General features: G+C 41.2%; 2 protein-coding genes across 2 annotated transcripts; one reads left to right on the top strand and one right to left on the bottom strand.

Annotated features, from left to right (window-relative positions):
- Positions 1–5,506: 5,506 nt before the first annotated feature.
- gabrg3 (gamma-aminobutyric acid type A receptor subunit gamma3) lies at positions 5,507–66,931 on the top strand (the record flags this gene model as incomplete). Its single annotated transcript, XM_079999953.1, has 8 exons — positions 5,507–5,600; positions 27,470–27,537; positions 53,757–53,977; positions 56,155–56,237; positions 61,357–61,494; positions 62,294–62,446; positions 65,051–65,250; positions 66,656–66,931. 8 exons carry the CDS (start codon positions 5,507–5,509, stop codon positions 66,929–66,931), a joined length of 1,233 nt encoding a protein of 410 aa, XP_079856079.1.
- Positions 66,932–86,559: 19,628 nt separating this feature from the next.
- Positions 86,560–124,555, bottom strand: oca2 (oculocutaneous albinism II; the record flags this gene model as incomplete). Its single annotated transcript, XM_079999064.1, has 23 exons — positions 86,560–86,647; positions 97,557–97,650; positions 98,431–98,524; positions 99,340–99,444; positions 100,195–100,254; positions 101,238–101,365; positions 106,009–106,117; positions 106,697–106,754; positions 107,296–107,443; positions 109,457–109,589; positions 113,482–113,620; positions 114,272–114,396; positions 115,646–115,702; positions 116,469–116,534; positions 117,022–117,093; positions 119,338–119,491; positions 119,601–119,683; positions 119,769–119,926; positions 120,332–120,404; positions 120,852–120,909; positions 121,015–121,212; positions 121,714–121,809; positions 124,317–124,555. The coding sequence occupies 23 exons, from the start codon at positions 124,553–124,555 to the stop codon at positions 86,560–86,562; spliced, it is 2,535 nt and encodes an 844-aa protein (XP_079855190.1).
- Between the last annotated feature and the right edge of the window lie 492 nt (positions 124,556–125,047).

Here is a 125,047-nt window from a genome sequence, read left to right as displayed (position 1 = left end):
AGTGCATTCAAATCTCACCACATACAGAGCACACACACAGACATGCACGCACGCACGCACGCACGCACACACACACACACACACACAGAACTCAGTCAGAGGCTGTGTGAACAGCAAGGTATTAAACCTGCTAAAGGTGTTGAGTGTGGGGGCCTCTCTCAGGTCCTCAGTTCCATTTACTTGGGGCATAGATACAAAAGGCAACCTCCCCTGCTTTAGAGTGAGTACGAGGGATGGTTAAAAGACCACTGACTGTGGACCTGAGAGTTCTTGCTGGTTCATGTGTAATGAACATTTATTTTATATGCTGAGGTGCAAGGCCATTTAGAGCTTTATACACAAGTAGCAAAATCTTAAAATCAATCCTAGTTTTAACAGGGAGCTAATGTAGAGATCTAAGAACAGGTGCCGCACAGCTGATTTCGGGAGGCCGGTGAATAGGCCATTACAGTGTTCTACTACTGTACAACTAATGTGTACTACTACTTGTTATGAATGTATGGATTCATTTTTCAGAGTCTGCTTTTGACAGGAAGCCTCTTAATTTTGAAATGTTTTTTAGATGGCAGAAGGCTTATTTCATGATGTGATTGATATGGCTCTTCAAATTTAGATCGCCATCTATGATTACACCCATATTTCCGGCTTCATTCTTGCTCTCCAGAGACAGAGAACTGAGATGAGCTGCAATTTCTTTGTCTCTGAGCCTTTTCACCAAAGACGAGTATTTCTGTTTTATCTTTGTTCAGTTGTAAAAAGTTCTGTGACATCCATGCAATAATTTCATTTATACACTGAGTGGGGGAGTGTATATGGAGTAGGTCATCAGGAGATATGAAGAATAGGAGGATATGTACAGTTGTGAATAACCTGCATAATTATGGTAATTTATTTTGTGTTGCTTTATAATATGTGCAAGTGGGAGCATAGAGATTAAACAATAATGGGCCAAGAATCGAACCTTGGAGCACTCCACAGAATCCATAATCCACTCTTCCACAAATAACTGCCTGTCCTGTAGATACTGTACCTTCTGAACCAGTTTAGAACTGGGCCAGATAGGCCGACCCATTTTTGTCATCTCTCTAATAAAATCTGATGGTCAACAGTGTCAAAGGCAGCACTGAGATCCAGGAGCACAAGAACAGATAGCTTTTTAGGATCAGTGTTTATATGCAGATCATTCACAACTTTAATAAGAGCTGTTTCTGTGTTATGGTGAGGTCGAAAACCAGATTGATACATGTCTAAAAGGCTGTTTGATGCTAGATAGTTGTTAAGCTGAAGGCAAACAGTTTTTTTCAAGTATTTTGCTGAGGAATGGCAGGTTGGAAACGAGCCTGTTGTTGGCAATAACTGTTGCATCAAGATTGCTCTTCTTCAGGAGTGGTTTAATAACAGCTGTTTTAAATGCTGCAGGAAATATACCCGATTGAAGAGAGCCGTTTATAATTTCTAATACCTCATGTGCTGGGCAGTTAAAAGCCGTTTTAAAAAATGTGGTAGGGAGAGGGTCCAGGCAGCAGGTGGAGGACCTGAGCTGGCCAACAATATCGTCCAGTTTCTTTTTTTATGTCTAAAGGGAAGAAGTGAGACATGGCAGCAGTCATATTACTGGAGAACTGGAGGGTAGGTCCATTTTTGGATGTTGAAGCACTAATATTCTGTCTGATAGCTACAATTTTGAGATTGAAAAATGAAACAAATTCTTCACATTCTTCAGTAGAGAGCATCTCTGATGGGGTTGTAGATGGTGGATTAATAAGTCAATCAACAGTGGAGAAGAACACTTTACTATTGCTAATATTTTCATGAATTCATGAATTTAATTTATTTGTTGCGCTGACTGAGTCTATCCTTATAAATTTCATGATGAACCTGAAGTTTTGTCTTTCTCTTTGTTCTGCCTGGCAACACTCTCTCTTAAGCTGCTTAACAACCGCTCCATTTCTCCAGGGGGCATTTTGTTTTTCTATGTTTTTTGTTCAAACAGGTGCAGGTTTGGCATGTTTTCAATGATATTTTGTATTCTTGAGTTGAAGTTGTTCACAGGATCCTCAGTTGAAGATGCCATGAACAACAGTAACTCACTTACAGTTCTCTTAAACGTATTGTTAATGATAGGTTGCTCAAGTGTTGAGCATCTGTGTCTGTTTGATTGGCAACATGAATATTAAAATCACTTGAGATAATTACACAATCATAACCAGTGGAGACCTTGGACAGCGGCTCAGAGAATTCATCAAGAAAGCCACGTTTAGATTTCGGCTGCCGATAGACAGTAATGATTCAAATCGGAGCACTGCAGTTTATAGATAAAGCAAGGTGTTCAAAAGACGTGAATTCCCCGAGGAGGATTTCCTTGCAGCTATAATTATCAGAGCAGACAGCAGCTATTCCACCACCTCTCTTATCAGCTCTCGTGGTTTAGATGAATTTGAAGTTAGGAGGCGCTGTCTCAATGCAACTGTGCCATTTCCGTCCAGCCAGGTCTCAGTCAGTCGAGTGAAATCCAGGTTATGTTTGCTTATACGCTCATTAACTAAAAATGACTTATTAGTTGGTGACCTGATGTTTGATCAAGCCATTTTTATTGTTCTGGGCGCATAGCTTCGTGGGGACTGACAGTTGAAGTCCGAACTGGTAATGAATTGTTTAGATTCCTGTATGTTACAGGGCAGTTACGTGATGCGGGTCTATGGTTTATAATCACAGAAATTTGTAAAGCAGAGTGACAGTCATTAATGTTCGTAGAGTGGATCGAACTCTACCAAACATCAGTAGTCAAGAGAGAATTTTAACGTAAGTTCCATGTTCATGGCGAGGAGAAGTAAGGGGAATTAAGGGTGTTCCTGTATGATCACTTTTATTTATTTATTTACCTATTTGTTTATCTATTTGTCTATTTTTTATTCATGTATTTGTTTGTTTGTTTATTTATTCATTTATCCATTCATTCATTCATTTATTTACTTATTTATTGTCTCTGAGCTCACCATCACCGAAATCTCAGCCGGCGTCATTAATGTTTAATTGATGCAATTTAATTGATTTTATTTTTTCAAGAAATGCATGGCTATTCAGCTCAAGGAGTGGTCGTTGTGGATCTACAAAACTGCATGTATTGTTCAAGCCTTGAGTGAAATGCAATTTTTTTTTTTTAAAAGTAGGCTGTGCCCATGAGATTAGAGCTTCCACTCTGTGTGGCTCTGGGATAACAGTGAATTCCATTTGCGGATGGAATTTTGTGCAGTTCTCTGTATCTCCACTAGAGGGCGATGGTGTTCAGATGGAAACGGAGGCTCCACTTGAGCTCCGCTGCAGCTCAGCCGCGGTTCAACTCGTGTTCATTCGGAAAAACCGACGTCTTTATACTTTGTACTTGTTTCTTTTTTATCCCAAAGCTGGAAACCCGCGGTTGGATCTCACTAAATTGAATGCATTTTGCAACGCTCCGCTTTGACACCACGGGATAAAAGGTTGCCCGTGCACCAGCTGCACCCTCCTCAAAGTGCTGCGTTGAGACTTGGCCAAAAATCTTCCGGAGAGAGATCCGATCACCTGCATTGTCAGCCAAGGCATGGAGGGCAGATTAGATCGTTTTAGATTATACAAGGGCATAAGGACTCCAGTGATGAAGTGTGTGTGTGTGTGTGTGTGTGTGTGTGTGTGTGTGTGTGTGTGTGTGTGTGTGTGTGTGTGTGTGTGTGTGTGTGTGTGTGTGTGTGTGTGTGTGTGCGTGTGTGTGTGTGTGCGTGTGTGTGTGTGTATACGCGTTTTACTTATTTGTTTCATTTGTTATATTATGTTTTAAAAAACAACAACAACAAGATAATTGTAGATAAGACTTTATTATCTAATTGCATTATTATTATTATTATTATTATTTTTTTTTTTTTTTTTTAGATATCTGATCTTACCTCGTGTGGAGCCGGTGGGAGGGGGTCCACCACCTGCACGTGAGTGAGGAAAGCCCCCCAGCTTCCTCCACCTACTGCGGTGGGAGGAGCAGCATCCGCCCGCACCTCGTCCATCCGTGGAACATGACCTGGAGAGCGGCTGGCTGCTGTTTTGGAGCCGGATTACCAACAGTCACTACATGCTTTGTTTGTTCTCTTCACGACAACAACAACAGCAACAACAGCAACAACAGCAACAACAACAACAGCAGCAGCAGCAGTGCGCCGCTCCGTCCTGCTCACGCGCCCTTCTATTTTCTTTGCCGTTTTTCTTTTTGTTGTTTTTGCTTTTTGGAAGCATGTGGCCGACATTATTGACGCACTTTCTACTGCTGTCAGTGTTTCCGACATGGTAGGTGGCGTTTTGTTCCCGTGTTTACCCGAAGCACTCGATGGTTGCTGATATGGAAAAGTTGAACCGTGATCTCTGAGACGAAGTTTTAGGATGTTTTTAGTAACTTTCCCCCGACTCTCTCGGCTGTTTGCGCTGCCGGGGAGTCGCGCGATGTGATGCATGATCCGCATCTTATTCACCTGCACGTATCCCACAAACAAACAATATGACTTTGTGATCGAGTAAGGCGACCAAAGCAGAGCTGTTAAGTACGTTATTTCCCAAACACACTGTTACGTTGTGTTATGTTGTGTTATTTCATCATTTCTCCCTGGGGATTAATATGATCTCATCTTCTCTTCTCTTCTCTTCTCTGATCTGATCTGATCTGATCTGATCTGATCTTATCTTATCTTGTCTTATTTGATCTTATTTGATCTCATCTCATCTCATCTTATCTCATCTTATTTTAGTTTTATCTTATTTCACATTTTCTTTTTTTTTTATCTCATCTCATCGTATCTCATCTTATCTTATCTTATCTTATCTTATCTTTTTTATTTTATCTTTTCTTATCTTATCTTATCTAAAAGCAGGGTATTTTCTGATATCCCCCTTGGATTAATATAGGATTATATCTTATTTTGTGTCACGTTATGTTATGTTATGTTATGTTATGTTATGTTATGTTATGTTATGTTATATTATATTATGCTGTGTTGTCTTGTGTTGTGTTATTGTATCTTACATTATCTTATCTAATCTTATTTTAACTAAAAGCAGGGTATTTTCCCAATACCCCCCTGGGATTAATATAGTTTTTTATCTTATTTTGTGTTACGTTACGGTACGTTACGGTACGTTACGTTACGTTATGTCATCTTATGTTATCTTATGTTATGTTGTGTTATCTTTAAATTGTGTTTTTCACAATGAAGTCACTATTTGACATGCATGCTGCATATTTCCTAATTATTGCACAGAGCACCATGAGTCTTGCACGAGTACAAGCTCCAGCAAGATACTTTTTTCGTTTTAGGGAAAAAAAACACAAGACAAAGTGATGAAATGTATTTAAATTAATACAACTTGAATCACAGTTATTTGTAACAGCAACTATATGCATGGGTCTCAACCCTCTGCTTTGTATTTCTCTCTCAGCTCTCAAACCATCGAATATGACGAAGACTACGAGGATGTTACCGTCAACCAGATGCTGGCTCCCAAATCACAGGAAACGGATGCCACGGAAATACTCAACAATTTGCTAAAGGAATATGATAAGAAACTGCGGCCAGATATTGGAGGTAAGTCAATGCCAATTTTATCCAAACAAGCTGGGGCTGTTCATTGATCTGGCCTTGTAAATCCTTGGCAAAATATACAGGCCTGCACCTGCTGCTGCAAAATAACCCTGTTGGCGTTGGTTTTTATTGTAAACAATAAAATAGTATAAATGTTATAGAGTGGAATTAGAAAATGATAACATTTACTGTACACATCTGTACAGAGTTGTTTCCTATGAGTGGCTTTTAGTTTAATTGCATGATAAAACACAAATTGGCTTCTCTCAGCCGCCTTTTTTTCTCCATGTTATCTCAACAAAGAGGCCGAGATCCATCGTTCTGATGAGAGAGAGAGAGAGAGAGAGAGAGAGAGAGATAAGTAGATAGCACGACGGAGGTGTTGAACTTGATGCTTAACTCAACCAACATCTTGCTTTTTTTTTCTGTCCTTTATTAATCTAAGAGCCTTCTTGAATTGCATTACAGTGTAAATGTCAGAACTAGTATGAACAGTCACAAAATGGCACAAGACTGGCTTGAATTGAAACCGGCCCCTTTTCTTTAAAGTAGCTGATAACCCGTTGTTGGAATACAAGGTAAATAAATCACCCTTGATATTATTTTATATACAATATAAACTGCTGCCAAAGTATGTTTCACCGCTTCATGCACATCGAGAGTTTGCTACTTCTATATCCGGGCGTCCAGGTGTTCCTGTCGCTGGACGCGATGCACACACAACAGCATTCATCTTCCTTACAGTGTGACATTTTGTGCAGTAGTTTGGGATTTTGGAATGACAGCTCCCGCCTGCCGCTAACTTTTAATGAGCTGTGCCGGTGCACCAGCAGGTTCTGTATGGTGACCCGCACGCCCATGGGGGACATCACAGACACAGCACAGTAAACTATTAACCCGTGTACATTTCTGACAAGTGGCAGTTGCTGCTGTGGAGCAGAAGTCCGTCTTCACATGCATTTCGAGGGAAATTGTGTTCTATTCAATATGTGCATGCTGAGCAAGAGGGAGGACAGGCAACCATAGTAATGGACGTACAAAGGTCTCCCAGCTCTCTCAATGAACTTAAGCAAGAAGGCTTCACTCTCTTCTGTTCAAGGAACGGTGAAGGTTCATTCCACCAAGGAAAGTCTGGGTATGTTGTTCCCATTCTGATCTGCATTTCCATGTGCTATTTCCCCAGTTGTACGTTTTTTTTGGCCCAATTTTTTGTCGTTCTCTAGCAGACCAACTGCTTGATGTTTTTAAACGCCTTTCCTCATTTACAGCAGCCCCGCCGGAGCCTCTGCGACTAAGTTCAGCTGCTTCTCTGTCCTGTATTCTATTTCCAAAGTCTGTTCAAGCCAGTTATCAGCTCATTATACGTTACTATCTACAGTGGTAGTACATACATTGCAGATTCTCTATTGGCAGTTCATTTATATGAATGTCTATTAAGTGAATTAGCCCTTTTAGAATTCTAAATGGAATAAGTAACGTTGTTGGTCTTTTTCATGCCAGTGAAAGTACCATGAACATGCTATGGAAATGCCATCGTTTCAATGGACGTATCATCTTATACAGTAAAGGAGGAAGATTCTGCTGCTCACCACATATGGGTATACAGCTACACCTACAAAGGAATCCCCATGCTGGCTTAGTCCCTCTGCGAGTCACAACCATGGATTGAAAACAAAAGTTTCCATAGTGATCAATAGGAAACACTGCAAAATATATCGGCAGTTACCTACAAAATAGCGATATGTTCCATGACAACATATTTTCTTCCCGGTCCTGCTGCTCAGGATGTTTCATCCAGTTAACATTTGGGATCTGAAAGAATGTCCCCAAACACCCAATTTAAGTGTGGGCTAAGGCACCATCCCTGGCTCTCCCTTGTCCCCGCTGGAGGCAGAGATGGTGTTATTTTACAGGAGACAGAGTGCTCCATCTCAAGATGGCAGCGCCAACAGCATAGAGACATGCCATTACCAAAACTGGCCGATAGCCTTGCCATTGTTTATGTCTTTTGTTTGCAATTCATTAGTGCATATGTGCTTAAATATAAACAGAACTTTAGATATGTATGACTCCCATTCATTCCTATGTATAGGAGTAAGCCACTACTTTTCCTCCTGGTAGCTTTGTACCAACATGGCACCTGAGTGAACCACCTTCTCCACAAAGGAGCCTTCTAGTTTTATGCAGACTTACCACTCTACTGGATTGTTTTCTGGGAGGTTAGATCTCTCGTATTCAGTGGGTGTAAGGGGGGGATCTGCACATCAAAATTATGACTACAATCTATAAATAGACTAACGACAGTACCGGAGAACCAATCTAAACATAAAATTCCAAAACCCATCGCTCTTCCCTTCCTGTGCAGTGTCAACCCATTAGGTGTTACACACTCAGTCACACCCAATACAGCCCATTACCCCTGTTGTTATAGGACTAGCACACAACAGCAGTGACATAAAAAGTATTGTTTACAGACATTACAGACATTTACATGTATATATATACATACATACATACATACATACATACATACATACATACATACATACATACATACATACATACATACATGTATATACATACAGTACATACATATGTACATACATACATATATACATACATACCAATCTAAACATAAAATTTCAAAACCCTCTTCCCTTCCCGTGCAGTGTCAACCCATTTAGTGTTACACACACAGTCACACCCAATACAGCCCATTAGCCCTGTTGTTATAGGACCAGCACACAACAGCATTGAAATAAGAAACAATGTTTACAGACATTACAGACATTTACATGTACATACATACATACATACATACAGTACATTAAATCAGGTTTTTTTTAATTCTTGTTCTCATGCAGATTTAAATCCGATGGGTCGCTTTATATTGATATTTGAACTGAATGCTGATAACTTATACCCAGAAAATGTCCTTTGAAAGATATCTTCTAAAATAACGAAGTTTGAAAAAACAGTGCCCTGGAACTATGAATACTAAAAATAAAGGATAAACCTGACCGTCATATGAATGCCCTTGCAGTATTTGAATGTATACACGAAGGAATATAGACACATTCAGGATTAGAACACAAATAAATTAGACACAGGCTCAGTTTGTTAAAAATGCTAATTAGCAATCTGCTTTTGTTATGGAACAGGCTGCATTGGCTTCAAGTTAATCATGTAGAATGGTACTATACTTACAGAACATAATGATATTAATCACAGATGCACTCATTTATTTATTTTTAATCCATTTATTGCTGTTCCTTGTGGGGACTAACTCAATAACACACAACTCCCTGAAGAGCATAGGTGTTTATCTGCAAGTAGCTCAGCCAGATTGGATGCGGAGAAGAACTTTGAGGCAATGTCAAATCACTACCATCGTGGCCTGAGGTCCTTGTCTTTCACTGGCTTTGTTTCCAAGGTTTTGCCAAAATTTCACCGTGGGTACTTTCTTGACACATGGTAATGAAACACTACACGCACTGTGAGTAGTTCATTTATCTGTGTGTGTAATGAAATGTATTAATCCTGGTCTTTCATTTCATTCAGTGCCATGCAGCGCAAAAAAAAACAAGGAATAACCGTTTTCCTCCAGCGTCCGTCAATTGAAAATTTCCCAAGCAGCGCTTCGGTTCACGATGATGTCATAGTTTCTCCATTTAGGTACTATGACTTTGGCGCGCTTAACCGAAAATCGCGGCATTCGTATTTGGAACTCCTTGTGTTAGGAGGCCAGCAGGGGGGCACTTGGAGAAGGGAGGAGTATGTTACCGAAATCATACTGATCATCAAAATATTTGAATGGACCGTGAGGTGAAATGTGTTGCCTGCTGCGTTGCCTGCTCTACTCGGAGCCTTTATTAGATGTACAAAGCTGAGTTCCTAATAAATGCTGTGACCTTTTCTCCAACATACTTTATGGCCTTTTGGATTCTTTTTTTAAGTAGGAAGGCCTTCACAGAACTATGTTTTCCCAACTATTATTGGATTTGACTTTCTGAAAGCGTTATTGGCCTCCTCTTGAGAGTCCGAAATATTAAAACATGGCAACCAGAAACTGGAGAGTGTTTTATTAAACTCTTACCATAAATGGTGCTGCGACTACTGACCTTTAATCTGAGTTACAATCAGAAAGTGTAGTTTGGATGGCTGGTAAATGTCTAATTAAGCACATTTTTATCAGCCGAATCACTTGTTTTTTAATGTTCCTCTTCCTCTTGTCCAAGTGGGTCAAGGCCTCGTAAAATCTCTGCAAATCTTCCCAAAGGTTACGACTTTAATACAAGTTAGAATTTAAGTTGATTTGAGTGTCGAGTTCTTTGGTGTGCATTTCCTTTGTACTAGGTTTGATTTAAAGTCAGATCATAGATTTCAAATGTATAATTTACAATTTAATTTGTTAATGATTCATTTCAGCATACTACAGTAGCTTTCTCAATAGACCAAGCGTATTGCGAATGGATGCAAAATCTAAAAATTTGCACGCAAAGTGATTCACACAGAACACACACATTACTCCAGGTCAGTTTAGAGGGTATTCAGTACAGCTATTCACCATGTAAGCACTATTACACAAATATTATGAGAAGAAATCTGCATACCTCTGTTAAAATTCTGCAGTAGTTAAATAATGATTACAGTTCCTGTGTGCGTTGAGGCAGGATTGGAAACCCTTTTAAATTGTGAATGAATCTATGGTGCAGGAAGCTCAAGACGTCCAATTTAATGTCGAGGATGCTGTGTCATGTTCGTGGGAATGACAGGGCTCTCTAGTGCCCGAAACACTGACGGTGCGGGTGAGACCGTCGGTGTTTCTCCAACAACATTGCAGTCCCGATTGTATCAGGCTGTTTGTAGGCTGAAGGGGAATCCCTCCTAATTGGGTCAGCCTCTCCCGGGCTGCGGCGTGTCACAGAGGAGCCACAGCACAGAATTGTTTTTCGGAAATGGAGGTCTCTGGAAGCCAAGTCACGAGGCTAACTCTGTGAGACAGTGTGCATATTGGAATTTAGACGGCACTGCCTGGATATCATTTGCTCTGACTTCCCATCAATAGGCCGACTATGGTGATAGATGATCCAATTCCTGTGTGTCAGGGCAATCTGCCGAGCTGAGCTGCCTTTAGGCTAAAATAGATAGTCTTTTCCAGGTTAATTCATAGAGAAACACCTATTATTATTATTATTATTTTTATTATTATTATTATTATTATTATTATAATTATTATTATAATTATTATTATTAATAATAATAATAATAATTATAATTATAATTATAATTATAATTATAATTATAGATAGATAGATAGATAGATAGATAGATAGATAGATAGATAGATAGATAGATAGATAGATAGATAGATAGATAGATAGATAGATAGATAGATAGATACAGACAGACAGACAGACAGACAGACAGCTATTATCAATGTCAAGCAGCCAGTGTGCTGCTGGTCTATAGTCTATTAATCATCATTACTTTGGTGCTTATCCTATGGGCGGAGCAGTCAGCGTTCTGAGAGTGATACTGCATGACACAAATATCAATTTAGATGCCAATGATATGACACTTCCTTATTTTAGGATTAGCGTGATACTGAATTTGAAATTGTTGTCCAATTCAACATATTTTATAAAGAAACCCCTGAAGCTCTTCTAATCTCTCTTTAATGTTGAATCAAGACTTTGTCTCATCGACAAATGTCATTTTTGTACTTCAAATTAACGAATAACAAGATATAACCTGAAACCTCCACTGTAAAATATTTTAGGGTGTAAAAACGATGGTCTGACTTTACCCCTTGGTTCAGTGTGATGACCCACATTTGCACTGTTTAATATAGCATTTGGGTTGTTTTGCAGATATTGTAATATAAATTGGCATCATGTCGAAATCCGTGTGTTTATTTTGATGAGGCATCTTTCCATGTCTCCACCAAGTTCTAGTATTTAAAGACAAAAGCAATGTTGATTTGACTGTCAGAAAGAGTCTTAGATTACTACAATTATTTCACCTCCCAAAACTTCTTGATTAATAATATGAATGTATTTATTTTTGAGAACGCCAGGAACCTGAAAAAAGCGCTGCAGATGTGAACGCAAGGCGCATGAAGCATTATAAACACTAGACAGATAATTGGATAATTGGCACCACTGGACTGAGGATTTTTGTGAACAAATAAACAAAACAACAGGGCATTGACTTGAATTTGTTGGATGTGTTTTTTTGCTTTGGACTCACTGTAAAGTAAACTCAGTTTAGGCACGATCACAATCCTCTGCTGATTTTCTGTTCGCTGAAGATAAGACATTGAATCCCATACTGCCGCTCTGGTATCGTGTCTGTTCTCTCTCTTGCGCTCTCTCTCTCTCTCTCTCTCGCTCTCCCTCTTTTGCACTCCTCTCTCGTTCTCCCTCTCCCTCTGTTGCCTTCTCACACCACAGGGGCCACAGAGATAGGCGCTGATTACAACGACCTATTTAAAGACAAACCTTTTCCCACGTCTTAGGCCCATTTGGCTTCTCTGCTTTACCGCTCACACACAAGGAGCTTTTCTGTGCAAAAGTCATCATACTCCACCAATTATAACGGCTTTCCAAGCGTATTTGAGTATCTGCAGCATTATGAATATCATGTAAAATCATTTTAGACTGAAGGTGATGGTCCGTGGGGTTTACATGCACACAGGAATGAGAACAAGGTGAATAACCAGATTGAGATGATGTATTTCCGATAGGATGGGTCAATATTTCTCATATATTTTCTATCTTTTTTGCATCGTTTGAATTTGGCATCTGTGCTCTACTTCTCATCACTCCCGGCAAGGTGTACAGCAAACATGTGCAAACTTAGTGAGATAGAACTAGAGTAGTGATGAGCTTGAATCCTCCCATTTGAAAGAAGAGTAGAGCACCAACAGGTGGATGCAGGGGAGGTGGAGGGAACCCAGCAACGCAGTAAAGCATGTAGGGCAGAAGGGACTGGCTGCTTAAACAGGCCGCCCAAATAAGGGCTGTGGATGTGTGGTGCGCTGTTGACTTGTCTGACAGAACCAGCTCCGCAAGCGACTCCTCATTGAGATTTCTTCAATCCTTACTCAGTCAGTCGAAATATTGAATGGAAGTTGAGCCGGATGAGAAAGTGTTCGCCTGTTACATTTTTTTTTTTTTTTTTCAGAATTCTGAAATCTGAAAAAAAACTCGGAATTTTACATTTTCACAGTCACACTGTCATTGTGACCTCAAAAGACAAATTTATGCATGCAGTTTACTGTATTGCATGATGACGAGAGATAAGCCTGAGGTCTGTAACCTATGAAGTTATGGCCCAAAATCCTCTCTCCATGAACTTTATTTCTGTCTTTCCGACTAAATATTTCTTTCTCAGTGGGTTTTTCCAAGATGCTTTCTGAGAGGTCTTTTTTTTTTATCTGACTTTTAGTGTCTCTTACCTCTCATGCCTGTGAAGTCTTGCTTCTGCTCATGCCGGCTGACGTACCGCACGCTTCGGGGATACGTTCTGCTTTTTCAATATTTCATAATCCCTCTGCATTTTTTCCAGTAATGAGCCTGGACAGTAAGGGGGAAAAAAATTCCCAAGACTGGAGAGGTGCCCCAGTAAGGCATGGAACCAGGAATAGGTTTGTGTCTCCTTTGTGCCGTTATATCACAGGGGTGTAAGGGAGTAAATATAAATGAAAAATGGGAGCAAGCGGACAAGACTGTAATGGTAGAAGGGGAATTTGGGCATAAAAATAGAGATACAATATAATTATATAATTTTTACGATCCAAAGCTCATAGTACCCCCCCAAAAAATGACAAGTCAAAACCAAACTGGTGGCAAAGTGCAAGAATATAAAGGCAGGAGTGGTATTCATATGATATAAAGGTTCAAGCCGCAAGACTGTTCATTTCACAAATGCTACTGAAAGGAAAAACATGGAACACATAACTTTTTCATCTTTGTGTGACCTGAGAGTGGGTGAACCTAAGATTGTTTTTCAAATTAGGAGAGGAATTCCCACAGCCATTGCAGGTCCAAAAGCATATCTGCATGCAGATGTGGGAAGTAACTAGTCACAACTGCTCCTTTTTTAGTAGAACTCAAATCAGTATTCCTTTTACTTGAGTTGATTTCTTTTTTTTATTAGAGTTCTATTGCAGAATAAAAATACAATTTGACATCTATATAGACCCATTAGTGGAGACCCTGAATTCCGCCCAGGGAATTAATAAAGTGTTATTTTATCAATTGGAAGACATTCAAATTTGAAAGAATTACCACAACATTAAAACTACCACTAATAATCACTAATATTGTGTAGCTCCCCCTCGTGACGGCAAAACAGCTCTGACCCGTGGCATGGAGTCCACAAGACCTCTGAAGGTGTACTGTGGTATCTGGCACCAAGACGTTAGCTGCATCCTTTAAGTCCTGGAAGCTGCGAGGTAGAGCCTCCATGGATCGGGCTTCTTGTTCCAGCACATCCCACAGATGCTCCATCGGATTGGACCCGAACCGCAACATCAACATGATGTAAAAGAAAACATGATTCATCACATCAGGCTACCTTCTTCCATTGCTCCATGGTACAGTTTTATCGCTCACAGGCCCATTGTAGGCACTTTCAGAGATGGACAGAGGTCAGCATGGGCACTCTGACCGGTCTGCAGCTACACAGCCCCATACACAGCAAGCTGTGATACACGGTGTGTTCTGACACCTTTCTATCATATCCAGCATGAACTTTTTCAGCAATTTATGCTACAGTAGCTCTTCTGTGGGATCGGACCAGACAGGCTAGACTTCACTTCCCAAGCGCATTAATGAGTCCATGGGCGCCCATGTTGTCCTTGTCTTTCCTTGGACCACTTTTGGTTTTCAGGAACAGCCCACAAGACCTGTCGTTTTGAAGATGCTCTGATTCAGTCGTCTAGCCATCACAATTTGGCCCTTGTCAAAGTGTCTCGGATCCTTACGCTTGCCCATTTTTCCTTCTTCCAACAAATAAACTTCAAGAAATGACGTTTGATGTTCGCTTGCTGCCTAATATATCCCTCCCCTTGACAGGTGCCATTGGAACGAGATGATCAATGTTATTCACTTCACCTGGTTTTAATGTTGGGGCTGATCGGTGTATAGTGCAAATCAAAGCAGATACATTGCATTGTTTCTATGCTATCTGCAGTTTGGTAAACTACTAGCACTGCTGCTTGTTGTAATTTCAGATACAAGAGACTTAATTTGTTGAAATTAGAAATTTGAAAATTAGATTAATTACAGGCAACATGGGCTGCCAGTATCTGTCTTATGAAAGTGTTTTACGAGATGTCATAATACTGGGTGTTATTGGGGGATTTATTTGAAGGAATATAAAATTGGTTCAGAAATTAATTCTTTGTTTGTCTTTTATTTACTTGAAATAGGTCATCGCCTCAATTTTAGATGATAGTTTTTCACATAATATGCAGTGGAAAAAGTAACTAAGCAAGTAATTACCAGTAGTTTAGTAGTAAATAGATGGATGGATTTCAAGGCCTTCTGACACAGAGCACCAGGCTGATTTGTTGCGAACACACCAGTTTATTGGAGAGAGTGGGCAAGGTGGAACAAGCTGGGAGCAGATGGACACATGTCATGATAGAGACTCACTGCATGTGTGTGGAGGGGTGGAGGTTTTACCTGTTGCCTGTAGTTGGTTGCTCTAGCGAGCAACAGGCCTACAGCCACTCTGATCCCCGGCCCAATTACCTAGACACCTAGACCCAAGATAGGTGTGGCTGCTTAAACCACACCACTCCACCACCACATACTCTCACTTGAGTCATTTTTCTCATCACTACTTCTAATTGCAATCCTTTCTTGCCCTGTTTTTTAAATACATATGACTTTAAGGTATAATTTTTCTCTTTCTATTTAAAGGTAGAGTGGTCCTCAACCTCATCTAATGTGTACCAAAGGTAACACAATGCCTGAGATAAGTGATGAAGAACAATCTTTCTAAACACGGCAGCCATAGAGCTGAATGCCATGAGAAGATTGAAACCCACGCAGATTCAGCGGCGGTACAGAGTGAAGTCAAAGTTGCTTCCCCGCTGGATATACCTGTTGCTGGGAGCCGTATCATTAAGCTGTATCATGCGTTTTGAATAGATGGTTTGAAAAGCCTTTGTTAAGTGCTCAGATGTGAGGTAACAATAGCTTTGGCAATACAGACTGCACGCTGTGGAGCTCACATTGCCGATTTCTTTTTGTCGCTCCGTGGTGTTATCTTTTCAAGACACTGACACTGTAATTTGCTTTAAACACACCTTTGATATCCAGATTAGATCTACGTTCTCAAATCTGCTTTTTCTTCTTTTGAAGCTTAAAATCAAGTTAGTTTCCTGTAAGACAATACATTTGGGTAAGTTAATTATTTTGTTTGTGATTTCTTTCTTTCTGTCTTTCTTTTACATCTTGCCCTTTCCAGCTTGCAAAGCATAAATAGTTGTTTTTTATAAATACTTATTTTGTACAAATATAAAAAAAAATATATATATGTTTTCGTAAAAGGAAAATAACATTCGGTAAAATGGTGAGTTCGATCAGAACCATGGCGCTCAGCTGCAAAGACAAGAAACTGAAACATGTCCCGTCTCTACAGAGACGGGTCTTGATTTTCTTAAAATGTTATTATTTTTCTATTTAAAAATGCTACTCAGACCCTGGATATGTCTTTTACAGTTAGAGGTGCGGTGCGGGGACAATCTGACACAAGCGCTTCACTTGCCTGCAGGCTGCACCACAGCATGGAGCTCGAGGGAGCGAGTGGACAGGGAGAAGTAGAATGGTTGGAGAACGTTCCTTCTCCAGATGCAGAGAGTGTAGGACAGGCTGAAAATCATCACACTGATTTAATACATTGGGTTAGGACTATTGCGTTTCGGTCCGGGAGGGGCGGGTAGGCAGGAAGTGAAGCACTGGTTTCTGAGAGCCAGAGAATTTTTTTTTTTGTACATCCGTTGCCGTCAGAATGTCCAAACGATCGCGTCTACGCTGAACATGACATACTCACCCTAACTCATTACGTGCTGTATCCATAACACTCATCTATGTGGGAACAGACTCCATACAAAACTTCTCCATAAATGGGGCCAATGTGGGAATGATTACCTACTGCCTTCGCTGGATATTTTTTATCCAGCGGTGTTATGGATTATGTGGGAAAGGGGCTTCAGCCCTGTCCAATTGCAAATAATGAGTAAACCTAACTTGACAAGGACGCTTCAAACCTTATTATTATTATTTTTCTCTTCTAAGCAAGACAAATATCCGCCAGGGGCTACGTGTTTGTGTTGGTTGTCAATATCACTGTGCGCATGTTCAGCAGAGTGACAGTTCTGTGATCCGTCCTCCCTCTACATCCATTCATCAGAAATGCTTCCCGGCCCTGGAGAGAGAGATGAGCTGATGTCTTAGCGGCCGAATTTATCACCCACTCCTGAACCTAATGGGAAATCTCACGAGAGGTTACGCTCTCCCATGTCTCTCTCTCTCTCTCTCTCTCTCTCTTTCTGTCACTCTATGTCTCAGCAATAGATGATGTTATAAATCTCTCCAAGACAGACAAGATCTTATCCTCACTCTTCCAAAAGATCCTCCTCTTATCCTTTGAAGAAAAAAAAAAAGATTCCTGAAGAGTATCCTTGGCAAGTGATGAAAATGAATGTGTTCGGAAAGTTAGATCTATTTATTCTCACATCTCTGCCCTGGCCGAAAATGTACACATACAAAGTGATAGTTTCTTACTTCACAAAAGATCATGATCTCTCACCTTAGATTTCATGACACTGTATTCCCTCAGTGACATTCTATGTTTAGCACAGATTTATACTTTAAAACTAAAAAGAAAGCTAATGTATTCATTTTATGGCCAGAGGTGCAAATCTTCAAAGGAATGTAATGAACAAAAAGTACCATTGTTCCCACTGCACCAGCTCTTGCCCTGAGTATTTTATAACGCCCATTACTTTGAATTTAATACAAGTCCATATGTTGGTGGATTTCCTACAGATCTCACCTTTTGACAAGCTGTTGTTGTATATTTGATTGCAGTTGTGGATCCAGACTCCCTTCTGCAGCTGAACACGGTTAGAAGAAATGACACGTTTGGAGGAAGCACTTGTAAACTTGTAATTTTCAAAGTGGGTGCAATAAGAGTGCGATCTTCAAAAGCGCATCGGCACAGAATCAATAAAAATGTAATCTGTGTTTTTGCTGTCAGCATCATTCATAAAAATGATTTTCAGCTTTGGCTTTGATTGCGAGGTGAGACATCAGACCTGGATCCTGGTGGAGCTGCAGGCGTCTGTGTCCAGACCAGTGCGCGATAGTCCTGCAGGAACTCTGTCATTCAAAACTGAGGGATCAGAGTGGAAGAACTGATTACTGGACATGCCTGGACATACTGAGATAAAAACAAATGAACCTCAATTTGACACCATTATCACTGGTGCAGAAATCACCTTTCGTCAATTTCAGACAGGTCAACTCACAATATTATTTACATATTTTTTATTTATGAATTTACACGGCAGTATGACATACTGTATATCACACACACATATATACATAATATGAGTTCATTATCCCTCTACATGTATATAAAAGTAGATCTATGCAGGGGCAGCATGTAGTTGAGTAAAGCTGTTTAAATAGGCCGCCCATCAAGAGTAGAGATCACTGATCGATAGGTGTGTTGAACATGATCGGATTATCAAATTCAGATACTTTGGTGAGTTTAGCTGTACAAGTTTTATTTCATTTGAAAATCGAGTTCTTAACTATGCCTTAAGCTGTCTCCAGACAGCTCCACTGAATAAAGCTGAAAGCCCCTTCCAACCAACCAAATCTTAACTTAGCCCTGACGGACAATGATTGGGCCACTTGGACACCCATCATATGGCCTGCCCCCCAGTATATATACTGGATCTTGGTACTGTCATACTTCCTCCTTGCTTATTCAGCTTCTGGAAGCAAGCACTCTGTTACGGAAAGAGAAAATGAAGGAATTATGTCGGCGATGGACTTGTGCGGGCTGTGGCACGCACTTGATCATACAAGGCCGTGTGGCAGGCTGCAGCACTGCTTAATAATGTCTGCCTGCTGCAGGCCTACCAGGCCAGCCTCCTACGGGACCTGGAGGGGAAGGCCACCCGGGAGACCTACGTGGAACTGTGCAAAGCCACCGACTTTTGCCTTACGATGGCCAAGCGTGCAGCGCAGGGCGCAGGGCATGTGATGGGGTTTTTGGTGGTAAGGCAGCACTATCTAAGGCTCAACCTTAATCACATTTCTGAGAACGAGATGACCAGGCTCCTGGGTGCTCCGGTGAAGGTGTCGGGCCTGTTTGGGTCCATTTTGGACTCCATAACCCACAAGTTTGGTCCCCGAGCCACGAACAGTCAGGATCCAGACGACCCTCATCCCTCATCCCCCGGCTGACGGGATGAGGGGCTGGAACAGGAATCCTTTCTGTTGTCCCAAGCAGCCACAGGCTTCAGTGGTGAGGGGCAGGAAGGTGCGGAGGACCTGAACCGCTATGGAGAGGGGATTCATGCTACTGGACTGTCTACTCGACTTCTAGTTTTAGCACGAAAAAGAAATTCTGCTGTAGAATTCCCCATTCCAGCGAAAGCCATGCGGTTAATGTACACAATATACAGTACACACAGTCTTTATTTCCCCTCCCTCCCACCAGTGTGTTTTCTCAGTGTGTTTATCGAGGACCCCTGTCCACTCAGAACCATGAGCGTCATGGCCTGAAACTAAAGTATGAGCCCGAAGCCTCACATGAGGCCGGGACATGTCACCAAACACATGAACACAGGTGTAAGCCTCCCTGCCCAGATAATGTGGCTGTAGGCTCAATTTGTGTGTGAATTCTCCCTGGTGCCGTCGCTACCAGTGACCACAGCATGCCTCCTTGCTTGTGTGGACGATCTCCTAATAATAGCGGGGTCCAAGGAGACGGCACACTCCCACATGGGGGCGCTGCTCGACGATCACTGCAGCCTGGGTTTTCTGGTGAATTGGAAAAAGAGCGCTCTTGTTCCAGCCCAGCACACTGTGTATTTTGGTCTCGAATTCACGGTTGATGTTTGTACGGCTGACTCCGACAAGGAGTTTGGAAGTCACCACTGCAGCTGTCCCTGTGCAAGGTCACCAGGGCACGTCAGGTTATGGTCCTGCTGTGCTTGATGGCGGTTGCCTCAGCCGCGGTCCCACTGGGTCTGTTCAGGTTGAGACCCCTGCAACGCTGGTTTATAAAACAGTGGGTGCATCCATCCAGGGGCCTCTTCTGGGTACTGACCATTATACAGGAGTGTCCCCCGGCAACCTCATGAAAGGGGTCCGGCTGGTTTTGGTGACACTGTGGGTGGTGATGAAAACCGATGCCTCCCTGTACACCTGGGGCGCTGTTTGCAAGGGCCAGATGGTCAGCGGGCACACGAGACCCAGCACATCAATGTGTGGAAGTTGGAGGCCGTCCGGTTGGCACTTCCCACCATAGATGAGGTTACACCATGTCCTGATACGTTCTGACAACGACTGCTTATATCAATCGTTGGGGGGGCGTCCGCTCCCTAGCCATGCATCAAGTGGCATTAATTATTTTGTTGTGGGCCCATTTCCACATCGGTTTCCTGTCAGCAAATTACATTCAGGGCAGGCAGAACCTGGGAGTGGAATTATTATCAAGAGGACGGCCTCAAGCGTCGGATTAGCGCATTCATCCTCTGGTCATGGAAATGATCCGCCGTCGATTCGGCCGAGTCAAGTTGGATCTGTTCGCTTCAAGAGACACGGCTCAGTGTCCTCTATGGTACTCCATTCGGAACGATGACCCCCTCATTGGATCACAATGTCATGGCTCACCGATGGCCCTGTGTTCATTTGTATGCATTCCATTCCCTCCCACTGTCGTGGCAGGTGCTGGACAAAGTGAGGGAGGACAGGGTGGAACTGGTTTTGCTGGCACCTTGGTGGCCGGCACAGACTTGGTTAACAGACCTGAGGTCCCTCATTGTCGGTATGCCCTGGGTGCTCCCGCTTCGGCCAGACCTCCTGACACAGGCAGCAGGGGAAATCTTCCATCCCACTCCCCACCAGTGGAATCTGGTCGCCTGGCCCCTGAGAGGGACCAGCTATCAAATTAATGTTTGCCTATGGAGGTGGTGGAAATAATTAAGAGCGCTAGAGCCCTGCCAACAACGACACTTTACACATCCAAATGGCTAGCCTTTGAGTGCTGGTGTGTGGCGACTGGAGATGACCCATTACGCTGTAATGTTAGGGTTACTAATGTTAGGGGCATACTCTAGTTTCCTCTAAGGCCTGCATGTAAAAGGCTTGGCACCGTCCACCGTCCACCTGGCAGCAATATCGGCCTGTCATATTGGAGTGGATGACAAGCCACCAGGCAATCAGACTTTGGCATCTAGGTTCATGCAGGACATGCGCCGGCTAAGCCTGTGGGCGCGGTTGCTGACTCCAAAATGGGATTTGGTTTTAGTGTTAAGTGCTTTAACGAAACTCCCATCCGAACCTCTCCAGGAGGTGGGATTAAAGTTTTTGTCATCGAAGTCAACACTGCTTCTGGCGCTTGTCTCTGCAAAACGTGTGTCCTCTCTGTCCACCAGTCCTGCTTGGTGTTCTCCACAGATAATTGGAGGGTTATGCGGCTTTTTAGCCCAAGAACATAAATGCAGGATTTTAATTGACCACAATTGATCTCTCTTCATTTTCTCCTCCTCCATTTGGTTCAGAGGAGGACGGGAGGCTGCATAGGCTGTGCCCTGTCTTGGGACAATTGGTCTATGTGGAGCGCATGCACTCCGTACGCAAGTCAGACTAGCTTTTTGTCTGTTATGGATCTCATACTCATTGGGAAACCACTGTCCAAAGATCGTCTCTGTCACTGCATAGTGGAAGCCCTCTCATTTGCCTACTCCTCTGTGGGGTAGGGGGAAGTATGACAGACGGTGAACCAGTATACTGGGGGGTGGGCCTTATAATGGGTGCCCGAGTGGCCAAATCACAGCCTGTCAGGACCAAGTTGAGACTTGATTTGTTGAAAGAGGCTTTATTCAGTGGAGCTGTCCGGAGACAGCTTATGGTAAGAAAGATCTCTTGTTCTCCATTCTTAAAACCAGGCTTGTAGCACAGCCCAAACGTTCAAATGTTTTTGTTTTTTTTACCTGTGCTGTCAGCATGCTGGGTATACAACACAGAGCATTTGAATGCCTATTGTATCTAGGACAGAGTTAGTCTGCAAGTGGAGTTCAAGTTCTCAACCTGCAAAGCAACTCTTTATTCATTCTTTAATCATCAAGAACTGCTGCAATAACTCTGTCATGTGGACGACCTCTGTCCTGTGGCCAGGTCCAGCTCCAACACCATCGTCAAGTTTGCTGACGACACTGTCTTGGTGGGCCTGATCACTGGCGATGACGAGAAGACCTACCCCAAGGAGGTGGCTGACCTGTTACTCTGGTGCCAGGACAACAGCCTCCTCCTGAACGTCAGCAAAACTAAGGAGCTGATTACGGACTTCAGGAGAGGAACCGAGGACGCACGTGCCGTTGATGATTAATGGGACTTCTGTCGACAGGGTGAGCAGCTTCAAGTACCTGGGAGTCCACATCACGGAGGACTTAACGTGGACTTTACACACAGACACTCTGGTGAGAAACGCCAGGCAGCGTCTTTACCACCTTAGACAGCTGAGGAAATTCAGGGTCTCGGTGAGGATCCTCAAGTACTTCTACTCTGGAGCAGTGGAGGGCATCCTTACAGGCAACATCACTGCCTGGTTTTGGAACTGTACTGCTCAGGACAGGCGGGCTCTGTAGAGGGTGGTGCGTTCAGCCCAACATACCACTGGAAAGACCCTCCCCCGCTTGCAGGACATACACACCAGGGGGTGTAGTAGCAGAGCCTGCAGGATCAAGAAGGATCCTCACCACCCCAACTACAGACTGTTCCAGCTGCTGCAGTCGGGCAAGCGCCTCCACAGTCACACAGTAAGAACAGTTAGACTGAAACAGAGTTTCTTCCCGCAAGCCATAAGCACTGAGCCACATACATAAGCCCCCACTGCATTACTATAATGTATGTTGCACATTGTACTGCATACTGTATTGTTACTGTATTGCTGTGTCATAATGCGGTATACTGGACTGTATATCTCAACAAACACTGCCTCACTTTATTCACAGGCCACTTTTCTGTACATATCTGTGTATACATAATGTCTATTCCTTTTTACCTTTTTATGCTTATTTTATTCTGTTTATAAACTGAATTACATTTTAGGAATCAATTACTTAATTTACTAAGCTATTGTGTCCTTGTACTTTTTAGTTCAGTTAGTTAGTTGATTTCTTAATCACTTAGCTATTGTGTCTTTCTCCGGGTGAGTTCCAATTACATTTCACTGCATATATGTGGCCTGTATATATAGGTATGTGATAAATAAACATCTTGAATCTTGACCTGTAGGATGACAAGAGCACAGCTTTTTGTTACACAGAACTGCCACCAATCTCCCTCTTTGGAGAACGATCTTACGATGTTTTGGCCTTTAAACAACAAATTACTACTCCGAGAGGGGGAGAACCCCCCTGGGTGAGAAAAATAAACATATGACCAAACAACAACAAGGACATGGAAAAACAGAAACATAGAAACGTCAGATGATGTATTGACAAAATAGAGTTAACTAAGTCCAGGAAAACTGGAACAGGAATTGGGCACGTGGCCTCTTCCTGTAATAGTTATTGTAGTAAATGAGGGAGGAAAGGAGAGGGATGTAACCTGGAGGGCGCTGGTGGTGTATGTGTGCCTGGCGTGCATTCAAAGCAGGTGGCGGTGGTGTATGTGCGCCTGAATTGAGACTGCCTGTATATGTGTGTGTGTGTGTGTGTCACGACCGGAGCTCGAGGGACCCAAACGCACGACACTGAGAGACGGGAGGCAGACAAAGGATGTTTAGGTAGGGATGAAGCAGGGCTGGGCACGGATGATGATGACCGGGAGGAGGGGTCCAGGATTCGGGTGGAGAGACGGGGAACCGGGCTGGATGGAGAGGGACCCCAGGTGTGTGAAATTGGCTCAAGGAGGGAGCTGCAGATGGGGCAAGAGCGGCCTCTAGTGGCACTGGGAGGCTGTGGGCCTAACAGTGTGTGTGTGTGTGTGGTGTGTGCGTATGTGTAGTGTCCACCGGTGAGTGTACAGGACTTGTCCCAATTGGTTCTGGTGTGTAAGGTCGGCATTATATCGTAGTGCCTCCCAGCAGTGGAAAAGGCCCTGAAGCCACCCCTGAGGCTCGTGGCCGTACAGACACCCCACGACCGCAGGAAAGCCCGAGCACCCTGCCCTGCAGCCACAGAAGAACCGCCAGCCCCGCAGAGAAGCTGGAAGCCCGCGGAGGAACACCCTCGCTGGGCCCCGAGGAGCTTAACCTAGTCCTAGAGCGCGCGAGGAGACCCTGCACCCCTAAGGCGTACACATGCAACCCACCCCTCCGTGCAGGCACAAGATGCAGGCGCAGAACCCGGGCCGTGGACGTGGCCGTGGGCCAAGCGCCCATCCACGTAGCTGACTGTGCTCATCCAGGGCACCTGGATGTTCGCCCCCCCACCCCGCCGACACCCGCAGGCCACCAGATATGTAGGCCTTCCACTACCCCCGGCACCTGGGGCACCCGCTGCTGAGAAGCAACGCAGCGGGAGCAAAGGCCGACAGCCTTCTCCCGCACCCCAACCCACACCCACAACAGCAAGCCGCCTGCTTGGGCCCTGAAGGCACCAGGCTGCGCTACCTGCAGACCCGCCAGGTCGCAGCATGGCAGAAACCACTTGACACCATGCGCAAGCCGCCAGGACTCGAACCTAGCTGGCAGGGGGCCTACCTGGTCACCCCCCGGCCAACCACACCCCCACACCAACAAACCAGCGCCCCGCCCCCACGGAAAACCCCAGTGCTCAATGTGTGTTGTTGGCAACTGCAGTTAAAATTGCGAGGTTCTGAAGTCCTCCTATGAAGTCGAACCCGAATCACTTGCACCCATCCTGCCCCGCAGAGGGGTTCTAAATGCTCTTAATGTTGCTTGTTACTTGTCATTGCTCATTTGTGGTGAAATCTCTTGCAGAGAAAACTATCTCTTCAATGGGAGTATGATGGAAATCAAGTTAGGGTTTGGGTTTTTATTTCGCTTTGTTTCCCCCTTGAACTTTGACTTTGGGCGGGGTTATAATGACAAAATCAAATAGCAATATTTTTTGATTGTACTTCAGTATCAATCATTTGACTATATTTTGTGGATAATATTGTTTCTTTAAAAGATATTTACACACAAATGGCAATGGCATTCTTTGAATTCCAATGACTCACTTCCTTTCTTTCCAGGTCAGTTTTAGAATTAATTGCATTTTCCTGTTATTAACATGTGAAGCTATTGGTATAATTTGCTCCGAATGGATGTTCATTATTCTCTAATGGACATTATTGGCCTGTTACTTTATTCATTTAATGAACCATTTGGTTAACACATCAAGTTGTCTGCATATAAATCAAGTCCACTCATACAAGAGAAATGTGTCACTGCTGAGTGAGGAGAGTGGGGCTGAGCTTTGGGTCGAGTGCTTTCTAGTTTGTTAAATACAGTTTAGTTTAATCAGTTTAGTCTAGTTGTTTCACGTAATAGTGAAACACAATACAGGTCAGAATTCTTCCTACTATTTACATTTAACTGTGTATTCTGGAAGGATCAAGCCCTTACATAGTTTGTGTGCAATAATATGACATAACCCTATATATGGTATATGGTACAGTATACAGTATAGAGGGGGGCTCTTTGGAAAAAAAAATTAGAAATAACAATTTCTTCTTGTTATTGTATCATGTGAACCAAACGCTTGATGGTAGGAAATGTAGGACTCTCAATTTCGGGTCTGACTTTATTGTTTTCAGCAGCCGGTGATGTAGATCTTTAGAGAATGAAACTTATTTGGTAAATTGTGTTTAGTTATAACATTTGCAGCACCCCAGCAGGGACTTTTCGATGTGCCTGCCAGTGCACCCATAGTTTTCACATGAAAAGAGCGCTGATAACAACACGAGCAGACAGAGATTCTCACTGTGGATTCTAATTGGCTGAGACATGAAACCTCTGAGGGCGGGTCATGTGGGATAGTTGAGCGATGTGAATGCTCTATTGTGGCAGCGTGGAGCAACAGCTTCCATTTAACAGCTTTAAAACCAGGCTCTAAAGTCGAAAAATCTAAACAATGAATAGTCGGTGCCATGATCTAGGTGGAAGCAGCAGGGACGAGGAAAACAGAATAAGGGTTAAGGGTGGTGGAAAACGTGTTGAGATTTTTGAAGCGTCACAAAGAAATGTTTTTAAAGAGGCCTAGACATTGCTGGTGTTGAGAAAGTCTTGTCCTTTTGTTGTTGTTTGTTTATGTCTGTTGTGTTTTGTTATTTTTTTTATTTTGAACTTTGAACTTCATACCATGGAATATAACTTGAAAATAACCACGAGTAAAATCCAGCCTGCAGTGTATTAAGTAATGACAGCTAATTGCTGCGTATCCCTCATGTAATCATCTGTTTTATCATCAACATTTCATCGCTTACATTTAAAGGACAGGTTAGTTATTTTTCAACCCACACCTTATTAAAAAAAAAAAAGATTAAAAATGTTCTAACTGTTCATAGCACAACCTTGCCGAACCCTTTATTATAGAGAAACTTACCACTCTAAATAACAGCGTTTAAGCACAGGGAGAAGTTGCAGCAGAGTGGTATGTTTTCTCAAAAAATATTTTCAATTTTTGAAGCTTTTTTCATTTGTCATTTTAACCAATTTATTGAACTGTTAGCCAACCAAATTGTTTTGATAATAGTCTGCCAATTAGTCCAGATGTTATAGAAGCCAGTGAAGCACTCAAGGATGCTCATGGGAAATATAGGTTTGATGAATATATTTTTTATCCATATCCAAATTAAATCTAATTTATTTTAATTTGATTTCTATGGGTTTCTTTGTTCTGTTTTTAAGAATTTTATGATAAACACATGCACACTGCACCTGGGCAGTATGAGCTCTCTCAGATAAACAGTAAAAAAAGAGCTTGCATCGATTCATAATGAAGTGCAGGAAGCTTTGAGTGAACGCGTATAAAAAGGATTGTGTGGATTTGTTGGCTGTGCTTGATGAATGGTTGCTAAGTCACCGTGATAAGTCTCAGCTTTCTGTGAATCGCTATTGGTTTTTTGCTATTGTAACTTATGAATTAAGGCCTTTGCAAATTCATGGGAATTGATTAATGCAAATTTTTAATTATGTGCATGCCTGCCTCATATACTGTACCACTGATTGTGATTAATGAACGCTCGCACTTGATTTCAAACACATTTTAGTCGCCAGCCCTGTATCTGTATCTCTCATTAAAGGTAATCCACAGTGTTTAAAAACAAGCTGCTTAGGGATCAGCATGACGGCACTAATCAACATGCAAGAAAACAACATGGATGAGTTATTGAACTTAACTTTCATAGACACATCTTTGCTGTGTTCAAGAGAATACTTTGGTCTGGACTGATGAATAAAAGCTATTAAATTGGGCTTGCAGCAGCAGTGATCGGGTGAAGGTGAGAGGGACACCCCCCCACCCCTCCACCCAGGTGCAGCTCCAACACGTCTCCAATTCTCTTATTGTTATTAAACTGTCCTTGCTGTGTCTGACTGATTCCTACACACACACCAAAATATTGAACAGCTTTTGTTCTTCTTTTCTTTTCCTGCAGTTAAACCGACGGTCATAGACGTGGACATTTTCGTGAACAGCATCGGACCAGTGTCGTCAATAAATATGGTAAGGTTGAAAGAACAAAATAAAATAATCTTCCGAGTAACTTTACTTCCTTCCATTCACCTGCACCAACACAAAGGTGTAACTTATTTTTCTGAATTCTTACTGCATCAGTTATCTACAATTATGGGGTTTTTTTACACAAAAACTGATGGATAAAATTAATTGGTTGAGCTTCATTAATGTTAATATGAGTAGTAGTAGTAGTAGTACTGCATTTTAGGTTTGGGAGAAGCTTAGTTAAATGGTTTGGTATTTAATTGTTTTCCTTCTTTCTTCTTGTTAAAGGTGATATGATTTGTTACACCATACACTACAACCATAGCTGAACTATGCAGTGTATATTAAATTGTATTAATCATATTGATTTAGCTGAAATTTGACCTAAATTCCAAGTTAATACTGGTTAACAAGTATACCATCTTAAAACAAGACTATGTGACATTTTTACCTTCAAATAACAGCTTCAAAATCATTTTGATGGTACACTGACTTGTAATATGGAGAATGGCACCTCTTTCTTATTATTTACCGACACTGGACTGAGTTTTACGACAGTGGTGTAAAAGTGCAATTGCACTCAGAAACTGTAAGAAACCGTAGGGGCGCCAAATACCAAAAGTTCCATAGTGCTGCTTCAAATTAGCTTAATTTCCTTTTTAATTGCTTTTTCTTTTTCATTCTTTGGAATTTTCTTTTTTTGGTCTTCATGAGCGCTTTAATTTTGACGCAAACTGAAGTGAGAATGAACATAATTTTGATATCAACGTTGTCGTTCACCCTCAAACAAAAATATTTCAGGTCGGGTCATGGTGTGTAGTTTTTAATCATTCCAGGAAGTCAAACATGATTAACAGCAACAGCATGGTTGGCTTGCAGGGGAAAGTCGTGTTATTTAATTGCATCCTGTTGACGCTTTAAAAAAAGATATTTCTATAGAAACCCTGTAATGACAATCTATTGCCTCCCCTTGAGAGAGGTAATAAAACATGTGCATTTTGATACAGGCTGGAGATTATTAGTCGTACCTTGTCCCTGCTTTTCCTCGTGGTGATACTCATGCTTCATTATGTCCAACACTGCCTTGCTGTTGCTGCTTTTTGTCACAGTTAAACAATTCCAGACAATTATGGATGGACGTCTGCATGTGGTGGTCACTGAATACTACGCAACCTTTACTCCCAATTATGTATGGTAAAATATGCAGTGATATTCTCGGTGCATGGGGTCAGGATTCTTCGTCCATTTTAAACTGGAGTTCAGTGCTGAGTCAAACTGCTTCTAGGTTGGTCAACATTTATAGCAGTGAAGCAAAAGAAGACTGCCAGTACAGTATGCCCATTACTATCTGGGTTGGTTTTTTTTGGACAAGTAGAATTTTTCTTTTTCTTTTCCTGCTCTCACAATGGGATTCCATTCTTCAGAACCCACAGAATCAAACGTCTTTATTTACAAGTACTACACTACCCATAATCCTAAATGTAGCAGCGACGTCTCTGATTGTTGGAGCTTGCTGTTACCATGGAAATGTTTACCACACTGGCTGATGGGTACATTGGGTACACAGGCACACTAACGCTGACATTTACAGTTAAATTCTTACTACAACTACAACTACAAAATTCAAGACTTTCTAAGATATTTTAGGCACAGTTTAATATGTCAACGATTCGGTCCTGTGTTCACAATGGAAAGTGAAACCGCCGGTTAAAGTCATACACCGGGGAAAAACGTTCCTTGTGACAAAGTCACAGAGCCCTGAAGCCCCCCCCCCCCCCCGGCTCGCTGGTCGCTGGTTATTCAAAGTTTATTAATATTACATGTGTTGTCAAAATTGCACCAAATTCAACACTGCACGTCCTTGGTTCCCCAGTGATACACCTGCCAAATGTGGGATTAGATGAACGGTTGTCGAGATAATTGAAGGACATACGGACAGACAGACAGACAGACAGACAGACAGAGATTACTGCCTTTATAGTTTAGATTATAGTTTAGATGACTCCGGCATCTAATGATGAACATTGTGTACGACACAATTTGAAGAATTAGTCAGTTGATTTGGGACACATTATCACCTGTCTTTTAATCTTTTGCACATACCTTTATGAACGCGAACTTTGGCATGGTTTGTCGTGGTCCTCCTCAATGCAAAATCCTGTCAAAGTATGTTGCTAACCTTTGAACACTCTCGTGCATGTACTCGATTTAATAACTGATTTTATGCCTGTGAAACATTGATTGATGGCAAACAACAGAAATATTCACGTGTCTTATAGTTCAAAGCAGCTTATTTGTCAGCCGTTGTATTGAATCTGTCATGCACGTCGAGCCTGATAAATTACTTCCGCTGCTGCAAAAATGATATTACTACTACTACCAATAAATAAATAATAATAATTACAATAATAATAATAATAATAATAATAACAATAACAATAACAATAATAATAATAATAATAATAATAATAATAATAATAATAATAATAACAATAATAATAATAATAATAATAATAATAATAATAATAATAATTATTATTATTATTATTATAATAATTCTATATCACTGTTTAGTTATAGATAAGTGCATTACACCCAGCATTTCTTCTCTATGGCTTATATTAGTTACTTTTTTTCAATTCACTAATAAAAGGTGAAATTGAATTTGATAATCTTAATTAAAATGTAAAATAGATTTATTCATTTAGAGAAAAATTAAGCCTTTTACTGTTACATGATTTTGTTATATTTTCAATATTTGTTGTCAGAGTGCGTCAACAGTATGTGAGCACAGACACTGACATTTATCAATAAAGTTATGTGGACTCTCCACATTTTAGTACGATCAGATTCCTGGATTTGAGCCGGGGATTATTTAAATTTTATCTTATTGCTGTGAATAGCACTGCATAACAGCTTCTACTTTAAAAATAATCGCTGATTGTGAATTGGCCTTTGCTTGTTTTGATGTTGGTTTACGATAAGATAAGTCGGTTATAGTGGAGACTGAAATTCAAAGCGAAGAAAGTTGTTTTTTTGTGCTTAATTAGCCTTCTTATCCATCTTTCTTATTATTTTTCTTTTTTTTCCTCCAAGTTTGGGATTCAGATAATGAAGTCATCAGCATGAGTATGGCATAATGAGACTCCTGGTAATAACATTATCAAAACAGATCTCAATGGAATACTAATATGCTGCAAGAGCAGCTCAATCACCATGTAATGAACTTACACCAATGTCTATTCTATTTCTATCGTTTTTAGCTTTTTACTGTATTTCTCAAGACGCACATGTGACTGAATCGGACTCTCCCCAGTGTATTTCTCTTTGTGAAGGCTCAAATATGAGAAGGGATTTTGATTCTAATATCTTGATTGCTTTCAAATGAATGTGTAATTGCTCTACTTTCAGCTACAATAAAAATCTGTACACTTTCAGGAAACGCAATGTGCAATTTAGCAGAAATGGCAGGTTATGTAGGTAAATTAGAAAGAGTGAATAATAAAAGTGTGTAGTCTCAGATATACAGTATATGTTAGTAGGGCAGCAGCATTAGTTGGTGTAAGAATATCTCTATGTTTTAATAATTTAAATTAAAATAGAATCAAATGGTGCTAATTTTACTTACATATTCAGCCATCCTATACACTTGTTATGGCTGAAAAATTTAATCAGAAACATTTTCTTATTTATTTGAAACCTTTCTGCTTTTCTAAGTTTTATATATTAAAAGTATATAACAATTATTTGCAATTGTGACAACCTGCTGTGAAAACCACAACCTTAATCCTAGGTAAAGAAGCGGTTGGCAAGGTGATGTTTTCCTTCCCACAAATTGAAAACTTCATTCCCTATGAATACAGCCATTCAACTGTGATCAATTGTCCGAGAGAACTTGGGTTTTTCTCCCTATTAAAAACAAAATATATTTTATAAACTCTATATGAAATGGTACACTCTGTCCTACAAAATAATATGAGCCATTCATAATGATTTATTCAATAACCTAATAAACAGCGTGTCTGTCAAGTTGTACTTTATTTTATTTATTTATTTGATTAAACCTTTAATGGTGCTGGGTCGTTTGGCTAAGCAGGCGCTACAGCAATATTCATAGTGTTAGACAATAACTTACATAAAACCAAGAGTACAGTATAATTAAAAATGCTTCTGGACATCAGGGATTTTAGAGACATTTTAATTGAGCCAACGTTTAGCACTGCTTTATCTACATAGCAACGTTGTGATATTTGTTTAATTGAAGTTTTGGCCTGTAAGGCCCTATTGGCTTCCCCCTCCTGCTGGCGAGGCCTTGGGGTGAATCTGCCGACACGGAACGGTGGCTGGTTCTATGAGTTTATGGTGAGGGTTGAGTGGATGCCATCACCAAGGGCATCACTCCTCATCAGGACGGCAGAGCTGGAAGTGCTGGATGAGCAACAAAGGACAAAAACGTGTTTTGTTGGTCGCCCAGAATGGTGCATCAGCCAACAAGGAAGGGGAATTATCTGCAAGCTGTGATGCAAACTGTGGAAGGCGGGTATAATACTATGCTACTGGCACCGTGCTCCGACGGGTTATCTCCCAAATAGGAGCCTTTTTGTGTGGAGTTTGCGTGTTCTCCCTGTGCTCACATGGGGTTTCCTCCACCTAATATCAGTATGGACCCCCACCAAAAACATGCACACATCATCGTCTGACCAGCGATGGACACTCATCACCAGGTCCCCGGACGTGTCTACGTATGCTGCCCACTGCTCCTGGCTGCGCCCCGGAGGAAGGACAAGCCAGGATGGGTTAAATGCTGAGGCCTCATTTCACCGGCCACCATCCAAAAGCATGTGTGTGTGTGTGTGTGTGTGCGCGTGTGTGTGTGTGTGTGTGTGTGTGTGTGTGTGTGTGTGTGTGTGTGTGTGTGCGTGCGTGCGTGTGCGTGTGTGCATGTGTTGTAGTGTTGTGTGATAATTAAAGATTCTTCTCTGATAATGATCTTAAAAGGCTCTGATCATGCATAGTAGGATGGTCAGGAGTGTACCCAAAGCCCCCTTCACACCAGCAAACAGAACATCTCTCTGGCACAGGCAGTGGCGTAACATGATGGTGGATGGTGATCATGGCCCCGGTGCAAATATTTTTTTGGAGCCCCCTCCCAACGCACACACGCACCCACATGGGCCCAGCTTTAGCCATTTTGCTGCCACAGGCAATCTGTCGAGAGGGGGTAAGAGATTGTCTGGGAAAGTGACCCCGTTACGCACGGTTGCAAACTTAATTTAAGACTTCCTTGACAATGCTGCTTTGCACATGTGTGCAGTCCTGCAAACGACCAGACTGCACATTTCCCATTAGTAGATGGAAGTTCAGAGACGTGCAAACCTACCGTACTCTTAAGCCTGAAGATGGTCATGAAATGAGGCAGTGTTTTGTTTGTGTGTTTGAGTGCTGGCATTACATGCAGTTGAAATTGAAGAGCAGTAGCACTGTGCTGTGACAGATTAGTCATACAAAGACCGCTCATCACAAGGACAAATGTGAGACAATTTCCTTGTAAAGTCCCTCTGACGCTTATAGGACAGAAAAGACCACCCTTCACACTGTAATGTATGGTCATAGTTCTAAACTTTTTGTGTGCGTGAAAGTCACAGATGTCACAGTGCATAAAGACTATGGTTTGATAATTATGTGTCATTGTTGCTTTGAAAAGCTCTAGTGACCTCTAGATTTGTCCATCGGAGGAACAGCAACTGAGGAACTATCCTTTCAAATCATGCCAACCACATAAAATATAAATAAAATGTTAATGATGCCCTTGAAAATTTGCTTAAAATAGTATATTCACCAGCGGCTAACATTCATCTCACTGTACACGGTGGTGAAACTGTGACAAAGCTCCTACTCAGCAGTAACTATCGCACCAAAGTATTGCCTACACACACAGTTTGCCCTCTGAAATTGTGCCAAAATATAGTCTGGTCCATGGTTCATTGGGGTGGATTCTGGGTTGCACAACATCATCTTTGATCCACCCCTCTGTCATAGAAAATGTCTGGCCTGAGTAACACCTTGCTACGTGACAAACTAGGCAGGAGAGTCCGGCAGTCAAGCAAGTTATGGCATGGGGAATCTGACAAAAAAATGATCTTACTTGACCTTCTTAAAATGAGGACAAATCTGCCTCGTTTGCTGATTGCTTTGCCGCCTCATTTGTTTGTGTTTTAAATGTATTTTATTTCAGTATTTTTGTTACATATGGTATCCTACAATGACCAAGGAACAATTTGGTGTTTCTTTAAAAATGTTTAAATCGAGTGTCTCCTCATTACAGAACTGCAGGATTTATTATTTTTTAAGTAAATTATTTACACAAAACATCCAGTTTTCACCAAATTAAGTCCAGCATATAGCAACGGAAAGCGACGGGGAGATGTGCATGACCTGGCACGGGACGCACAGGTCTTTTTTGTTTTTGTTCAAATAGGAAACGGAGGAAAGCAAATACATCTAAAATAAACGCTGTTTTTATTTGTCTTGTTTGGAGACACGGGGAATGGGGACCGGCAGCAGACCGGAGATTCCCTCTCCGTTACGCAATCCACTGTCCCCATCCAAGGTGGAACAGGACAGTTCCTTAGTTGTGTTTAAAATTTTGTTTGATACAAGTAGGAAAATAATGAATATAAATACATCTTGAATAAAAACACAGGAAAGCCAGCATGGGAATCGATGCATCGCTGTCTGGAGGAGAAAAAAAGAACTCCCCTCCAGTTTTCATTTTCCATACAAGTAAGAAACTAAGGAAACAAAAAAAATATCTTTCTCTAAATCCCTGTCCAGCCTGAACCCTGCGCTGCGTCTTCACGTGCCATTCAGAGCTTCAACTGATTATGAGATTATATTATATACTGTATTGCTTTATTATAATCACAATTTATTAGATACTATTGTCATTACATTATTATTATTATTACATGATCTAAATGAGCAGAATTATAGCAATTGAGATTTATCAGTTTCTCCGGACATTCTCCCCTAATTGTCTCTGCGTAATGGGCCATTACGCAGCGGAGGAGAGGCACATGCCCCCTGCTGGTACCGATGCACAGTTCAGCGTGTCGTGAGCTGCTTCACGCGGCGATTGCTGTGTCCGAATATTAGCAAATATTAAGTATCTGCATTTCTGCGACTGCATGGTCAGAGACAAGTTTGAGACGTCCGCGCTGCCTGAATTCTACGCCTCTTTTAGCGAGAAAGGTTGGTCCTGTTTGGATCCACCTACACCTGCGAGCAAACCTTCTCAGTCATGGACATCAACAAGTAAAAACACAGATCCAGGCGGAATGACGAACATTTGTGTGCCAAAATGAGGATTTCTACTTCAAAAATACTTGACTAAGCTGACAAATCATTTAGCACAGCTCAACTGTTACCACTGATATGCAGCATATATTGGTGATGACTTCTGAAAATACAAAATGGTAATATCTAAACACAGTGATAAAAAGCGTTATGAAAAGAAAAAGCATTCTCTTACATCTGAATGTGAAGCAAAATGTACAGGTTTAGAAACTTGACTGCAGAGAGAAAAACTATGCACACGATAACAAAAGGAAGTTAGCTCACCTGAATAAAAAAATATGGAAATGGCACTGTTGATAAAAGGAATCAACAGCATAGAGGAACATAATAAATTGTAAACTTGCGGCCCCTCACATTGTCTTCAAAATACTATCTGGCCCTTGTACCAAAAAGTTGGCCACCCCTTTTGGGTGCCTACAAACGTACAAAACATTTAATCATTTTTGTAATATGTTTTATATTGCGCTCTTTGGGCAAAAGAGTTCTGAAGTAAAAATCAATGATCTATTACTGGAATTATTACTCTCTTGGTATTCTGAGCATATGGCATGTTTTCCAGGGGATTCATTTGGAGTCCGTGGTATACAATACATCATATGCACAGCAGGGCAGCATGGGGAAAGAATGCAACTTTTCAGTAATCCGGACAATGTTGTAATTAATATATTTTTTCTTGTCAAGCCCATGACACAGTGAACTAAGTGATCTTATGAGTTCAGCAATGTCATTTACCAGAAAAATCCATCAGTCGAATGATTTGTTGTTTAAAAGGATTTTAGCCCTACTTCGGCTTTTATCCAGATGAACAAAAAAATGGAAAGTTTAATGTGAAACTGGGCACAATGTGCACCAATGCATGCGGCAAGATTTCAAATCTCAGTATATTACCGGTATTTTCGTAACTTAGATCATCTGAATCTAGAGTAATTCATGCAGACATCCTTTATTTCACAAGGTCACTGTTGCTCGTCAGACTTGCAACACTTTAACGGAACCATCTCTTTCCAAACCGTCTTTAATGCCTTTAAGCTCTATCGATCTCCACAATACCTCACAACTGATAGTATCTTCTCGCACAGCAATCATCGCTGGCTTTTGACGAAGCCGCCGGCGGCAGAATAACTTGTGTCTCGCGCAGGTTGAAGATCTGTCACACTTCCACGGGTTCAGAAATCTGCAGGACCCGATATCAGCTGCCTCCTCCCCCACGGCTCCGTGTCCTGCCATGTTTGTGGCTATTAGTGCCAGTGTCCGCACACAGACACACGCTGTTAAACTCGTCTCTACAAACCACTGGGTGTGCAGCTTCTCCAGATGACAACTTAGTCTAGTGTTTACCTAGCCAGGCCTTATTTGTGTCTGATAAGTAAAAAAAAAAACACAAAATTCAGCATTTACCCTCAATGGAAGAGGTGTCATGTGTCGTATTAGTGCTGGAAATGTAATAATAATACAAGGGGATGCTTCAATCATTTACGATTCACTCAGACTTACTGAGTTACTGCGGCTATCTTCAAACGGTAATTATTGTAAATATTCATCCAGGCCTTCCATTTACATTTTTTGGGGATAGTTGTGACAATGTGTGTCAAGGCTGACACTAGTCTGCTGGAAAGCAGCGATAATTATCTCCAAAGTATAAACAGCCAGGGAACGTCAGAATTTCTCTCTGGAAAGAACGCGTGCTGCGATGTCAGGGCAATATTGGCTTTCCTCTACAAGGGACAGGTTTATCACTAGTTCTGAATACCCACTTTTTTAATTTAATGATTTCATTATAATAATAACTTTAACACGAGGAACAGGATGACTTTCCCCCATGTTTTACACCCACCCTCCCACTCCCACTTGGCTTTTCTCAAACATGTTGCTTGTATTGTTGCTTTCATCCAAGGCAAGAACAAGAAAAAAGTGAAATCAGTTTGTCTGCCCAAAGCCATTACTAGAGAGAAGGAATATATACTCTACATGTCTTGGGGGTCATGGGCTTCTGTGTTTATTGCGCTAATTGGCCCTCATTGGATCTTTCTTCTTTCTTTCATTCATACAACAGTAAGATGCGGGCGCGGGGTACTGGAGGCACAGGTTCCCTTTCACCAAAACACATTTTGTTTGTTTTGGTGGAGCACAGAGAAGCGATCCTGTCTCCAAACAGCAGTCCGTGTGCACAGCAGCATCTCGGTCAATGCATTCCCATTTATCAGGTTTCTTTTGCCGGATGGTTCTGTCCTTGTTACCGCGGTTAGTCCACAGTGTGGCAGAGTGAACAGTGTCTGTGAGATCATGCCATTGTGTCATGTCTTTGTCATAACACACTCGTACTCTGGACAGTGGCTCACTCCTTGTTGACGCTGCGTCAATTTATCCAGCATACTGCCGGATATTCAGAGTTCGGATTTTCCCTTGAAAAGTATGTGGGTGACTCTTTTCTTAATTTTGTGTTCTTCCATTAAGCCTGGTGGAACTCACTGAGAAGGTTGAAATTCCTACTGCCTGCAGGGTAGTACCCCCAGGGTTTGGTTCAGTCCAGTCCATGGTGTGGACCGGGGGGGGGGGGGGGGGGGGGGTTACATATATATCTAGATATTCATTCAAAACTATAGGAGGACATGTCCATAATAAACACCGTTACGCAGGCAAAAAGAAGTCATAAAGTGCAACTGTGCAATGTCAGACATTACTGTAACACGTTCTTCCATATGTGTAATTCGTTATGGTTTTTTTGGGGGGGGGGGGGGGGGGGGGGTTCTCTCTTCTTTTCATTAGGATTGTTGTACAATTAACCGAGAGAGTTTGCATTTCAGAGTTAATAAGAACAAACTGGAATGAGGAATGGACCTGGAATCTGCAGCATGTGTACTACATCACAGGAACCTAGAGTACCCACAAGCCAATGCAGCTGATTTTGAATGCAGAAGCTGTTTTGTAAAACAGCAATTCATTACAACCTGTCATTACAACCTATTTACATAATCTGCCAAGACTAGGAAATAGAATGTTCTTTCTGTAGTTTGCTCCATACAGTAACCCTGTCCTCCCACATCATTCTGGATATCTAGAGATAAACTCCGCTCATTGTCCTCCACCTGTATACGAGGATTAGTTCAGAGTTATTGTGAACACCATTTCACCATTTCACCAGATCATTTTAGATACAAATGCTGTCACGTGAGCCACCTGAACCTTAAAATAATTCCTCAGTGGAGCAAACATATACAATAATCACACCAAATAACACAATAACACAACTCCTGAGGTATTGTGGCTTTTATAGAAGTAGTATAAGGAAGGTCTGCAAGTAGCTTCCTGAATATAGCAAGTTATTTTCATTTAGATGTTGCAGTACTGAATTATTGAGTAAAACTTACTATTGAAAATGGCCTCATGCAGCAACTTCTTTTACATTTTCTTCAATTTAAAAATAAGGAATTACAGAATTGCATTTCTAGAGAATTCACTATACCTTTAAACCGCCAAATACATCTCTATTAAATCAAGTATCGTTGGAGAAAAAGAGAGTCAGTAATGTCGTAAAAGGATCTGAAAAGTGAAGACACACTATCAGTTAAAAATAAATATGCTTCAACATAGAAATAGAGGGCAAAGGAGACATCTTCATGTAGGTGCATCCCCAACAAGCTATTTTGCAACACAAACAAGTCGTGTGCTCCTCCTCATCAGCGAGACAAAAGGCAGCAATCTGAAACAAGTGAGCCCTCCTTCATCTGTCTCGACAGTTCATCTGCACAATCTTTCAAAACTTGGTCGGTCCAAGGTCAAACAAGCAAATACTAAAGTCTTTCAGAAGAGGAATGTCATGGATGGGATTTTATAGTCTAAACTCAATCAAATGCATTTCTTCGTTTTAGTTCTAAATGATTAGTTATCAATTGTCATTAGGATTGCCCCCAAATAGTTGACCAAAGGTTTACAGTCGTCAATAAAGAAGAGTCTAAGTTGACCAAGTTTTTCATTGGTTGGTTGGTCGCAGGAAAAAAACAAAAACATTTGGGGGCTGCGCCTTGTGAAAATTAACCTTAAAATCTGTGGCGCAGCAAAGCCAGCAACCACAGGCGGGGATCTGTGCCTGAAGAGGGGTCCTTAACGAGGGGACCCAGACACGCCACATGTCAGTGCACATTATGTCAGTATGTAATTTAAATGTGTACATTAGTAAAATAATAATAGGGCCTAATAAGTTTAACCAATGTAATGTTAAACGAAGCGTAATTAACAGGCGGCTTGCTTTATGTGTGTGCACGGAGCAGGGCATGGAAATGAAATGTATATTTAAAGGCTTAGGTTAGGTTAGAAGAAAAATAATCTTTAATTATCACACAACACACCACACTACAACACATGCACACACACGCACATGCACATGCTTTGGATGGTGGCCGGTGAAATGAGGCCTCTGCGTTTAACCCATCCTGGCTTGTCCTTCCTCCAGGGGGGCAGCCAGGAGCAGTGGGCAGCATTCGTGGACGCGCCCGGGGACCTGGTGACGAGTGTCCATCACTGGTCAGACGATGATGTGTGCATGTTTTTGGTGGGGGTCCTTACCGGCGTTAGGTAGAGGAAACCCCATGTGAGCACGGGGAGAACATGCAAACTCCACACAGAAAGGCTCCTATTTGGGAGATAACCCACCGGAGCACGGTGCCAACAGCACCCCAGGCGCGACTCGAACCCAGGACCTTCTTGCTGTGAGGCAGCAAGTATTGTATTGTCTTTCTCTGCCCTGGAACTCAAACCATTTTCTGGTGCCCAGCTCTAATCTGCATTTATATTTAGCACACAATGTATATGTGGGGAAAAAAAGAAAATAATATGTGAATGTGTATAATACATTAATTTAGTTTAATTTCTTTTTGCATGAGGCCCAATGTCTTTTTGACAGGCTATTATGGTATTAAGGATTGAAAATGACTGTGCACAATACATGTATTTTCTTCCATTTACAGTATCTATGCTTCTTAGTTTGCACACCTCGCGCAGCATCACTAATTATTTGCAAATGACATGCATTATGTTTATTAAATGACAAGATTCAGATGTTTGTCCTCTTCACAATAATACTGTACAATTACCTATATTTAATTGGGGATGTAAAATATCCAATAATTTTTATTTTGGTGCATTACTTAAATTTACTCCCTTTTTTTCCAACTTAATCAATTTCTGAATTTGAATCATTTACATTTACATTTACATTTAGTCATTTAGCAGACGCTTTTATCCAAAGCGACTTACAAGGGAGAATAACATTCAAGCTACATTGCGACAGAAACATTAGTGTAACAATAAATAAATACTGCTAAGTAGTGCTTAGTGATTATAAGTTAGGAGAGGAGGTGCTCTCTGAAGAGCTGGGTCTTCAAGTGCTTCTTAAAGACAGAGAGGGAGGCCCCTGCTCTGGTGGTTTTTGGCAACTCGTTCCACCAACGTGGAACTACAAATGAGAATAGCCTGGATTGCCGTGGTTGTGCAGCCGGCAGAGCCAGGCGATGCTCATTTGACAAACGCAGCATCCGGGGGGGGTAACATGTGCTCTTACAAGAGCATTTAAGTAAGTGGGAGCATTCCCAACAATCACTCTGTAGGCCAGCATCAGAGACTTGAACTTGATGCGGGCGGCTACAGGTAACCAGTGGAGCTCGATGAGCAATGGAGTGACATGTGACCTCTTTGGCTGGTTGAGCACCAGTCGCACCGCCGCATTCTGTATCATCTGCAGTGGCTTCACCGCACAAGCCGGAAAGTCTGTTAAGAGAGCGTTGCAGTAGTCGAGACGGGAAATCATCAAGGTTTGTACCAGCACTTGAGTGGCACATTGGGTCAGGTACGGCCTGACGGGGCTCGGAATCATTTGGTTAACCTTGCTTGCTCCCAATTTCACTCTAAATTTAACAAAGTACATATAGTGGCTAGCTAACATCCACATAGTCGAGTGCCTGCGCACTCAACTATGTGAATGGGGGCTCGGGGCTCGTGGCAGGGTGGGGCGGCTGCGGTGGGGCGGACCTCGCTCTTGCATGGGGCGCGGGTGGGCATTGGGGTCCTGTCAACTCATCTACAGGGCGGGCAGTTCAGGCAGGGTGTCGGTCTGTCGGTGCAGGTTCTGGCTCTGGGCCTCCGGTCTGTGCCTGGCACCCACAGCCCGGTTTCTGTGCCTGCAACTGCGTCTTGTGCCTGCTCATGGGGGTGGGTTGTATGCATGCGCCTCAGGAATGCAGGGTCCCCTCTTGCTCCCCGGAATTGGGTTATGTTCCATGGGGCCGGGCGTGAGGGTTGCTCCGCGGGCTTCCGGCTTGTCTGGTGGCCAAGGGGGGGGTCTTCTGTGGCTGCAGGGTGGGGTGCTTGGGGCTTTTCTGCAGCTGTGGGGTGTGTATGCGGCTATGGGACTCAGGGCCCTTTCTGCTGCTTGGAGAAGCCATAACATAATACCAAGCTTATACACCAGAACCAATTGGGACAAGTCCTGTAAACTCCCCAGTGGACACACACACACACACACACACACACACACACACACACACACACACACACACACACACACACACACACATACAGGCAGTCTCATTACAGGCACGCGTACGCCATCACCACCTGCTTTGAACACACCTCAGCACCCTCCTGGTTGCATTCCTCTCCTTTTCTTCCTCATTTACTGCCGTAACTATGATAGGAAGAGGCCACGTGCCCAACTACTGTTCCAGTTTTCCTGGACTTAATTAACTCTGTTTTTTTGATAAATGTAGTCGTCCGATGTTTATGTTTTTCCGTGTACATGTTGTTGTTTGGTTCTATGTTTATTTGTCTCACCCGTGGTAATTCTCCACCTCTTGGAGTAGTGATTAGTTGTTTTTAGATCTAAACATGGTAACATGGTTCTGTGTATAAAAAAGCTGTATTGTTGTCATCCTACAAGTTGTCCACAAGACAGAATTATTGCAGCAGTTCTTGATGATTAAAGAATGGATAAAGAGTTGCATTGCAGGTTGAGAGCTTGAACTCCACTTGCAGAATAACTCTGTCCTAGATATAATGGCACAAACACTCTGTGTTGTATGCCCAGCATGCTGACGGCACAGGTTAAAAAAATCAATAAAAGAAAAACAAATAAAAATGGTTTTCCCTTCTGTGTCTCCCGAAACACACAAATAATTGTTGTGTGTGGTGAAAATCTGCTGAGTGCCTTATAAAGTACTCCACTTATCGGACACAGACAACGGAGTCTTCTCTCCGTCATTTTCATGAGCAGGATTGACAGCTTTGGCTGAAGCAACACATTGCTCTCGTCACCATTTATTGTTAGACAACTTGGATGGATGGACCGAACACACAGATCTGCTCATTTGGCCGAAGCCGGAGCTATGAGCAGCCCAGTCTTAGACAGCAGCCTGATCAGGATGAGTACTAGTGGTTCAACGATTTGTATCAAGGAATCAAAGCATCCAAGACAACCGATGGCTCCCTTTGTGGCTATCCCTTGTTTGGCCAGCTTCTGGCTTAACGCCCTTTGAAAAGGGCTTAAGCACACCCTCATGACAACAAAGCAATCCCCTGCCCAGCATATGTTGAAGGAATGAGGGAATAAAAACAATTGGACAGGACAAGAGATTGCTATTCCTCTCCACACACCAGTTCTGAAACGATAAGCACTTAGCCCTCTAGTAGGCATTAGTTAAAAAGGCTTTGACTTCTCAATTGTTCTTATGATATCATAAGGTAAGGCGAGGTGTGTTGTTCAGTCCCTTGTCCCTTGTTCAGCTCCCTGAGAGCTCAGTCCACTGCAACTTGAGAAAACACATGCAAATAGACAAAACACAAACAAATTACAAAAAACACAACCGCATTAACAGAAAACACAACCACAAAACCACATTACAGGAAGTGAGCCACACGATAACGGAAGTGAGCCACACCGGATGCACTTATTTATCTGCAGTAAAATATATATATAATATATTAAACTAATTTATTTTGTGTCTATGTCATATATAAGAATTTATACAAGTAACAACCTGGAGCCGCAATTATCACAGACCAATCGCGCCACACGAGACCACCGTTTCCAAATTCTCCATCTGCTTCCTCCATGCAAGGAATTAACAGAAAAAAACAACTTTATATCAATCCACAGTTTTTATTTAATCGATTTAAGTGTGATGTTCCAGAGAAAACAGCTTCTACCGGCTCTGTGATAGTGTGGTGAATTTTGCAAACGACTCAAATCTTTTGGATTCAAAAGATTCAGTAAAAACTGTGGATTGATATAAAAGTAGTTTTTTTTCTGTTTATTAATTGCATAGAGAAAGCATAAGGAGGATACTTACAGACTAAATCATTACGTTTCATATATTATATTGCAGATAAATCAGTGCATCTGGTGTGGCTCTCTTCAGTAATGTGGTTTTGCGTTTGTGTTTCCTGTTAATGCGGTTGTGTTTTTTGTAATTTGCTTGTGTTTTTTCTATTTGCATGTGTTTTCTTAAGTTGCAGTGCATTGAGCTCTCAGGGCCACCGTACTTCCAGGCTGCAGGCCACTATTGATCCCTCTTATTGCCCCATTCTTCTGTCACAGTGCATCCAGACACTAGAGAACCTGCATTGCTGACGTGGCCAGTAAATGGATCATTTCTGAAACCTGTGTCACACTGCGGCAGTCCAGTGCTATCTGTTGCCACCTCCTGTCTCACTTCATCCAGTAGAGGTGGTGTGATGGGATGAGATGTGGAGGTGGAAAAACATTTACAACGGTTCTCCGTCACGGCAAGTATGCCAAGATGGTCCCAGAGCCAGCGGAAGGAGTTAGTGGTAGTGTTCTACCTATTGGCAAGCATTTCCTATGAGCTACCTATTATAATGAGCTACCTTGATTCTCTGGTAGCATGTGGATGGGAAGAGAAAAGTGAGAGATGTGAAGGTACTTCTGAATAACAGCTGTTTACAAGATATATAGCAATGAGGTAATATCATTTACCGCATATGACATATACCTATGATGTTAACCAATTTGTCAGATGTTGTTGGGAGTCTGACCTGATGACAAGCATTTGAAATATTTGTATACATGAAATATACATTGGATCGGCAGCGTGTATTCTGCCCGGTGGCCAACAAATCACCTCCCCCATCCAAAATATATGTCGAATCTGGCATATTATTTCAAATTAATCCAAGTTGTCATTCTCCAAATGAGATGAGATTGTCCCCTTCCTCTCTGCTTTTGGGATGTAAAAGGCCATCAGCATATCTCATTTGCTGATAAGCTCCTCACCTTACACAGGGCTACAGGTATCAGCTGTTTTTCTGTTGGATTCTCACCAACACATTCTGGACACTGAGCAGAAGGCTAGAGTGAACTTCAAGGATTCTCAGGCAATCCAACAGGTTACCCTATTGATGACACATGCCCCTTACTGCATGTGTGAGACGTGTGCCTCCCCAGCCCTCTGGTGGTACATCCTACTAAGGTGTACCCTACTGTGCGCAATGACACACCAATCTTTCCAGAAATCCAGTTCTCTTTGGACTGACTGGGTTTCTCTTGTAACGCACTGGGTCTCTCAGGAATACGGAATGTCTTTTTATGTCTTGTGTGACGCAAACCAGTGTGACAACTGGGTGAGCAGCTGGCATCATTCCCAGCAGGTGCATAACAGGCATAATAAAAAACCCCAGGGCCTCCCAACGCATTTTGTAGGGGGGAAAGAGGCACATCCTCCGGGTCCTGGAGTCAAGACTCAACCCCAGGTACAGCGTCGACTGGCTTGGGTGAAAGGCCTGGAGCATGGACATTAATTATGTAAAGGATCTGTCCTAGGTTCACAGAGGAAAAAGCATTTGAGATTTTACAGCCTCAATTGATACAAAATTGCTTTTATTTGCCTTATTTGCCTTATTTTGCTGACCCATCCTGAGAGAAACTATTGAGGCAGGGTATAGGGTAAAGTTCTTCTCTGCCAGATTGGCACAATCCCTTCAAGTGAGCAGCGTAACTGTGTGAGATCACCACCGTGGAAACCGTCCACCGTCAGTGCTTTCTTGCTTTCACAGTAGAGACAGGGAGACAGAGTTTCTTGCTTCCAAAATGTCTGTATCATATCATGAGGGGGCAGGCTTTGTGGGTCCCCTGGCACCCCTTACCTTACTGAATCCACTCCCAGTGTGATCCATGTGCTATTTCAGCCAAATACAAACCACCATTTGCTACTGGCATTCAGACAAGAAATGCCAGTTGCTCTCGGTGTAGAAGACAGAGGCGATCGCCCAGATGTGGCGATGAATACTTTCTCAATCTAAACCTCCAAAATTCACACTACTTTTTGACACCGGTCATCAGACTGGAAGTGCTGTTTGCTCTCGGTCTCAAACATTGAGACGATGACCTCATCAATTCAATGTTACCCTGTTTGTGGGGACACATTTTTTTTGTTTGGTTCGATTAGGAAAAGGAGTAAAATAAATACATTAAAAAAACCACACTGCCTTTATTTGTTTTCTTTGGAGAAACAGGAAACGGGTATGTGCTGCAGAGTGTAAATGCGTAATGGAGAGTCTCCATTACCCATTTACTACGTCACTGAACTTGCCCGTTTTACGAATTATCAGTATTAAGTAAATAAAACTTTAAATAATTGTCGGACAGTATTTATTTAATTTGGTAGTGTTGAATGAAAATTTAAAATTGGAAGGAAATCCTTGGAGGTGTGCTATGCTATTCTGAACCGGCAAGCCCCCCCTTAGCGCTGATTAGGATTTGAAAATAATGGAAATTGCCCCCCCCCCCCCGCCCCCCCCGTTACGCACGGAGTCTGATCCCACTGAAGGCGCTGTCTTTTTCTTTTTTTTGTCCAGTTACCACCAGATCTCTGCAGACAGGAATAATTTCATTCTAACTGTGTGTGGCTATTATCGCCAGTGTTTGTGAATTGCACATTTTTTGCAATGAGGCTCATTTGCATAGTAATGTGCCAATTTTGCACCAAATGTATGCATAATACCTCATTTAAATGCGCAAATAGCACCAGCGCACCCAGACCCTCTTTGCATGGCAGCACGGTTCGGGGTGCATTTCACCGTTTGCGGGTGCTTTGTAAATTAGATGCTCGCTTTTTCGGTTATTTGCACTGGTTTAGCGGCTGCAAAATCTGCACAATCCATTTGTGAATTTCCCCATCAATGTATATCACTTAGAAGTGAGGCACCAGCACCTTTGTGATGATGTTGATTCTGCATCCGCAAAAATACTCTTGTTGTATTAGAGGGAGATATATGCGAGTCTGTCACCCAGGTTAAATACACACATACCATCATGCCATTCTATTTCACCACTGGTAAACCAAGCTGTAACAAAGGAATATGGGAGGCTCCTGCATGGCTGTGATTTGTGATTGTGATTTCTTTATTAACAGTAAGGCAAGCATAGCGAAGCAGTGATGTCCAGCATATATTTTCTACTCCAGCGTGTGAGTGTGGGTTGGTCAATCCACTGAACCAACTAGATAGCTAAGTCCCGCCAACTTTTTAAGCAGAGAGTTGGGTAGGCTGCATGCCAGTGTCAACTACAAGGCACTAGCATAGCCAGAGCTGTCAACAGAATGCATCTTGCAGAGACTGCGAGTCTCGGAACTGTTCAGGCTGTACCGTTACTCGCCCGGGGCAAGAGTCTTACCTCATGTGGGTCACATAGTGTAAAACATTGTACTTTTACCCAAGTAAAAGGTCTGAGTACTTCTTCCACCACTGGTAACAAGCCACTGATGGGCTGAGTGGAGTCCTTAACAGTCAAAGCTATGAGACGATGTTGAGACAAAAAGAGATCTTGTCACTTTCCAGTGTCGGCAGTCATGAAGCTTTAACTTTGGCTGCAGGAAGAGCTCCGTGAGGACAGAGTCACGGAAAATGCTCCTTGAGCGAGATGCATTGATGGCATTGCATTTGCTGATACAGTTATATCCTTTTTGCATATATCTCTTGAATCTAGAAACTTGAATCCCTTTTTTATATTATATTTAAAGACAGTTAGATTGTAGATTAATTGCTAGACTATATGAATCTTATTTAAGCAGTCACAACAATATTCATCTCAATAAACTAACAAGACCACAGCAGCATTTAAGCGGCCAGTTGAGTGAGGTATTATGCTTCATCTGACGTGGGGCACCCAGATGTCAAGGAGAGTCGTTCCCTCACACACATGCATTAATCTCCAACAGTCTACATAATTCTAATGCCCTTTTTGCTGGATTTCCCAAAAAGACTGTAGGAGGGCTCCAGCTCACTCCAAAAGCTGCTGAGTTCTCACTGGGACAAGAGAAACTCAACACATTACTCCTATACTTAGATGACTTCATTGGCTCCCGGCTCAGAATTGTACAATCGATTTCAAACTACTACTGAGTGTCTACAAGGCTCTAAATCAGAGCATGTGAGGTTAATTTACAGAAATTGGATAACAATGTATGTGGTTTCATTAGTAACCTTGGAGTCCCTCTCATCAGTTCCCAGCTTCCTGGGAAACAAACAAAAATAACATTTCTAAGTATTCAAGTGAAAGGTGATTTATACTATTTCCACAATCGATTGGACAATCCATACTTCAAGCATCACACGGCAGGCCAGTGTGCTTTGGCATACTTTCTCTGCCGCAGTCTCCAGTACTGGTGTTGTGAACAGGATTTTATTTTTGTAGCCTGATCAGGTGATAATAAGTTAAAGTCAGGTGGTTCAAGTCAGGTAATTTTGGCTCATCTGTTACAGAATGTCAGGCGTTTGAGTCGACAAATGTCTTGTTAGAAGAGGGAACAGGAAATGAATGTGCAGTGCAAAAACCACACTCAGCACCTCTCTCCTTTCGACCTGAAGTGCCGGAGGGATGAATGGAAGGGATTTTACCGTAGTCCGTGGAGCACAACTAAATTATTTTTCTGAGTTTGAAACATTATCCTTCATGGTGGTTCATTGTGGGTAAAGTACATGCAAACTGTAACTTTCATCATCCATGGATTTTCCTCCAATAAGCCATGTTTGGGGTTAGTTATGTTTGGGGGAGATGGTTAGTTATAAAGCCCCACACAGTATGTATACGGTCTTAAGGAGTGACAGAACATATTTAACACAGATTTATCTGTGACAGATGCTTTTTATCATCTCCCAAGACATTCATTTTAAATGGTGCACTTATTATTTATGGTGGCGTCTTACCTTAGATAGTCATTGCCTCCTTATTTATGGAGGCAATGAGTATCAGGATAAGGAGCAGGATACAGTAAGTTGAGGGCTTGGAAAAGAGAAAATGAATCACAGGCTGGAATTAAATGCATAAATAAAAATATACACCAGTCATCCATGACACTGAGAACCAGCTAGATACATGGAAATGTACTTGAAAAATTTAACTTATTGTTCTATAAAATGTGCAAAATATGAAGTTTAGATGTTTTTGTAGATGCTTAGTTACTTCAATTACATTCCCAAATGTATACAATGCATGTATATAATATATTAAGATTATATACATATATTTACTGTGTTTATATATATATATATATATATATATAGATTATACATGCATACATACACACATGATGATGAGGGATATCACTCTCAAGCTTTAAAGAGGAAGAGCAGAATTTCTCATAGATCATAAATAATTCAGAGTGCAACATAGCGGGCACCGAGGTTCATCCTTTATTCATCTCGGTTTAATTTCTACTTTTCACTCTAAGAAATGATAAACACAGTGGAAAATTAAATTTGCATCAAGGGACAAACGGGTCAAGTGGATGTGTCGCTCGGCTTCCCTCGCAGAATACCGTGAACAGGAAAGCCATTTGCAGGAAAGCCTGTCGTGGAGAGGCTATCGCTGCCTGCCCGCCTTACATTAGAACTCTTCTTTAAACACATTCATCTCATCGTCTGATTAAAGGACACATTTACCATTGACTACATTTGCCATTTTCAACCCAGGCCTTGTGGGTTCCTGTCATTTATAACTGTCCATAGCACCGCTTGCCTGTCAGGCTTGTCAAAACTGAGCGGTGAAGATAACTGGTAAAGTTAGTTTTAAAGTAAAGGAGTTTTAACATCTGTTGGTTTTTTTTTAAGCTTAATTGTTTGCCCCGTTGGACTGCATCTAAGTACAGTGAGAAGTTGCAGCAGAGTACATATAAGGTGCGTTCAGGAGTCCAATATCTGTATTTGCAGGACTTGTACTTTCTGAACCTGGCATCGACCAACGCTGATTTCAAACACAGTATGTGAGTTCCTGTTTGCATTGGACTCAGAGTAGGATTTGAAGAAGTTGAAACCAGCCGCCATGTAGATGTGGAGGGCTCTGAACGTTCTCAGTGCAGGACGCGATGGCAGAGCGTAACGATATGTAAGACGCAGCGGGGGACGCTCATCATAAAAACAAATGCTAGGCACAGTGGTAAGGTAATCACAAAGGCAGGAGCGCAGGTGGGTGGAAGCTGGACTGAGGTAATATGAAGCAGCTCGTCACAGGGTGAGGAACAGAGCAGGAAGTAGTCGGTGGACCTAGGTCATTAGCCTCTCTGGCATTAAGGGGTGGGAAGAAAGACCCGAAGGATATGGTGTCATCATGCTGGAACGCTGCTCAACCAACAATTTGTCGATGCTTAATGAGGTAGCCAGTGCCAGCGGGGTGTAATTTTAGGGGCAGAAGGGTCAACACTGTCCACGATGACGCCACCGGCAGCAAATCCACACACACACACACACACACACACACATACACACACACACTAGGGGATGAACATTTCAGGCACCCATTTTTGTCTTCTATGTCCAAGTCATTAATTTCCATATTCTCAGAGTCAGTCTGCCTCCGTCTTTGGATTGATTGGATCGGACAGTGTGTGTGTCCTCATGGTCCATTCTTGTGCCTTTTTTTTTCAAGTTAAAAGGATTAAAAAATCATCCTTTAATAGAATTAAAAGGTTTAAAAAAAGACATTCAAGCCCATTTTGGCATCTCTTGGGCAGGCCATTTTGAAAAGTGTCCACCGTGGCCCTCAAGGGCCAAATCTGCGGCACCTTCGTGTCAATATCATTCTATAACATATAAACCTCCATCTGAGGCTTGCCGGTTCAATTAATTTTTTGGCTTACACTTAATCAATATCGCCCAGCATCCTTTTACTTCTGTGGAGTTGCAGAGGAGCAGCAGTGCTTCCAGTGAAATGTGTGGGAACACTGTGCTGTCAACAGGGAAATTATCCTTGTAAAATAAAGTAAGAGAGAAATACCTTGTTGATCACATCAACATCCTTCCTTCCACCGTCAGTGAACTACAATAAATTATGGTCAGCTCTATTTCCACGAATCAGTCGTTTAATGTCTTACATTCTAAATATAAAGATCAGATTTATTTTTGTGACAGTTTTCACAGTATTTTATGTAAATCCAAAGTTAAGACCAAAGTTTTATGTTGATTCAAAGCTTTAAAAAATGGATTGCCCGACCCATAAGCCCTTAATTTCTGACCCTCAGACTTTTCACTTCGATAGACACTGAGTTTTATCTATAATCAATATGTACCAAAAGTGGAACAAATTAAAATGGTTTATTCTATTTTGTTATTCCTCCAGGGCACACAGTTAGGGGGGTCCAAATGGGCTTTAAATGACTGTGGCATTATGATCCCAAAATAAGTGCTTTAATGAGAATTTTAAACCAGGGGAATAAAGGTTATCTTTCAAAATAAAATGTAATAGTGTTTTATAATGGTAAGTTTCAAAGGCATTGGCATGTCTGACCCATAACCTGGACCTGAAAAAGGCAGAATGAGGGTGTGTGTCAGAAAATAATGGAAAACGTCAGCAGAACAGACGCACAATACTGTTGATACATACAATATAGTGAATTTGGGATTCTTGCAGAAACATTTTAAGGATATCTTCATGTTCAGTTGCTTCACAGAGAATACACAATAAACTGAATAAATATTTGCTACTGTAAAAAGTCTGTTAAGACGTAGTAAATTCACCTCTCTACAGAACTAAATCATAACCAGTATTTCATTTACTGTGTTGTGTAGGAATTATGTTCAGCATTAACCCTTTTTCCCTCAAGTTATCAAATTGTGTATCAGCCCCATTTAGGGGACTATACTTTTGTTGCACCATATTTAAGAGCAAAAAACGGACTCTTTCCTCCACTGCATTTTTCTGAAACACGTGTGGTGTGGGGTAGGTGTATTTTAAGCAGCCACAACTGTCTTTGGTCTAAGTACAGCAATTGGGCCCGGGATCAGGGTGGCTGTATGCCTGTTGCTCGTCAGATCAATCAACAAGCAGCAGGTAAATCACCCATCCCTCCACACACACAGGAAGAGCCTCTGTCATGAAAATGTTCCATCTCCTCCCGGCTTGTTCCACCTTGCCCACTTTCTATAACTAGAACTGGTGTGTTTGCAACATCTCTGCCTGTATCTCTGTGTCGGAGGTCCCTGAAAACGCCACTTGGGGGGCTTGTGGCAGGTAGATCTGCCACAACATGCTGTTAAGTGATATTTAATTTGTAGATTCATTTCTAATGTCAAGTGTTGCCAGCCGTTTCTAAAAATGGTCAACTTTCCTTTCCCATAGACTGACAATAATGCGAGGAATCCCTCGGGTCAAGCAGAACTGGACCATTACCACCTTTAGCTTTACAAGGGTGTTCTTCACCCCCAAATGTGAGGTCCTGGTGGTGAACTTTTCATTTTTAAGTGCTGTGTTATGTTGACTTGAGAATCATTTTGAGTGGAGGACTTTTAGCGTCCTGCTCATTGAGAACAGTTAGAACGTTCAGTGTCTTGCTCAAGGACACTTCAGCACACCACCAGGAGGAGCTGGAGCAAACCCGCAACCTTCTGAGCACTAGATCACCTCCTAAGCTACTGCCCACCATATGTGTAATTATATAAAGATAAATGAATAGGCCTATTATTGAAGAGCTTATAAATATATTTATAGTTGACCTACCTATTCTATCTATCACTTTCTTTCTTCCTCCGAACAATTCCATTACTGAAGACTCATTTGGACTTGACCAACGAGGACACGTACCTTATAAATATTAATATCTTGCCCAGAAAATAAATATGCTATCGGCCCATCGGGGCTCTGTCTTCTCCTTTTTCCTACCGGTTAAATAAAGACATTTTTTCTGGAATATGTGACTCATTAAAACACTATAGTTATTATACGTTACGTTATTCTTCTGCTATGATTATAAAATCTAATGTCGGGAATGGAGTCCTTGTCTTCTGTCTCCCCACTAAAACCAGAAATTTGGGCTTATATTATTTTATTTTACCCAAAGTTGGCAATTGATATTCAGATAAAAAATAATTATTAGTCTCCTTGTCTCTCTCTCTCTCTCTCTCTCTCTCTCTCTCTCTCTCTCTCTCTTTCTCTGTATGATATTTCTGCGTTTTGACAGACATGCATGTTATATTCGAGGTTTTTAGTCTATATACTGTATACGAATGTGTTTCTTTGCAAAGGGACGTGACCATTCAACGCTAATCAGAGGTTGAACAGATCCAAACCAATGATTAATTCCTGTAACAAAACAAGTTTATAACATCTGATCACTTTGTGGAACCTTTAAATATTAGACCAAAACCTTTACAAAAGTATCAACTTGTCAAAAAACACGCTACATAAGTTTCATTCATAACCTTTTGTTGTCCATTAATTTAGGAAGTTCTATGATCCTCAAATGGCATCCCTGATGCCACTCCCTATTTTGTTTTGTTCTGTTCTGGAAAAACTTGGTTACTGTACAATGTGTTAATGACAGTGGATCTCATGTTTTTGTAGACTCACACACCAACATTTTTGTCCTTCCCTTTCTTCCTTAATATCCTTCTCTAATCAGTCAGCTATCTTATCCATGTCACACCAGCTAAACTGTACCGCTGACCATGTCTCCCCTGGAATGTGACTCAGGCAGCTCAGTCTACTGTATGTCCATTGTCACTTTATTTTAACTATAGCATGAATTCAGAAAAATGATTGTATGTTGGGTGAACATAAATGAGAGATAAGATGAGAGCACATGGAAGAGCATCAGCATCACAGAGAGCATCCCCGCTCAGTTATTATTGAGTCTGTGGCTGAGTCGTCAAAGCAATGTAGTGCCATTTTGGAACAGTGCACCTAGCCTCACGCCGTCAATCGAAAGTGTGCGAATTGCAGGGTTCTCACCAGGTCCTTGAGGTGCTTCAAGTGCTTGAATTTCGTCCTCGTAAAAAAGTAAGTCCTGCAATACCTTGGAAATTTTGTGCTGAAGTGTTTGAAAGGTTCTTGAAATAAATGTGATCATTGAAAAACTGTGATCTTCCCCCTGGTTTTGCCAATCAAATCGTAACGTAATAAGACATTTCCAGAATCGCTTTTACGAAATAGATGATCCCAGGGAAATGTACATTTAATCCAGCATGGTTGGAAATAGACACTTATAATAGAAGATGACAATGAGATATATAGATACTGTAGATATACAGTATAGTGTAACAGAAATTTGCAGCAGTTGCATTTAGTTTGCAGTTTGGAAATGAAAAAAGATGCTTTAAAAATACTTGAAAGTCCTTGAATTTCATTTTGTCATGCCAGGATGAACCCTGTCTCACGGTGAATCAGCCTCTGACTTGTGAATATTACAGTAAATGGTATGGTGCATGGTGTGTGTGTGTTTAGGGGCAGGGAGCTTGAGGAAAGGAAAGGAAATGCATAAATGTATAAAAATAATTTGTTCTCCTTCTAAACTGGCTAGTGCAGCTGTGTTTTGTTTATAAAATCAATTGGTTTCTTTAAAGACCTACCTGCCTTCTTTTCCCCCTTCCAGGAATACCAAATTGACATAATCTTCGCTCAGACCTGGACAGACAGTCGCCTCAGATATAACAGCACAATGAAAAGATTAACTCTGAACAGCAACATGGTCGGACTTATCTGGTTACCAGACACCATCTTCAGAAACTCCAAGACCGCCGATTCCCACTGGATTACCACACCCAACCAGCTCCTCAGAATATGGAACGATGGGAAGATACTCTACACCCTGAGGTAAAGGAATACAAAAGATTTTGTATTTTGTTTATTACCGTCATTTCTCCCCCAGTTTAAATGGGTTTAAATTGATTTTCCATGAGCTCATTTCACATAGAATAGACTGTTTGTTTATTTCTGTGTGATGTTATTCTCTTGTCTGATGCAATCTTCACATTTCCATGGTAAATATGGATGACGACAGTGTTTCAAAGCAGAATATGGAAATAGAAAACATCAATCAACATCAACGACGCATCATCAATGACAAATATCCAACCCAGGAAAACAACTTCATTGAGCTTTGTCTATAATTGTGATCGAACAATAATATGAATAATGCTGTAAACTGTCAAGAGCCACATACTGTATGAGTCTATTAGGTGATGTTTTCTTCTCATTGATAAATGGAGTAGATAAACTTAAGTCTTGTGGTAGAACGGTAAAAGGTCCAAAGTCCAAAGATCGCATGCACAGAGTATCTATGAATGGTTGCACCATAAATGTGGGATGTTATTTGTATCAGACATAGGAAAGATTATCAAGATCATTTTGCCAACTCAGTGGAGTCACACCCTCTCTATCTTAGTTCCTCATATATCCATAGCACATGCTGGCGAATTTAACCTATTGAATTCAAAGGTCAACAGACCAATTACCAGACCATTAACTAATGGCTCTCCGGCCTCAAAGGTTCCTCAACCGCAGCTGTGTGGATCGCACCGAGCCCAGAAAGATTCCTCCATTGGTCCCTCTCCACAATGTGGACTTTGTGTATAATATGTAATAAATAAGGTGTGGGTGCACTTGGGTGTACTTAAGAGACAGCAACAAGTTTATTTGAAATTACCAAAAAAAAATATTGATGGATGAGAGCAGTTATCACAGATTTTTGCTATTGAAGATATTCTGTGTTTAATGTTATCTCATTTATTAAGGTTACAATGGAATCACTCTCTCTGAGTCCAGACACTCTCCCTGATGGAACTATATCGATATTCACTCTTCAAAGGAACAGGAGACATTCGGGGGTAATATTTGTTGATGGCGTGAGGGAAAGACAATGAAATTCCAAAATGTATTAATTGTGCCTTTGCACAGTAAACACAGATGACATTTCGCAATGAACGGCAATCCCGCTTGGGGGATTCTTCAGTGTTGCTTTACCCTTCTGACAAAGAAATTAGGTGACGTCATCAGAGAGAATACATATTACGGTAAAAAAAAAATGTAAATACAAACTGAATAGATTCTCAATTAAAGTTGTACTTCAGAGCAGTCCAGCAGATTAAGATGTTAGTTTGTAACCTTGCATCATGTGACGGGTGTAATTGCTTGTTTTGATAACGATAATTTTAGATAAATATATATATTTTTTTTAAATAAAGGTGATACGGGTAATAGTTGTAGATGTTTTAATGTTTGAAAATGACTCATATCTAATGGGGTGGAAAATGGCCACACAAAAAATATAGTCAGGGTTCAATACATTAGCTAATAATTTGTTCCTTTTTTCATAAATATCCGAAATAATTTAATTAAGAACTGTTTTCTCTGTCGCGTGGTGTGACAAATAAAGATTCCTCTTCTTCTCCATCCTCTTCTTCTTCTATTATCAGTGACGGGGTGGAATGGTTATGCTAGACAAACAAACATCAAACATTATTAAACATCAAATCATCAATAATATCATAATTTACCAGCTTTTGAATTGAGATCCTCTGAAGGCTTAAACGATGTAACTTTTTTTTTCATGATGCCACATAAAGCAACAGTTCATTCGTTTTGGAGGGAAAATAAGTTTGGTGTGACGGGGGAAAGTGAAACTGAAGCGACACAAATCTATTTGAAGTTTTAAAAAGTTATTAAACTCCACTTTAAATAACGTTTTCTCATATAGTATGTTAAGAATTAATCTAAAATTAATGTTTTGTAGCTTGGTAAACGTGTTGGCAGATTATTGTGTTTTATAGACTTGTTAATGTTAAATAATATGAACCGCAATGACACTCCTTCCATAGATCGACTCCGCCGACTGTATCTTTCGTTTTTTTCTGCAGGTGGAAGGATGCTCACTACCCTGCCTCTAAAATAAACCAATGCAACATTTCAGCGCTGTAATTCCACCGCCTTCACCACCACCAGAGGTTGGAGTTCTTAGCGGGGCCCTAATCGTCTTGCCTTGTTCTTCGCAGACTGACCATTAATGCAGAATGCCAACTGCAGCTTCACAACTTCCCCATGGATGAGCACTCATGTCCGCTGATATTCTCCAGCTGTGAGTACATCACGCCCTATGCCTTTTCTCTGTCGGCTTCCATTTTGTTTTCATTTTGTTTTTCTCTTGTGACAGCCAGTGTGGTTCTGATTTACAACGTCTTGTATTTATGGGTGTGTATGGGACAGGTTGCAACTGTGCTGTACATATAATAGCAGTCAAAGGCACCATTTCCTTTTTAGTGTTAAGGTTTAAATTTGTATGTGCAGCATACTTCCCCCTTCCCGCCAGGCTTCTTTTTATTTCCACGACGCAATATATCTGAGGTCAATTAAAATGATTTTCATCACAACTTGTTATCAATCTCTGGGACCTGGCTTTCAAAACTGTAGAAATGTGTATGGCAGTGGTAATAAAAGTACCACGTGTTCTACTGAACTGAGAGCTAGTGGAACAGCCCAGTAAAAATATCATTAATAGGATTTTTTGGTAATATACTGTATATAGAGTCGGGTTGATTGCAATTTAGGATACTCTACACCATATATTGGCTGTCAGACATGGCGGCAAATTGAAATGAAGTGCTGCGTAACTAGACCGACAGTATATGATGAAAAATCACAAAGACCACAAGGGTTCCAACTGGTTTTGTGGTGAAAATAAACACAAGGCTTATAAAAGTCCCAGCCCCCTCCAACAGCGTAACATATTGTTGTCCTTGTCAGATGTCATGTCATTTTTCTACTTTTCTTCAATCCGCCCATTTCGTTAACCGGGGGCTGGAGTCCATCCCAGCTGGGTATGGACCCCGAACAGCACCCCAGTGCATCGTAGGGTCACACACATTCACCCATCCACACCAAAGGGTACGTCAGGGTCTCCAATTAAGCTGATCTGATGTCGTGTTGGGAAACCAAACATCAAGGAGAAACCAAGATGCCCGGGCAGAAACATGCAAACTCCATGCAGACAGATTCAAGGTGCATGATCTGAACCACCTCTGTGGGGTTCAGTATTGATTTCAGTCTCAGTGCATCCGGAAACTGTTCTCTTTTTTCTTTTTCTTTTTTTTATGTTGAAAAATAAGTATACTTAAGTGTGTGTTATTTTAAAGCAGTGGCGGAGCGCCATTACCTTCAAGGCATTCAGACACTTTCACAGCGTCACAAGGCCTTTACTACTGCCAGCAGAGTTTTCAGGCCCCCAGCTTTCCTGTGCAATTGGGATACTTAGGTTTTTTTTTTGCACAATAGTGGGTTGTACAATAGGATGAAAGGTGGCCTTCTTGAGAATTTCCTTCGGCAAAGACAGGGAATATGGTGGAATCAGATGGAACTTGTTTAATACTTAATAAATGACAAGGATCTCAAAGAATCTGAATTAAACAAACTTAAGCTAGTAATAGTTAATATGGTTAGTTAATATAGTTAATATATAGCTAATAATAGTTCAGTTTCAAGAGTTGACACTTTTTCTCTGTTTGGTTATTACTGGGAAGCATGTCTATTTTTATTATCTGGAAGGCAATCATCAGCAAGTCAAATAGGTAAGCTGAAATCATTTTTATTGCAAAAATAAATAGAAATATGTACTGTGGTTATGATTGTCCATCCATAATATGATCAATAACATCATGGGAACCCCGAGCCCAGTGGTGTAACTACAGACAGTCCAACCGTTGCAGCTGCATACACTAAAAATACATGTATGGGAAAATATACTTTTTATCACTTAGGCATTGACATACCCAAGGTAGGGTACTTTTTCACTTGATCCCTGAATGGAAATTTTTCTTTTTATGCAGAACAGCCCCAGTGGAAGGGTTTCAGTTTATTCACTTCCAATCACTATGGCTTGTGTGCGCGAAATTGCTGCAGCTTTTTTCCTGTAGCTGCTCCCGCTGGTAAAAGGTGATATCGCTGTCAGATTTGTCAGATTTGCTTGACATTTCCTGCAGGGAGCTGCAAAGTGCTGATGACAGTGCAAACAATAGAGCTTTATACCAAATTTGAGACCTCTCTTAAAAGCACAAATGTAGAACAAAAAAATGATTTCTTCTTTCCTGCAGTTTCTCCGGTCGTTTGAGTGATGTTAAGCGATATTTTCTGTGGCGGATTCCTCTTAAGCGTAGAAGTTTTACGACTCTTCTGTCAAAGCATAAATAATCAGAGTGCATGAAGGGTTTATGTCATAGGTATGATGAGGATAAGTGAATAGAACCAAATGCTTATGAGTAATTATGAGCTATGAGTATAATTATGAGTACTAATCAGCCCATTGCTGTGATAAAATATATTCTTCCATATCTAGTCAGGCATATACAACACAATACCCAAAATTGGTTTTAGACAGACAAGTCTAAAACAGTCACATGTTCAAGTCCTGTTTTTTTTCATTTCCTTGAATCAAGTGAGACAACCAGGCTTATGGCTTCAAGGAGATAAATCGTTGGATGAGGAATGCAGTGTTGGAGGACTTGAGGGTTCAATGCCAGGTCATGTTTTGAAAGCCGGCAACCCACGGCTGCAGTTAAAAAACGCCCAGAGACCAGGGCTGAGCGTGAAGGTGATCCGGTGGACTGATGGTTCAGACTCTGTCTTCTAGCACTGCCGTGACTGGTTCCAGTCCTGATATTCCGTGTTGTTGCTTTAATCAAATGATTGCGGGAGGCGACCAAGCTCCATACGACTCAGTGGCTCAAAGCTGCTGTCGGAGGGCTTTGGGGTTCAATGGCCACAGGCTTTGATGCCAGGTCTTTTGAAAGCTGGCAACACAAGTGCAAGTTTAAAAGCTCCCCGGGACCTGGGTGCAGTGTGAAGGTGACCGGATGGTGTGATGGTACAGGTTCAAGTCCTGATGTTTCCATACATGTCCTATTCCTTGAATAAAGGACATGATCAGAGGACACAACCAAGGTTCATATCATCATTCTAGTGCAAATTCTGTAAATTTCACATAGGTGCTGTATGGCATTATGTAGATGTTGTAAATTTTTCAGGTCATCTGTTTGAAAGCAGATTTATTAAAAGCTACCACATCTTTCCTGACATGTTAAGTTCTACCATCGGCAGGAAGATCTGTGGCATTTGGAAGCGCTTTCACAACGCAAAGCATCAGTTCTACAGAGAGTCAGCGTCAAACAAAAACCAGTGGAAGGGCATTGGGTTTTCAGTGGGGGATTACGTTATTATTTAAAGTCTTGAACAGTGTTATATTTGTTGCTTTAGTTAGACTTGTTAGAGGCTTTTACAACTAACTGTCAGAAAGAGAACGTCTAGGACAACGACAACATCTTAGGACACCAGACCCCAGACATAAAGATCACCCACTTTCTTCTCACACCCGTGTCAGTGTCAGTGTCAGTGTCTGTGTGCTCCTCTCATTCCTTCAACAGTCTTGTATGATATCTATACTCTTTGGAAGTAGTTTGTATTTCATCTGCAAGCCCTCGCCAGAGAGTTTGATCTGAGTTCGTGAGCCAGATGCATAAAGTTGAGATAGAGTCCAAAACCACTCTCACTCTGAACTGCATCCATTATGCTCCATAGATTGCAGAGCAATTACGCCATTCTCACGAAACTTGTGATGAGTCACATAGCCACTAGTGCCTTTCAACACAGCAGTGTTTTTTAACTGCAAATTTCTGAAAACACCTCATAAACAGCAGGTATGTTTGCTCCTCGTGAATTCTATATCCTATTTGTGCAGAAACTGTACAACTATCTTTTACTCTCCATGACAGGAATGAGGCCTGTAGCATTTAAACTCATTTGGCCACGTGGTGTCACTGTTAAAATAAATAATAATAAACACAAAAACATGAACTACTCCAAAAACTCTTGTTTGATCACAATGACATTTTAGGTGTTTTGTGGTATCGTGATATCCTAGAAATGCCATGCGACCTGCAGTCTAACACAGCAGCTTGATTTCTCATACCATTTGACTTTGCACAATCGATGTGCAAATTAATGAATTTGAATGAATTTCATGAAAACCACGTCATAAACAGGAAGTAATTTGTTCATCAACGTGATATGAGATTTGCAGTATTTTAGGCTGTAGACTGTACTGAGCTATTTAGCTGCAACTTCTTAATTTGAATTTGATGCGTCCTATCATACGCTGATATTAGTAGTTGGAGCACATATGTCAGTTAATTATAATTCCTGGCGTGTGTTACGATGTGACAGAGGACATTGAACAGGCTGCCACTCTGACTGGCAGCACGGACACCGCCACATCCACTGGGAATACACTGGGACACTGGAAAACTCCAGAAATACACGCTGTGTGCTCTCAGTCATTAGTGCAGTCTGCAACTGAGGAATTGTCAAAATTATAGAACTGGTTTCCTGCTCCCCGTGCAGACTATTAAATCTCCAAATCTGCACCACCCAGCAGCACCGATTGTGATTCATTTGATCCATATACTCACTTACAGATATTACTAAACACTCTTCTGGTTCCATGATGAGATGCCGTTTTCTGATTAGGGTGAATGTGCTTTTAGACCTTTTGGAGTCAATTAAAGCAAAGTGACAGAGGTGAATAGCACTAAAACACTTTGTTTTACACCTTAAGAGATTTTTAATTTTTTAAATGTCAGATAACAGAGTTTCCTGGTTAAAGTGTCAAATGCATTTTTAAGAATTCTTTGGAACTATTATGGAACAGTAATTTGTTAAGTTCTAACCACAAAATTGAACTAAAATTATTGATATGATTTAACATTTTCAAGCATTTAACAACTGGGAAAGCAACGTCCTCCACAGTTTTCTCTTTTTTTTTTTTAAGTGAAAGCCCATTGAAAGCATGTGCATGAAAGAATGAAAGCATGAAAGAATTTCTATATTTAGACATACTGTTGTTCTATTGTTTTCTAACCCTTTCAAGTCACGTGATCAATAGTAAAAAGGACTTCCAGCCACAACACTCACCATATGAAGGTCAGTCCCAGCATCAAGATGGATTCAGTACATTATTGAACCCAACCTCTCATTTACTCTATTTTCTCGCCGCCTCTGTCTTCATTCCACATGGCCCTTTCATTAGCTGGCCTTGGGCACAAGACAAATGTTGCCGTGGTTGCCCGCAGGTCTGTCTGCACGGGGCATCCATCACTTAGATGTCTGCTTTGGCACCCAGGGTCATAAACAGATGCTCTGTGTAATTGCAGACGGATACCCGCGAGATGAGATGATTTACAAGTGGAGGAAGAACTCCGTGGAGGCCGCTGACCAGAAGTCCTGGCGACTGTACCAATTTGATTTCATGGGCTTGAGGAACACTTCAGACGTAATAAAGACGACGGCAGGTAAAGCCCTGGATGTCCTAAATACATTCATCGTCAAGATTAAAGTTCTTGGACTCTCGTTTTACATTTTCACCAACATAAAAACAATTCTTTTATCTTTCTCTTTTGATTCTTTTCAACACTGCACTTTACAAGCTCTACCAATTCCTCATAAAGTCACAGCAGTCTTTTAATTGGGAAAAAAAAAAATGCTGCATCTAATAGGGAGGATTGACCTTTAGTGGCGAGACCAAAGTGTATAATTAAAAACTACAACAAACAGGCTGAACCCGACAGCTGGTGACAGCACACTCCGAAAGCTGCTGATGAGGAGAACAGGGTCGCGGGTGCCAAACTCATGTTCATTGGGAACAGAGATGCGGTAGCGGTAGCGATTGTACTGTAATAGACTCTATTTTCCTCTATTTTTAAGTCACTTCTGCACAAAGTCTGCTGCACAAAGTTTGACAGTCAACTTAAAAAAAATAAGCCGACTCACTGAGGGTGCCTTTTGTCATGCATAAAAGGAAACAAACTCACGGCAATGATCATTATGTTCAGTAATTATGTTCTTTGTCTAAATGGATTACCCAGCAAATACTGTACACTATATATTTTTTCATTATATATTAGAGTTTTTCTTAGGATGGTATTTGTGTGAAGTCCATTGACACATTTATTTTAATTAATCGAATGAAAGAACTTTAAGTGATGATATGACCCTTCTGTCCTTCACTGTGGTGGCACAACTCTTTTAAAAGTGTTTGTCAAGCTTCACATGATTTTCTGATTTCCATATATAACGTCATGATCCTGACAGGCGACTACGTGGTGATGACCATCTACTTTGACCTGAGACGGAGGATGGGGTACTTCACCATCCAGACGTACATCCCTTGCATCCTCACTGTGGTCCTCTCCTGGGTTTCCTTCTGGATAAAGAAAGACGCCACGCCGGCCAGAACGGCATTAGGTACGTTACACCTACGTCCCTTTCCCTCAAATGACAACTGATAACCACTGCCGGATACAGACCTCTCCTCGAACTTTTAAGAATTGTGTTTAAATTGTATGGCTGCGTGCTTTGCTTGATCCTGTACTGTTGCGGACCTGTCTTGCCGATTGAGCCTGAATCACCATCCATTTGCTTCTCATGTTTTATTTATTTCTACTTTTTTTTTTTTTTTTTGTATGTACACCCCTCCCATTTGATCTTATGAAGTCCTGTGGAACATTTTGGTGAAGGTAAATTGATTTCAGACTTCTAATTTTTCCATTTTCATTTTTTTTTCAAATGTTTCCTCATCGACATGTGACATTGATGCTGTCATCCTGCAACATGCGTTAAGACTGTCCATGAGACTTTGGAATATTAATGTATGCCTAATATTAAGTAATTACGATCTCAAAAGTCTGACAAGCTACATTTATATATGTCCACTCATCAATCAAAAGAAAAACCCAGTTATTCAGCGCTCAGTACAATAATTTTAAAGTCCACTTTAGTGAAAGGGTGCTGTTAATTTTTGTTTGTTGTTTACCAATACCAATAGAAGTGTCTGGTGTCTTTATTTTGGCTTAGTTTCACTTAATGTAATATCATTTACGCCTAGAATGTTGTCACATAGTGCCGGTATCACTTCAGTGTGTTATTAGAAATATTACTTGAAGCATTCAGGGAAGTTGTTGGACAGACAGGCAGACACGGGTTCATTAAGACCCAGCCATAAAGGACCGGAAAAGGGAACGGGAGCTGAGTGCAATTCATCGGAAAAATTAAAGAACCCGCCGTGTCTAGAGCTTAAGAAAGTGCGGGAAATATAGATATTTGCTTTTCTAGGCGTCTTTTTTAATCAATGGTGTTCAATTGAGGGGAAGGAGGGGAGCCTGGTAATGGAATAGAAGACACAGAACAAGGAGTGCCGATAAAAAGACCATGTTGAGCCAGCAGTGAGGGAGAATAAATAGCTTCTCATTTGGAAATGTGGTTGAATATCCTAATGGCAAACGACAAATAAAAATAACTTTCAGAATCCATCAATGCAATTCCAACCTGTTGTGTCCAATATCAGAGACAGTAGTCAAATCAAATTTTGGCCAATTATAAAAGTGTTTCTCAGAGTTAACCGGTGCTTAAATACAATGTTCGTCCTTTGAATCGGTGCCACCGTATCAGCCGAACACAGGCAAAGGTAGGGCTAATCACTGTGGCGAGCAGGGGCCGAGGGAAAAGTGCGCAATGGCCGCCTGAAATAGACAGGCCCCGCTTGTTGCCATGGAAACCCTGGCAAAAAACAGTGTCACTTTTTTTTTTTTTTTCCCTCTCCGAGGCATCCCTATGATTTGGAGGTGGGAGACAGATGGGGGCATCAAATGGGGGAGAGAATGAAACAAGGTTGAGATACCAGAGGAATCACAAGCAATTTCCACTTCCTGCCGCAGTTTCTCCTCTTACCCGTGAATCTGAGGGCTCCGCTCATGTGCGGTCATGGTGCCACATCGCCAACATTTTCATTCTAAGGTTTTTGCGCTAGATCTCTGCCTACTGGTTTTACCAAGTTGCCTGACTTTGAGTAGCAGCTATATTTTATCATTTTGACTTTATTCATTCATTCATTCGTCCATGCATGCATTCATTCATTCATTCATCCATCCATCCATCCATCCATCCCTCCATCCATCCATCCATTCATTCATTCATTCATTCATTCATTCTATTTAATAAATAACAAACACAAATTGCCTAAATCTGATAATCCGTTGTGAACATCACCCTAAATTTCTAGGTTTGACTAAATTGGGTTAGGGTTGGGGTTGTGTGTAGCACACAGCGATGGTGAGGCTTGTCTTGCATTTCCACGCGGAAGTGGGAAAGTATGATCCACGTCCCAGAGAATCAGGCGCCGCTCCTTAACAGTTCACGCCTCTGGTCGCTCTAGATCTGCATGATGCAGAGAGGTCTTGAAAACTTTGTTTCGTGCCAGTGGACATTCACCTCATGTCAGCTTTTAGAAAGGCAGGAACATTGGTAGGAAACTTGCTACAAGTTCCGTAAAGTTCGGGTCAGGGTTGTCATTTTATCAGTTCAGCTTTGTAAAGCAATTTAGAAAATGCAGTCAGCAGAACGTTTTATTTTAATGAAAAAGTCAAACATGGTCATGCTTATAAACACTAAGATACTAATAATAGGTCACAACATCCTCAATCTGTTGCAAAGTGAAAGCCAAATCAACGCAAATTAATAATGGTATCTAGTTCATCATAGCCAGTTACATGCCAGAAATCTGATAACCGCAATGTACACATGCTGCTTTAAATTGTGTTTACCCTTTCAACAGATATGGTGTGAGCAGGTTTATTACTAAATTTAACATTAGGTCTAATCTAGTTAGTACGAACTTAAAAGTTCTCATTTGCCAGCAGAATTTGGCAGCAGAATTGCTGGCCTATAATGCAAACAGATGCTGTATGGTATAGTCCAAATGAATGCCAATTTAAACAGAAATCAGAACCCGTGGAGCCCTATCCTAAATTTTGAGCAGTCTGAGCTTGTTTCTGAGTCTGTCTCTTCCTCCAGGGATCACCACCGTGCTGACCATGACAACCCTCAGCACCGTGGCCAGGACGTCGCTGCCGCGGGTCTCCTACGTCACCGCCATGGACCTCTTTGTCACCGTCTGCTTCCTCTTTGTCTTCGCTGCACTGATGGAATACGCCACGTTAAATTACTACTCGTATAGTGTTCGAAGACCTAGCTACAGCAAGACAAAGAGACCGGTAAGCTTCCCTATGAATAAGACACGTAAATGTAAATTCCAATATCTATATTCATCACAATGTCAATCATCCTCTGCCAGATTGGGGGAGAAAGCTCTAAATTGTTACAAAACTGGCTGTTTTCTTTATTTCAAGATTCAAGATTCAAGAGGTTTATTTGTCACAAACATATACATACTTTCATACACATATGCAGTGAAATGTCTTTGCAATGCACCCGGAGATTATGCACAATAGCTACTAAACCGAACATAATAGACAACCTAATTCCTGCCTAGCTAACTAACTGAACTAACTGATTCCCAAAATGTGATGCAGTTAGTGAAAAGAATAATATAAATGAAATTAAAAAAAAAAATCAAACAAGACTCAAAAAGATAATACAATGTGGGGGGGTACAAAATAGAAGGGAATAGGCTTACGTATGTATATGCTATAGGCTATTTGTATATACAGATATGTGCAGTAAAGTGCATGTGGATAAGGGAATATGGAGATATACAGTACAGTATACAAAAGTACAACACAGCAATACAGTAACACTGAACAGAACAGCAATACAGCACAGTATGCAGTAACCCAGAACAGTGATACAGTATGCAGTACAGTATGCTACATACAGTACAGTAAGGCAGTGGGGCCTGTGTGAGTGACTTTGTGGTGAGTTCAGCATTGACAGTTCTTATGGCTGGCGAGAAGAATTTATTTAGAGAACATGCCAATCCTAGTTTAACTAACTTTGATCGACACGTAGACTTAGCTACAGTTTTGGATAAATATTTTCATATTCATACTGTATCTATACCCCATCATGTTGTTTGGTAGTTAATATCCATCTTGTCTGTAGTGCTGTCAGCAGGCTGGGCTGGGCATACAACACAGTGTATTTATATTCCATTATACAGAATATATATTATATTAGACAGAGTTATTCTGCAAGTGGAGTTAAAATTCGCAACCTTCAAAGTCAATCTTGAATAATCATCAAGAACCGCTTACAAGACAGTAACTCCGTCCGCCACAGCATATCTGTTATGGTGGCCACCAATCCCCCTCTTCAGAGTACAATCTTTCCATGTTTTGATCAACTAAACAATGAATCGTCATCGTTTCTCCAAGAGGGGGATAATCACCACATGATGTGTCCACCTTTTGAGCGCGTTATATGTCCAGCCCTGAGTGCACAGGATTGGTCCAAATTAGTGCAGATGTATGGGACAAATACACAAATGTATCATGGTGCCTCCAAGCAGCAGAATTGCTCCACAGTCACCCACAAGCCCCTTCAATGCACAGGTATAGCACAAGCCCCTCCACATGGCACCGCAGCTGCAGAAGAACCTTGAAACCACAAATTCCAGCTTGTCTACTCTTACAAATCTCTTGTCTTCTTGCTTTTCAGAATTACTCGGTCCTTGATGTGGGACCACCGAACACAGTCATCGCACTCAACAATGCCATTTACTGGCAGGAATTCGAGGACGCCTGTGTCTACGAGTGCCTGGACGGGAAAGACTGCCAGAGCTTCTTCTGCTGCTATGAGGAATGCAAGGACGGTGCGTGGCGGAAAGGTCGAGTCCATATCGATTTACTGGAACTAGACGCGTACTCCCGCGTCTTTTTCCCCACGTCCTTCCTGCTGTTCAACGTGGTCTACTGGGTGGGATACCTCTACCTCTAGCATACGACTCCTAGAGGACAACGTGGTGTAATAACAATAAGAAGAGACTTAAAAAAGGTAAACAAAGAAAGACTGAAAAACAACTACCTGGACATCTGTAACGTACCGTTGTCATGAGAGCAGCTTTCCAGAAGCAGGCCTTTCTCTTTGCAGAGACACCTCGCTTTGCTTTCTTCAGGTATAGAATTGCGACGCTTTGATTCCCATCATAGAATTGAGCAATCAAGGGCAGAAGGGAGTGGAAGGACTGTTCCCGACTTCTCAGTCCAAACAATGGCTTTCTGTCGTGTGTGAGGCTTAAAACGTTGGGATTATCTTCTCCAGCCATCAGTCAAAACCAGTCAATCTGAGGATCTTTTAACCACTCACAGTGCCTTCCTGTGGAGGGGTAGTGACTATTAGCTACAATAATCAGGGAAATCATGATCAACACAGAGCCTGGCTTTGACTGATGGCTTTCGTAATAAACCGTCCCTTATCACTTCATGCAACTTTTTTTTTTTTTACCAGAAAGTAATTACTAATTCCACCGACTAACTATTATCAATGCTATAAATGCCCCTTTAAACCATTTAATTAGTCACTCTTTACAAGGAGAAAACAAAGTTATTTGTGCTTAGGTTTTTTTGTATTTATGTCTTTAATTTGAATTGTTTTGATGGGGTGTTATTCTGCGGGAAATTTAAATGTTATTATTATTTGAGTGGTTTGAGTTTGAAATTCAGTTAAAATGTCGAACATCAATGATGTTTTTTAGAAGCCAGATCATGACAAGGCTCATGAATAAGCAGCAGAAGTATATAAATCTCTGACAGGTAAAATCTGTGGACTGCTAACACCATGGCACATCATTTGACATGTGGTGACAGCCACAACTCTTTTTTTAGATTGGTAGATACAGAAATATGAGAAAAATGTCTCAAAACATAGACTTGTCAATTAATAATAAATTATATGCATATTGACGAATAAGATAGGGACGTCTATAGTTATCAGCAATGTGTGGATATCTATGCCAGTGAAATTCCATTATTTTCGGTGCGTAATACCGCGGTAAAGAAAAGAAAGAAATCCCATATACTGCAGCCAGTGTTGGGAGTTCAGTAATAAATAACTATTTTTGCAATAACGCAGTAATATAACAAATTACCCATTATCCCATGAGGATAATATCATTACAGTTATCCCTAAGCTGGATCGCAAATCATTGGCAGAACTGCTTTACGGCAATATTTTACATTATCTGAACGTGGGAGCGAGTGTAAACAAATATGGTAGAACGTGGCGCTTCGAGAAATTACTCACCGGATGGATTATGACAACATTTTCCCGTCTGCTACCGAGTCACCTCAACATAAGGTGAGGATATACTACTGAGCCAAATCCAAGCACCTTTTTTTTGCCGATTGTGTTTCAGTAAATGTAGAAGACACAGGTAGCGTCAGTACAACTTAATTTGCCTTTCACCACCAGCGTTCACCTCTGGCAAAAATAACTTCCATTTTTTTTTATTATGTTGGCTGAGTAATTTAAAAGTAGTGTAATAAGTAACTTATTACCTTACACAGAAGGTAATATTGTAAAGTAATGCTTTCAAATGAAAGTAACAAGTAATATGTAATAAAATACATGTTACTTGCCCAACACTGAAGCATATACTCAACAACATTTTATGAACAATACAAGAGCTAGAATAGCGCATATGGCCTTCAAAAAAAGTTCATGGTTCATGATATTGTGCTTGCATTAAGTAGTACAGTATATGAAGCAACTATTTACAAAAACAGTAACACTTAAATGTTGTTATAATGCATATACCCATTATAGTAGCAGTAGTGATTTAATGACACGATGATTTTTATTTGGAAGGCTCTTGTAGTCTACTATAGGCAGTCTACTATAAACTTTGGTTTGCTTGAAGTAGTAAGGTCACTTATCATGTATCAACATGTAGGATGTTGTTGGCTACACATCAAGTGATAATAGTTACATGTATTTCAGGTTAAGGACTCATCTAATATGTTTTAATGCTGCTTGCTGCTACCTGCCGCTAGTTGTTTGGCTACATTTGGTGTGTTTTTTGACTTCAACACAAGACTTGCTGCACTTCTTTTTCTATTTGGTGGAGCAATTTCTGAAACAGCTCTTGCTGCTTCAATGTTCACCATCCTCATGTGTTATTTTCTTGTCTTGGGAGGTCATTTTGTACATTACATAGTATCCCAGACTTCACTGCTTGTGCTTCTACAGCAGTGACATTCCAACTCGGTACCGTCGATACTGTAGAAAAACCAGTACCATCATATTGCTGAATTTTGCTGTTGATGTAGTACAGAAGTATCGGTTCTTGTTATTTCCCTTAATTTCACACATTTTTCATTATCTTCGGTAGAACCTTGTTAAAAAAAACTTGAATTGTATGTCACACGCGTCAACATCAAGATGACGCGATCAAAATCAAATCAAAATGAAACTTACATTTAATAAGTAAATTAAATGCAGTGTTTTTCTGCAATTTATATACATACCCTATTTATATAGTTATTTGTGCAATTTATACAGTATACATACACATTAATGTTTATTTTGTGTCATCCTTCATCAGTATTTGGCTACTGACATCAACACATACAGTATTTAGTTTTCCGTCAGTGTCATCTGTTGCTCTGTGTTTAGACATTTTGGCATTAGAAACCCTGGAATTGCCTTAGACGATCCCACCCAGAGCTGAGATGGACACAATAAATACATATTTACCTCTGACAAAGCGTGTGAGTGAGGAACACATATTAATAACGCCAGTGTAGGATTCATCTTGGCTTTGGGCAGTAAACTTTCAAGGCACGTTTTGGTGTCCCTTAATAATCTGTTTTCTGTTTGTTGTATTTCCTACATATTTGCCAAATATTTCACGTTTGTGCCCAGTAATTCTTGTTTTTCTACCCTAAGAAAATAATTGGAGAGGCTTTTGATGAAGCAGATGGTAGAAAAGCAAGTTGCCATGTGGTTGAAACTATAGATGTAAAGTTTTGCCAGTATTTCCAATAAATATATGTACTGATGCCTTTTGAATACGGTTGCGTTACCAATTAATATAATAAAAAACATGTTGTGTTGAAATCTTTGCAGATATTTGGCCTATTTTGCACTCAAGTTAACACAGCAGATGTGATGTAATTAAAGATTATTACACTTTTTCTTGATGTTCTAAAGAGTTTGACAAACATTACCTTACGATGTTAGGCCTTATTATTTTGATATACCTTTGTGAATATTGTTTGTTTGCATTGTTCCGTAATATGTCTCCATAGCCAGCAAGTGTTGCTACTGTAAAGAGAGGTTTCCTGACAACAGAATGTGGAGATGCCTGCACAAGCGGAGCAGAAACACAGAACGTTGCAGTGAGACAGTGACCTGTGTCAGAGACAGGCGATGGGTCAAAAAATCGAATATCCCAAGAGGAAACATCGAAACGATCTTTTCATCATGTCAATGAAGAAAGTCAGCAATTGGGGTTTTTTTCCAGAATGTAATCAAGTGTTGTTCTAAATGCTGAAAAACCTCCATACATCCACCCAGATGGTCCTTATATGTTTTCTTCCCACGAGCTGCAACAGCATCAACTGTTTGTAAATGGGAAACCCGTCTGTACTTTAGATGCCTCTCGTAGAATTATGTTTTCTCGGGGTGGGCAATAAAGGTATTTGAGTGGTGCTATCCTGTACAACTTTAGAATAAAAGTCACAGGTGCTCTTTTGGCAACTGGTCCAGGGTACATGTACTGTACTCATTTGTCCGAATGTAATCACTGGCAATGTTTTGTGAGAAAACTTGTAGAATTAGTTAAATCTTTCATCCATCAATTGGAGGTTTATATTGCTGTGACAAGTCTCTTGTCTGGGTAGAGAGTAGGCTTGGGCATATTTAAGATTAAATCATCTATCGCCGATCGACTCCATCGATCGCGATAGACATTGATGGCAGACAATTTAGTTTTTTTAATCCGCCACCAAAAATCCGAGCATTGAAACAGTATAAGTGCAGTTCGCCGTGTTCTGAAACTGGAGTGGAGAGGAAGAGCGGGAGGGAGAGAGGGAGGGAGAGTGGGGGCGAGGGACTCTACAGTCCCGTACAGAGACTTTGAGGGGCATGTGCGGTTCTATGTATTTTGCCGGTCTGGGAAAACGGAGCAGTGCGGCAGAGCACATATCTTGGGCGCCCTGATGGTGCGCATCGGGATGCCTGTGATCTGCACCACTGTGATGCACACATCGCAGGTGTGCACAGTGGAACGTGAGGACACATTCCTCAACTTTCCCAGAAAATCCGCTACCTCGATGCCCATTTACGCTTAAAAAAAAACAACCCGCCTGATAAAAATGGCACCTGAGGGTTCATGGGGCAAAGGGGACGGTGATTGGTCACCAATCCGCACGTGCCTGCTGCTCTATCTTGCAAATCTTGTGATTACAATATAGCAATTATATAATCTCAAAGAGATGGATTTAGTTTTATTTTGTTTCCTTAGTTTCTTACTTGTATGGAAAATGAAAAACGTAAACATTACTCAGAGTGTTGGAGCGAGTTAAGGGACTGTCCCATTCGATTCCAAAAAAACCCACTGTCGTTTCCCTGTTGCTATGGGACTTAATTTAGTTTAAAAAAAAAGACGTATTTGTGTAAATACTTTACTTGTATATAATAAATCGTGTACTTCTGGAATGGGGAGACCACATTTGTCACATTACATTACGTAGCAATTGCCGATTGGAAGAGAGGTGAAATGGACCAGGTGGCAGGTACAAAGAAAACCAGCTATTGGTTTTTTTTAGACTCTGCTAATTATCTCAATCTTCTCAAAACCACTCCCCACTATTGCCACCTCTCTCAGCAAATCTTTGTCAATTTCATCATTTTTATAGTGTCACTGACTGAGCACAGTAAGTAACAACCAGATTCAATGATTTGTGGACAGACTAAGGAAAAAATTGGTAACTTATTTGAACCAAATAACGAAATAATTTTCTGAATTAGGTACAAAGGCCGCCACTTTTTTACAAACTGTTATTGCACTGACGGTCATTTAAGTTTTTGTTGAACAAGACCCAGTCATCATCACATCATCTTTAGGTTTCTATGAATTTTAGTTTTAGGTGAAAATGGTGAAATATATTTTTTAGATATGCTCTGCTAAAGCCCAAAAAGGTAATTTGGTTTACATGTAACATTTAAAGACGCCACACCACATGGATCTTCACAAATTCATAAGCAATTAATATTTACAATGGATTATACATTCATGCAACATGGTAGTAGTTAAAAGAAAATGAAAGTTGCTAAGACAAATTCTATATCCAATTGAATTAATCTACCTTTGGAGGGATGTGACAGCTATTATTGCTTACTGGTGTTCCCTATTTTAGAACACCAGAAAAAAAGAAAAATATCACAATTAAGAAAATGTTAATGTAAACCACAAAAAAGTCTCTCTAATTAAAACACAATACTTTTTTTTTGTTTTGCCAACATCCGTGCATGCAATAATTATCACAATAAGTAATTTATTAGGGGGAAAAGATGACAGACTGCTAAAGAGGCACAACTTGCTGAAATACAGTATGTTGTATCTGTGTCTGTACCGATTTCATAGTGTAACTATGCTTCAATAAGATATATAACATAAAAATACATATGGTTCAAATTTAAAAATCTGAGTTTGCGAACACACATGTCGGTGTGTAAAAACATCAATTGACGTTCCACGAGAGAGTTTTACACACAAACTTGTCATTAATTATTCCTGAGTCATAATGTGTATTTTGATCAAACCATTTATGAGGACAGACTGTGATGGGAAAGGCATTTATATCAGCTGTTTTAGAGGAAAAACAATTTACCGTGCTATGATATACAGTGGACAAGACAGTATTTGTAACCTCATGGTTGTGCATGATAACCATGCACTGAGATCATAAAATCTACTACGGTAGTTTGTAGCTCCATGATGAAAAAAATCCCGTTATCAAAATGGACCGTTCAAATTTGATCACCAGTCCATATCTTTCCAAGCTGTTTTGTTCATAAACAAGAAAAATTAGTTTTTTGAAAGCATCCTCAGAATCGGGACATTTTCCTGCTGAAAGAGTACAATTTAATTTCCTCAGAAAAATGCTTGGGTTTCAGGTTATTGATGTTTTTAGTAAAGTATTTCATTATGTAACGTGAAGAATGTGAACTCAAAATGGGGAAATTAGAGCTGCTTTTTGTTAGTTTTCCATAATAGTCCAGTCCATAATAACTGAGCTCTATCATTTGTGTCACATATCACTAATCAAGTTCATGAGTGTCATATTTTGAATGACAACACGCCTTCTGCTGGAGCTCTTTCATTAACCTCCTGCAGCAAAACTTTTTCTATTCAATGTGCTGCAACAGTGGTAAAACACATTTTTATTGATTTACATTAAGGTCTGTAGAAAGCACTATCTAATAAATATTATTTGTAGATTTTAATGTTTGATTAACTTTTTGCTCCAAGTCCAAAATTGTCTTCTTAGTGATTTATTTGGCACTATAGCTTATTTGAGAATTGTCTCCACAATTAATTTGTAATATCTATCTGTATTATTTTCATACTAATGTTTTTTTTAATACATTGAATATGAAATGTATTGTATACTCCCAATGATAGAGGTAATTAGGTGTGTTTTTTATGTATTGTATGTAAATCATTTTTTCAATCAATTTAGTATAGATTTAGTATAATTTGTACAGAAAATGTTTGTATGAGTAGTATTTGTAATAATAATAGACGTTTTTTGATAGCAACACCTTATCTATAAATACAGAGAAAAGCAGATTCACTAGTTGTAAGGTGTTCCGCTTGAGTTTTGAAAGACAGTTTTCTATCCTAAATATATACAGTATATATGACATGGATGGGAGATGGGAAATGATTGGGAGTGCGGGTATTAACAGTATGAGCATTATTGAGCAGTATTGTTTTCGAGTTCAAAACAAGTTTAAGACTGATTAAACATGTCTGGAGGTCTGCAAATTGCCTGGAAAAGGCTTGCTTTGGGGTGTAGCCATTGGCATATGATATATAGTGTCATCCAGATAGAAGTGGATCTAACAGTGCTAAGCTGGAAAGGAAGCATTATTTTTTAAATAAAGTGAATAGTAATGGACCAAATATAGAGCCCTGTGGGACACTTTCCAACATTCTAGTTGGAGTGCAGTCAGGACCGACAGAAAAGCCATCAGCAAAAGCCATCAGCAAAAGCAATCAGCGAAAGCCGTCCACTGTCCACTGTTTCTCCAAAGAAAACAAGTAAAGGAGAGTTTTGAGTGTTTTTAATTTAGATGTATTTTATTCCTTATTGAACGGCACGAAAAAAGGCCGTGCTTCCCGTGCCGCGAACCTTTGGTGAAACTTGGCAGCCCTTCATGCATTCAATACACTTCTCAGTATGTGACAGGTGTGTGCGAAAACTTTGGAAAAGAAGATATGAACTTAACAGGTAAAGCACAGTTTAGACATTTAGATGTTTTCTTAGACATGATAAATGCAAAGTAAGAAGAAGACTGAGACCAATTAGGAGTTTACAAACTTCTCAAAAGCTCCTGCAGAAACTGGGTTATTCAATTGAATTGCATGTCACTCAGGGGAGGAAATGCCAAAATAATTCTGTGCTCACTGTGTGCTTGAATTCCGATTAGGTGTTTTGGAGTAGTTGGGGACTCATTTAGCACAACATTCCTCTGATTTGAAAAAGAGTTCAAATGAAGCAAGTATATTAACGCGTTATGTTTCCCTTGGCACTACAGTGGAAAAAAACTCAATCTAATAGAAACATTGTTGTTTTTTTTCCAATTAATAATGAATAAATCATATTTAATAATGCTGTTTTGGATTCAACTCACACAAAAATACAAATAAAAACTTAAAAGAAAGTGCAGGAACGTTCTGTCCAAACCCGAACCGTCTGGGCTTGGCCAGCCCTGACGACCAGCAACAGCCCAGTCCTGTCAGATTCGAAACCATCTAAAGCCTTTCGAAGACCTAAGTTGTCCCTGTTGAGGAAAAGCCAGAATCGACAGTTCTAAGAAATCTATGTTATTGGTTTCTGGCTGTAAAGATGACATAGAAGCTATTTCTGCGTCACCGTGCGATTTTTGGCACATTAAGAAGGCATCACTGCCGTGTTTTCATTGTCGACAGAGATGTTTTATTGTTTTTCATCTTTTATTGACCCCTCCATCATGTCAAGGTGAGTCTGCAAAATTAGAAGGGTTAGTTGCCTATTTGAGAGCTTAAGAAATGTCTTATTGTGTGTAAATATTTAATGCTGATACAATTCTAGCTCTGATTTCATCTCAAAATTAAATATTTAAATAAAATCAGCTCATTTTTGTGAACATTATAAAACACTTTATACATCAATATGCATTGTATAGAAACCAAATAAACGTAAGCGTTAAGTTGAATGATTGTACTATGATGTACAGTAGACTACTGCAGTTGCACTGATGGTTAGTCAATTTCCAAATTGAGTGGTCTTTTGTGCCATGTTCGTGCCATTATCATTCATGATCCAAATCTGAATTCAGGCTGTACTGGCCAAGTATGCTCACACATACAAGGGATTTGACTGAAGTTTTCAAAGACCCTTCTACTTTATACTTGATTACATGTATTGTGATGAAGATGGTAAAAGGCCATTCTTCACTCCCTTATGTTCATCTTCAGAGACAAACAGCCCATTCCCCATTCTCTGGTGCTTTAACTGACTTTATTGGCATATCATCCACTTTCATCTGCTTTTAATACTCTGGCCTTGCTTAACTGTCTAATACTATCATGGTTTCATATCATGGTATCATTGGTGGAAACTTCTGGCTGTGTGCTTTGTAGCCTCAGACAAGTTGGTCAAATCACTTGATAAATAAAACATGAATTCAACACTTGCATCATTAATCTATTTCACTGTGTAAATGATGCCCAGATAAGAAATCCAATTAAGTCCATGCCATGCAGTCTTCATTTCTGAAATCTCCTTGCATATGTCTATAATTAATATGCTATTGTGCTTGTAATACATGTTGCCTTAGATATGCAAATGCTCCATTGTTAGGGAATGAAAGAGTGACAAAATAAGTTCGAGTTTCAATCTGCTCCGAGTCAGTACGTCAGCCTTAGAAGTATTTCCATTTGTTAATTTGAAAGTAAAGCCTTGGCCTTTGAGGAACTACATTTAGATCCAAGTCCATATGTTGACTCATTGTACAATTTATTATATTTAAAGTATTTATTGTTGATCACAAATGACCTGCTTAATTATTTGAATGAGGTGAAATTACATCTTGCCTGTCTGGTGTTTTTTTTCTGTTTTGGGCTACCATACTATTAAAAAACGATTTCTAAAATAACGAACCATCTCAGCCCAATAGGATTTGACAACAAGGAGCAGCTTTGGTGGCGACCTGCCAGGATGCAACTCATGCAACATCATAATACTGCAGACAATCAGCAGGAAGCATGTGCCTGTTATTGTGTTAATAATCGCCTTGTATCCTTTTATAGTGTGCTGTCAGAAATGTAAAAACTGCCCTTTGCTGAGGTGAAAGACACATCCGTTGTTGCACTACACTATGCAAATATCACACACTCGCAGACACATTACTATAGGTGGAAACGTCGAGTTCAAGAAAAACTCTGACTCAATCTAGGCTGAAAGACGTTGATGTCGCCTTCAATGGAGTCTGGCAAACCTTTTTCAACGATGATACTTATCTGAAGATGTGTTCTTAAGCAAAGACGTGTGGTAAAAAGTGTTATGGATAAATATTGGGAATATTTTGGATCAAAAAATAATAATAAATAAGTTCTGTAAATTATTAATATATTGTCTAATGTGACTACATATTATAATAAATTGAAAGGTGAGCATAATTAATAAAATGAGGCAAAAGAGGCCTCCCAGCCTCATGAGGTATGTGTATTTATTTAATGAATAATCATATTTATTATTATTATTATTATTATTATTGTATACTCTAAGGCAATCTTTGCAACTTTCAGACTCTCAGCAATAAAATGGAAATCTTGCTGGAATTGACAAAGATTTATTTAGAGCATTTTTTCAATTTGTTAATTGATGTGATCAAACTAGGGAATCCTTAGGAGGCTGTGATGGAGAGGATTGGTGCAACGCAATCATTACCGCGGAACAATGCAACAATTTGTCACACAAGCAACATTCATTTGCATTGGCGACATTGGGAAAACATAAAACAATGAAAGGCAACTGCCTTCAGGCTGTTTTCACGTTGCTTCATCTCAACAATGAAAAACAAGAAGTGGGGGATTTGCTTTTAAGGAATAAAATGATGAAATAGTCTCATAATTGTATGAAACCCACCTTTAAAAGCAAACCCCATTGAGTTCCAGTATCTTCTGCTTTCAACATTATAAAACTAAATGCTGAGAACCTTTTTTGCATTTCTGCATTTCTCTTGCTTGACGAGTGAAAGGAAACTCCTTGAAATTGAATCTCAAGTCAAAACATCACATTACATTTCTGCTATTAAAACGATACATATCAAGAAAGTACAGAACTAATCAAAGAAATACAGGAGGACAAATCTTTCAGTTTTCCCTACAAATGGATTTTAATTAAAGGCCAAACAAAACACTGGGGCTTTAGAGAGGAAATTGTTTATGAGTTTATTCTCCGTATGGATAATGTGGTTAAGACACCCTGCCATACAGTAAAGTAGTTTATTGTCAGTATACTTGATACGACATAGCAAGACAGTGAGAGAAAAAGAAAGAAAAAAAGAAAAGAAAGATGCAGCCCTACTATGTTTCTTCCTTTTCCTAAATACGTATTTCGGCTTCAAAAGTTGTCCTAATTATATACACAGTCAAAAACACACAAACACACACATACACACACACACACACACACACACACTACCCTATGCCACCTGAGTCTGAACAGTAATAAGGGATAAAGAATAAAAAAATAAAAACCAAAAATAACTTAGTAACCACAACTGGGTTTATTCTGTTTTAACCACTTTGAACAACACTAGGGAATAAAACGTTTGAATTTAGGAAGAAGCTGACGTCCTCCACAGAGCGCTGCACCTAACTACAGGTCTTTTCACAGCCACAGTGTTCTGAAAGCCTTTGAGAACAAAAAGGACTTTTGAAGCATCCATTGTATTTTTCTACAAAATGACTCTTTTACGTCACGTTACTTAATTTTTTTTCTGCCGTGTTAGATAGGCAGCATCCGGCCTTCTCAACGCACATCAAGCAGGACTGTAAGCGCTGTGTCCAATGAGTAGGCCTTTAGATTTTTATCGATGGCTGACTGCAAATGAAACATCATCCATTAATATAATCATTTATTTAAATGAATCCATTTTCTAAGTTTCAAATAGTGGCTTGTATGAGGGCAGTCGATCTAAGCCATTCAGGGACCAAGAAGGAAATGATGTATTATTATCTACTGTATGTATCTATGTATAATAGGCTAGACTTGAGATGGTTTTTTTTTATAACAGTCTTTATGGTGAATCCTTTTAATATCCATATTCCACTTCTTAATTACATGGGGTAGAAGCCATTTAATTCCTCTTTAATGAACAGGAGTATTTTCTATGGAAAGGGGGGGCTCCATTTGAATACATATTGCATCGCTAAACAGGGTCATAACGCCAGAATCCTTTTTAAAACTGTAAATTCCGTCCCTGTCCTGGCCAGCCAGTTGAATCTTCCCAAGAGAGTTGTGAAGAATTTCTTAATTAATTCTTTAACAAAATAGTGGCGATTGGGCAGCATTTTAACAGTGAAGTCAGAGAGCATGGTGTTGACTCCTGCCCGCCCACCATCACCATTAACTGCCTTCATGTGAAATCTCTCTGTGAACCCTGGGCGCACTGTTGCACTTTCAAAATCATCCACCTGCCGTTCAGACCGCACTCCCAGAGGTTTTAGCAATTATTAAATGCTCTTTGTCGACTGTTTTTTTCCCCATCTATTAGAAACATGCCACTTTAACCCTTTTTTTTCAAAGCCCTCTCTAGATCCCTGTGTTTTAAGTCATTTAAGACTGTGGGAGTCTCTGCCCGCCAGTAAGGGTTTAGGGAGGGAGACGGAGTCTTTCTGGCCGTGGTGCGCCAACATGGCAAGAGTTTTTATTGTCAACTTAAACAATAGGGTACGCTGGCCACAAGTATATATAACAAATGATGATTATTATAATAATGCGGATGATAATGATCCTCTCGGGCGCAGGAGGAATGGCCTTCTGCTGCTGGGCCGCTGACGAGCCCGTGCGCTGATCCCCTTTGCGGGCGGGCGCAGGGCGCTGATTGGGCCAATTTGAGGCAGCTTGGCGGCTGCAGGAAAGGAAACCGTGCTGTCCCCTGCAGCCGGTGCTTGACCGCGCCCCTTTGTCCGCCACATAGACCAGCCTCCAAACTGCTGTTTAAATCAAATATTCAGAAAAAAACTGTCTCTACTCAACTGATTTATTTTGTGAACAACATTCAAATTTTTGAGAAATTTCTGCATTGTAGGGGTGGGCAAACTACGGCCCGCGGGCCACATCCGGCCCGTTGGTCTTGTAGTTTCTTGATGAATTTGATGTGTTGATGAATGAAGGAGTGACCACTGACGCTGACTTGATTAAAATAATAGTTTTATTACACAAATAAGCATCAAACCAGACTTGCCTAGGACGTCCAGGAGAGAACAAAGCCGGAAGTATTCTCTCCCAAGCGGTGCTCGGCACTCTTTAAAAGCTGTACAGAGACAACATACCACATCTGGTTCCAATCCATAGGTGTCAGCTCAGCCTCTGTCTTGCCATAAATCTAAACATTTTCGCTTCTCTCCTCGCTGGGCCTCCCATGTACACACTCTAAAGTTGACCTTCTCCGTGTAACTTTCGAAGTAACATACGTCAATATTATTACCGCACTACATCTCAGTTTTCGGAGCTCAGAGACCTATTCACCTCAAACCTTCCAGACACCTCTTTCTTTTTAATCCGGCCCGTCGAAGATTGGTACAGAATTCTTTTTATTTTTAACCTGTGCTGTCAGCATGCTGGACATACAACACAGAGTACTTGAATGGCATTGCATTCAGGACAGAGTTAAGAGTCTGCAAGTGGAGTTCAAGTTCTCAACCTGCAATGCAACTCTTTATTAATTCTTAACTCATCAAGAACTGCTGCAATAACTCTGTCCTGTGGACGACCTGTAGAATGACAAGAGCACAGTTTTTGGTTATGCAGAGCCACCACCAACCCCCCTCTTTGGAAATCTATTTATCATGTTTGGGTCTATAAACAACTGATCACTACTCCAAGAGGGGGAGAATCACCACGGTGAGACAAACAACATTTGCACAAAAACATGAACAATGGACAACAACATGTATTGAAAAACAGTGAATTAGGTCCAGGAAAACTGGAACTACAACTGGTCACGTGGCCTCTTCCTGTCATAGTTGCGGCAGTAAATGAGGGAGGAAAGGAAAGGAATGCAACCAGGAGGTTGCTCTGGTGTGCGTGCGTGCGTGCGTGTGTGTGTAAGATGTCCACCGGTGAGTGTACATGACTTATCCCCATTGGTACTGGCATTCAAATTAGCAGAGCCAGCAAGCCTTTCTCCAAAGGGAAGTTTCTCAAGGAGTGCATGGTAGAGACAGCAGGTATCTTGTGTCCTGAGAGCAAGAACAAATTTGAAAAAATTAGCTTATCACGCAGGACAGGGACTCGCCGTGTTGAACTAATTGACGAAGACTTAGCTAGCGAGCTAAACAAAAAAGCGGAGTCATTTACATTATATTCTTTGGCACTGGACAAAAGTAATGACATAAAGGACACCGTTCAGCTTTTAACTTTTATCAGAGGGATTAATGACAATTTTGAGATAACGGAGGAGTTTTTGGCCTTGGAATCCCTAAAAGGGAAAACACGGGGAGAGGACTTGTATGACTGTGTGTCGCTGGTCATCAAGAGGCACAAGCTACCTTGGAGTACGCTCGCCAACGTTACCACAGATGGATCGCCAAATCTGACGGGAAAAAACGTCGGACTGCTCAACAGAATCCAGGGGAGGGTGAAAGAAGACAACCCTGAGCAGGAGGTAATTTTCCTACACTGCATAATTCACCAGGAAGCACTGTGTAAATCTGTATTGCAGCTTGACCACGTGGTGAAGCCAGTTGTAAAACCCACTTTATTCGAGCGAGGGTCTTCACCATCGTCAGTTTATTACGTTTCTTGAAGAAACTGACGCTGATCACAGGGACTTGCTTTACCATTCTAATGTCCGCTGGTTAAGTTTGAGGAAAGTATGTCACCAACTGTGGGAGCTCAAACAGGAGATTATCTCATTTTTGGAGCTACTTGAGAATGCTGACAAGTTTCCTGAGCTGAGTGACACAGATTGGCTTTGTGTTTTAGCTTTTGCTGTGGACATATGACACACATGAATGAGTCGAACGTGAAGCTACAAGGGAAAGACCAGTTTGTGCATGAAATGCATACAAATGTCAGAGCCTTCAAAACCAAGCTAGCTTTATTCTCAAAGCAAATGTCAAACAAGTCATTCGCTCATTTCCCCACACTGGCTACGTTGAAAGAGGGCCCGCAAAATGTGAAAAAATACAGGAAATCACTGGATGACCTGCATGAAGAATTCTGCCGCCGGTTCTCTGAATTTGGAAAAGTCACTTCAACTGGTGTCATGTCCGTTCTCACAAGACCCTGAAACGGCGCCACAGGAGTTGCAGTTGGAACTAATTGAACTCCAGTGTGACACCGTCTTAAAGGAGAGGTTCAACTCTCTTAAACTGGATGAGTTTTATACTTCATTAAGCGCAGCCAAATTTCCAAACATCCAGAAGATGGCACAGAGGATGCTGGTGTTGTTTGGCTCTATGTATGTGTGTGAACAGACTTTTAGTGTAATGAACACCAACAAAGCACCCCACAGATTCCAGTTAAGTGATGAACACCCCAGATCTGTTCTGAGAATTGCCACAACAAAACTAACACCAGACTTCGATGCACTGGCAAAAATGGGTGATCAACAACACTTCCCACTAAAAGGTAAGTGTATTAACACTGTAATGCTTTTTTTCTGTTTATGTTTGATATGTATGCATCTTGTGCTAACCCGGCCCCTCTGTCAAATTTTAAAAGTCAATGTGGCCCCTGAGCCAAAAAGTTTGCCCACCCCTGCTCTAGACAGTCAGGTCACCAAAGGGGTGCAGTCCTGCTTTGCCCAACTGAGAAAGCTAACCAAAATCTGACTTTAACTCCTTTTAATATTGTTTTTATTGTAAAGCACTTTGTAACTTGTTTTTGAAAGGTGCTATATAAGTTGTTATTGTCATTATTATTATAATTTTTATTATTATTATTATTATTATTATTATTATTATTATTATTATTGTGCATATGCTCCCCAAGTTGGGTGTGAGATGGAAGAGAAAGAAGAATTCTTTAGTGAGTTGGGTGTAGTGGTGGAGAGCGTCCCCAAGGGAGAGAGAGTAGTCGTTGGAACAGATCTCAATGAGCATGTTGGCAAAGGGATCAGAGACATAGGTGACGAGAAGGTGATGGGTAGATATGGTGTCAAGGAGAGGAATGTGGAAGGACAGATGGTGGTGGATTTAGCCAAAAGGATGGAATAGGCTGTTGTGAATACATATTCCAAGAAGAGGGAGGAACACAGGGTGACATACAAGAGTGGAGGTGGAGTGAAGAGATTAGTGACTGCAAAGTGGTGGTAGGGGAGTGTGTTGCTCGGCAGCATCGTATGGTGGTACTTAGGATGACTCTTGAGGCCAAGGAGAGGAAGAGAGTGAAAGAAGAGCCAAAGATAAAATGGTGGAAGTTGAAAAAGGAGGAGTGTTGCATGCAATTTAGGGAAGAGGTAAGGCAGGCAATCAGTGGAAATGAACAGTTACCAGATGACTGGGAAACAACTGCAGAAGTGGTGAGGGAGACGGCCAAGAAGGTACTCAGGTGTATCATGCTGGAAGAGGAAGGAAGACAAGGACTCTTGGTGGTGGAATGAGGAAGTACAGGAGAGCATAGAGCAGAAGAGGTTGGCCAAGAAGAAATGGGATAGTCAGAGAGATGAAGAAAGTAGACAGGAGTACAAGCTGATGCGGCGCAAGGCGAAGAGAGACGTGGCAAAGGCAAAGGAAAAGGCATATGACGAGTTGTATGAGAGGTTGGACTGTGTGCAAGACAAAAGGACCCAATCTGGGAAGGATTTACAGCAGGTTAGGGTGATGAAGGATAATGATGGGAATGTGCTGACTAGTGAGGAGAGTGTGTTGAGAAGGTGGAAGGAGTACTTTGAGGAATGAAGAAAATGAGAGGGAGAGAAGAGTGGATAATGTGGGGATAGTGAATCATGAAGTGCAGCAAATTAGCAAGGATGAGGTAAGAACAGCATTAAAGAAGATGAAGAGTGAAAAAGCAGTTGGCCTAGATGACATACCTGGGGAAGCATGGAAATGTTTAGCTGAGATGGCAGTGGCGTTCCTAACGAGACTGTTTAACACCATCCTGGAAAGGGAGAGGATGCCGGAGGAGTGGAGAAGTGAAGTGTACTGGTACCCATCTTCAAGAATAAGTAACTACAGGGAGCATGAAGCTATGGGAAAGGGTAGTGGAGGCTATGTTAAGAAGAGAGGTGGGGATCAGCGAGCAGCAGTGCTACAGATGCAATGTTTGCTTTAAGAATGCTGGTGGAAAAGTACAGGGAAGGCCAGAAGGAGTTGCACTGCGTCTTTGTGGATTTAGAGAAAACATATGATAGGGTGACGAGAGAGGAAGTGTGGTATTCCATGAGGAAGTCGGGGTGGCAGATAAGTACGTAAGAGTGGTACAGGATGTGTATGTGGGCAGTCAGACAGTAGTAAGGTGTGCAGTAGGCGTGATGAAGGCACTCAAAGTAGAGGTGGGATTGCATCAAGGATCAGCTCTGTGCCCTTCCTTGTTTCCAATGGTGATGGAAGGTTAACAGATGAAATCAGGCACGACTCTCCGTGGACTATGATGTTCGCAGATGACATTGTGATCTGTAGTGAGAGTAGGGAGCAGGTTGAGGAGAGCCTGGAGAACTGGAGGTATGCATTAGAGAGAAGAGGAATGAAAGTCACAGGAGCAAGACAGAATACATGTGCCTGAATGGGAGGGAGGGCAGCAACAAGCTGAGAATGCAAAGAGTGGAGCTGGAGAAGGAAGATGAGTTCAAGTACTTGGGGTCGACCATCCAAAGCAGCGATGTGCGGGAGAGAGGTGAAGAAGAGAGTACAGGCAGGGTGGAGTGGGTGGAGAAGAGTGTACGAAGTGATCTGTGACAGAAGGGTTCCAGCAACAGTGAAAGGGTAGGTCTACAGGACGGTAGAAAAATTTGCGCTCCTTACTCCAGAACTTCCCATAAAGGTTCAATGATGTTGAGGTCAGGTGATTGGGGTGGTGTTGGTGGTGGTGGTGGTGGGTGGTTGAGTGTATCCTTGTGTTCATGAAGCCATTCTGGATCTTCTTGAAATATGGGAACATTGTGAAGAAACAGTGTTTACGCAAAAAGGTGCAGTTGGTCTTATCAAACGGCCTCATGGTCCTTCGCCGGTGTGTGACCATTCAAACCCAACCTTTCCCTCAAGATGGCAGACCCAAAAATGTGTGATAGTTGGCAGCAGAGCTTATGGGTTGAAGCATCTTTGACTTCTCCAAATGTGATCCCATCTGGATGGAGGTAATGGGGTGAAAGATGACCCATAAGACCGTATTAGTTTAATATTGCCCAGGGGTCCAGGTTTTGTGGTAATGGCATTTATCTCAAATCCATCCTATTAATTTTGTCTCTCCTTGCCGGCCAGTTTCAACTTCTGACCACAGAGGCTCTTTGGCGATGCAGTTTATCTATGGTTGGCATATGTTGATGCATTAAATAACTCTCTAGTTTCACCTGAAATTTGACAGCCATCTGTGTCGCCTCTTCTGAACTCTGTTGGTTGACTCTTGTTGCTTTGAAAACTCACATATCAAAGTACTTAGTGTCAGACCTCTTTTATCGCTGACACATATTGCTAATTGTCAATCTACATAATATGACTCAGCATCACACTTTCAAGGTTAAACTCCTTTTCATGTGGTATTTCTGTTGTTTTTGTCTGGAGACACAGGAGATCAAGTATTGCAGCTCTACAAACCACCAGCCTCTGCCAGTCAGACCCTGGCACATATTCCATTAGTGGTAATGGACGGAGGGGAACAGGTGTAAATTATCTGCAGGATGGGTGTGTGTCTGTGCATGTGTGTGTCGGGAATGCACTGTGTGTCAGTGCTGTTTTAGCTGAGAATGAATTAGACTTCCCAGGACGTTAAAGACCCTTTTACGCCCAGTTATGTGCTTTATCAGATTCTGACACTAAGCAAAGAGATGCCAGTGTAGTATTTTAAAAAAATCCAAAGAGAAAATTCCATCAAGATAGATTATTTATGGCTAGAGGAGCTGATGGTTTTGGTTTTCAGTGACTCAGTATGCTGAAAGGTTGTAAAATTTTCCAGGGTTAACAAAGGTGTGAAAACTGTATCTCTATAGTGAGTGCCAGAAGTCAACTACAAGAAAAACAAAACCCAAAACATCTTAAATGGTTTATTGTTCACATAAGTTTTGTTCACATAGTTTTCCACAGTTGAGCGTCAGGGTAGTGGCCCAGTTTGTGGCACCGCACAACAGTATATATACAGATTGTCAATAAAAGAATGTATTGGCTCTATATGAAAATGCTTCGACATAACTTTTACTTTTCCTTGATTAAACGTGGTTAACTGATTTAAATCATCAGAATCCTCCATAATATCAGAATACTGGGCATACAGTAAAATGTCTTGAAATGTGTATATATGTATATATACATAAATACATACATTTTCATATGAATCAACTCTAATCTATTCAGTTAATAATGTATTATTTAAAAATTACATTCATTTAAATTAATTTGGATTTCTTGTATCAAATGGGATGGGGGATTAATATTTGGGCCTATGACAAGCAAACAAATTAATAAGGCAATTATTACTATACAATCCCTTTAATTGGGTTTTGCCATACAGGGAATGAAGTGGAGGCGGTAGCACCATGGAGAGCTCTGTGGACCATGTCCAATTCCTCCTTTCTTTAGGCTGAAGACACAAGGTTATGTCCACTTTGAATAATGTTTACAACCTCATGACCTCAAGGTCACGTTTTCTTTATGCTATAATTGTTTTGATGTTTTAAGGGAAACCAGATGTCTGCAATGGTCTGTCAATAGCTTCTGCGCTGTAGTCAAGTAAGATTTGCCATTTAAACAATGGTGTAACCTTGTTTCTTTTCCCTAATTTCCACATAAAAAGCTGCTGGGCTCCATGCTGCTGTGCTGGAATGAGAGCAGTTAATCACGTAACCTGAAACTTTGAATGGATGAAGTGGTCCTTTTTGTGCGCGTGCACACAAACACACACACACACACACACACACACACGTTGGAAAATATAGTCTCTTTGGCTCTGCACAGCAGTGGTAGGTCACATGTTCCAGCCTAATCCAATGTGGGTGGCCAGCAGGTAGCACATGCCTATCATGCACGTCATGATCATCATGGGGAATCCTAACCTGTGAGAAGATGAGAGAAAGTTTCATCTTTGTAAAGTGATCTTTGCACTATGACGTGACATTGAATATATTATGTAGGCCTACATACTGTATATACACATCAGAAGAAGGAAAGCTTTTGAGAAGAGAATTGTAAGTTTGTAATGGAATTCTGGACTTGTAGTGTAATCCACCCAACACATATGATTTTATGGATTGCCATATAAAAAAAATACATATTTTGACCCTAAATTATTCAGGCGAAGCCCATTGCAAGAAAGACGATTCATTCAAAAGGATTCCCTACTTGTCTAAACACTGAACTATGGAGTTCCCACTAATTAGCCATGCCATGTACCAGTGTTTAGTCACTTCAATATAATACACAGAAATTAATCACAGCATTCATTCTCAGGCAGTACTAAAATATATCTTGCTGTGAAAAACACCAAAAAGTGATAGACATATCTTCATGGCGAGGTGAACATTCTCCATGTTCTGGAAGATGACGGAAGATGAACAACCCAACATGATCAAGTGGCGTTCAGTGCATACTTGCACTGTTTTGCATTGTTTGATTTTGTTATTTCACACCTTCTTTTCAATGAACGCTGTTATAAGAATTTTATATGTATATATATATATATATTGCTGTGCCTTTCACGTGAACTCTTGTACAACGTATGTGAACTCGGTTTATCCTTCTAAAAGCTATTTAGAGTTCACGTTTTATTGCTGTGCCTTTCACGTTAACTCTTTTACGATGTATGTGTACTCGGTTTATCCTTCCCAAGGCCAAGTAGAGTTCCTGTCGTATAAAGGACGTAAACTAGTCACTTTCTGTGTCGTAAAGAGGAGGAAGGGAAACTCAACAGATAGTCGGTCTTAACCAAACTGCCCCATCAGTGATCTAAACAGGGGCGTTGCGACATCTGCTGACCTTCATCCCAGCGGCTCCTCAGTCTCGCCACTCCAAGAAGACTGTATAAAAAGCTCAGCTCTCCAGTGAGAAGAGAGCACTTCCTCTGTGACATTCTGTTGTGTTGTTACACTGAAACTGCTTCTCTTGTACAAGATTGAGTACTTTATTAACCTAAATTATTTGTCTCCGATTTCCTCTGTAACGATTAGTCCGTCCACGAACAAAGTTTATAGCTGTTTAACTTTAACAAACCCTGTAGTTCTGCAGGGCTGCACTGAGCAGGTCTTGTCCTATGACATAACTTAAACCTGGCTATTGAAGTGATATGATCGGGAACTAGAACTTGCTGTGCACTTCGATGTGTAGGCAGCTTTTCCTGCTTCGTAGCTAGTCCTTTATCTGCATTATGCTACAACATCCATCTGAAATAAGTGTTTGCAGTGAAATTACCACCAGTCCGGGGAATCTAGCGCTATCTGTGTGCATTGTCTACCTTTTGACCTCTGTCACACTGCACAAATCTGCAAAGAAAAAAGTTGCCAAACACAATATTTCATAATCCCTGCCTGCCAGAACACATTAGCTGTGAACAATATCTAATAAATTCTAAAACCGGGACTCCTATATTCAGTTGCTCAAATTTTTATTGGTGGATATAATGACAATAATTACCTTTACCTGGATAAACATTGTGGTAGTGGGGAGTTGTTTTGGCACCCTCTTAAGAGGGGAGAGCCAGCACTGGCAACCGGCAGGGGATACAGCTGCAGAAGATTGAGGTTATTAGCATAGTCTTTCACCTCTGGTTTCACCTCGCTCCCTCTCTCCTGACAGAGAGGCTGGGCTCCATTCCTCTGTGGTGACATAGAAACATGTGACCACATGTGTAAAGTTTCCATTGGTCCTGTTGCACTTGGACCTGTTGCACTTCTACGTCCAAATAAACGCTCAGCAAGCTGGCTTCCTTTGTGGTCCTTTCAGACCAATGGAAATGTGATACTTGTGGGCACGTGCTGCTCACAAGTATGCTCACCACACAGGAATGGAGCCCAGCCTCGCTACCAGCAGAGGGAGCGATGAAACCACCGCAGCTTTTCAAGACTCTACTAATTACGGCAATCTTCTGCGGCTGCGTCCCCTGCAGGTTGCCTGCGCTGACTCTCCCCACCTGTAGATGGTGCCAAAACCATTCCCCACTACCAAGTTCAAGTTCAAATTCAAGTTCACAAACATGGTCCGGGAATATGTACATTACATTACAGCAAACATTGCGTTTTCCTGAAACCCACAATTAAAGATCTTGTCAAGGATGTGTCAATAGAAGGTTTGATTATGAAGTACAATATAGCCAGGTATTTAAGCCTCTTTGCATTTACTTAAAGCTAATTAGACACATACTGTAACGCATCCCTACTGCTGTTCAAAAAGTCCAAACCTAAAATGAGTAATTGGAAGTGGGAGCTTGTATGTTTTTCCGTGTGTTTCAGAGTCCATCACGATGCCTGTATCATCAGATTAATATTTGTCATCGAAAGCCTCCAGATGGTTTGTGACTTGGATGTCGACCATGTCCTACTTGGACACATGGCGGCTCTGAGGGCCAGAAATCTGTTTGCTCCCCATCTCTGACCCACATAGGACAGTTCGATTGGGAGGAGAAGAAGGCGACGAAAGAGATGGAGTGACAGGTAGAAGGAAGTTGACAGCAACACTAACAGTTGCTCTTTGTAACACCATAAAAATTCAGAGTTCCCAATCTAATTTAATGAAGTAAAATCCCCTTTCAACCATTGTTTTCTCGTGCATTCTACAACGTGTAATTCTCTAATGGCTGCCGACTTAGAGTCTAGAAGCTGCAGCCAATAACAACTGGCCAATAACAACAAAAATCTGTCTCCCTTGATTTACATTCAAAATTATTTGTATCTCGGAGAATATTCACTACAGCAATTTCCCTCCTGAGACGGGGGAGGAAAATGAAAACAGGAAATGACCATCGATTAATAACAAATTCAACTTGAACTGAGAACAAAGTTTGACAGCAATATGATGATGCTCTTTTTTATTTGTTGCGACCAAATAATACACGATGAACCTGATCCACCACCGCAGGGATGTAATATGCTGTTATTGTAAAGTACAGTATGTCCATGGTAGCAGTTTAGTGGAAAACAATAAAAAAAACAAGCTTGTGATCCCCTGGAATCAACACATATTAAATGTCAATCCCAGCATGGACATTACACAGGTTTTCATTTCAAAATAAGTAGGTGTTTGCTTCCTTTTTCTGTCCTACTGTATACAGGTATGAGCTCTTCTGAATCACGGTCCATTTAAAAGTCCCATTAAATGTGACCTTTAGACAAAGCTGCAGGTACAGAGAGAGGCATGGGGAAAATTCAAGGTCTTTTTATAAAAAACACTGTGTGTGTGTGTGTGTGTGTGTGTGTGTGTGTGTGTGTGTGTGTGTGTGTGTGTGTGTGTGTGTGTGTGTGTGTGTGTGTGTGTGTGTGTGTGTGTGCGCGCGTGTGTGTGAAGTTGCATTTATGTACTGTGTGTGTGTGTGTGTCGGGGTCTTTGTTTATGGATGGATGAATATTAGTCAGCTTTATCTGTTCCTACCTTTGCGTCATAAAAATTAGCTTTTTGTTCAAGTTGATTTGCATGTGGAAATGTCATATTAGGCTACTCAAGTACTTAGAGTAAGCTAATGAATAATAATGTGGGTGTTTTTCACTGAGGCATTGGAATGGTAATAAAGTAAAACTTGCCCACTGACATCTCACACAAAGGTCAAAATAATTACCATTCCAAATTTAAACAATAACGCTTTGATTAGGAGTCATATTGAAATATTATTTCCCCCAGAATGCACAACACAATTACAAAGTTGAATTAAGTCAACATTTCATCAGACTGAGATGAGGTCGCAGAGGTCTGGCCTTTCGATACGTATCTTTGGCTGCCCCGGAGAAGAAGAAATTGACCTTTCTGCTCTGGATTTCTAGACGTCTGACGTATCCATCAGTTACGCAGGTTAAATCAAAATGTTTGACACCATATTTTCCATTAGTCGCTTTGTTTAGAGGAATTACAGTAACACTAGTTTCCATGAGTGTTCCTTGAGGATGGATGTACAAAAAAACCCCCAATGTATTGCAAAACAACTACATAAACGTATTTCACTTGCAATAGCAAAATCCTCCAAGACATGGTGGCAATTTTGAGATCAATTTCAATGAGAATCTGACAAAAACCCTTTCAGTCGAAAATAACGTTTTCTAGAGGTCAGTGTTTGTAGATCATTTGTAATACTCTATCCGAACATAATCCTCGGACATTACTTGTCATTTAACTGCCGCCTCCTTTCTGCTTCTATATCCTTTTGTATCATTTTCATATCTAATTTATCAAATTTGATCTATGATGTAATTATCTAAAGCCATGGCTAGATTATGCAGATATACACCATTTAAAATTCAAGGAAACCCCTTCAATAGTATTAAGAGACTTGGTTATCCATGATGGTGTACCATAAACAGAAAGTTCGATATGAGAATCAACAAGCATCCCTGGGGGCTGGATATTTACATTTACACCTGCTTATGTACCATGTCACATCAGTCTGATGTGACATGTTTTGATTTGATTTTCAGATCAATATAAAAGTGTGTGTGTGGGTCTCTGTTTTAGCTCCCGACACTGGGACATGCTCGTGTCGTACCTCTCCACAATGTAATTCTCACAGAGGACAGATTAAGTCGGTAATCTGAAAGCTGTTATCAAATAGCCGACAAGCAAAGGTCACCCCTGCGCAGGTGCATTCGCTTTTCTGAGCGTCGCCCGATCGCCGTCTTGCCCAGCGTGAGGAAGCAGAGGGCAGTACAGGAGGTGAGGCAGCGGGGTTCAACCCTGGCTGAAAGAGGCTTTCACCGTTTGATGATGAGGCCGTGATATGATTTCATATGACAGACGACTTAAAAAAGACTTGATGCAATCTCACAGCGTCTGTTCAGATAAACCTCGAGAGACACTCTGATGAGAGACTGATTATCCAATAATTACACGCTGATCTTCATCTTGTTGTTAAAGATTAAATAACACGATTTTGACAAAATCAAATATAAATATAGCTGCAGGCAGCAATACACGGGGTCCAGTAACAACACCAACTACAATGTTTCGGGTTCCCATGGAACGTAGCATCACTTGGTGCTGTCGCTCCTCTTTACACCAGCATTACTACTAAAACGGCTAACAATTTTCAGAGTTTCCATTGAACGCGGCATTGGCTGACGTAATGACACGATGACGCAGGTTTCTAAGTCCCAGTGACACTTATTACCACTAGAAGCCGATGAACTTGTTACGTGTTATTACTTTGTCCTAAATATTACAAGGTGGCTGTCTCCTACCTGTAGTCCACAGAGTCCTGCCTCACAGTGTCTCTGTGGAAGGAAGTCACTCTGTGTGGAAGTTTCCACCAACCAGGTTCCATTCAAACGGATACAACACTGCATGTCCTTCAGAGACATTTCATCAACTTTTTAAACTTTTGGACAAAAATAAAGCAAACATAATTCAGACCTGTTGCTCTGGAGCTGCAGGCGAACTCCATGTGTGAGGACACAAACACAGAATATGTTTTGGACTGTTTTGGACTTCTACAGTTTGCGTGTTACGACTGTCTCGGGGGACAGAACACTGGGTTTGATGCGAACAGAATGCGTTTATATTTATAAAAAGGGCAAAAGACATAAAATATCAAACAAAAAGCCGGTAAGACGTTACACACACGCTCACACACACACACACGCACACACACGTGCGCACATGCAGTTTGGAACCACTACAGAATGATGTGCGTTCGCAGCCACAACCTGCACATATAAAGCTAATTGGATGATGATGTCAAAAAGCATCTTACTCCACAAACTCCTCTCGCTCCACCAACCCACCGGAAGTTTTGAAAACCTTGGTGAGGGCGATACACAAACGTTCGGCTACTTCCAGTCAAATTTCATTGGTTTTTCACAAATTTGAATGTCGATCGATATGGATGAAAATTTAACCCCTAGATGTCTTTGACATCCCAGTTGTAACGAGACCTCAACTGTGTCCGTAGCTCGAGCAGTTGTCATGTTCCAGAGACTTTTAGCCGCAAAAATGTGTGCGTGTCTGTTCCAGTGTATTTTGTGATTGCAGAAGTTCATTTGTTCCTGCCTGGATACAGTGTAATTCTATAATCGGCAGCGTTTGCGTTGGGTTTCCTACGTCACAACTAATGGTGGTTATCATTCTGAAGTAGGGCTGCACAATTATGGCTAAAATGAAAATCACGATAATCAGTTGTTATTTTAGTCAACATTGTGATGATGATTATTTCTCACTATTACTCATCCATTATGGAGAACACAAATATTTTATTGCACATTGTAAATCAGCAGAAAACTGCCTTCATAATAATAATGTATATTACAAACCTATAAATAAATAAACTCAGATGTACAAAACTTTCAAATGACGTAGGAAAAAAGTCAAAAGCCACAAAATGTACCTTAAGTCTGCAGAGGGTCACATATATTTATGATGTTTCACACGTTGCACTTTGTTTAAAACAATTGTCGTCTGGTAGTACCTGTCGCTTTGTAACTTCGTATGGTTAAGAGTTTGTATCTTATATTCTTTTAGTTAAAGTCCCATCGTGAGTACATCGTATCCATCTATACGACAGTATTTTGGTAAGGGTTAGGTTACTGACTGATGTGATGTGATGTATGTACTCCCTCAATTTGCACATGCGCGCAACAATTTCTTTGTTGTAGTATATGCGTGCTGCCATCTTGGTGCAGGAGTCATTGTTGATCACAAACTCCGTCCACAATACTAAATCGCCAATCTGGATGAAACTCGAACGACGCCATGTTGGAACTGCCCTGCAAAGAAATGTTGTTCAGATTGTCTGTGGGTTCATCGGAGCCATAATATCCATGAAAGTTTCACGTTAGTCCCAGCTGCGCGTGCCGCCATCTTGGCAAGGGCCCGGTTGTTGACCAATCACTAGACTGCAATGCTATCATGTGACCTGTGCAAGCTTTCATTTTCGCCTGCGTGTGTGCTGTGCCAATGACAAAAGATACTGTTTTTTACGAAGTTATTCCACAAAAATGGCCCGATCTGGCTCGAACTTGGACGAGGGCATGTCGGAACAGCACCGAATACACATTTTATTTACCTTGTCGATGAGTGCGTCGGATCTATGACAGCCATAGACTACTGACATAAGCTTTTGATTTACAAAAACAATAACCCCCCGGGGCTGTAGCCCTGTCAATATTTTTTGATGGATACCTCGATATCAATCATTTGATAATATTGTTGGGCTTGACGATCTGACTACTATTGACTACTGTCGCTTTTATAGGGTTTTTAAACACAAAGTAGTATTTAAGAAACAATCATATCTGGATGTGTGATTACTTACAACATTGAGAACTGTCTATGAAGTTCAGAAATGTATGTAAGTGTAAATGTAAGTCTTATTTTACCGTATGCAGCCTTAAAGACAACATTTCATAATCTTACAATGTCACGGTATCCAAAATCGCGGACGATATCTAGTCTCGTATTACCATATCGACCTTATATTAACATATCACCCAGCCCTGGGACACATTAACCATTTAAGATTAACATTCAAATTGATCTATCTTGAAATAAAAGATCGAATAGCAACAAAAAAATGTTCTCAGCCTTCTATGAAATTATTATATTGCAATTTATTCCCCTCCTTTTTAAACTTCTGAGCATTCTAGAGCAATCTGTTTATTGGTTTTAGACAAAAACCAAGCACTTGATTTCTGTGATTGTGTGCTGTCGGGCTCTTATTGTTCATTGCTTTGCGTATTTGTGCCTTTTGTTTTTCCCCCTTTCTTATTCTGGAATAAAAGGAGCACACCTGCAGCCTCCTGTGCAGCGAAGCGTTGTCCTCGACGCAGGTACCCAGCAACTGGAACCAGTTTTAAATTCCGTCAAAGCGCCAAAGAAGCCCACAGGATGAAGCGAGGCAGAGAAACACAATAATTGCACTTTTGGTGCTTCTTTGCTTCCAAGATAATCCACAATAAATAGCAAGAAGCACCAGAATCTCTGTCGACGTGTAGGAAGACAATCTTATACTTATCAGACAACAAAACAAACTGAAGATTATTTATTTTATGAAAAACAATGAGTAGAGTGTGTACCTCACTATAGTGTTACAGTGAGGTACCAATTTACTATTTAACTGGTCTGTTTAAACCAGTCAAATATTTATTTCAACTGCAACGAAACCACTGGTAAGAAAACTAAATAAAACAAAAAAAATGTTGACTTTTTGTTAGTGGTATTTCATCCGCCCTGACAATGTAGTTAGAGTTTTTTGAGTTGTGGAATGAATTGTAAAATGTCACACAGTCCTTGACACTGCCAATCCCCTGTGCTTTTTCTTCTTTTTATCGCTTGCAGGCTCGTATTTTTCTACACAGCTAACTATTAACTGGTGTCCTGAAAGCCGACCTCTGCCGTAGAGACGGCAGCGTGATATTATGAGCACTGGTAAGCCTGCCTGTCCAATGTGTGTGTGTGTGTGTGCGTGTGCGTGTGCATGTGCGTGTGTGTGTGTGTGTGTGTGTGTGTGTGTGTGTGTGTGTGTGTGTGTGTGTGTGTGTGTGTGTGTGTGTGTGTGTGTGTGCATACGTGGGTGCGTGCGTGTGTGCGTGCGTGCGTGTGTGTGTGTGTGTGGTTTAAAAAAGTTTGTAAAAACATGTAAAGTACCCCTTAAATAATAAGAACACGCCAGAGCACAAAAATCCACCTACAGTATCATGAACAAGTCACAGAAATTGGGGCCTCCAGTTGGCACCAGACTGAAATGAGATCCATTTATCACGAAAGTTTTGACTAAAAAGTGCTGCCATTGACCTTTGAAGCAGGCTATAGTGGCCTTGAAGGAAGTTAGGTCAGAGGTCTTGGTGGAATCATGGGAAACAATGGAGACTTCAGCAACCAAACGTCCGAGTGACTCACTCTCGTGTGAGGGTCTAAAAAGACGCTTACTTCCCTGCAGCCGGAAAATGAAAACATCTGATACAGTCCGTTGCTACAGCGTTGCTATGCCCCACAGAAATCAGGATGGGCAATTCAAAGATACTTTCATGTAACTCAGGCGCAAGGGCAAAATGCATTCTTCCTTAATCAAAACATAAATGTAATCCCTCAATGTATCAATTTTCTGATGTAACTGGAAGTGATTTTGAGCCAATAAGGATGTGCAGTATTTCCAATAGGAGGGAACAAGTCCAATGTCAGTTCTGACCCCAGGACCTTAAAGTAAAGCTCGCTCAGAATTAATATGAGTTATGGAAAAATTTGGCTTAAAAAATACCAGTTTTCATTTATGTACCAGTGTAAGGTAAAGAAGAAAGATTAAGATGATTATAAACGATTATGCACGCTAGTCAAGGTCTAGAATATAAGGCAATCAACCACAAAATTAAATCCAAAACGCGATGCTCTGTCCCTCTCCATAATCACCAGAAATATTCCCACACTGCTAAATCAGAAGAGAGGAACTTAAAACTAATAATATGAATCAAATTGGCTATTGGCACAATATAAACCAAGTTGATAAAAGCAAAACAAAAACACAAAATTTAATAAGAAAACAAAGTGAATGAAAATGAATAAATACTTTGGAAACCCACTCTGCTGTTATTTGAGGGAATCTGCAACTGAATTATTTTTGGGTGTAATAGAAAAGAGACAATGAGGCCTCAGAGCGACAGAACCATCCAGCACAGCGCTCTGCTCTCTGGTTGCTATTTCCTGATCTCGGGTACAAGCCGCTGGAAGAAGCACCGTGGGGATTTTTCTTGGAGTTTACAGAAACACTGCTGTGTAGGAAAACAGTCGTATTTAAGCAATGAGAGCAAGTCGTATTCCCATCCCTCCACCTCCACCTCATGCAGGTTACACTAATTGGAAACCCTGAACCGCCTGCAGGTGGGAATGATATGTGAGTGTATTTGTGACCACGACTATTGCTGATATCCAAAACAATAATCAAAATATATATAATAATAAATATAATATAATATAATATAATATAATATAGTATAATATAATATAATACAATAATACAATAATATAATATAATAATATATAAAATATAACATTATATAATAAATATAGTAATTTAGTATAATAATATAATATAATATAATAATTTCTTATAATATAATAATATAATGTAATATCATAATAAAATAGATAATAGTGTCTGCCTGGCTTTGAAAAATCTCATAATTCTGTGACTCTAATGTTAACAAGTGTGTCCCCAAATACTATGAAGCATCATAAGCCAAAAGCCAAACTATTTTAACAGATTGCATTAAAATTTCGGGTCAGCTTCATAGTCAATTTGCTATGCTCCAGCTTAAAAAACTGATCGAGAATCACTGAGAACCAAAAGTGGCCGGCGAACAGGTGACAAGAATTAAGCAAAATGGAGTTCAACTGCACAGCCGCCACACATCTACTTGAGAAGAAATCCAACTTATTAAGTTCTCAAATCAAGCTCTGATTGGGAGTTTCACTCAAAAGTAGTTCAATCACTCACACAGCACGGGAACATTTTTATCTTTTTTTGGAGGATTTGATATATTCAGGGTGAATATATGCAGGGTGAAGAACAGCACGCCTTGTGACAGTAATGGTGCATGAATAGCTCCAGCGACTATCCAGTAAAAAAAAAAAAAAAAAAAAAAAAAAAGATTTCCCATGAGGTCAGGACTGCTTGCAGAATAAAAATAAAATGAAAATAAATCTTGCAGGTGGATAAATGTGTTACAGTGGGTAATTTTTCACTGCAAAGCTCTTCAGACAGAGTTTCTCAAAGAACTGCAGCATTTGAAAACAATTTCACCTCCCCCGTATTTTGGTTAAGATAAAGTGCTGTTGAGAACTTACCTAAAAAACTCCATGAAGGAGAAGCCATAGCCGTGTTGTTCGGCGATCCCTGCGCAGACCACATTTGCTGATGCACCTATTAGTGTTCCATTTCCTTTAAAACACAAGATAGGACAAAAACAAATGACTCACTTGTTTCTATTGTTTTCTGTATGTGATGGTTTTCATACAACCATGCAAATACTTGCTTTGTGTATTTTGATGTCAGGTGTAGTTCATTCCAATGTGGTGGCTCATGATAGAATTGATGTTCAATAAACATATACACCACGTGTCATCTGTCTCAGCCTCAGAGCTGTGAGCTCCAGGCATCTCAGCCAGGGAACAGATTCCGCCGGCAGCCCAAGGTGCCCCAAGCGAGGACACACCTCAAAAGACGCGGGGCGAGGCCTGATACGTCATCATATCACCGATCGATACGGAGCCGTCTCGGTGCGGCTGATTAGGGGAAATGCCACGGCGGCTCTGTCGCCGTATCCTCGGCTCCCGAACAGATGCACTCTCTGCTCGGGGACCTGCCACGGGGGCCGCTGCCGTGGATGACTGTGGCGAGATCTCGCCACCTCAGGGCTGATTCCCCAAAATGCACCGCCCGCTCTCCCCGGGAAGAGACACAGCTGCAACACACTGTGGACTCGGCAAACACCTGCAGCAAATAATGTCTACTTCTGGCAAAGGCCGTCGAGGAAATGCTCCCAAAGTCATCTGCAGAACTACGAAGAGCGCCTGGTGCTCAGAGGACCATAGAGCGTCTACCTGTTTCCACTTTCCACCTAGTTAGAAAAGTATCAACTGAACGGTTCAGGCTCAGTACGTTGCTTTAAAACAGTCCCTTCTGGAATACTCGGGTGTTAAAACGACATATGGAGCTCACCCCCGAGGCAGGCGCCCATGGCTAGGGCATAGATGAGCGGTTTGACCGGCAGGTTGACGTCCGCATCCTGACTCAGGTTGATCAGAACTGGAATCTGTGAACATGGACAGGGAGTCACAGGTTTTAAACTGTAGCCGGCAGCTGGCATGTGCATGTGCAGTCATTTCATGAATAGCAAATTTCTAGATGAGGGATTGATATCAACACAGACCCACGACCTGCCGCTGTGAAAAACTGATCTAGAATTGACTTAACCTAGACTTTATCTTGAATTGACTTAATCTCATACAAAAATGAGAGTCCAAAGTAGTTTGAACTGGAACTCCAAACTGCAAGTCAGCTATTTTACAAATACCATGTGGTTTCAGATTTCCTATATGACTCTCGCAAATAACATAAAATGGTCTAATTAAAAATATTATGCATAATGTTTTTTTCAGGGTCAAACATTTCCACTTTCTAAGAGTTGAGCTATTCAACTATTCAAAGATGTGCAGTTAAGGAAAAGGCAATTTAAGCAAGTTGAAAACCCCATTTTCCGTCAAGAACGACCTAATTTCCAGAAATCAGACATCCGTATGGATAACCAAAAATGTCTTAAAATAATCGTGGTGAAGTGATTTCATTTCTCCGGCAGCCCGGTGGACTTTCTACTTTCCAGTGGCACCGGGGCATAATCCATCAACGTCTGCTTGGAAATGAAATTGGCTCATGACAGAAGCTCCATTACTGATTCTCTGAAATGTATCTTAAATCCTGCAGAATCTGAGCTGTTAATTGCTTCTACTTGTTTCATGAGTCCAATGTTCCTTTAAGAGTTATGGACTCAAATTGCCAGTCGGTCTCCTCCACTGGAATCTGTTTTCTCTGCGTTTATGAACTTCATGCACTTATATTTTTGCCTCTCACCATCGTGGCGGTGAAGGGGATGTTGTCGATGAGGGAAGAAGCCAACGCAGAGACCCACATCACCAGGATGATGGCGATGGCCAAGCGCTGGTCTTCTGGCACCGCCTGAGGGAAATGACGACAACAACGGCGCATTAATGCCGCTTTCACTCACAGTCAGTACAGACGAGCAATTATTTACACACCTTCGCCGAGTCCCCGCCTAGAAACATTGAGGAGTAAAAAAAAAAAAAAATGTATTAGGGATTAGTATCTGGCCGTCTCATCAGCTGTGTCTTATGGTCGTAGTTGGCAGCCCATCATTTCATCTCTGTGGTGCTTGTAACAACCTTCACATTCAGTGTGTGTCAGGAGGCCCAGACAGATACAGGAATGTGACGGAAATGACGGACAGATACATGACTTTTTTGGGAGGCGTTATGGACAGCTTTCTTCCATCAACCATTTTTTTCTGTCTTTAAACTCTGTACGGCCATTGTTCCCAGCTCTGTGTTTCTTTGTTCAGGTTGGATGGGAGAATGGCAGACAACCTGTCATGTGTAATTATTGGAGAAGCTGAGGGCCCACAGTGGAAACCCAAGCTGACATATCTATCACAGGTGCAATTTTCTATTAAGAGATTCTTCGCTGGCAGAGCAGCATACTGGCTGCACACCTTCACGACTCAACCTGAAGTAAAATGACCATTACTGTACATCAACCCCCAATCAACATAAGATGCAGGCAATGCGACTGAGTTCAGTGAGTTGCAAAATAGTTGATCAATATTCAAGTATGAGAATGTCATATCTTCTCACCAATTACTGCGTTCCAGTTGTGCGAGGGTTTGAAATAAGAAAAAGAGAGGGAACTCACCTTTATAAGGAGAGCTGTCTGCACTCCAATGTAGTCGATAAGCTGCAGCTGGGCTAAAGCCTAAAAAACAAACAGCTGATATGAGGAGAACTGAAGAGAGGGGATTATAAATAAAATTAGTGAGAGAAGAGAATAATACTCTGTCAGAATTCAGAAATTACTTTTTTCAGATTTGGTAAAAGTGGACTCAGTTCATCAAACCCATAAGGGCAGATTTCTGCTGAATTGTTGCTGAAAAGTATTTTATTTTTGACATGTCAAGTGAAAGCTCCCCATTGTATGGATATGGCAAAATTATTGGCATTGCCTGTTACCTGCTGCTTTACTTGATTGCACATTTGTGCATATCATTGTCCACGCAATGTCACCGATACTGGAATAATGCGAAATTGTGTGAAATGTGCTTTTCCAAATGAAAACAACATTTAATAAATAAGAATAAGAGACTAAATGTACGTCTCTTTTCTGCAGAAACAACCGAGACAAAAAAACCTATCTTCTGTTCCCATGTATTGTAGCTGTTGGATTTTTTTTTTGGTGATGATGGTGTTTCTACAGGACAAGATAATCCAGCGTCCATTCCTCCTCGCCGGGTTGTGTTGCAGCAATGACTTGAAACATTTCCATTGAACAAACTTCCCTCTGGGGGTGAGGATTGTTTCTCGATTCTGTTTGAGATTGCCAACTCCATTTAATAAAAGTCTTCAAACAGGAAGAAGAACAACAAATGGCCAGCAAAGCCTCTTTTTCTGCTGTCACCATCCTTTTTGCGTTCATCCTCTTTACTTAGAGGGTAATGGATGAGGCGGCAACAATTAATTAATTCACGTCCCCAGCTCCCAGACTAAATCCCTATCAGTTCCACATTTTCACAACATCTTGCAGTCGTTTTATTTGATTTATCTTTGATTGCGCACCTTATCTTATCACATAGGCTCTGTTTCTGACCCAGGCTGGAATTAAGCTGTGTGTGAGGTCTGTGGGTGACAACTAACTTCATTTCATATTCACATTTCCCAGAAAAATAAAATAAAATAAAATACCTCCATCAAAACAAAGAGGCCAGCGAAGAACAGCAGCGTGGCCCACTCCACTCGGTGCAGGATGATCTCAAAGTCCTGAATGTCGGCCAGAACCAATAACCACAGGGCACCCAGGATGGCAATCCAACCTTAAATAAAAACAGGGGGGCTGTTATTATTGATAATATTATTGTTACCGATAATATTAACACCTACCTGCCTTAATAACAGCCGTAAGAATAACTCTGTTTGCATTGTTTGCCGGTTACAATACAAGAGCATCCAAGCCAAAGCAAAGATGAAAGGTCACATTTAACAAATAAAAAGGACAAAATTTTAAGTTAAATTAAACAGAATATATGTTGTAAAAATTTAGAAATAAAATAAAAAAGTTAAAAAAAAAATTTAATGTAAAAAATGTAAAAATTACTTAATATTGGCCAGCATAACATTGGATGTATGTTTGTATGATGTATGTTTCCAATGTGCAAGGGATTTTGGTGTCTTTATTTAATGGATCCTCATATGACTATCATATAATACATTGACAATTGGACTCTAGAATCCTGAGTCTTCTGAAGTTTGACTTTCCATGCATGAATCTGAATTCATTTCCTGAGCATCTGGACTGAATACATGGTCTCTGGTTAGAGGACGGCTGATAATAAAGAATTACTAGTGATGGGAATGACTAAGTTTGAGCTGAAACTTGCACTGTGGCTCTTGGTGTAATCAAAGAGCGAAGGGGCAAGTATTAGGGCTAACAACTATGGAAGGAAGAATGTTCATCCACTTGGAGGAAATTTGATTAAGCAGGAGAGCGTTGATTGATTTCCTTGGCCAAGGCACGTGAGGAAGTCATTTCACATGTGACCAGAATATTGAGAGAAAGAAAATGAACAAGGCGATGGCGTGAGCGGAGCAGAGAGGATTAGAAAATCCCAAGTAAGGAAAATAATTTGTTGTTTGTGTAGCTTTCTACCTGAGCTGACCCCCCAATTCACACCAAGAGCGCCACGTCTGCGGTGCATCAGCGGTGCCCCTACACTTCAGATAAGCTGCCATGTTTTAATTCACACCGGCTCCGTCACGCGCGTTAACTACGCTTCAGGTGCCAAGACTCATGCTGCGATGCGCCTAGACCCCTCGTGATGTTTTACCCCTCTGCTCTATATTTGCGGTCTGCATGCTTAAGCTGGAGCATAAATCCTCACAGAGGTCCATTCAAAAGTATTGTATTTAGTGAAAATATTTGATTAACAAGCCTGGTTTGCATCAATCACATGTATAAAATCGCTGATGTGCCGTCCTAATGTGGATTACTGAGTAAAATGAACAAAGTAATGCATTTTCCCCACAACAAATGAAACCTCACTTATGTGAAGAAATATAATTGACTTTGGATTGCAGCAGGAAAACAAATCACTTTAGATTAGAGGAATAGACTTAAGATATTACTTCATACTTAGTCTTGGGAAGTCGTTTTATAGACTTAATTGGTCTGGTGGACGGTTAACGCGAAGCGGGACGGTCTCCTTGCTGCTTGGAGTCCCTAGGTGTGGACTCTAGTCAAACTGACTTGTCAAGCAATAGATTTATGTAATAGAGAAGTCTGATGATTTATTTATAAGGTATTATTTAGCTATTAATATGTTTTTTGTTTTTTTTATCAAATATACAAGAATATATCCATTGCATGTTTTTCTTCATTTAATAATTGAACCACAAATAATCCACAACAAAAAATAATCACAAACTAATCCAACTGTGTTTAGAAACAAATGGAAATGAAATGAAAAGCAAAGATTCACTATCCCATTAAAGGTTCCTCAATTTGTACTTTCAGTTAAGGCTGGAGAGTGAAAATTCTCGCTTTCGGTAGTGCGTCATAGACGGGAATGAAGACGGACTCGGTCTAAATTGACGAATCGACACGTGACGTGAGACGACGCGTGACGTGACACGACTCGGATGTGACAGGATGCGTGACGTGACACGACCGTGACGTGACACGACGCGTGACGTGGTACGACGCGTGACGTGATACGACCCGTGACGCTTTTGGTGAGAATCGGGGGAAAGAATATTGAATCTTTATTATTAAACCACATTAAATGAAATATTAACCACATTCTAAATACACATGTAAATGTGTTGCTATTTGAGGATGTACTATAATAGATATCGGAGAGTTCAAATGAGCCTCTAATCCCATTTTACTAATTAGACTAGAAGTTCAGTATATTATTAATAGTTATTAATAGGTAGATTATTAATAGATATTGATCTGCTGTAATTTCTCAGCCTGTGGCTCCATGTGATCGTCAGGACATTTGGAAGTGCCCACTCATTCTTGGGCACCTGTCAGCGCTCATCAAATTATCCCACAAATATGGACCAGTGAAGCCCTTTGAGACTCTGAGGGGGATGAAGGGTTATAAAAATAAACGTGACTTTATTTGACCTCAGCAAAGGTTGAGTAATAGTGACAGATCTAGTAATGCCATAGTTAATTGATCCACCTGAAATAAGTTTTTCTGCCCCCGGGGAGCGTTGAACATATGGTGGACTCCGGTGCGGCGGCTCTGGGTCTGGTGGGCTTTCAGTTCGCCCAAGGACATTGGAGCAGGGCATATGCTGCACGGCAGCGCTCTGCACAAGCAGCGCTCCCAGGTCATTTGGATGAACGCTTAGCACTGATAACCGCATCGCCCCGCTGCTACGTGGATCCAAGCAGGTTTACCAATTTCAAACAGGTGTAGCGACGACAACAACAACAACAACAACAAAAAATAAACGATCACGCACGCACAGCAAGGGGAAAATGCGTGAGAGGCATAAAGCTGCACAAAATAGGCCAACAACCCCGTACGCTTTGGAAAGTCTGAATATTCTTCGAGCCGAGCGGATGCGTTGGAATAAACTTTTGGGTTGCCCCCCCCATCCCCTGCGCTGATATTCCACGAGCGCCCAATCAGAAGGAATCTGAGCGCATCATGACGGGCTCATTTATCACGCGCGCGACAACAGTGTTCTGAGACGCAGACTGTGCACGGGGACAATATCTGATCAGAGCTTCTCGCAGAGAGCCCGCGCCCTTTTTCGGGCCAAATGCACGGACAAGGACGAACGATAAGGAGGGGAGCGCTCCGCCGAGGATCTCAGAGTTTTAGATTACACCTGTGAGGGAGAGGTCGGCGACGAACAGGGGAGAGGACAGGGACGTGAGGTAACCTGTAGCAGATGCGTTTTATTGCACATGACATGCTTTGGAGATTTAAAAATCATCAAGGGATGGGAACTTTAACATAGGCGGGCCGTTCTTGGGCCTTTGAAGCGTGAGGTAATCTCTTTAAGTTGTACCAACCACGGCCTAAAGTTTTACCAACAACGACTGTCAGGTTGATATTTGTACTTCTTGAAAATCTCACATTCATTCATTTACATTTGTGTCACTATTAAGTGTTAATAATATTGAGCAAACTTCATCAATTTATACAGCGGACAAATCGGCCGTATCCCAATTAAAACATTCCGTCTCTTCTTATCGTGCCCCATCGTGTTGATCCACTTGCACCTACACTTGTAATATTCATAAGGACAGATGCCGGCACCTGAGTGATTAAACACCACAGCAATAATCCGAGCCAAATTAAATCTGGGTAGGCCGATCTAATGAAAATGTAATGACTCTTAATTTCTTAAACACTTTCTGTGACTGAATAGATTTGGTCTGATTTGGTCTGCCGGAGTCATCGGCACTGTCTGCAACCTGTGTGCATTACTGAAACTCTCTCTCTCTCTCTCTCTCTATCTCTCTCTCTCTCTCTCCCTCTCTCTCTCTCTCTCTCTCTCAGGGACACAGAAACAAGCCTGCGTGTGTCATTTAATAAATGTCAAAAAGTGGTAACCTGAGCAGCGCCCCCTGTAATTAACTCGGCACGTCAGGTATTCTGAGTTTTTGCAGCGAGGGGTAGAACCAGGAGGGACGTGCGTGTGAACACCGCCACTGTTGTTAACTTGTTTTGAGCGTATGTGTCAGCGTTAATGGAATGCTCTTTGGGGCCTGTCGCACACATCAGAGACATTGCAGACACACTCAGAGACATTGCAGACACACACACACACACACACACACACACACACACACACACACACACACAAAAACAAAAAAACAAGACTTAACGTGACTCTCAGCCAAATGGGCAAATTCAAAGTCAAATTCAAAACAGAGAAACACCAAGGACACAGTGCTCATCTCTGAGAGACATATTCCATTAGATGAGTTAAACTGCCTTGGTGCTCTTCCAAAGCAATGACAGTCAATCATTGCAGAAATCACAGATCATATTTTTGAGTTAAAATTACTTATTCTGAAGTCAAGGAAACAAGTTACTAATATTTCCAGGCTTGGGGTTTAGTTGTGTTTCATGGTGGTCCTTTTTTTATCTCTTTAGTAATTCATTTATCGGATTGTGTGTTTGATTGATTGAGTGAGTGATTGTTATAGTTGTACATATTAGGTTTATTATGTTGATTACTCATATTTTCATCCCCTCTTCCCATCAAAGGAGAGCTGACCTTGGATATGATGAGCTGCCGCCCCCGCCCCTTCCCACTACATTGTATAAAAATAGACCTGAATACACATGAACGAATACTTCAATAGATAGGTGCTGCCCGGTATCCGTGTAGTTTTCATGTTTTCTCAAAACGGAAGCGGTGACCCATCCGTTCATCAAGTGCTTTCGTGGGAAATTAGTGTTCTCGAAGGTAACGCTGCAGTACGTACCCAGCTCCAGGTGAATGCTGGGAACAAAGGAGTTGAGGAAGAACATGAAGATCACGATGCTGAGGACGGACACGCACTTCACCAGCAGGACTTTGTCAGTGATTTTGTGCTGTGGAGGAAATACGTTGTTTAGTTTTTCTTCTTCAAGTACAGTACATGTTTTAGGTATTTGGCAGACGGAAGTATGAATTAATCTGCTGATTATCCTTTCGATTATCTTCATTAATCTAGACGAATAAATCACAGTGATTTAAGACAGTGTTTCTCAAATGGGGGTACTCTTAAAAAAAAGTGATAAAAAATATTGGTTATATATAATGTTAAAAAAAAAGAACATATGACACACATAAAATACATAGCTCATGTTAATTTTCTTATTTTTTTCTCCGAATGCCAGTGAAGGGGGTACTCAGGTAAAAATGTCTTAGCGTACACTTCGATAAAAAGTTTGAGAACCACTGATATAAGATAATAATACGGTAATAATACATATTTTTTATGATTTCCTGTTTTGCTCATGGTACATCATAAAACGGATTATTTATGATTATCTATTTAATCTGATTCATTCCCTTTCAATCAAGTAATTGATTGTCCAATTATTTCTATCACCCCTAAGAAATCTATCTATAAAAGAATAGGAATTATTTAAATAAATGTATGAAAAATAATTAACCGCACTGGCTACCTTTTTTTGCAATTCCTGAATGTTTTGTTCCCAGTTCTTATCCTCTTGAGATATTTGTCTGAAAACACAGTATGAAGAACATTAAATACACACTCTTTAAATGTTTGAAAATTGGAAAAATGAAGGTATTCATCAACTTACATGGGAAACATTGAAGAAGAGATGCTTACCCATACTAGAAAATCATTATATCATTATATCATTCATGATAGGTGATTACGATTTCCCCCTCCACTCAATACCTGGATAAATAATGACTATTAAGTCCCGTTTAAAATTCAAAATAAACCTTAAAACTCACTGGATTGGAGTCAGGGATCAGTTTTAAACTGCCTCAATTTGTTGAAGCTATATATGTTTTTGTTTTCTCAACTTTTAATTTGGACCTTCATTTCCCACATATATGTGGAGAAAATCAAAAAAATATTGGTTTTACTAATTGAAACTTTTTTTTTTTCTTTATTATTTTTTATTAATCCTTTTTTTGTGTATGGAGAATTTCTTAAATCGCAATCGAGTGGAAAAACCTTCAGGGAAAGGTGATGATATCGTCCTTCATCTGGGGTAGGTGCAGTAATAACAGCCATTCTCAGCGCTACCTCTGGAAGGTTTTCATCATCTTGCGGAGCAAGTTCTCCAGATTTAGGACTTTTTGCATCAGGAGGCACTTTACAGCCGTCTCCTCGCGGCTGGCAGGGTTGATGCGCTGGGTGGTTTGTCTCCAAACCAGGATCTCATGCTTCAGTTCTGTGGGAAATAACAAGAGAAACGCACTGGCATGAGAGGGAAGATCTCATCTTGTTTTTGTAAATCTGTGGTTGTGGGGTTTGGTGGATAGTGCTTCCGAGTGCTGACGCAGACAGACAAGATATTAGGTTGTTTTCGGTTAATATGTTTGAAGTCCCCACTGAGGGACTAATGTAGCCAGACAAACAGCTTGCACTGACAAGCCCTGAAGCAGCCAGTGCAAGCAGCCATAAAGCCCAAAGGAGCTGGACAACTGTTTAGGCACATCAGTAGTCGTCGTGCCCGGATAGGGGTGTTGCTAGGTGACCTTAATGCAGACTAATTGGCACAGGGAAAAAAAACACTATTAGTAATCACCACTATTAGTAAACAGCCACAATAAACAATTGCGCCCGGTGCTGTGAAGTGATTCAGCCGCATGCAGTTGGCTCTGCCAGTGCAGATCGGTGTAAGGGGAGGATTGGGGAGGCGGTGATCGGTGGGGCAGGGTTTATAAACGCAGCACGGCATTGAATGGTGAACATGGAGCACAGCGGTGTCTTTCTCTGGTCCTTACAGGTCTCAGGCGTCTTGCTGCTGGCCTTCCTACCTCCCTTAATGGATGGAGGGTTGTTTTGCAATGAACCAGTGTGGGGTCACCCCCACCCACCCCCTCCAACTTTGACCTCTCGCTGAGGGAGAAAGGCTAAGCTGTGAGGCAAACATGGAGAAGAAGCGCTTCCCCGCCTTTGGGGGAGAGGAAGTCATCGTATTCTCTGTTTATTTGGTTGTCAATTACCTATAAACTGGAGGCCCCCAGTGCATCGTGGGGGTGGGGGGGGGTGTAAATGATTGTTTAAAATCAGCTTTTTCCACTTTCTCTTCTCCAGAGCAGCATGGTTGCTGTATTTGAACTTTTTGAAAATGGTAAATGCAATCGTATTGATTTGTGTTAGATAAATTGTGCACTCAGCACCATGTATAGTCAAGATCTTTGCAAGAGATGCAATGGCTGTGTCTTTTGGATTAGTTGGTGTAAAATACACCAGTACACATAAAGTGGTTGTGGAATTTACACTGTGAAGAACAAAGAATTTTGCAATGACCGGTGAGGGATACTACCCAGTAAACCGAAATGTAATAACGTTATTTCTGCGGTTGAAGGGGTCATCTGATAAGGATAATGGGAATTCTGTGGAAATTACCTGCGATAGAGGCTTTCCAAACATAGGGCAGTGTACGTTGTGTCTTAAGGGAAACGTAGAGCAAAGCGCGTGTTGTGCCAAGTTAATTATGTTCTTCTGAGGTTGCCGGACCCCACGAAAGGGTGAGCGGCCTCCAATATGCAAGAAGAATTGGGGTTAATGCACCCCCCAAAATGATGGGGAAGTCTGATAAGTGATAATAGATTGCTGCGGGGCTTTGGAGCATCAGGCCATCTATCTGTTTGTCGGTGCCTTTATACTTGACTGTCCTACGGCGTAATACCGTACATCAAGAAAACTCAACTCAACATCCTCATTTGGCTCTAATTTAGTTTTTAATGAGTCATATTGAATGATGTATTCTTAGAACCTTTTTCACCCCGTCCGTTGCTTTAGTTTCACTACTTTTTGAACTATCTGTGGTTTTTACTCATTGAGCCGTTTGAACTCAGTCCACAATAAGAGAGAAGGTCCGGACTGAATAGGCTTCACAACAGTTCTTTACCATTTCTTATATGTTACTGTGATGTGGGGATGGTGTGGTTCAGCAGCCACAACTGACCTGGATCTAGGTGACTGGGTCAGGGTGTCTACATACCTGTTGCTCGTTGGTTGGTCTAATGAGCAACAGGCTAAAAGCCCCATCCCCACACACACTCAGGATAGCAGCCTGTGTCATGACACATCTATCTGCTCCTGGCTTATTCCACCTAGCCTCCTCTCTACAATAAACTGGTGTCTACAACATCGTCTTCTGTCTCTGTGCCGCAGGGCCCTGAAAACACCACTTGGGAGGTGTGTGGTAGGCAGAACTGCCACAGTTACATACCAACTATTTCAATGGACTCTTTGTTGTAGAGTTTCTTGTTCCAGTAGAGCATCCGCAGGAAGGGAAAGGAGGTCAGAAGGACGAGGCAGATTCCGAGGAACATGTACCCCGTGAAACTGGCAAAATCAATACCCTGTGCGACAGTAAAAAGAAAATTGCATAGGCTGAATGAAAAAGCAGTCAAAAAATACAACAACTAAAAAAACAGGTGAGGTCATAACTTCATTCTTGAGACCATGTTATTGTTGAGCACCTTATTAACGGAGAAGATTTTTATATTACATTTCTTAAAAAAAAAAATTAATAAACTTAAAAAAAAACCAACTGTAAAACATGGATTGATTCAGTCGCCTGAATAAAGGCAGGGATTCTGTGACGGAACCAACTGGGTGGTGGTAATTGTTTCTCTCGGGGATAATTGAGCAGCACAAATCTCCAGGTTGGCATGGACTCAGATTGCACTTCCTGCGTTGGAGAGGACTAGATGCTTCTGGCCCCATGGAGCGTTTTAGAACTCTGCACGGAAGTACACATCTGCCCCTTTGAAAAAAATGACTAAAGCCTTTATTATGTGTATGACGGAGGGTGATTTTGTGCAGTCGCGGAATCTACTACAGTACTGCCGGAAAAATGAAGATGGATGGACACAAAACTGGAACCTGCCTCTGGATTTTTCTTTGTTTGACATCTAAGAGGATGGGGGAAGCAAATATGAATGTTTCACTTTTCAAGGAATGGCAAACCCTCCGCTGTCAACATATATAATACACATACTGTATTTAACTTTAAAAAAGTATTTCCTAATCTTTCAGCCTCCCATATACAGTATCAGTTCAATTAAATGAGTTAAATTAGAGGCCAACAATACCCACTGCCTTCAAAACCAGAAAATCTAAAAATGATAACCGTATACTCACACCTCTCTGTCAGAATGATCCAAATTATACTTTCAAAAAGGCATGTTCTCTCAATCAGTTGTGATGAGACTATTTGTTTCTGTTTACACGTTTAATATCCAGCGCCATTAGAGCGTCTGGGGCCACGTGGCAGCGGGGGCAGAACCTCAGATGCTTCATGAAACAATACCGAAAATACTTTTAGATATTTCCGTATGCGACGTGCTTCTTGCGAACAAACAAACACATGGACAGTGGCGAAACGAGGGGCCGAATCCCCTGAACACACATTTCACAGCTGTGCCGCTCGCTCTATCTCTTAATTACCATGAGCATCGGGCAAACAAGTCAACAGACAAACACAATCACGTATACACACGCACACACACACACACACACACACGCACACACAAACATGGTCCTTATCGGGGGCCAGACATGACTGAGTGGGTGCATTCCTCTGTCCACTGGGTAGGCTCGGCCAAGGCAAACTGGAGTGTGGGCTCTGCGCGGGGCAGGAGGGAGCGGCCCTGAATGGAGGAACCCCCATGGAGGAGGAGAACCCACAGAGAGCGGAGAATGTCACACGGCCCCGGGTTCCACGGCCGGCAGCTGGGAAAATGTCACGGTTTAGTTATGCGATCAGGTCTGGCCGATCTCAAGGATGGGGAAGATTATGAGAAGGGGGCCGAGGAAATATTGATCCTTTGTATCCCATTGTTGACTACCTTAAATATTCTTGCAAAACAAAAAAAGGTCATACACATGCGATTACGTTTTATGTTTTTTTTTTATCGGTGGTCAGTGGTGGGAGAAGTATGCCCACTTTTCAAATACCCTGACACAAAATCACTCTCGTAAAAGTACCATATTGGCATTCGTACTTAAGTTAAAGTATATAAGTAGTTCCTCTTAAGTATTGAAAATAAAATTGCTTTTCATATCCAGTGCCATAAATATAATAGAGTTTATACTACTCCATAAAGTGCTTCTGTACTTTTTTCTGCAGATCATGCTCATGCAGATCCTTGTTTCAACTTACAATTATGTAGAATAGGTGGTGTCATAGTGATTTACAAGTGTATAGAAATATAAATTGAAATGCTAGTGGAGTACTGTCTGCCCTGTTTACTGGGCACGACACTTCACATGATCCCAAAACAGAAGAAGAGCTCCAAGGCTTTGGGGCTTGCAGGGTTGCAGGGTTTCCCCTTCCATTGCATCAGGACCGACCGCATCTCGTATTCCCCCCATCACACGTCCATTCCCACAGACTCTCATCCCAAAGTGAAGCATCGCTGTCACGCAAATCCCAGAGGTGCCGAAACCCGCAGGGTGGGGTGGGGGCAGGGGGGATCAAATGGGGGATCAAATCACGCTGAAGACACGAACTGCAGGACGGGAATTCTCAATGAGGAAACTCACATGAAGCGCATGGCACGGTTTGGTGCCGGCCGTGCTGGTCTGTGTTATATGCTAAAAGCGCTGCAAAGCTAATTGGCCAAGCACAGATCTATATAAGAAATATGTGTAAATTGGTTTGACGAATTAAATGTAAAAAAACTAAAATACTATAGCTAAAGTTCTCGTAAGTTATAGAACTCATGTCTGTGGGGGTGGGTGGGTGGGGGGTGGGGGGGGCGCCACCACCGCCAATGATACGACAACTTTAATTTCCATGATTTATGATGCCGGCGCGGAAAATCCAAATTGGTCTCACGCCGCTGCCGTCACGTCTCCATTCATCACCTGAACATCCACACAAACAGGAGCGGCGCGGGTTAATGTGGACCTTAAAACACACGGAGCGATGCGTCTCCACAGAGATACGGCGAAGCTCGCATGACCACGACAACCATGACGCACGGGCCGCGGCGATGGTAAACAGCAGATGCTGTGGGCAACATAAACGTTTGATGACATCACGCCTGTCTATGTGTGACATGAGCAAAAGGGAGTTTTGATATTTACAAAACGCACCACTTCCAGTGAAGTGAAGGATTTCTTCCGATTATTGAATACTCTTCTTTACACAATAAAAATATAAATCCACCACTGCATGTCCAAGCCACGGTTCGACCGCACCACAGTTTCCCAATTAACAATCAGATTTCAATTGATTTGAGGCCCATGAGACGACATCGCCGCGGTCCAATCCGAAACGTCCAGCCATTGTTGATCCTGTCGACCCCGTCGAGGTCTTTCTTGCGACACTTCAACTGAGAAAAGGTATCAACATCGGCATCGTCTCCCAACCGGGTCGGCAGGGACGGAGTCGCGTGGGCCAGCGGAGAAGAGTCTAATCACCGAGGTCAGAGGAAATTGCTGCTTACATAACAACCTTAAAATATCATTCATCTTCGCGGGAGACAAGGAAAAGGTTACCGCCGGCACCTTTTCAGAACTGCATTGAACGCCTTGGCTCACTCTGATGTTAGGAATTTCTCAAAACAAGACTAATATGACCATTGGGTATTGTATATGGAATATCATTTAGTGACTCCTAGCATTCTGTGTACAGAAGCGCAGTCACTAACCATGGTGGATTGGGAATCAATATTTTTATCCTCATGCAACCCGGGGGACAAAATTTGAAGCCATCGGATTACTCCATAACATCACCTGCTGCCTCCTGTCAAAAAGACCTGTGTTGTACTCTTATTGTGTCTTGTCTTTTTCAGTCCCAACGGTTTATCTGCTTGCAATAATAATAATAATAATAATAATAATAATAATAATAATAATAATAAACCTAAGTGGTTAATGTCTTCAGAATCAGTGAGCCAAAAACATAAAGAAATGTTTTTACAGTGAGAGTAAATAAATGATGTAATTTTATATATTGGTTAAAAGTGACTTTTTTTTTTAAAGATAGACAGAGATTATTATATGAGCTTTAGTTTAACATTTTGGGAATGCAACAACAATACTGTCAATGAAAGTATCTTGTGCAATAAATTCAACAAAATGGTTGATTCCTATATACTATGTATATGTGTATCTAAGGAATATACTACATATATACTACATACATATACTACATTATTTTTCATTTAATAGCTGTCAAAATGAACCATCGTTGGTGCTATATCATGACAAGTTTAGGTGAAGAGCTGTAGAAGTACTTACTTCCTTCCGCAGACCCTGATTTGAGACGATAATCACATTGGGTGGATCTCCGACAGCTGTCGCAGCCCCTCCAATGTTGGTGAAGATTACTTCTGCAATCAGAACATGTCTCGGGTCCAGATTAAGCACCTCGCACAACCTGCAAAATTAAAAAGGCACAGAATAAAAGCCCCTTCAGCCCCGATTGCATAGCAACAAGGGAGAGCAATAAACATGGAAACATAATTGGACTATAGCATTGGTTCATATCCACTGCAGCTGGACCGTGCCTCCCGCACTGTTTTGCACGGATGTGGCCTCATGTGATGCAGCAGCCATGTTATTTTCTGTCTTGTTTTTTTAATTTCTCTTATTGTTTTCTGTTGCGTAAAACCAAGATTTCCTAGAAGTCTTAAACCTTTGGCATACATCGACAACCATCCGTCCATTGCATGAGTGACAGTGCTAATGGGGTGGTAGTACAAGTTTGTCAAATTTCTCTCTGAATTTGATTTGTATTTAAAATGTTTGAGCTCTTTCGAAGAATAGAACGTCTTGGTCTATGAAGGGTCCCTACTGTTTGGGGATTTTACGCCCCCTCGTGGTGGACGGTGATAGTACGAACACCAGTGCACTACAACAACACAACACTGTGGTATTGTAAAATAATAATAATTAAAAAAAAAGATGATTCCCTGCTGTTTTTGAGTTAACTATACAGATGACATGTTTTATTGCAATTTTACTAAAGCAATATTCAAGTTGAATGATTTCATAAAGTTTTTCAATGAATGCTTCCTGTTTACAATACCTGATGGTGACAGGGGTGAAGAGCATCATGGTGGTCACGTTGTCGAGGAAAGCGGAGAGAATGGCGGCGATGAGGCACAGGATGATGATCATGGGCCAAACCCTCCCTCTGGACAACTGGTAAGCCTGTCAGGAGGAATACCCCATGGTGGTTTGAAGTCCTAATATCTCTGTTCATTTTTGAAATTCTTCCTGGTCGGTGGAGTGGGTATTAGAATAAGACTGAGGACTGAGATATTTGTGTGCTATGAAAACACCAGGATGTGTCCACAAATGAATTTTGATCAATACAGAAAACAAGAGCACAAAAAGTATCCCCCAACAGGGTGGTCAGGACTTTGACCCCTGAAAAATAACCCCTTCACTCTGAAGGGGTTATTACGCAATAATGACCGTCCTTTACTTACTAAATAAAATAAAACACTGAGACGGAATACAGATTTGAAGTTATTTTAAAACTAGTATGCCTACTTTAAGACCTGCTGTTGACCAACCAAAATCGAGCATTCCGACAATACGCATAAATATAATAAGTATAGCATGTCAAGAAACACCCAACATGTAATGCAATGCAAAAAATATGGTTATTTTTCCACTATAAATTGCTTTATCCTTAAATGTCAGAATGACTTCACTGCAACATCTTCAAAAAGGGCAAATGTGCAGACTGCCAAACCATTGACTGATACTTGGCACGGCAGTCAGCATGATACATTAATAAAGTTGAAACATATCCAGAGTCGCACTTCCAAGCACCCGTATCCTGTTGCTTCAAGGGCAAAAGGTAGAGCCGACTGACACGAGCAATTGACAAAACCACTACACTCCACTCCACGCATACACACAGGCCACTTTCCAGCAGCATTAGATCCAGCAGCACTGGAAGCAGCATTAAATCCAGAGCAGCGGCTCAGGGCGGCCTTTTTTTTTGGTGTAATAGCGCAGTGTGTCAGGGCCGCTAAGCTGTCTGTGAGATGGTATTTTAATTTGGAGTGCATGCCCTTGTCCGACACATTCTTAAAATTCATGAGCCTACATGATCCCCGTAACCCCGGCTCTGAGTGCTACTGTACCTGAGGACAAAGGGCATCGGACGTCCTTCAGCATCTATTGAATTTTGTCTCAGAGTCTCTTTTCTCACGGTGGGAAAGTTCGACTTTGCACGGAGCTTTAAAGCGCTCACGCGTTCAGTCGTATGTATTTGCTAAGTTTCAGAACTCAAATTTGCTTTATTATAGCAATTATTATAGTATTTTAGGATTGATCAAATAAAATATCAGGCTAGGCTTTTGTCACGGCACTTTCATTCGTAAGTAATTATGTACCAAAATGGGATGTCACTCAATCAAATGGTCCAAAATCATTAGACAGTTACCTTTACAGCGCAGTAGTCGAAGAACCCTGTTTCTGAGAAAATGGCGACCAATATCATCTGTATGAAAGAAAGGATCACATCAAACACTATTAAATATGAAATAACGTGTTGCTATTATGTGTAGACACTTGTGATACACAGAAAAAGCCTCAGCAGACCAGGAGTTTAAAGAGTTATGCTCTTCACTTGACTAAGATTGTACTATGCCCACATTGTCCGTTGTGACTAATTCTAAATACATTTATTTAAATCCAAACTGAACCAGAAAAAGAGAAAATGAACCTTTGTGAACCTGAATGAATGTGTGTGGAATTTATCAATGAAATATTACTTTCCTCTCTGCTGTATAGAGAGGCTGACACAGGGAAAGAGCTTTTGGCATAAAGAGTTATATACACATCCTGTACATTACATACAGTAGTTACATTGGTGCATAATATGAATGGGAAGTAACGTGTGCTTTGTTATGGGTTTCACTGTGGGCGTGCACAACGGCTTTCCTTGGATAATAACTTTGCAGACATACTCTTCTGTTTTAGACCTCGCTAGATTCGATTTGGGTGCCGTTTCCTGTTTCCATGGAGACGGGCCTTGAACTGATGAAGTTCACTCGCGCCCACCTCCTTGGAAACAGAATCCAGTGTTAGTAGTGAAGAGGGGTCATGAAAAGTGCCAGGTGTAGTCAGAGCTCAGAAAGAAAAAAAAAATCCATCATCATGTGATCTAAAGCAAGTCTGTATCACTTCAACCTGAGGGATTTCCCCCCTGTATGTGTTCCCACGGCGTTGATGTGTAATGTGTTTAATGTTAATATAATATTTACCATGCCAAACAGAAGGGCAAGTGTTTCATAGTCGATCCATTCCACTACGGTCACCAGACTGGGTCGCTGTGGGAAAGGCAGATCACTGGATCACTGAATTGGATCATTCTCTCCTTTATCAGTCTCCAAATTTTAGGAACGAATTACTTTTTCTGTTGAAATTTTCTTCGGCAAATAACTTTATTGTGTTAGGCTATCGGCATTCTCAATGAAGCAGTCCTCTTCTTATGGAACTTATCTGTCACAGGTGCAAAAACAGAACTCGGGGTGTGTTTGTAAAATCGATTTAACCCTTTGTGCGCAAATAGTACTATTCAAATATCAAAGGCATTTTAAAGCGAAACGAAAGAAAAATGAAATATAAATATACAGTATATATTCATAATAGCCGGCTAACAGGTCTCTGGGTTTCTACTTTGCTCAAAATGTGAAAGGAGTGGCATTATGAATAAACAGGAATTCTAATTCTAAGCAAAGCGTTACCAGGGTCTGGTATTTTACATGAGACGTCTGTAGTTTGCTGTTCACCACAGTGTCACGGTGCATTTCTTACATCGCCAATAATAGCCAGAGCCGACAAGGCAGCGAAGGATCCCAGTAGAGCCGCCAGGGTGCGGTGAACAATCTGCAAGTTAAAAGATGGAGCTCTCGTTAGGAATGTAAGAACAAAAAAAATACATGAGGATTACTGGGTCAGAAATAAAGGTCATTAAATGCAATGGCAATTTGAGATGAGGAGATCCATCTGTTTCTCCCTCTTTACTTTTTGTGCTTGGCAGTAGGCGCGGTAGGTCGTCCTGCTATCAGTGAATCAGCGCCATAAACCAATTTCTCTATTTAAAGTTTCCTCCGAGGCTAATAATCCGCCCTTGCTCGCAGGGCTGTGCGAGTCAGTCCATCTGAAAACCTCCACCTCCGCTTCGCCATCCTTATTTTTCTGGATGGTCACAATGCTCGAGCCTAAATACTCATTTGGGGGTCTTTAGGGCTGCCTCAGTCATGCCTCTGCAGGTGGAGCCGGAATGGAAACAGGATGCCTCCCTGTCCAAGATGAAATTAGTGCATTCTTTTGTCCAAATATTTAAATTAAAAATGCATGCACACAAGAGCAATGTTCAGTCATGGAATTCCTATCCACCTTTAGAGTTTGCAAAGATGTTGCAGCCAACGGGTGATGGGAATAACTGAAGCCATGCGGTGACATCAACTAAATATTGTCATCGCTCTCAGAGAACCAGGTTTGATTGAGTGACTGTTGAACACAGGGTGGTGTTTGTGTTTGGGTGCTTTTTGATTTGATGTTCTCTGTGAAGTATCTAAAAGGGTCTTAAATATATATTGCAGACAACTCCACAATGCAACTGTGATCCCCCTCGATCTCCCACCGTACTTCATGTATGAAGGAGCCATCATTAAACGGCTGATAAGCTTGGCTGTCTAAGGCGGTTAAACCCACTCTGCTTCTTTGCCATTTTGCTAAATAGCTATATATTCAAGGAAAGTAGGCCACCTATGGATATTGTGTTGCTAAGGGAGTGGTAACTCGCTTGAAGATGTGACGGATCTAGGGCCCTCGTCACGGCTAAAATGCCAGTGTTGCTACAATAGTACAGACTGATTTTTATTATTTTCTGGTCCAGCTGTTTTATTTATGTATCCTTTTTTTTAATTTGGCCCCTAACCCTTTAATAAAATATACAGTATTGTAAATAAAGCAAGGAAAAAAAATAAAATAAAAATAATAATAATTATATATATATATATATATATATATATATATAAATATATATCTTTATCTCTTACTAATTGCAGTTCATATGCATTTCCCTTGGCAATTCTGAACCCAGCGCCACTACTGTAGGTGCTGCCGTGCATATTGACCCTGTTGTGTGAGCTGCGTCACTCAGAAGGAATTCTAACTCCTGAGGCTTGAGACAGTGGGGCCACTTTGTGCCATATCCAATCTCTCTACGTAATTGGCTGCCGAGAACAAAAGCTCCCTCTTTCTCTTTCTTTTTCTCCTTCCTGTGGCTTTGTGAAGTAAAAAAAAAAGTAAATTAAAGAAAAGTAATTTCCTGTGATAGTCATTCAGACTTTTCAAATTCCTTGATAGACTTCGTATTATTACAGCACAACAAATAAGTGCAGGAGAAATAAATATATAAAAAATGGTCCCGCTATTACTGATCTGTCAGCCAGGCCACTTATGTTTGTCATATTCTCCTGTGCACATTCAGGAGAAGAGTAGGACTCAGAGTGAGGAAGTAAGTGTGTGTTGTGTGTGTGTGTGTGTGTGTGTGTGTGTGTGTGTGTGTGTGTGTGTGTGTGTGTGTGTGCGTGTGTGTGTGTGTGTGTGTGTGTGTGTGTGTGTGTGTGTGTGTGTGTGTGTGTGTGTGTGTACGTGCTCACTCACTTGTTAACAGACAGGCAAAATGCTTTAGCAAATGGAGACCCAACGGAACAGAAGTCTGACACCTCTGACATTATTTGCCTTGACTTTTTTTTTCTCGCCATATTTGATTAGCCATGGAGCTGCGAGGAGCCTCACTATGCTGTCTTCTGTGATGGCCTGGGTTGAACATCCCATCATGGAGCTGCCAGTACAGTTATCAGGCCCAGAGGAATTAGGCCTAATTACAACCCAGCACTCAAAATCGTCTGACACCATCTCATTTGTATATGGTGTATGGTGTTCAAATACATATGATTAATATATTTACTATATATATATACTAATATATCTATATTTACATAGAACTATTGTGATTGATTTGGTTCACCGACGCGAGAGTAAGCACTGCTTCTTCCTCGTCTGTGCCGGGGAACAAACAGCCAGACAGACGGCAAGGGCATGGACCCTATTTTGTACCTCGAAGATGATGAGCACGTAGACCCCGGCCAGGATGACCCCGGCGATGGCCACCTGCGTCTCCACGTTGACGTAGAGCGACTGGTGGGTCATGGAGAGCGGCACTACATCGTTGTTCTGCAGGAAGGCCTGGACCGTGATGACCACGGGGCCGCTGTTTGAGACACCGCACGGTTGTATTGTAAAGACGTCTTAAAGTATATATATGCATAATTATTATTATTATTTTTATTATGATTATTATTGTCCAGTTCTTACAGTACCTTCCGAGCATTTCAAACGTTTTTGTTGTCAGGATCTGGTCACTGCGTTGACTATGTAGAGGGATGGTCCAGTTGTAAATCACCTGTTCGAGGACAGTGGGTTGCAGGGTTCATTTTAATGGCGATCTCAAATTATACATAAAATAGACATCATTTGGAGACTCTCACCTGCTGAACCCTCCTCCGTCGTGGTCCCACCTCCTCGGTTTGCTCGACCTGGATCAGGATGAACTCTTGATCCGTCATGTCGATCATCCCTCCTGTGAACGGCCCACCCACCTGCAGCTTCAGCAGAGCATTGTCGCGGAAGTCCGTCAAGTTCATTGCTGGGTGACACGCACTGTTAAGAATGAATGGTCTGATCTCCTCTTTCTGAGAAAAGTTATATCTATCTATCTTTTTATCTATCTATCTATCTATCTATCTATCTATCTATCTATCTATCTATCTATCTATCTATCTATCTATCTATCTATCTATTTATCTATCTATCTATCTATCTATCTATCTATCTATCTATCTATCCGTCTCACTGTCTACCTGTCTATCCCTCTATCCGTCTATCTGTCTGTCTGTATCAACGACAGTCTCCTCAACCCTTTCAGTGGCATATGTCATCAAAGAACGGCAAGACGTAAAAAGATGGTCATGAACATGAAAAGGTAGTGAGACAAAATGTTAAATCGACTGTAATGCCAAAAATCGATAGAGCTCGGGGCAGTAAAGGATACAGACGCTCTCTGTGGACGAGACGGCCAGCATCCTCCAGGGGTTGTCTCGGTCCGGATACATACTGAAGAATAACTGAAAAGACGTTAAAAATGAGAATAGGAAATCACTTTCTCACGACGATATCTGATATTTTCTGCAGTCCCCGCTGATGATGAAAAGTAAACGTCACAAGATCTCCAGTTCCTCGATGGCTACAGCCGAGGAACCTCCGAGCTACATTCTGAGCCATGGATGCAGTAGTTGTTTGGTGGCAAACCATATGAATTAATAAGAAAAGAAGAATTAATAAAAAATCTGGGTGATATATTTTTTACATCACTATTTTTTTTCATTATTGTTATTATTAGTATATGTATTTTTTTCACACTGTTAAGCTTTATTTTCCTGTAGTAACACACTGATCCTCACCATGACAAATTCCTAGTACATGTGGCAGAATAAACCTATCTGATTTTGAATCTGATACTGATGACATGCCATGAACCTTCTAAAAAAAAACATATTCCTTTGAACACTCACACTGCAGAGAACAACAACAGTGAATATACTGGCGATCTTAGAAATCCGGAAGCAGCACCTGAAAGACAAAAAGAGTGCTCACGTTTGACTTGGTGATCAATAGGAACTTTTAAACATTTCCGAAGGTTTTGGAAAGAGGGAGCATAGGCTCGAGGCGGCTCACCTCATGTTACTGGTGAGTTTGAAGTTTCGGTTGAAGTTGTCCAAGGGGTCGTTCTTCTCGTCGGAGCTGGAGCGGGACAGGGAGAGGCTGGTGACCTCACTGCCCAGGCGATACCTCTTCTCCAGCTCCATGGCGCTGCCGTCCCACGGCTCCTCCCCGCCCGTGAAGTTGGGATCGTGCAGGGTCATGTAAGTTATACTGCGGAAAGGAAAACCTCAGCGCGCAATTTCAGCAAGGCAGTGCATTTGTTTTGTTCCAACGCTGGTCAAAGGCCACCTGCTGTGAATATGAGGTCTCAAATGATGAAATGTTCTTAATGTTGCCGTTTGGAGGAGGAAAAAAAAAAACATTCTGAAAAAGGGGATCATCCCATAATCTGAATTTCATAAGTTGCAGACCGCTGTGAGTTGAATGATTGTGAGGGGGGTTTAAACATGATCATGTTGTGCCCGGAGTCATCTCAACTCACTTTGACATGGTTTAATTCCATTTCATTTGACATGGCGGTGATAAGAGGCAAAATGTGTAATCCTCCTTTTATCTGAAAAAGTGACACTAGAGCTTGAATTTGGAAGATTTTGAATAGTCCACTTGGAAATCCAGACCCCTGTACCTGCATTGTCTCACTAGACAGGATGCGAGAGCATCTCTTCCTTTTTTTAAATGAGGACAACGCTGCAGCTGCGAGTAATGACTCACCTGTCATCTTGAGAGAATCTGAGCAGAGGTGACCTCTCTGTCATGTTGCCCTGGCTGGTTTTCCCTTTGAGAATGTTTACGACGCTGAAATTGTGTCTGAAGAACAAAGAGGGAGAGGGAAGAAGAAGAAGCAGAAAACAAAGTCAAAAAACTTAGTGGAACTTCAAATTCCTCCCGAAAGCAAGGCTGGAAAACAACATCTCGGGAATGCACTTTGACCTGCGTGGAAAGTCTCTCGGGCTGCCCGTACACGGCTGTCAGTCATGTGGGGAGGGGGGACATATTCTCAACCGTGGGAGGACAGAGGGAAGGCAGCTGAGCAACTGGTGACAGGTCAACCCCCAAACTGATTGTTAAAGTCTATTTTTTCATCACCCGGATGCACGGTGTCCTAGAGGGCTCCAGCAGGGGCCTCGCACCTGGGGCTCACATCCAGCTCCTCTCCTCTTTATCTCCCTTTGTGTGTGTGTGTGTGTGTGCGTGTGTGTGTGTGTGTGCATGTGTGTGTGTGTCCTTTCTATCTTTCTCCCTTGGACTCAAATTCACAAACACACAAACACACAGGATGTATAGGATGCTGGCTTTTGAGCAGGATTAGCGTTGTTAAAGTCTTTTGCCACTTGAGTAATAATGAGTAATTTCTCACTTGAATGCTTATAAGACCCACATTCCCATTCTGTCCCTACACACACACACACACACACACACACACACACACGCACACGCACACGCACACGCACACGCACACACACACACACACATACACACACACACACACACACACACACATACACTTCTGCAACCATCACATTTAAACCGAAAAACAACTAATTGACTACTAGAGCATTTATTATTTCATCTTAAAGAGGATTCCTTTAGCGGACGTGGCAGAGGCGCAGTTATACAACTCAAACCCCAAGCCACCGAGCCAAATTGATGTTAGATAGAAGAAATGGCCAATTAAAGAGTCTTCCCGCTGCTAATCCCATAATCTTGAAAGGCTTTCACCCTCCGGCGGTCGGAGCATAAAGAAGCTTTTACATAGCGAGGGCGCCTCCACAACAGACCAGATGATTTACGTCGGTGTTGGTATTATTGTTGTATTACTCAGCGTATCCGCACGGTCGCACGGTTCCGTCGCGCATGTTCAATTAGCCTCTTATCCTGAAAGCCGAGAAATGTAACAGGAAGCTGAAAACCTGGTTGGGACCTAGATGTCTGTCCAGGATTTCAGTGGATCACAGGATATGGCCAGCGTGCTGAACAGAGGAGTAGATTACATGGGAGGTAGTGGCTGCATTAATCCTCTCCAATGCTGTTACACAACTATAAAGAGATTTACATCAGGTCCAAGGCCGCACATATACTTCTGTTCCGTGCTGTGACTCCGACACCGCTGCCTAGATGCGGTCAACTTGGCGGTGCCATTTGCGAAAGAACGGACCAAAGGCATCTGACGCCTAAAAAATAGAGCGGACTGTGCAGAAAGACAGCCTTCCAGAACAGATCTACATGTAAGGTGTCAGTGAAACGGTGAAATGCCGTTTACAGCTTATTGTGGCGATCCTTTGTGCTAGACGTCAACCCCACGCTACACAGGGAGACACCAAAGAACCCACTGTAGATTGACGTTGTCCGGACCAAAGAAAAAGAATACAATTCCGGCCTTTAATCCTGATAACGTCACAGTCGCTGGCCTGAGATTATCTTCCCCTCGGAAGTGTAAAGACTCACGCTCTCGCACATTTCAATCTGGATCTGTTTGTCTGGTTGACATCTATAAGGAGTTATGGTGTGTCATGGCATGTACAGTATGTGTTATTGGGGCAAAATGCAATAAAGAGAAAATCTGACGTAATAAAAAACTGATTAAGCAGTACAGCAACATAAGTACTGCTTATATGGTTTGTCATTTTCTGAAGTACCAAATCACATCTGTCAATCAGTATTTCCTTCCTGTAAAGCCCTTCGTACCTCTTGTATAGGCAGTGGGGGAAAGTCACAAAACGTATATTTGTTACTGTACTTAAGTACATTTTTCAAGAATCTATCATCATTTATACCTCGGTATGACTTAATTTTGACTTATAGTGCTTGATTTTCAATTTGTTTATAATAATTTTATAAGCGTAGTCATTTATCTATGGTATTTGTTTGATGTTATAGTTGTTCCTTAAAAGTACTTCTTCCATCACTGGATATAAAAAGGGGTTGTACAATATCCAACGATGAAGGAAGGAATCTCTGCTTTCTGTCTGTCTGTCCAATCTCTGTCTGTCTGTCCTTCCATTATCTCGACAACCGTTCATTCCATCTACTTCACACTTGGCGGGGGTATCGCTGGGGACCCAAGGACGTGCACAGTCTAATTTGTTAAACTTAAAGTCAGAGTGTGGAGTTGCTTGGATGAGCAAACAGGCATGTTTTGAACGGCACAGCACTAGCATTTAAAAAATTATCAAATTCGTCATAAAACCACAAGATGAGTTTATTGTTTGTTTTGTAGTTCATGGACTCCCTTCTCAATAAACTGTTGTTTAACTATGTTCCCAGTGAACAGAGCAGCATATGGCTCCATGACTTGGATGGAAAGGCTTGCGTACCCATCATCCTGGCGAACGGGCACAAAACCCTCCACGTGGATGGCCTGTCCTGCCGGCAGCACCGCAGACTGCAGCAGCTTCTGGGCCTCTCTCCTCTCCGAGAAGTCCTGCAGAAGCCGCAGCTCCCCGAAGTTCCCGGCTACGGCCTCCGACGTCCTCAGGCCGTTCCTGCCCTGGTGTCCCTGGGCGGCGGCCTGGGACAGCTCCATCTCCAGGTTGTTCTTGTTCTCCAGATACATTTTGCGACAGCCTACAGAGCAGTGTGGAGTCTGTTAAATATTCTCAAAGAGCTTTGCTGTTCCGGTTGATTAAAAAAAACAAAAAAACAGCAGGTTTTAGTGAGAGCAGCGATTTTCAACCTTTGGTTCCTAGACCTAGTGGTGCACCAGGGTACTGCAAGTGATCGGCCAAATCAAAGATTGACATTTTTTTTTCTTCTAAAAATGAGGGGGTGAGGGGGGAGGTTATTTTTTATTTATTTATTTATTTTAATACATTTTAAATATGATTTTCCTTGGACATTTTCACCTCATCTACAGCAATGGGGTAAATGCCTCTTTCTTTGACGTAACACCGTATGTCTGGGATGATTCTCCCAGGCAAGTGAAACACTATATTCTCTTGTGGTTTACTTCTTGCTCTCAGCAAGGAAGCCAAGAGACACCTCGGAAGTTTCTTTAAGGGCAGCTGTCTGTTTTTATCTTTTGACTCCTGTTGTGTTGATGCTATTG

The sequence above is a fragment of the Zeus faber genome (genome assembly GCF_960531495.2).
Source record: "Zeus faber genome assembly, chromosome: 1".
Taxonomy (NCBI): domain Eukaryota; kingdom Metazoa; phylum Chordata; class Actinopteri; order Zeiformes; family Zeidae; genus Zeus; species Zeus faber.
This window is presented reverse-complemented; position numbering and strand designations above follow the sequence as displayed.